General features: G+C 45.9%; 2 protein-coding genes across 10 annotated transcripts in view; one reads left to right on the forward strand and one right to left on the reverse strand.

The window, feature by feature from the left end:
- Positions 1–8,925: 8,925 nt before the first annotated feature.
- PAK3 (p21 (RAC1) activated kinase 3) lies at positions 8,926–78,483 on the forward strand. 2 transcript variants are annotated; one of them, XM_065689992.1, is made up of 15 exons: positions 8,926–9,028; positions 43,486–43,682; positions 47,626–47,726; positions 52,270–52,423; positions 54,067–54,104; positions 55,873–56,004; positions 56,950–57,112; positions 61,239–61,302; positions 63,469–63,517; positions 65,686–65,798; positions 66,649–66,766; positions 67,596–67,695; positions 68,110–68,306; positions 72,385–72,522; positions 73,973–78,483. In XM_065689992.1, exons 2-15 carry the CDS (start codon positions 43,508–43,510, stop codon positions 74,060–74,062), a joined length of 1,632 nt encoding a protein of 543 aa, XP_065546064.1. In that variant the 5' UTR covers positions 8,926–9,028; positions 43,486–43,507; the 3' UTR covers positions 74,063–78,483. The 2 variants fall into 2 exon arrangements, with proteins under 2 accessions (XP_065546064.1, XP_065546063.1); XM_065689991.1 differs by having other exon boundaries at positions 8,926–9,022.
- Positions 78,484–82,228: 3,745 nt separating this feature from the next.
- Positions 82,229–143,472, reverse strand: part of CAPN6 (calpain 6) — a 62,651-nt gene continuing 1,407 nt past the window's right edge. For 3 of the 8 annotated variants that reach the window (XM_065689989.1, XM_065689983.1, XM_065689990.1), the window contains exons 2-14: positions 133,877–133,973; positions 132,929–133,103; positions 105,638–105,769; positions 104,979–105,187; positions 104,437–104,629; positions 102,093–102,286; positions 100,329–100,406; positions 98,292–98,487; positions 95,340–95,462; positions 93,957–94,159; positions 93,128–93,249; positions 85,583–85,719; positions 82,229–85,292 (exon numbers count right to left, since the gene is read on the reverse strand). In XM_065689989.1, coding sequence (XP_065546061.1) covers positions 85,110–85,292; positions 85,583–85,719; positions 93,128–93,249; positions 93,957–94,159; positions 95,340–95,462; positions 98,292–98,487; positions 100,329–100,406; positions 102,093–102,286; positions 104,437–104,629; positions 104,979–105,187; positions 105,638–105,769; positions 132,929–133,093 — 1,935 coding nt within the window. In that variant the 5' untranslated portion in view covers positions 133,094–133,103; positions 133,877–133,973 and the 3' untranslated portion in view covers positions 82,229–85,109. Of the gene's footprint in view, positions 85,293–85,582; positions 85,720–93,127; positions 93,250–93,956; positions 94,160–95,339; positions 95,463–98,291; positions 98,488–100,328; positions 100,407–102,092; positions 102,287–104,436; positions 104,630–104,978; positions 105,188–105,637; positions 105,770–132,928; positions 133,104–133,876; positions 133,974–135,458; positions 135,683–141,042; positions 141,241–143,472 lie in introns of those variants that run through there. The other 5 variants (XM_065689986.1, XM_065689987.1, XM_065689985.1 and 2 more) reach the window with 4 other exon arrangements.

The raw sequence follows: 143,472 nt of genomic DNA on the forward strand, positions 1-143,472 counted from the left end.
CTCCAGTGGCCTTAATGTCATGTGTTTATGCTGGAAATCAGACCCTCCAGCCCCATCCCACATATTAGCAATCCCAATAAAAATAATAATTGGATTCAGTCCATTGCATTTAACATTTTAATGTCACCTGGGGATTCCTTCCTGATCCCAGCTCTTGATTAGGTGACAACTTTAAGCACCAGATGAATCAGCTTGACTGGATTCTGTGAACATCCCCCTTTCACAGCCAGAGGAGGGCTGAAATGTGGAGCTTCCTGCACTGGCAAGCTTCATGTACTTGACTGGAGCTGGTCAAAAGGTCATGCTCGTGGTTCTTAATGTATTTTTTCTTCTTTTTACATTGGTTCTTGATCTGAACTGGATGGAAACCAAAACTTTCTGAGCTTGCCGTGAATTGCGTTCTCCCATCTTGTGGGTGCATGCTGAAATTGAGGTTTTCTTGAGCTTTTTAAAGGAAGCTGGTCACTGAAAGTGATACAAACAGGTCCCCGCACCTACAACAGGTCTCTCTTGGGTTCCTGATCCCATGAACATATCTGGCCATAATCTCGTGTTCAAACCTCTTTGCTCAGATAAGACTTGTCAAGCGTGGGCTATTTTGTATGCTCAAGAGCATAATTTTTTGAAGAAAAGCCCCTATTTTTCCATCAAACTCATGCTCCCCTGCCTTCTGGGCTCGGAACTTACGGTAAAAATGCTTTTTCTGGGGTTGTGGCGTATTGGCTTCAAAAACTAATGCTTGGTTCTGCCTGTGCTGTGTCAAAACATACTGTAACTTTCTGAGTGACATGAAAGATAAATGCATGGAACAAACCTCTTGGTGTTCGTACCTGCACACAGGTTTAGCTGGGTGACCAGTCGTCAGTATTCCGTACAGAATTCTTTTTGTGGCCAAACAAACCCAAGAGTCTGGGGACAAAGAGTAGTGAAATACGGTTTGGCATGAACCTATCTATAAGCTTTCACATTTTCTTGCTGTGTCCTGATGTGTAGTGAGCTGTAAGTGTGTGCAGAGTTACAGGGGAGAAAGGGAAAAAAGGTGATGGAAGGGTTCACAAACAGTGATGAGGAGAAGGAGAAAGAAGAAGAAGGAGAAAGAAGGAGAAGGAAGTATTCTCCTCTAAAGAAGTATCTGCACTGAGGATGTGTTGGAGGCATGGCTGTGTTTTAGGCTCTAGTAGCTCCTCTCAATACATACAGTTTGTTTATGGCACATTTACTATGATGATGTGGTCAGTCTTGCAAAGGTAAAAGGCCTTCCTCTGGAACAGCTTCCTGAAACCCTGTGTGAAGTGTCACTAAACTGGGTTTCAGAGGACGCTTTCTCTTCAGCTGTTGCAAGTTGTTTGTATCACAAAGGCAGGCTCAGTCCCGCTGCTTTAGCTGCTGTCAGGCAAGCTGAGGAAAAGAGGGGCACTTCATCTAGTGCTATTGATGCCTGTCTACTCTGTCTGCTATAGCCGACAGCCACTGAAATCTCTAACCCTGCATCAAATACTTTGCCTGGTCAGCAGCCAGTTTTTTGCATTTCAGCTTTCCAGGTCACAACCCTGGTAAGCTGGGGAAGGGTATTCTCTAAGTCAAGCTCACATTCTGGTTGCTGGGAGGACGCTGCCCTGAGCTGGCATGGTAATAAACTCTAATTGTCATGGAATATTCTCCAGGCAATGAAGTCTTCATGCATGAAATGGCAACTACATGAAGACCTTTTCCTTCTCCAGGCCCTCTGGGCTGATGTTATCCCAATGCCTATAGTACCTTTGCATTGTAACGTGTTGGTAACTCCGCATTCTTCAGTGCTCACAAGCTGTCACGCAGTGCCATGTGTTTGCCACCCATAGCACCTTTGTTCATATTCACATGACATCAGTGGAGCTGCCATAGCTGTGAAATCAAAGTTCAGCCTCATCTGGTAGGAGGTTAATTCTTAGATTAACAACATTTGTTGTGGGAAAGGGGGCTCTTTAAGGCAGAGCTCAATGAGCAGGAGGAGACACATGGAAATAAGGATCTGCTTTCATTTGTAGGGACAGGGGAAGGAACGACATGTCATAGAAGCATAGAATCTTAGAACAGCAGCCTCAGCTGTCCCATCTGTTTTGAAGGAGCAAATCAGACCCTCTTCTGTGATACCAGAGCTGAAGGTCTAGGATCTCTAAAGGGTCCACCTCCTGTATCTTCAGTCCATAATCATCCCCCATCTGAAATCTCCTGGTTATGGAGAGCAAAAAAGAGGTCTGAATCCCTGCCTAATCCATTTCTGTTCCTGAAGCACAACTGCATTGTGCCTTGTTGGCTTCAATCAGTTAATTTCTTGAATCAGATCAGCTACTTACCTTCCCTTTGGATGTTACCTTCATGTGGTTTGGTCTGGGATGCTGAAATGCTCTGGACAATCACAGATTATATATTGGCCTCCATATTCAGCGTCTGTGAAAACACCAAATGTCAGGTACCCCCAGTGCTTTACCCCTTTCAGATACGTGCATTGAGGTAGGAGCTCAGCAGGTCTCCCTGTGGCATGAGTGTTCTCAGCACAGGGCTGAGCTCAGGTGTCACAAGCAGAGGGATGTGCCACAGGGCTGCTTCACGCTCACTCCTCAGTGCCGCAGTAAGGAGTCCTGCTGATTACATCAAGGTGAATGTAAATTAAAACCCCAGATCCCGACACTGCCACAGCAGTGGACGTAGCCTGTAAACTGGTGACACTTCAGCTCTTGAGCTTCTTGTGATGTCTCCCAGCAGGCACAGGAACCGGTATCACTCCTGTGCACATGGAGTTGAGGGAGATAATGGAGAACAACTTGTGTAATAATCCTAGTATATTGGCAAATGCTTTTCAGAGGAAAACAAAGATAACAGCTTGGAGAATAGTTTTTACATGTCTCACCCAGCTCTAGACATTTTATAGGTGGAAAAGTGAGCCACAGTGATGTGTGGCTGTTCCAATGCAGAATCAATGTTGAATGACACCTATTTTTCAAGGAGAAGATAAATTTGCTTCATGTGCCTGTCTTGTTGTAGTGTTTTTACTGTCAGATTTTGCCCTTAAAGCTTACAGCAGCATACTTACATATATGTGTTCCTAAATGAGAACAATCTCTCACCTCTGCAGAGACGTGGCTGTGCATGTGCACGTATCAGTAAACCTAGTGTTTGTGCTGGGCTGTGGCAGCTTGGCCACACTCCCCTGGGTCTGCAGTAGCACGAGGAAGGACTGGAAGCTGTAGTGGAGGAGCAGTGGTGCTGGGCTGTATGGCCTGTCCTTGGGAAGCATCACGTCACAGCTCGCATGGTATTTCAGAGCACTGGTTTAGTAAGTATCGGCTTGTTTCCTTTCCCTGTTGCGAAACCCTATTCCAGGATGAGGGTTTCCTTGCAGACATTCCCCTCCCTTTCAGAGAGAGGCAGGATTTGTGAAGCCAGTGCCTTATATTAATCCGAGAGTATTTCTGCTATATGTAATCAACCATATCTCTGTCTTAAGCTTTGGATTTTATAGCACACACGGCCCCGCAGTAGGAGAGCATTACATTCAGTTTTACTAGTTCCTGGAGGTGGATTAAATCCCACTTGATTGTTTGCAACAGTTGTGAAGATTCAGCATTTTAATGAGGTGTAGCAGTGGTATATTAAGAAATGTATCTATTAAATGCAGTCTTCAGCAGCTGATTGCTATTTAAATGGCATGTGGTAATATTCTTATTACATCTCAAATCCACAGTTGAGGCATTAATTTTGAGTGGGAAAATGATGATATGAGGTAAAAATATAAACTAAACTAAAGTACAGCTGCTTTTAATATGAAGATTTTATTCTACTTATACTGACATAAGCAAGTGTTTATAGTAGGTATTTTTAAAGCAGATGAAGGTGCTGTAAAAGAAACATTCTGTCAGTTATTGCTGTAACACTCATGAAGAGTTATCGATGGAGGTAAATTCTGTCTCATCCTAGGAAAGATTCAGACTTCATCATATTGCAGGAAAGTTTTATCCAAAAGTGTGTTCCTAACGTGAATGTGGGCATTCTTCTCCTGGGACCTGGACTCGGGGGTCAGTAGCTTGGCAGCTGGAGCTTCTCCAAGCTGTGGGGTTATCGTCATCCGTGAAGGTTTCAGCCTCCAGCACCCCAAACCACTATTATTGCAGGCAGTGGGAGATATCTTGAGGGTTTTCTGAGAACAGGGTGAAACCCATGTTTTACAAGGACAAGGTGAAGGACAAAATGTTTACCGGGGTGAGAAGGCAGTGCATGTGTAGATCCCAGGGGAAAATACTGTGTTTGGTGCTTTGCATGATCCTCCATGCTCAGTAATGACAAGGGCACAGCTCTGTCCTGCCTTGTCATTCTTGCAGCTGAGCTGTGAGGATCCTCAGGATAATGCAGTCGCCCATAAATTCTCTTGGAATGAGCTGCATTTAGTGCCAGTCCCTACCCTGCCCTGTGCAAGGTTTGCAGTACGTGTACTTCCCATTGCCCATGGCACGGTGGTGGGAAGGGATTCGGAACACTCACGGAAGTTACCTGCAGATGGGGTGTACTAAGGCACAGAGCCTCTCAGTGACTTACTCCCTAAACGGGAGCAAGTGAAACTAGTAGTACAGTGTGCCAGCCTCACTGTGTCACTTGTCCCAGGCTGTGTTATTGCCCTGTGCCCAAGAGGCCCCCAGGCACCCTCACCCCTAGGGGCTCCAGTTGTTCCCAAGCAGCACTCGTGTGTCCTCCTTGCTCCGTCTTTGCCTGGATCTCAGCATACAGCAGACCCCACAGCTGCGCAGTTGGGACCCCCTCACTGCTGGCAGGCAGCCTGCCTGGTTCCCATCGCTACGTGTCGGTAGGTGGTTCCTGTCTAATGAAGCTCCTTTCCAAGGGAGGCTGTTGACGTGCTCCAGCATTGCCAGATGGTCCCCTTACCTCTGCTGCTCTCACGCTCCCTCGGAAACATTAATGATCCCTAAACCTCTCTGATGGCGGGGCTCCTTTTTGTGACAACCTCATTACGTGGTTATCAGGAGCTGCCACTATCCACGTTGTCACGACAACCAGCCTGATTCAGAGCCGCTGGGAAAGGTCTGAACCTCAGGCAAATAAGCAACCCCAGCTCCCCGCTGATGCTCACCCACAGCCAATCCGCGGGGCGCTGGGGAACCATGACATCATGGGCCCCCAAATTTAACTGTTAGCTTCCAGCATCCCTCCGTGTCCCTTCCATGTGTGCCCCACATCAGCCCCGGTGCGGCTGAGCTGGTCCTGCTGTGGTACCGCTCCGAATGGCTCCAGTGCTGCTGCAGCTCAGCAGGGCTGGCAGAGGAGGTCCCTGTAGCCCACAGTTGCTGCAGCCTTGCTCAGGAACAGGAGCCGTGGTGGCCGGGTGCTTGTGCCTTTGTGGTCTGGCACTGGCAGAAAGCTGCAGGGTGGTGTAATACCCACAGCTGTGACAGCCAGAACGGGTTGCTGCTTATTGGGGTTTTGTTAATGGGGTGGGAGTTAGGTGTTCAGAGCTAATTTTAGCTGCAGGATGAGCTCTCTGGCAGGTACCGCTAACTATGGGAGATTAATGGGATGCTTTCCCCCCTTTCCCATGAAAACCTACTGACACTCAGCTGCCTGTCATGCTGTGTTGCTCAGACTGTGTTGCTTGCCAGCAAGGTGTGATAAATGCAGCAGAACCACTTCTGTTGCAGATGGAGAATTGTGTCCCCCTTCCTGCCCTGCTGAAGCAGAGAGGGGTTTGTTGCAGATACTGGGGTGTAGCTGAGCTACCTCTGGAGCTGTGTACCCCATTAAGGTTACATCCTACACAGTACTGACTGAGGCCTCTCGCAGGTGTGTGGCTGCAGAGCTTTCCTGAATTCCTGCCCTCCTGCCGTGCTTGACCACATTCCCTATGGAAGCAGGATCAGGCAGCTTTTGATGGGACTCCTCCATTTGCTCAAGAAAGACTTTACTGTGGTAACTTCCTGGTCACCCCAGCTAAGAGTACATTTGGTTTCTGAAGATGCTGGTGCTTGGCCTCCTTTGCTGAGACGTTTCTTGCACACCCTTCTGCCACAGGGAAGGGTGCTGGTCCTTTCAGGCAGTGTGGGTCTGCGGCACTGCAGTTGGGGAGGGTCTGTCTGGTTGGATCTGACAGGTGAGGTTACGTGGCTTTTGGCTTCTGAAGTCCTTGGGCATCTTTTGGAGGAACAAAGGCTATGAGAAGGCTATTTGTTACTCAGAGCTAATGTCCCATTCTCTTTCTCTTGCTTTGCTGTGTTGGCCACCTGGCCTTGCATTGCCATGGGCTGCATCTTCAGGAGGATTTATCTCTGAACCGCTTTTGGCAGGGGTTGCCCACAGAGGGGCTGAGGAGCTTGTGCACAGCCCAGCACAGAGACACTGCGGCATGGATGGTCCTGACACAGCCAGTCCTGCCTTTCGTAGCACTGAAGAAAGGAGCTGTTGGGGCTGGCAATAGGCCTGGTCCAGCCAGATCCCTCCTCCTGCTTCTCAGACACCTAAAGCCTGGGGCGTTGGGGCTCAAATTAGGGCAGCTTCTGAGGTTATGTTTGCAAGATGAGACCCTTGCTCGGAGATGTAGCTGGGGCAGGGCAGGCCCTGTGGGTCTGGAGGCTGGGCCTCACGGGCATGCAGACTGTAAGCATTTCCAGCTAGTTTTGACACCCATGTGACAGTCACACAGGACTCCCATCTAGCAGGGACTGGCCTGCTTTCCGGTGCCCCATGGGGACAAAGCCAGCACCCTGTCCACGCCTGGGCTGGACCAGGCTCAATGGCACCCTGCTCGCCTGGTCCAGCACAGCCCATCCCGGGTGCCAGACCTGTGGGGCCAGTCCAGCTTTGCACTGCCCAGCCCTGTGCCTGGGGCTGGGGGGCTCGTTCCCTCTCCCAGCAGAGACTGGCTGAAACAGCACAGGTTCAAGGGGCTGTGAGGACTCCAAAGGCCAACCTCGAAGACACAGACTTGTAAAAACTCTGTGATGTGCAGGGAAGAGCTTCACTGTGCACAATGTCTGCAAGGTTTCCTCAGCTCCCAAGGGAGCTGTCACTTTGGGCCAGGCTGACAGTATGGGGTCTGATCCTGCTTTTTCACTACATGCAGTCATGGAGTCAAGTTTCTGCTCTTTCACGGGGGAGAGGAAGCTGAAACACTTCCTTCACCTGCTCTCCCCCGGTCTTTGGCAACTTCAGGGGGAAGCTGAGGCCCCGGGGCTGGTGTCTCAGAGAGCCTGCTGGTTTTGTTACAGTGCTCGTGAGAATAGTGCTGCTAATCGTTTGTGTTAAAACTGCGTTTTAGTTGGACTTTGTAAAATGTATGGAAGTCATTCACCCACAGGTTCAGTCCTAACATCTGTAACTGCCTGACAGTGCTTTGGCTGCGTCTTCTCCTTGGGCTACCTTCATCCCTCGGAAGCCTGTAAGCGAGCTCACGCTTCACACTGTGTAGGAGCTGGTCCGTGACCTTCTGTCCTGTGTCCGAAGCATTTGGGAATGGTTTCTGCTCTGGAGGAGGCATGTCCACCACCTGCTCGGGCCTTTCTGACTCCGTGGGCTGTTTTTAAACAGCACTTTGCAGGGTATGGCCCTTCCGGGACCCCTGACAGCTTCTTCAGCAGCGTTCCCTTTATCACTGTTACCCTAAATCCTTGCACAGCCTTTGAAGGGGCAAATGCTGGGACAGAGTATAAGCCCCCTGCAAACTCTGCTGTCTTGGTGGTGAGGGGTCACCCCAACCCTTGTCCCGAGCCCCCATGAGCGCACACTGTGCTGTCACTGCGGGGGTGTGACTTGCAGCAGAGTGGAAAGTGCCTCTTCCATTGCTGAGGCCTCACCGGGTCACTGCTGACCTTGGGGGATCTCAAGAGCCATCTCTTCACAGGGGTATTTCTCTACAGGGGTGGAAGCGGCACTGGCAGCTTGCCCCACGGCTCGACTGTGGCCGCTGCAGAGGGCTCAGTGATAGGTTTGCCTTCTGCTTGGTGAGGCCTCAGCAGGAGGGGACGGTGGTGATTCAGACGGGGCTGCTTGTCACGGCAGCGTTGGCTGCGTGACTCAGTGAGCATTTGCTCCTGGAAGACACGGCCTTTGGTGTTCTGTGAGGCGACAGCATGACCATGGCTGGCCAGAGAAGATCACACACCGTGTGGCGGGGCTGGGGTGGTTTGTTACCTCCTCTTGGGTAATGTGACCTGCCTCTTACCTGGGGCAGTAGCAGCCAGCAGAAGGCAGTCGTCATTCCTTGCCCGTGGCTGCTGCATAATGCATTGATAAACACGGCCTTGTGCTTCTCCCTTAGGAAACGATGAGAAAAAGGGTCAAAGCTGTGCCCATGTTGGGATGGAACAGCGCAGCCCTTCCCGCAGCTGGTGGGGTTGTAAAAGTGGTCGCGTTTGTCTGGGGGTTATTTTGTTCCCCATGAACATTGTAAACTGAGGCCATCCTCATGAAAACAGTGGCTGTTTGTACTTTCAGACCTGTCACGGAGGTGAACTTGTGGGTTTGGGGGAAGCAGGAGCAGGACCACACACTGCCCACATACAGGAGAGTGGGATTCGGGGTGGAAGGCGGTTTTCTGTTGGTGCATTTGGGGATCTTCGTGCCCTCTCTGTGCCGGGGCCGGGTTGCTCACGCCCGGACCACGACAGAAGCATCCCACCGGCTGTCACGTGGCCCGCGCTGTTTGGGGGGAGCCCCTCGTTTCCGGCAGGACGAGCCCCGGGACGCCTGTGCGGGCCCCCCGCTCCCCCCCGCGCCGCGCTTTCCCCACGCGGCGGCCGTGAAACACAAGATTCGCCCCCCTCGCGCGCCCGCCCGCCTCGCGCGTCGAACGGCCGTCGCGGCCGCGCGGGCGCAGCCAATGGCCGGGGCGGGCGGCGGGTGACGACACGGGCTGTGGGGCGCGGCCGCGCGGCGGCGGCGTGAGGCGGGGGGACGGGCGCGCGGCAGATGGGCTGCGCCCGGGGGGGGCCCTCGGCGGCGGCCGGCGCGGGCAGCATGACAGCGGGAACGGCGAGGAACGGTAACGGTAACGGCAACGGCAACGGCAACGGCGGCGCCGCGCGGGGCGGGCTGCGAGCGGCCTGGCGAGCCTCGCCCGGGGCCGTGCGTGCGGGGCCGCGGCTCCTCCCGGCGCTGCGCCGCGCCGGGGGGAAGGAGGAGGAGTGCGGTGTGTGTGTGGGGGGGATCCGCCGGGGCGTGCGGCCGCGGGGCTGCCGGTGACACCTGTGTTACCGGCGTCGTTCGCGAGCCGAGACCGGCGGCCGGGGCTGGCCCCCGGCGTGGCCGCGGAGCCGCGGCCGGGTCCGGAGTTGTGTCGGCGCCCACATCGGCCATCGGCGCTGCCGTGGTGCGTGTGCTCCCACCTTGGACAATGCAGCCCGGCGGCGCGGCTGCGGCGGGCGGGGGATCGGGCTATAAATAACTCTGCCTTTCCCTTGTCTAAACGCTCTGTGTTGGCAACGCGCAGCCCATCGACCCCTTTAGAAACGCCTGCTAAGTTCTGGCTGAAATCCATCGGGAAGGGTGGTCTCCCCCGGCGCAGGCACGGTGGTGCCGGTGCCCCGCTGAAGCCGGTGCCTTGCCGGGTGTCCCTTTGTCCCAGGCTTGCACGCCAGCCAGTCCCGGGGCTGCTCCGGCGCGGTGCCTGGCTCCAGCCGGGCATGCCCCCTTTCTGCTCACCCGGACCACTTTCAGATCCAGTTCTCCCCGGTACCAGAAATGACGCCCGTTTGGAATACAGCGATGTGTTTAATGGAGAAGGTTGAGGGAATTCAGACAGCAAAAGCCGTGGCTTCAATGCGAGCAACATCTGAAAGAGATTGTGGGCCTGAGCTGGGAAGATCAGGGCTGCTCCTGGACTTGCAAGCTCCGAACGGTATCGAGGGGTTGGATTTCAGCTCCATTTGCCGGGGCGGGCGCAGGCTGGCAGTGAAGACCCGGGCTATCTGTGCGGGGAGTTGGGCAGATGCCCCTGAAGGCTTCGTTCCCCTTCTCTCCCTGCCCCCCCCCCCCCCCCCCCCCCGAATTTGACGCCGTGTGGAGATTGCGGGCGAGGGGATCCCGCTTTTTGTTTTCCTCTGGGCACGGCTTTGATGGCGTTGGGCGCACGGAGCAGGGAGGCCGAGGTCACGGTGGGCTGTGCCGAGCCACTTGGGCTGGCGTGAATGCCCCCGAGTGAGGAGGGAACGGGGGGGCTGCAGGGCCCAGGCTCCCACCTGCCTGTCTGAGGGGGAGGCAGAAGGAAATGCTGCGGCCGGAGGGGATGCTGAGATGAGATCTTCTCCCTGGCTCCTCCTCTTGTGTGAATCCACCTTCCCGGTGGCTGTCAGGCAGTCCCACTGCGAGGCACCCTGAGGGGGAAGCGGCTGTTGTGGATGGGGGCAGGAAGGGGGAGCGCAGAGGGGGAATGGGGGTGAGGACGAAGCCTCGGACGGGTGTGCTGGGGGAGAGCGTGCTGTCCCCGAAGCAGGAGCTGGGGCAGGGAGCAGCATCGTGCGGAAGCGGCACTGGGGATTTTCAAACACCTTTGCTCCAGCTCCCATGGAAGTGGTGCATGTGGCTGCAGGGGAGCCTCGTGCTTCCAGGAAAGGGGTTCCGTCACAGGTTACCCAGTGGCGTGAGCAGGAAAAGTAAACCAGGAATCGGGAATAAGGGATTTTAGCCCAGAAGATGGACTGGTGGGTTGCTCAAGGCCAGGGAGTGAAGGGTGCCATGACATGTTACGTGCACGAAGGATTGCTCTGAGCCCTGGGGTTTTCTGTGGTGAGCGCAGGGCTGGTGAGGGACAGTGGCTGCGCTGCTTGGAGCTGCCTTCCTTGAGCATGGGACTGGGCAGAGGCGCTGCTGGCAGGCACGGTGCAGGGGATGGGTTTGGGACGTTGCTGGATTCACATGTGAGGGGCTGCAGAGGAGCTTGTGCTCTGATCCGAGACCTGCACGGAGGCATTTCTTCACTGAGTGACTGGATACCTCAGAGTAATTCTCAGTAGCTCCTGCGAGCCCTGAGCTCCTCTTACAGGATTAAGTTTCCAGCCTCATGGGCCACTGCTCGCAGCAGCAACAGTTCGGGAGGCAGCTGTGGCAGCAGTGCCGCAGGAGGCAACGCGCAGGGGGAGCTGCTTTGGTTGTCCCAGGTCCTGTGCTCTGGCCTCCTTCACCTCAGGGCTTTAGCACAAGCATGCCAGCTTCTTGTGGGGGATGTCTGATGGGGACTTTGTGCTCTCTGAACCACCAAGCCCAATGAGACTGTAGGGGTGTCCCACAGAAGCTGAGGAGCATTCTGCTGTTGGGGTGCAGAGGACTTCACCTCTCCGAGTAGGCCATTCACTGGGCAAATTCTCTGTAAGGATCTGAGCAAAACTCAGTATTTAAAAGTGCATGGAAGCTGGAGTCCAGATTATCCCGTGTGTCCTGGCCCAGCTCGCAAGGTCTGGAAAACTAAAACTTGGCACAAGAAGTCATCATCCTCCACGCCCCGTATTTCTTTGCAGCTTTTGTGCATATGGTTACAGGGATAGGTGAGACAAATTCAGCTCTGCAAGGTACTGTTCACCATAGCAAACCCAGCTCCAGCGGTAGCCATCTCCTGGCCTGGCAGCATTTGCTCCTGAAGGAGAGCTGGTTTGTGGTTCCTGTTCCCTCTGCTGAGGAGCTTTCTCCTTTTTTAATACTTTAATAGTGACTGTGGATCCAAGTGTTCCTGGAGCTGCCAGTGTTCTGGGATCAAAACCAGCCTGGAAGCAGGAGGCCTTTCAGATCTGCCTTCAACTCCTTCATTTTAGCCATGCCTGCACAGAACTGTTCACAGTGGAGGTGTTGCCAGATTTGGCATCTGCTTCTGCTCTGGTTGGACTCCCTGTGACTTTGGGACATGAACGCTGCTGTCTGTGCCTAGCCGGTTTGAGTACTGATCTCTGTTCCTTGCTGTGCTACATCTTCCTCTTTCATTGCCTGCCTTGGCTCCTGCAAAAGGTGCTTGAAGCTTTTTGTTCCAGGAAGTTCATGGGCAGGGAATGGAGTGAGAGGGTGGGGAGGGGGAAACAGGAATTAACTTTCACTTGCAGAAATAGACCTTTCTACTCGCCAGTGCTGTTCTGTGTTTAGCTAGCATTCCCCCGTGCAGCTCTGTTTTGCTTTTACCTTTCAGACACAAATGGTTGGCCCTACGTATCTTCTGCTGCTTCTATGTTTATTTGGCTTGCCTGATACTGAAGAATGGCATCAAGCTGTGTGGTGATCATTTGGGTCTGCGTCAGCACAGGTGGAGATGCTGATGAGAGTGGCCTGTCTCAGGGCTGCTGTTGCTGGGGTATCTCCTGCTCTTGGCAGTAGTTCTGTGGTTTGCTGGTGGCTTGTCTCAGTGCTCAGTTCTGGAGATCTCTTCCAGGTGACCACATCAGGTGTGGCTTGTGTGCAGCTGATGGCCAATGTGGGGAGTGCTCTGCTGGGGATAGCAGAGGGACTTGTCAAGTGGCATGTTGAATTGCACAGGTGGAAGTTGGCTCTGGGGGTGCCTTGTGGATGAGTTGTCCAGCTGGGTGTCCTGAGACAGGAGATTGGCTGCAAGGTGGCCCTGGTCTCCCCAGGCAGGCGGTGTGGGACATGGCATGAGGGTACCCCTTGCTCTGGGCAAGCACCATGGCATCCATGCAGTCAGTGCCGCCGACTGTCATCCAGGAAGCCTCTGGTCTTGCTGATGCAGTCTCATGTCCCCAGCTTCTGGGGCTCTTGACCCCAGGAAGCCCTGGGTGGGGACAGGCAGGCCTGCAAGCGCTCCTGGTGTGGGAGGATCTTCTCGTCAGCGTGTGCCACCAGCCCTACCTGCAAGTCTGGCGTTCAGGGCACGGGGCTTGGTGCACCTCTGGGTACTCTGGTGTCTGGTCTCATATCTTCCCTTCTAGAAGTAGTCTTGGAAGTTGTGTCCCTCTTGGAACAGGGCATGTCCTGCTCAGTTGAGAAAGCTCTGCCACGAGTGTTGCTTAGCATGAGCAGATGTTGATTTGTCTTGCTCTAATGTCTTATTGTCATGACTGTGTGTTAAGTATTCAAGGGTGGTGTTACTATTCAGTGGGCTCATTTCTCACTGTTAGTTTTTATTGCAGTTGCTTATCTAGTAGCGTGCTGACACATGCAACTGGCTCTTGACTGATCCAGAGCAAAGCACTTCTGTGCCCTGGAGTCTCTGCTGTCACTTACACAGTTTGAATAGTTTGCAGTGCTTGCATGTGACAGTGCTGGTTTTGGGGCTCTCTGTGTAGTGCATGTAGGACACTCCAATACAGCACTATGTAAGGCTTACCAAGATGGGAAACAGCAAAGTGAAGGTTTGATACACCTCCTTTACTCTGTCTGGTCTGCTCATTTGTACTTCATTGCCATCAGAAGCAAATTAAGGCAATTTTGATGCTTAAACATGTGTTCAAGGAATCTTTGAGGAAGTGTCACACACACGTAATTCTGAGAGCAGAAGTGGGCCTTCTCCGAGAAATAAAGGTTCTGGTATGACCCCTTTACTTCTGAAAGTGATGCCTCACACATGGACCAGGGGTAGCTGTGCTGTGATCCAGCTTGCTGCATGTGTGTGTGCTTGGCTTTACTGCAAGGCAGTGTGTGCTGTGTCACTTGTCCAGTCTTAGCTCCCCTATAAGCATAGAATCCTAGACCGGTTTGGGTTGAAGGGGACCTTAAAGCTCCTCCAGTTCCAGCCCCCTGCCACGGGCAGGGACACCTTCCACTAGAGCAGCTTGCTCCAAGCCCTGTCCAGCCTGGCCCGAAGCTGCCATTTCAGCGTTGCAGTGCAGCACGGGCTCCAGAGCAGGACCACTCTCATCTTCTTTCTGATCCTCAGTAGCTGAAATTGCTCTGGCACCTCAGCAGCTCCCCATTGCTCTGCAGGGTTGGCTGAAAGGGACAGGCAGTGCTGGAATGTTTTCTTGCCATCACCTGAGCGCGCTCTTTTCCTCCAGGCAGAGCTGTTGGGGGAGCCGCAGTTGTGTGATCCCCAGTGCCTGACCCTTTGCTGCATGACTAAATTGCTTTTTGGGAAGGGCACTGGAAAGTACTTCTGTGTGTCTCAAGGAGAGCGCAAGGCCTCATGTTTTCCATTTTCTGTCTCCTCCTTCTCTGTTCCGTGTTAGGAAGGAGAAAATCCTCCAGATCAGAAATGTTCCAGGCACTTCCCTGCAGAGGATCTCCATTCACCCTGCAGTGCCCAGATGCCAGCTCATATTTATCAGGTACCCAGCCACTCCCTGGATGACACATGGGGGGCTGCTGGTACACAGTGAACCTGAGAGGGAAGAACGGAAGGCACACAAAACCCTGGGCATTTGCTAAAACTGTTTTAATGTCTCCTGCCCTCGCAGGCAGAACATTGTGGATTTGGATTTGGGATGCTCTTGAAGTGTCACCAGAAAAGCTGTCACATACGTGCATGCAGAAATGGAGGCTTGGGAAATGCTTTTAATTGTGATTCCACTCTGCACAACACAGATTGTCATGCTTTGAGCTCAGGTTTGTTTGTATCAGGGACAGACATTGATACCACAGCTCCTATTGGGGCATAAATATTTCAGCAACTGAAATGATGCCTGCCTGCTCCAGAAAAGGGCTGCTTGCATCCTCGTTTGATCTTTTTAGTGAGCCTAGCAGCTCAGGTTGGCATCCTGGTTATTTCCTGCAGATAAAGTCCCTTTTAGCTCTTCATTCCAGAGGCTCTGGGAAGTCAAGTGGGAAAGAAGTGAGATATCTAGCAAGAAAGAAGACTAAAGCAGCCACAATTTGCTCCCTGTTCAGTTTCTTTTTGAGGAAGCATCTTCACTGTGTAGGATGCATAGACCACAAAGAGGTGGGGTAATATCTGGAAGTATCTAGAGTGGCAATCTGTGGGGACAGTCTTCTCCTGTCGTTTCTTCCCCACATCCTGCACACCACCTTCTCTCCATGCTGGTGTTCTCTATCTACTACTTTTTGCACTTGGGGAACGGAGAATCCTGCTGTTTAGCGGCATTAATGAATACTATTAAGCATTTCAGGAGGAATAAGCTGGGAGTGGAGGCTTATTCTTTTCTGCAGGACATTGTCCTGGACCCCTTTTGGAAGCTGTAGTGATGTGGGAGCACTGGAACTCCCAGTGCTGTTTGTGCTTCTGAGGTAAAGTATCTCCAAAGCATCTGATTAGGGGACACTTCCTGCAGCCACGATCCGTAATGCAAACAGTGAGACCTCTTGAGCAGCTTGCTCTTCAGGACTTGCCCGGTGTTCTGTGGTCTGTAGAGCACTCTGGACACGGGGGGTGAATGCCAGGCTTCCTCGTGAGATCAGGAAAAGCAATAGGAATCTGAGTGTTGGAAGCCCTTGGTGTGGCAAGATCTCTCTCCTCGTAGTGAGCAGCAGCATGTGGATGAAGTCTGCAGGCCCAAGGATGATGCAGGAGGTCGGTTACCTGATTCTTCAGTAATTTTTTGAGCTGTATTCCCTGATGTTTGCATTACTGATCCCAGCAGGATGGCAGAGCTTGGCCTCATGGGTACAGCTGAATGTGTGTGATCCTCTGCTTGAGGAATACATCTGTTGGCATGGTTATCCTGAGTGTAATTGCTTGAATACCAGAACAGAAATTACACATTGAGAGTTACTGCTGCGTATGTGCCCCAGGAAATCTGGTGAACACGATCCCAAAGTCAACCCAGAGGACTCACTGGGGGCAAGGAGAGGGAAAAATTGCGCTCTTACATATTCCAAACAGTGTATTTTCTGTGGAACTGCTGTAAAGGTTTACGGTAAATGGCTAAAAGTCAGGCTCAGAGAAAGAGCAGAGATGTGTTGGGGCAGGGTCTGACTGCTCCAGGGGGCTGCTGCCAGGTTGACTTGTGTCAGACACGCCTGAAGCACAAGGGTGAAGTCAGTGTCCAAGGTCAGAAGGGTGTTGGCGGAGCAATGAAAGGGATCACTTAGAAGCAAACATGACTGACCTCACTGTGGGGATGGGTGGTGGTGGTGTGGCCGGGAACCTTGCAAACCTGGCCTGGTAGGTGCCTAAGTGGTGGAGTTTGTGTTCGTGGTGACTAACGAGGACAATTTAAGGTACAACATCACTTCACGTGTTTGGAAGCAGATCTGTGGTGTTTCCATCAGGAATGCTTGGGAGAGAAGAGACCTGACACCCAGATGCTGTGACGTTCATTCAAAACAGATACGCTGAAGGGGAGGGCATGTTGGATGAAGAATTGCTGTTTGTGATGTATTAGGTGTTAAGTGTATCTGATATAAGGAGCTTTTAGAAGGGTCTGGATTCAGGATCTGCTTGTGTGTAGGAGAAATGTCTTGGTTTGTGGTCGTTTGGAGCAAAAGGACAAGGCTGCCACTGCGGGCTGGTCCCGAGCAGAGTGTTGTAAGGGTGCCATTCGCCATTACACAGGTGGTGGGTTTTGACATAGCAGGATTTGTAGTGGAAGATGCAGGGACTCTCTGGGGACGTGGGATTTAAAGGCTTTTCAGATGTTTTGCATTGCATTTCACATGTATGTGTTTGGGAGGAGTGTCCTTGTATGCATATATATCACATGCAAATGGATTGGGAGTTGCTGTGTGTTTTGTCTGAATTTAGAAAAGGAGTGATTTGGAGAAAGAATCCTCCAGGAAATGTTGGTTTTGCAAGCACAGGCCCCTGGGCTGTGATCTGGGAGGGAGAAAGGAGTGGGAATGAGGGGGAGGTTCACTGAGGTTTTCTTCTCTTGTAGCGTCTTGGGAAAACTCCAGCCAAGGCCCACATACAGTCAAATGAATCAGCCTCCCTTTTTGCCATAAGAAATTGGCAGCTCTAGCTGCAATGCAGTTTTGATGTATGGCTAATACACTTGTTCTTGGTTAATTGAGAAGAAACACTGCAGTAGAAGCCTGATGTCGAGTTGGCCTTTGTATGGAGCCTTTAGGCTAGTAGGGAGATGTTGTTGGCTGCTTCTTGAGAGGTTGGAATTTGCTGCAACTCCTATTGCACGCTCTCGTCTGAAGGCTGTTGTTGCTGTTCATCTGCTATAGAAATACATTGCTTGTTGCGCACAAGTGTAGAGGGCACTGTAAGCTGGCACATGGCACTGCTGCTCAGTGCAGGGTTTCCTTGAACAGAATATTCGTGCTCTTAGATGAGTGGCTGTACCCGTGCTGACAAATAAAGCGTTTTGGCCTCCTCATACTCCTGTACGGAATGAAATTCACGTGTTTTCTAAAGCATCTGGTGCCAGTTCAGACTCAGAGCTTTCTGTGTCTGCTGTGGGATTTGCACCGGGCTCGGAAAACTTACCAGACAAGCTCAGCATTCACCACTGGAAGTACCTGGTGTAACTGGAGGGCTTTCTTGTCCTGGAAACAGGACATGCAGCAGTTGCCCTTGGCAGGCTAAGACTTGCCAAATGCCTTTCATTTCCTGTTGGAAGCCTAGTTTTACATGGAAGGACTATATTCCTTTCATAACTGTAGTATCTGTTGGTAAATATTGGCTTTAATAACATACGCTTCAGTTCAGCAGGATAACAACAGTGAGGGGTGAATGTCAAGCAGTGGAATAAGCGTGCTGTAATGGGGCAGTAACATCAGCATTCTTTTACAGTGTTTTAAATGGTAAATGCCATACCTATTATTTTCATAGCATTTAAAAATTCATTAGAAACAAGTCCCTTTGGGCAACCTGTAGTCATAAATGCGATTAACTCAGCCATGGAGCTTTAGTCATGGCCAAGCTCCACTAAATGCTGTCTAAACAGAGAAAACAAGCCTGGCCTGGAGTTATTCTTTCATAGTATTGCTTCATACACAGGAAGCATTTGGCCTTCCCCCCTCCAGTAGTACTGTGGGGGAAGAAAACACTGAAATAAAGTTCAAATGTAAAGTGTTCATGGGGGGGTGGGAGGGCAAGCAAAATGGTTGGCTATGGAGCATTTTGCACCTGATATGAACACAAATGTGGCCGTTCCTGTTATGGGGTCAGAGAGAGCTCTTGAGCGTTTGAAGGTGCAAACACATGGAAAGCAGAACGGCATCTGCTTTCCATATATACTTATCTGAACAGCACTCCTGCTTCTTTGGTTCAATGTATGATGTGTATCTGGAAAGAGATTATACCCAGGCTAGTTGGGCTGAAGTTTGCTCTTTTTCTCTTCAGTTCACTGGACACGTGTTTTATGTTTTCTTCAGCATAACTTTAAATGGACATTGTTTTACCTTGTTCTGGGAAGGAGCTGTTATCTTTACAGCTCATGCTGTCATGTAAGTAACCTTTTTCTTTTCTGAACAAGGTCATTACATCACGATGCAGTAATCCTCTGCCTGTGGAATAAACCTTCCTCTCTGTCCGTGTCTGTCTACCACTCTTATCTGTGTTCCTTCTTAAAGTGTGTACAGGGGGAGGAGAAATGAAGGGAGAGCAAAAGTTTTGATGCTGGCTGGCAAAACTATGTTTAGAGAGAATAATACATGGGTTGTGAGATGCAAAGGGCTGTTGTCTCATAGAGCTTTGCTTTGATATTTTATCCACAAAGACAAGCTCCAAAGTCTCAAGTCAGAAGAGCCTGGGGATGAAATTACACCTTTGCCAGGCTCTGACAGGTTAAACTTTATGGAGATGCAGAGAGCAAATTATCCACAGGCTGAATTGCAAAGGAGAGCTTTAAAATGGGCTTTAAAAACCTGCTGAGGAGACGGAGTGAATAAAAATAGTTAGTTCTTGTATTCTTTTTGTCTGTAGGGCTAAAAGCAATCAACAAAGGAAGGACAAGGTCATTATCTTGGTCCCAGCCCAGAGGAATCTGAGGGATGGAGCATTGCCACTGGGTGGCCTGGGTCAGTGTGGGAGTCAGCAGCAGGACCTGGCATCCTGCTACCTGTCCCATTGCCTGGCCATTAGACTAAGTTGCCTCCCTGCTTACTGCAGTTTCTAATTTGTCTTGAATGTGTCTGTGTGCTCCTTCCCGAGTCAGTTTACAGCACAGGAGATCATTCATGGCCAGCCTGGGGTGTGCCCCATGAAGCATCTTTCATAACTATTTTTGATTCATTTATAAAGGGATTAGGTGACGTGGTTGCACAGCAGAGCAGGGACTGTACTCGGTGACCTGGTGGGTCTCTCCAAGTCCTGTGTTCCTATGTAACCTGAGGTGATGCCATCTAAGCTGCATCAAGATGCCAGTGATGTAATTTCAAACTGTCTGGCCTGAGTGCCAGTGAAGTCAGGGAGGCTGCACATGTGTAAGATAGGATTGGCTTTGATGCTGTTTATTTTGCCCAAATAACAAGTAGAAGATAGGCAGGGTTTGATTTGAAACCAGTTAACTCCGCAGAGCAAGTAGAGCAGACGTATTCGTGGCTGACTCCATCTTTCACCTGCTCTGACAGGAAATAGCCTGTTGTATTTTACCATGCAACTCCGAGGTCCTGTTGCAGGTAAAGACAAATAACTGAGTTGAGTCATCAGGTTGTAGTGTCTCAACAAACTACTTTAAAAGATGTCAGGCCCTCACTGTGGGTGGATGGTGAAGTGGCAGAGCTATCAAAGAAACACATCTAGAACCACATGAAGGCTTCACTGTTACCGTCATGCAATACTTTATAGCTGTTCAGAGCATTGCAGTGATAGAGCACATGTCCTGCAGGCTGGAAGTGATAGACTTCTGACTGCTGTCAGCAGGATGCGACTATGATGGACACCTTTCAGGGCGTGCTGGCATGGGTACAGCTCTGCACTCACATGCCTTTACAGCTATCAAAACAGACACGTGCGCCAAGTTACTTGGAGTGCAAGCAGAGGAGCTCAGCTTGGGCTGTGTTTGCCTGTGGAGACTTAGTTGTGGCTGAGCAGTCCCTGTTCCAGTCAAAAGGAACACCAGTAACAGCACTGTATTTTTATGATAATATTTCTGTGTTTGTTCTTGTCCCTAATTTATTGTGTCCTAAAATCCAAGAGTCTTGTCACAGAGATGGTTTTGCTAACAGCATCTTCACCAATGTTTCAGCTCTGCTGCCCCTGTTGATAATAGGCTTTATGTAGTTTGGTCCAGTATCAAGAGTGTTTTAATGGAGGAGGGGGATTTCTAAATGAGATGAATTCATTATGCTCTTTTATCAATGCCTGTTACTAGAAAAACTTCTAGCAAATGAGTTTGTACTACTTCATTATCCCTGTTGGGTTGCTTCTGTTTAATTCCAACAGAATCTTTGCACCCAGGTTCCAAGTGGATGAGAGTGGTGTAGGAAAAACAGTCACAGAACATGGTCGCAGCAGAACTCCCAGCCATTAGTTGTGATAGCTTTGACTTGTCTAGCAGGCTAAATTTCAGAGCAGCATTGATTTTTATTTCTTCATGTAACTTGTGATCTGCTGAACTATAGCTGACAGCAGCTTTTCCCTGTCCTTAAGGGGTCATTCTGCATGTGTGTGTGTGTGTGTGTTTGAAAACTGCAGAATCACATCTCAAGAAGAAAGTCCTCTAAACATGCTTAGCTGGGTGTAATACCTTTCCCTTTGCACTTAGTTTTAAAGCCAAAAGTCATGGAAGCAACTTTCAGTGCTTTGATGTAGGCTCATAATTTTCTCCCTGATGCTATTAATATTGCAAGCCCACTTGCTCTGTGGTGGGTGTCAACGCTTGCTAACAGCAGCCATCTGTGAGAAAGGAGCTCCTTCCTGTTGGGGAGTAAAATTTAGGCCAGCTGTGGATGCTCAAACCACATCTTAGAGCCTGTCCCTTCTGGCTCCCCCTTCCCTGTGCTTTGCCTCAGACTCTGCACCGAGCAGAATTCCTGGTACCCAGGGTCCCACAGCCTGTGGAGCTGCATATCTGTAGTGGTGTCTGTGCCTTGCACTCTGAAGGCAGAAGGTAGGGCCTGAACAATGACCACATTGGGCTTGTGCTGTCGTCATTCCAGAAAGCTGATGTCCCTAAACTCAATCCATTTAACTGTGAGGTGGTTACCAACAAATGATGCTCTTGTTCCATTTGGGCAATGCTTGAAACCTGATGTCTGCCCCTGCACTCATTCAGCACGGGGGGTATTTTACGGGTCTAGTGAAACAAGTGCAATTGCAGCTCTGGCTTGATAGTTTGGGGAAGCCAGTTTTCCAGTGATGTCAGAAGAATCTTATTTGCCCTTCAGCTTTAATTCCTGGAAATCTGAATAGGTTAAAATTACAGCAGCATCCCATATTAGTCTTACCTATAGAGGATGTTTTGCCACACGCAGAGTTGTTTTGCAGTCAAGCTTCTGAGATGTGAATGGATTCTCAAACCTGTGTCAGAGCTCAGTGCTGAGATTACTTTAGCAAAAGGGAAAAACCAAAGCTGTGCACTGCCTTCAGTGTGCACCTCAAACAGGCAGTGATTTCTCTGCTGCATTACTGAATCCCATTGCATTCTTTCAGAGCAAATGAATGTAGTTTTGGTCATGGCTGGCAAGAAATTTATGGGTAGGATGTTTAGCACAGGAATTTTGTTTCAGGGCAGTCCAAGAAGTAGATGCAGGAATGGTATGCATTCAGGTGGAGGCCTTGCATGAGGAGCAAACACGCTGTGCAGTGAGGTCTGTCAGTGTTTTCTGATCAGGTTGATATTTCTTTGTGAATAAAGAATGGGACGAGCTTTGTTTTGCCAAAGAGTATGGAGGCTCTGTGTTTCCTTGGAGGATGCTGTTTGTTGTTTCCTTCTTAAATCCTTGATGCAAGAAAGAATTCTTTGTGGTACAAAGTGCTTGTGCCAAGTAAAACAGAGGAGGTGGCTTGAAACAGAGTTAAGTATTTCTGGGAGAAGCACAAAATGTATTTTACTTTCCAAGCTTGCATTAATGCCACATCTTAGATTTTCCTCGATAGCATCTGTAATCAGCAGCCCCTTATCCATCCTCTACCAGTATTAGTTGCAGCTTAATGACACATAATTATATTGGTTCTTTATCACTCAACTTGCTAAGTCGTTTATCTCTCCTAAGGAAGGATGAGAGGAGAATTTACAGCCTCTCCGGCTCTTGATGTTGTGCAACACAGATGCATGATTTGCCAAAGCCTTGGGGAAGGTGCATTATCTGAAGCAGTTGCACACTTAGAGATGGAGGTGTTGCATGCTGCCTGCACTGATAATCTGGCTGAGTCCTTTTAGTATCACATTACTCTGTATCCACAGAATTTGGTTGAAAGGGGATTAGTGAGAAACCAGGATGATAAACAGGAGTTTCTGATGTGTGCACATACAGCACTTGCATGCACATAAGTTGGATTTTTGACGGCTGTTGGCACCAAGTTATCAAGGCGGATTTTTTTCCTGAGGATAGATAAGTAAAGAGGAGAGGTGTGTAATTCCTGGGACGCCAGAACAACCGCAGGGGGCTGTTCCAGGGCATGAGGTGACACTGCAGCTGGAGGGAAGCACATCTCTCTGGCGTCTCCATTGAAGTCAGTGTGGGCCAGTCACTCACCAAGGCATTCGCTGCTGGGGGAAAAGCTGACCTTGAGTGCATCTTCCAGAGCTGGAGGCACAGCTCTGGCTGCAGAGTGATGCTTCTTTGGATCTTTGACTTGCACAGAAATGAAGGTAATCCGTCCTGTCAGGCTGGGAGGGGGAAGATCTGGGCTTGTCACGGAAGTGGCAGTGGCTTCACTGATTCAGTTAAAGATCACCTGCTTCGAGTGGTGGGGACACTGTGTGAATGTGCTTGTGCAAATTCCAGCCTTTGCTTTGATCCATTTTGTGCAGTTGGGGTGTCAAATGAAGGAGTACTGGCTGCTGAGAGACTTAGACCCACATCAAAGGGTCTAACTAATAGACTTTAATAAATGATTTTCTAGGGATAGTCTGGCTGGCATCTTCCATGGTGTCAATTTGGGTGAAACAGCTGAGGGGAAAGCTTATGAGTTCCAGTAGATCCAAGTCCTGGTGATCCTCTTCTCCCCTCTGGTGGGAGTTACCGTTCTTAGAGCCAAGTTGCAAGGAAGTGTGCCTCAACACTGTGGGGTTGGAAAGTGAGCCCAAATCTCTGCAGTGGCACTTCAGGCTCAGTCAGCAGATGCTCCGTACAAATGGTTTAGTGCAGACGCATCTTCCTTTCTGCCAGTGTTTCTGGGCGAGCAGCAGCTTTTGGCAGAAGGACTTCTTCAGATAGTCTCAGGGGGCAGAGCAATGTCATACAGCTACATTTGCATATTAAGAGCATGGTCCTGTGCCCATCTCCAGAGCTCTCATCAAAGGTGTTAGGCCACGATCATCGTTCACTTATTATAACTTACATGTGTGCTTGGAAGAAGTGATTCATGTTGAGTCCCGTGGCATAGATTCATAGGAAGGACAGTGCCAAGTTGCCTGTGGCATGTGTGTGAGAGCATAATAATGGGAAATGGTAGCAATACCTTTTACCTTGTCACAGCACTCCATTAACTAATTACTAATGTGCACAGAATCCCTGGGACGTGGCCAGCAGGGAGCTTGAATGGAGATTCTAATGTCCTTGGACTCTTTACAGCTCAGCTCATGATACCCTGGTCACTGCGTGTACACAGCACCACTTGTAGGTAAATGGAATCGGAGCTCTTCCCTGTCCTAGGACCAGGTTTGGTCTCTTCTATCTCCCTGGCACTAAGACCCTTTAAAGCTTCTTTTAGGAAAGGGCAAGAGTGGGTGAAATTGTATTAAGTTTCACAAAGGAGTGGGGGGGGACTGGGATTGTGCCTGGAGAATCTGATCCCCTGAAGTGTTCAAGGCCAGGCTGGATGGGGCTTGGAGCAAGCTGCTCTAGTGGAAGGTGTCCCTGCCTGTGGCAGGGGGTTGGAACTGAATGAGTTTTAAGGTCCCTTCCATTCCAACCCATTCTATTACTTATGATACCTGTCAGGCTGGTGCTTGCCCTGAACCCAGGTTTCTCACTCCTGTTAACAGCTCAACAGCTGCACTTTCTTCAGCTGCTCTCTAAGGGAATAAATAAGCTGTTCCAGAGACACATCCTTCTGATGAAGCTTTCCAGAACAGTCACATATTCCCATAAAAAGATTCTTTTTCAAGCCAGTGAGATGTAACTTGATGAAAAATTCATGGACAGCCTCAGTCAGAGACCTTGGCTCCCCCAGGAGCACGGCCTGTGCCTGTTGGATTGCGATGTGCCTGCAGGGAGGCAGGATTCTAAGTACAGGATCAATCCCAGGTGACCAGGGATTTGTTACAGCATAATTGTAGTCGCCGAGAAATGAGGGAATTGAGGCACATTGTAATTATGCTTTTGGCCAGAGTCAGCATGGTAAGTTGGTTACAGAGCAGGGGAGAACATCAGATTCCTGGCGTCTCCTCCTGTGCTCCTGCAGAGGGAAGCAGGATGGGAAAAGCCCTTCTAATACTTGGACTTGATTTGGATATTGAAGGCTGCATTTTTAAAAGACTTTAGTGGCCCCTGGAGAGCATGGGAAATTGTGGGGATGACAGGAGCAAGTTAGTGAAATGCTTTAAAGAAATGAGCCACTAAGTGTTACAGGCGCAGGGGTTCAGAGGCTGCAGGCGTGCAGAGGGGATGTGGTCAGTGCATCTAGCAGGAGAGTATTTGTATTGATGTGACCAGGTACACCTACCCTTAGAGGTGCAGGCCAGTGTTTGAATATCAGAATACCAGGGTAAAGATAGCGAAGAGTGTGCACCTTTACAAGGAGAAGACAGCTGTGTGACAGGTAAGATTTAGTGCTGCTAAGGCTGACTTTCCATCGACCTTTATCCGGATGGGACTGTTCTGGATGCTAACAAGTGCAGTATTACACCAGGGCAAAAGATGATTCTGCTGCCACTGTTGTCAACTGACAGTGATTGCTATTCCATAGAGTACAGGAGATGCTTTGTACAATTTAATTCAGAATATAGATTTGATATATTAGATGCTGTGTGTACAGAGTGCAGAGCCGTTGTATTTTCTGGCTGGAGAGCTTACAACTGCTAGTGGTGAATGCTAGACAGCAAGAGGAGGAGTCTGGGCTCTTGGGATGTATGTCAGGGATGGGTGGTGGCATGGGTGTTAATTTGTCTCATTTCTACATCCATAGATTTATTAGGGCAATTTGGAGTTGTAATTGAATCTCTGCGCATTGATTTCCCGATTTGTAAGCTCTTTGTAGGCTGGTGCTTGTGTCTGGCCGGCTCAGGTAAGCTCTGATCAGCTTGTAATGCTGAGGGTGAGCTTTGTCTGCCACGGGCTATGTGGTGTACAGTCTGCAGTGTCTGGCTTTACTCCTTTGTTCTCATTTAGGCTGAAAGGCTGAGACTTTTGGCAGTGGAAAGACCAGGATTCAGGCCATGGCTCTGCAGACAAGTGTGTGATATGTATGGTTAGAATCCACTGATCAGTCCAGATGTGCTTTGAGATCATCGGAGTTAGGGAAGGGTGTTGCTGAAATCCACCTACATGGGGTTTAATTAATTGTAGCTGGTGAAGGGCTTTGTAAACCTGAGGTGACTTCTTTGGATGCACAAAATGTCATAGAATCATAGAATCATAGAATAGTTAGGGTTGGAAAGGACCTCAAGATCATCCAGTTCCAACCCCCCTGCCATGAGCAGGGACACCTCACACTAAACCATCCCACGCAAGGCTTCATCCAACCTGGCCTTGAACACCGCCAGGGATGGAGCACTCACAACCTCCCTGGGCAACCCATTCCACTGCCTCACCACCCTCACAGTAAAGAACTTCCCCCTTATCTCCAATCTAAACTTCCCCTGTTTAAGTTTTAACCCATTACCCCTTGTCCTGTCACTACAGTCCCTAATGAAGAGTCCCTCCCCACCATCCCTATAGGCCCCCTTCAGGTACTGGAAGGCTGCTATGAGGTCCCCATGCAGCCTTCTCTTCTCCAGGCTGAACAGTCCCAACTTCCTCAGCCTGTCTGCATACGGGAGGTGCTCCAGCCCCTGATCATCCTCGTGGCCTCCTCTGGACTTGTTCCAGCAGTTCCATGTCCTTTTTATGTTGAGGACACCAGAACTGCACACAATGCTCCAGGTGAGGTCTCAGAAGAGCAGAGCAGAGGGGCAGGATCACCTCCTTCGCCCTGCTGGTCACGCTCCTTTTGATGCAGCCCAGGATACGGTTGGTTTCTGGGCTGCGAGCGCACACTGAAGCCGGCTCATGTTCACTTTCCCATCGACCAGCACCCCCAAGTCCTTCTCTGCAGGGCCGCTCTGAATCTCTTCTCTGCCCGACCTGTAGCTGTGCCTGGGATTGCTCCAACCCAGGTGTAGGACCCTGCACTTGTCGTGGTTGAACTTCATAAGGTTGGCATCAGCCCACCTTACAAGCATGTCAAGGTCCCTCTGGATGGCATCCCTTCCTTCCAGCATATCAACCGCACCACACAGCTTGGTGTCATCGGCAAACTATATCCATATCATTCTGTATAAATTCTGTATAAATATTTTCTAGGTAATGGAAGAAAAAGACTTTAAAACACAGGAAGTAATACAGGAACAGGATCTGTAAGTATTGTGTTTAGGAGCTGTTGCAGGCTGAATTGAATCTGCAGGTAATGAAATAGTCATAAACCATGATGTGATGGCCCACATTTTCCAGCGGAGGCTCATTCAAGTGTGCACAGCATTCTGCACCAGCCCAAATTAGCCTCGCGGGTCCCAGGGTGGCACGGAGAAGCGTGCCCACTGGTACAGCAGGACTGGGTGTGCCTGGCATGCACAGTAAGGGATGCAGGGCTGCCCATTCCGAGCCATGGGCTCTGCCTTCATTCTTTCTTCTTAGGCTTTTGCATTTACTCAGCTGGCATCTTGGCATTCAGCTCCTGTGTGGCAGGCAGCCTGGGTTTCAGCATGGTGAGTCTTAGAGATGCCCTTGACTTTGGTGAGAGCTTAGTCCTCTGCAGGACTGGGCCAAGTGTGTCTGAGTCAGAGCAAGGGCAAGCAGCCAGGGCATCTTCCTCACAGAGGCAAGGAAGCTGAATTCATTTAGTTCTTAAAGGAGTGTTTAACTCCTCAGATTGGAATGGCCCATAGAAACCTGATACAGCATTACTGGAGTCTGTTTGGCGACTTCAGTGGGAATTGAATAAGACTCTAAATGTGTTAAAGTCTTTGCACTTTTAGCTGTAATGATGGTGCTGATAAGCAGAATTGAATTCAATATAATAGGGGAAAGAGCTGTCTTTCCTGTTCTGTTATCTGGTTTCTCTTGATAGGAGTGTCTGCATCTAGATTATTTTAGGTTTTGTTTCGTTTCCCTGTGGTATCATACTCTCTTTAATAAATAATTTGTGGTTCTTTGTAACAATTTTCTTTACTCCTGAAGAGAGGAGATCCAGTTTCGTATCCCTTCTGGCTTTGAGGTGTGTAGTTGCAAACAGCTCCTACCGTCTTTTCTCTTCTTCCCATTCCCTCCTGTTTACAGTTGTACCTGCACCTTGGGAAAAGTTGACTTAATGCAAGGTAAATATTTCCTCTCCTCTGGTAAGCAAGGTTTTATTGTCTTACTTTGCTTCTGATGACAAAAAAGAGCTGTTTGAGCTGCAATAAATGATCCATTTTGCTGAAGAACCTACATCTCTTAAAGCGGGAGGATGATTTCAGTCAGGTATGAAGACTGAGCAGACAGGACGGGTGGTCGCTGCCTTTCCCTGGAGGCTGCTGTTAGGTTTCCCTCTGAAATTTATCGTAAGGAAGGGAAAAAAAAGTACCTGGACGTTTACACTGGCAGCTCTGTGACTGGTTTCCTGCTGTAGCTTTCTCCTGGCCCAGGTCTGTGTGTCTCACTGGTGGGGACCTCTGAGCTCCCAGGCAAAGACTGGGATGTAGGCAGATATTTTTGGTTGCTGTAACTTGTTTCACCCCGGACAGTGGCACTCTGAGAATGAATGGGAGAGGTGCGTGTTAGCAGCAGAAGTTCTGAGGACGATGCTCATACATCATAATGCGTAGTCTTGCAATGAGAAGGTGCTATTTTTCTGTTGTGATCTGGCCCGTCAAAAAGCAGTATTGCATTACTGTCCGCAGCACTCTGAAATCACTTTGAGTCTCCCATTATGTTTGGGTTTGTTCTCTCCTGTCTTCTCTTTCATGGAGACATGTACATTGCGTGCTGTAAAGTTTCCCTTTCTACATGTCTTTGCTGCCATTAGTGACCAGCCAGGAAGTGCTGTATGCTGATGCGCTCTGAAGAACATGGGCAGTTTGCTCTAAGGATTTCTTTAAAGGCCTCAGGGGTAAATGCAGGGCCAGGAATTAACCTCACTAGGAGCAGGCTTGCTCAGTGATGGCTCTTACATCGTGCTTAGTCTTTATAACCTGTTAGTTAGTGTGGCTTTTAATTGGTTTAGTGTGTTTTGTGGTTTTGTTTTGCTTTTATTCTGTTGCAGTATTTTAATCAAAGCCTCGTGTCTTCTAAGGCCTTCCAGAACATAAGTTTCTACAAAAATGATAATATTTCTTTATCAAATATGCTTATTTCCTGCATGTCCTGCTGCCAAGCAGTGGATGGCTCTGTCTGTCGGCTTCTGTCAGGTTAAAGTGATAATACCTCTGGTTTTGTGAGGTGGTTTTTTATCAACAGCTTGTATTTGCCCACTGACCTCAGAACATGATTTTATCTATTCTACATTTTCAATGTTTGGTGGCATTTCTCCAGTCTGAGATTGCCTCTTGTCACTGCAGCTGGCTCTGAAATCCAGCTGAGCTTTCATTTAGTGGCACAGCAGCAGGCATAGCTGTACAATGGCTGGCAACTTCTTTTGCAGAGCCTGACTGTTGAGGGTCTTTTCGTCTGCTGAGGTTGTACTGCAGAGATCCTTTGCATAGGAGCATCCTCAGTCACTGCATTCACTCATTACTTTACTTGCTGAGAAACTGTATCCTGAAGGTGTTCTGTTTCCTGTGTGGCTTTACCCTCTGGCTCTGAGCTGAGCATTTATCTTGTTCTGTATCTTCCTGTACTGTGCTCTGAACCACAAAGCTGTATTTTCAGCCAGTCTTTCTCTGTGTGCTTCCTGGGTTCCTTTAACCCTCTTCTTACTGTCACTCTTCCACACTCCCTGGGTGGTTCAGGTGGCTGTGCTGTTGGCAGGCATTTCTCTACAGCTGGATCTGGAGCCCTGCAGCTCCAGTGGTGCGTGTCTCAGGCTGTTGCCTGTTTCGTCAGGGTACCTGTAGTATCTCCAGAGTTATGCATAGACACGGTGACACACAGCTCTAGAACCAAAGCTTGTATTCTTTTCTCTACTTCATGGTTTTGCCTCGACAATAGTTCCTTTAGACAGGTTCATTTTGCCGGAGAGCAGACAGTGTCTCGCTCATTTCTCAGTTTTCTGCCACTTACTGAAATAATTCCACTTCTGTTTGGCTTGTCTTTCCTTCAAGGACACATCAGTGTAAAGGCCCTGTTCTGGCTTCTGTACTTTTTCCTAGCAATCCAGTATCGCCAGAGGCTTAATATCCCCCTCAGTCTTCCCCAGTTCTCAGCCTGCTTTGCTTCTTATAGAATATATAACAATGCACTTGTTTTGTGCTTCATAAAATCCTCAATTAATGTATTTTAGTTTTCTTTCAAGGCCTTAAGTTGTTGTAAATAGAAAGTAGGGGGTGTCAAAAAGTAGTAGGCTTCAGCCAGCAGCGGGGTAAATGTTGATGAGCTGTTTTAAGAGCAAGTTTCTTCGCAAAGCTTTTATGCCATAAATCTGATGTGTGCCTGGGACAAGGCATCTATTTTGGGTCCTGTTGTTACCCTCTTTCCTCTTCCTTTGCTTTTCTGTTTGTTTACTTGTTCCTGTGCTTTGTGATGGTTCCTTATTTCTGGTGCTTTCTTTGACCTGATAGAAGATTGCATTAGTGTCAACTGCTCTGGGAGTTTGTATGTTTATAGGGATTGGCATTAGGTTGCTTTAAAAGCTCCTACAGAGCAGTGGAACCTCTTCCCTTTTAAAGGAGCAAGTGCAGACAACTCCACACATTCTGGACAGAGACCATTAGAGATGAGGGTACCCTGATGTGTTTGGAACAGGTGTGGCTTGTCTCGTCTGCTTATATCCAAAGATTTGTGTCCTTTAGCATCTGTTACTTGCAAATTCAGTCTCAAGTTCTTCAGATGATGCATCTGTGGTTGTACAGAGGAGCTGAGTGGTTTGTCCTGGTGAGAATTTGCAGTAAATAAGCATGAAACTGAGATACCTCCCAGTAGCTCTAACAGGGATTTGCAGCGTGGACACAGTGCCACTTCCCAAACTAGAGTGGTCTCTGCTGGCTCAAGCACTCGCCCTTACAGTGACTGAGGCTGGGATGTCGTTACTCCTGAGTGCCACCACCTTTTGTGGGTGGTCCCTCCTGTGCTGTGCCCAGTGTTGTTAGCCATGGTGGTCACAGATGCTATCTATGCAGGAGGCTGCGGACAAGTGCAGAGGAACTGGGAGTAGTTCCCCAAACCTCTTTATTTTTTCATTTGTGTCTTAAGAGTACAGTGAGCTGTGTTCCTGTCGTAGTGTGGAGTCATGCAAGGAGTGGCAGAGCACTACTCTGGAGTAGAAGAGTGTTTTGGGGGCCAGTGAGGTGTTAACTGCTGAATCCCTGTTCTAGCAGTTTAAAAATACCAGACCGTTGTGGTAGCTGAGAAAACAACAGATTTAGTGTGTGGCTCCTGTTTTGCTTTCTGCATCCAGGTGTCATTTCTCCCCTGACCTATTTAAGAATAACATTTGTACATTGGCTTTTCTGGTCTTCCTGTCCTGCTGCTCTGAAGCCAGGTCTAGCTGGCAACTGGAAATAAATAAGCACACACTGCAACTGCTCCGTTTCCCCCCTCTGACTGCTCCAGATCCATAATACCCCCAAGGTAGATGTGCCATTACGCACGATAAGATCACTAACGTAGCAGGTGAATATTGGATATATGAAGCTAGTCAGCTGTAAGTAAAAGGCCTGGCAAAGAATAAAAGGCAAAATGTTGTCCCTGAGGAAGTAAATGGGGATATGAATGCCTTCCTGCCCTACTGCCCTAAAGAGACGATGCAGAATCTGGACCGCATCCACCTCCTGGGTGAAAGGCATGTGGCAGCCTGGGCTTTTCCCTTTCGTTACCTGGAGGCAGAAGCTGTGTCCTTCTAAATGTACCATAATCTCTCAAGAAGATCAGTACAGGAAATCTCTTGGTTTCTGTCTCTGCTTGTGGCATTTGGAGTCTTGAAGTCCATCCCGTGCTCTCCTGATTAGATGTCTTTGTCTTCAGCCCCAGTAGCAGAGCTGGAGACATCCGGAGGACACCCTGTTCTTTATTTTTCCCTTTTGGAGTGGGGTTTGCCTCCCAGCTCTGCCTGGAAGTTCTGGGATGGCCTTGAGTGAAGTCTTTTAAATGTCAGCTTCATCCTTCTCTGACAGAGGAGGGATGTGATACAAGGGTTTAGTGGTGTTTACTACAGCAAGTTTCTCAGCTCACAGACTAAGGACTGCTGTCCTTATCTTTGCCTTTTTGCCGAGGCAAAAAGACCTCAAAGGTGACTTGAAGGTGCTAGAAAATGGCAGCTGTCTGTATTTTTCAATTACTGGCGTTGTATTGCTGCTTCCTCGCCTCTTCCTCAGTCATGTGGTGGTTGTATGGTGTGTGTTTAGTGGGGCACCGGGCAGTGCTTCAGCCCGGTGGTGGTGTAGTTGGCACGTTATACCCTCCCTCTTGCTGGCTTCCTGGAGGGCTGCACACGTGTCTTGAAGCAAAACCAGCTCTTGGTCTGCCCATGGGGACCATTGCAGGGAAAGGCACCATGGCCATATCTTAGGGAGTGTTGGTGGTGTGGGTTGGAGTAGTGCTGGGATTGGGGGTTCAGCTGGTTGTGTTTATTGTGGCACGTCTTACTGCGAGCATGTCAAGCAGAGAATAAACTGTAGAAGAGCAGAGAAGGCACCAACACCTGCAGAGAATGAGGAGCAGGGAAAATGGTCCTTTCTTTTCCCCCTCTTTCTTCTAAACCTCATTTGATTCTTTTCAAAGAATCATAGAATAGTTAGGGTTGGAAAGGACCTTAAGATCATGCAGTTCCAACCCCCCTGCCATGGGCAGGGGCACCTCACACTAAACCATGCCACCCAAAAAGAGAAAGTTATAATAAGCAAGATGCCAGGTAGTTTATTAAAAGCAGTCTCAATGCACCAGCGAGAGTTCAGCAGGAGTTTAGAGTGCCCCAAAAGTATGAACTCAAGGGCATTTTTTTTATAGATAGAATTTTTATTCTGGAAGTCCAAGCAAGAAGAGGCTTCCTTTGGTATTGCTTACATGGTAAGAGAGAAAACAGTGATGAGAGCAAGCTCACATCTGCCAAACCCTGTGACTCTTGAATGCTCTGCCCAGATTGATGGTCTTTAGCCTGGGTATAGCTGGGCATCAAAACTCTGCTTGAGAGTAGCCAAATTCAAGGTCCTGTGCTGGGGGTTTGCAGTGCTGTCGGCTTTTCTCTTGCTGCAGCAGAGCCGACCTTGTGAAACAGACCTCAGGTCTCCGCTTTGGAATGCAGCAACCTGGATGTGTCGACCACCTGGATGCTGGTGTAGATTCACCTTCGAAACACTACAAAAGAAGAGCGAAGGTGCTGAGTTGCAGCATTTGTGATCTTTGAACACAACAATGGCGTGCTCCCCACCACGTAAATATGGGTATTATTCAACCACTGCCAGGCTGACGTTTTGAGTGTCCAGGTGCTGTTGCTGTGAGGCACAAGCTCGGGTTTGGGTTCTCTGGGTTGCTTTGGGGCCTTGCCTTTCTCAGCTGAACTACCATAATCGCAGCCCTTTGGTGGAGACGCTGTTGTAAAGCTTCCCAGCATGAATGCTCTTTTGTACCAGAAGACAACGATGTCTGAAGAGCACAGATCCTTTTACTCTATGCTTGGGTTGACTGGCCAGCTAAGTGAGCCAACCAGTGTTCAGCTTGAACTTGCAGAAGTCCAGCAGCCTGGGTTACAGAGCCTTCCTGTGGCCAAAGGATTTCTGCCTGGCAGTTGAGCTGGGGTCAGTGAATAGTCCAGTTTAATTGTCAGTTAGAAAGCATTTACATCACTTTGAGGATGCAAGAGGCATGGGCAGGCTTTGCTGCCACGCTCAAAGGACTCATTAAGTCACAGCAAGTGGATTGCTTATCAATGTCTCTCCACATGGAGCTTGCAGTAGGGGCTGCCTGCTCATACCTGGTCATGGACACTGCTCCAGGACTGACTTCAAGTTGCTCACTCAAAATAGAGCTGAATTACTTTGTCTTGCCTACTGTAATCCGAATTAATGTTGCAAAGTTTTAGTGCTGCAGTTGTGATATTGGTGTTTCAGTAAATGGCTTCTCTTGGTTTGATTCCTCTTAGAGGACAAAAGTGAACCTGAGGCTTACGCTCTGAACTAGGAATAATAAAGTCCATATGGAGAATTATGTCAAGCCATCTACAGTGGTTTAAATCTGCAGTTCGTTTCACCCAGCCGTTTTCGTGGGTAGACAAGGGCAGTTCTGTGGAATGTGGGATATTTGATAGGCACAGTTGATTTGGAGACACCCTTTTCTGCTTTGTGGATCCCTTCAGCTGCGTAAATAAAAACCAGGAGAGGGACTGGTAAGACTTCTGGGATTTCCTCTTGCATATAAATGCTTTTCCTAGGTACTCTTTCATTATTTCTTATCAATCCCAGGGAAGTGTTTCCCAGCACATTAGAAAAACAAAATAAAAAGAGACACACCAACAAACCAAAACAGGGGGAAAAAGGCGCATGGAGATAGTTCTGGGAGCCTCCACTTCATTTTGTTCTTTTAGCTCCTTCTGGAGTGTCCATTGCTCTGGCAGTCTAAGCCTGGCTCCAGATTTCATGGCCTAGAGCACAACCATTTGGTTTCAAGTCATGATGCAAAACCCCATATACAGAAATACCCATGTATTGATCTGGGGTTGGGTGTGAGAGGGTTGGAGGTGCCAGGGGCTCTTCCCAGGGGAGCCAGGAGAGTGAAGTGTCCCAGAGACCCAGTGGGCTTTTTGGCATCATCAAGGTGACCGTATGGTTCTCATGTGAATGATGTCATATGAAAAGTAAGGTAACTTTTCCTGTCAGAAATAGTTACCCGAAAGCCTGTTTCTTGATGATTTGAAATCCACGTGCCCTTAGTATTTTAAAACCAGTAATGACCAGGAGGCTGCCTGGCAAAGGGTTACTGCAGGGGCTTTCGTGGCAGCCAAGCTTTGAACATTCCCAAAACCTAAAGGTGCCTGCAGGAAACCTGGAGAGGGACTTTTCACAAGGGGTGGGACAAAAGGGGAATGGCTTTAACCTGCCCGAGGGGAGACTGAGATGAGCTCTTAGGCAGAAGCTCTTCCCTGTGAGGGTGCTGAGGCGCTGGCACAGGGTGCCCAGAGAAGCTGTGGCTGCCCCATCCCTGGCAGTGTTCAAGGCCAGGTTGGACACAGGGGCTTGGAGCAAGCTGCTCCAGTGGAAGGGGTCCCTGCCTGTGGCAGGGGTTGGGGCTGGGTGAGCTTTGAGGTCCCTTCCAGCCCAAATCAGTCTGCGATTCTATGATACACGTTATACCTGTACCCAAATCAGTCTGTGAGTCTATGATACACATTATACCTGTACCCAAATCAGTCTGTGAGTCTATGGTACACGTTATACCTGTACCCAAATCAGTCTGTGAGTCTATGGTACATGTTATACCTGTACTCCCTCTTTCTACATTTCATTTGCTTGTTTCTGTTATGTGACTGTGTGCATTACGTGGGTTTGCAACCACTTTGCAAACCATCCTCTGATGCTGAGAGGTGCTCACTTAATGCAACCCATAGGCATGTGCTTCCTTTCCCTGCTGTGCTGTTATGAGGCTTCATTATTGAATGCCTGGACAAGGTTGCATGTGGAAATCGGTTTTGCTGCCCCACACCCTTTGTACACACGCTTCTTCCCTTCTTGGGCCGTGTAACCTTCCCAAAGCTCAAGTGGTTTAGTAAGCAGCCAGGACCCTGGCCTGAGCATGGTTTGAGCACATTGCTGTTGTTTTGATGTGATTAAAAAACACCCACAAAGAACATACATTGGGCTGGTACTCAGGGGTGGAGAGGGACTTCCCAGTTGTTCTTCCACAGTGTCTCACAGCTATGCTGAAGCCTCAATGGTCTTGTTATCTCATACATTAAGTACTGGTTAAGCACAGCCCTCAAATATACCCCTGACTTTAAACATCACTGGCTTTAGTGATGCAGAAATAATGCCATGTTTTGCTTTTTGGGACCACAGCCTGGCTTTGTCCCAGGAGCGAAAGTGAGAGGTGGGGGCTCTGTTAGAACCTGGGCAAGTCCCAATGCTTGTTGCACTTGGGAAAGTGAAACTGTGTGAGGAGCCATGAGGGTTTCGTAGAGGGAGCAGGTACTGGGTACCGGGACTCTGCGGATTCCACCATGTGGGAAGAGGCGCCTGGAGAGGGTGGGCTGGAGGGTGCTGTGAGGGGGTAGCCATGCGTTTTGTAGCGTGTTGCTTGTGGTGGCATTGGCAGTTTACAGGCAAGGAGTTGTGGAAAGAACTGTAGTTACAGAGGCAGGCTGAATGTTTGAAGTGGGGAGATCCTTGAAGGTGTTTGCTGGAAAATGCTGGCGAAGGTAAAGCAAGGAAAAACCCATACATTTGCAGGTTACTGCCATCGGTTATGACAGGCTCCCCTGCTTCAGTCCATTCCCAGCTCCTGGCAGTTTAACTGGTGACTCTTGAGGTCCAGACAAGGGACATAATAATCTAAAAAGAAACCAATAAATCCATAGCTCCTGCATTCACTTTTGTTCTGTGCTGATTTTGTGATGCTGTCGTTTCAAGCGCACTGTCAAGAGTGATTTTTAAAGCGGCGTTAGCCGGGCACTTAGTGCTGCGGTTCCTAACAGACACTTGTTTCTCCCAGCTCAGAAAACAAACAGTTGCAAGTCCTTGTGACCCAGGTAGTTTTGCTTGGGTACAGCTTGCTTTCAGAATACCTCCTCTGCACAGGGAGCCGCTTGTGAGCAGCCAGTTCAGAGGCCAGAAGTTACTCGTAGCAAGTTTTGGAGGTTAACTTCTGAATAAATGAATATATTGGAGGAAATCCTAAGCTGCTTACAGGGTGTTTGCAAACAGAGAGTGCATTCATCAAAGAAATTACTCGGTTTGAATAATGGTGCAGCGCAGAGTGTGTTTACCTGCCTGTGAGGGGAATGGGGAGGCTTGATTGGCAAATGTTTGTATTGTGCCGCGAGACAGTTGTGAAGGCAGCATGAAAACGAAGCGCTGCTGTTGTGGCTCCCAGGGTTGTGATTCCTTCTCTAGTTTGGGAGCGCTGCCCTTTTCCAGGGTGGTACAAAGAAGGGGTGCAAGGGTTGTTTTGGTTCTTCTGCCACACGTGCGTGTGGGGAAGTCCCATGTCTTGTCTTTGCTCCCGCAGGCACGGGACACCCTGGCTGCATCCACCCTGGCTGCATCCATCCTGCAGAGCAAGCCTTGGCCCCCAGCTCCCAGGCTGCAGGCATCCAGGGGGGCATTATAGACCCTGGGTGCCCAGGCAGAGCTGTGTCTGCTTCAGCTGATGGGGAATATGGCCCTTTTGCACCAAAAAGGCAGCAGTGTTTTATTTTAACTCAATGTAGCTTTGCTGAGAAGACAGTGAACATCTTCCGAGGAGCGAGACTGTGAGTGCCTCCGCGCTGTACAAGTCACCAGCTGCTCTTTCAAACGAGCTCTGAGAAAGCTGCAAGTAAACATGCAGATGTGGAAAAGCAGATACAGTTCTTCTGCAGCTGGGCTGGGAAGTACTCCATAAATACCTTCAGATAGTACTTAACAGAGTGTCTCGGTACTCAATATCCAGAGAGAATCTTTCTCACATCACCATTGATTTCTGGGAAATGGCTGAGTATCTCTGGGAGCAGAATTGGACCAAATCACAAAGTAATAAAATAGCTTTTCCCAGGAAGTACATTTATAAACAAAGAGCGAACATTGCGTCTTCAGGTTACCTTTGCAAAGCTCCTGCCTGAGAATTGGCATGGCTCCTTCCAGTCGAGGGATCTTAGAGGCAGTTTCGCTGCATCACAAGCTGCAATTGTATCTGCGAGGCTTTGAAAATGAACACCAGTGTCTCTGCAAACAGGATACTACTTGTGAGGTTTAATTGGAACCAGTCATGTCTGAATGCTGCAGACTTTGAAATAATGTGAGTAACCTAAGAAAGCCATTCAAAACGCATCTACAAACAGTATTCCCCAGATACACAGGGGTGAAGAGCTTGCTGGGATGAAGGCCCAGCATGAGCTTCTGCTCTGAACTTGAACTGAATTGAAGGAATTTTTTGTGTGTGCTGTTCTGAAGACATTTGGGTGCTTCAGATATCTTCCTTCATCTCCTCTCCCAGCTTGGCAAGAACTAGATGCAAAAATATTGTAAGGCAGGCTTTTGCAAAGGGGGAATTGAGTCAGAGAGAAGCTGAATGCTGTATATTTAAAGTCAGTGTTTGTCTTTACACTTCACAAAGCTGGTGGCTGGAGGAGGTGGGGGGGAAGTGACATTGGATCATCTTCTATAACCCTGTAATAGCTGTGTAGAAACGACTGACCTGTTTGAGGATTTAATTTCAGCTTTTGCCACCTGGCTGTGAGGCCCTAGCTTACAGACTCGAACGTGCTCTTGTGTTTGGGTGCAACGGTCTGCTCTTTCTTTAAATGCTTCCATAAAGCCAGTGGGCACTGAGAGAAATTCTCTCTGGAAGTAAGTGGTTATCGGGTATCTCTTTGCTCACATGCAGATCTATGAAGTTCCTCTCAAAGGGTTACCAGCACTGCCTTGGTTGTACTGATTGACTAGGCATATCAAGGATGAGGGGGTCATTAAGAACAGCCAACATGGCTTTATGAGGGGGAAGTCATGTATGACCAACCTTATAGCCTTCTATGAGGAAGTGACTAGGTGGAGGGATGATGGTAGAGCGGTAGATGTAGTTTTTCTTGATTTCAGTAAGGCATTTGATACTGTCTCCCACAGCATCCTCATAGATAAGCTAAAGAAGTGTGGGCTTGACGATCAAGTAGTGAGGTGGATCGAGAACTGGTTGAAAGGAAGAAGGCAGAGAGTTGTGGTCAATGGCGCAGAATCTAGCTGGAGGTCTGTGACTAGTGGAGTTCCTCAGGGGTCGGTGCTGGGACCGGTGCTGTTTAATATTTTCATCAATGACCTGGATGAGGGAACTGAGTGCACCCTCAGCAAGTTTGCTGATGACACAAAACTGGGAGGAGTGGCTGACACACCAGAGGACTGTGCTGCCATTCAGCGAGACCTGGACAGGCTGGAGAGTTGGGCGGGGAGAAACTTGATGAAATTTAACAAGGGCAAGTGTAGAGTCTTGCATCTGGGGAAGAACAACCCCATGTACCAGTACAGGTTGGGGGTTGACCTGCTGGAAAGTAGCGAAGGGGAAAGGGACCTGGGGGTCCTGGTGGATAGGAGGATGACCATGAGCCAGCAATGTGCTCTTGTGGCCAAGAAGGCAAATGGCATCTTAGGGTGCATTAGAAAGGGAGTGGTTAGTAGGTCAAGAGAGGTTCTCCTCCCCCTCTACTCAGCCTTGGTGAGGCCGCATCTGGAATATTGCGTCCAGTTCTGGGCCCCTCTGTTCAAGAAGGACAGGGAATTGCTTGAAGGAGTCCAGCGCAGAGCCACAAAGATGATTAAGGGAGTGGAACATCTCCCTTATGAGGAGAGGCTGAGGGAGCTGGGTCTCTTTAGCTTGGAGAAGAGGAGACTGAGGGGTGACCTCATCAATGTTTACAAATATGTAAAGGGTAGGTGTCAGGATGATGGAGCTAGGCTTTTTTCAGTGATATCCAGTGATAGGACAAGGGGCAATGGGTGTAAACTGGAACATAGGAAGTTCCACGTTAACATCAGGAAGAACTTCTTTACTGTAAGAGTGACAGAGCACTGGAACAGGTTGCCCAGGGGGGTTGTGGAGTCTCCTACACTGGAGATATTCAAGGCCCGCCTGGACAAGTTCCTGTGTGATGTACTGTAGGTTACGCTGCTCTTGCAGGGGGGTTGGACTAGATGATCTTTTTAGGTCCCTTCCAACCCTTGGGATTCTGTGATTCTGTGATTCTGTGATGGGGTTTGCAAGGACTGAGATGAAGAAAACCCGCTGGGTTGTGCCCTCCGTTGTGTAGGTGAGCACAGGTAGGCCTCTTCCAAAGCAGCTCTCCAGCTCTGGTGCGGTGAGGTGCTCTGGTAGCTGTACTGCAGCAGCACTAGCAGCAGGGCACAGTGTTGCAAAGTGTTCCTGGGTGCAGGGTTTGCCAGGGTCTCATCCCTGCTGCAGAATTACTCTGCCTGTGATCTCAGTTCTGCTTTGCTTGAAGTTTGCTCCCTAGAGCACAGAGCTGCAGGAAGAGCCTGGAAAATGTGACAGGAAAGCGAACCGGTGCCATGCTGCCTCCCGGAGCTTGTGAAGGCTGTGGAATGTTAGCTCAGAGGCCCTGGAACTGCTCCCTGCGCCTCTGTCGGTCCTCTGGATTTTGTGGTGTTTGGGCATCGGCGTGTGCTACGTCAGCCTTGTTCCCCTAGAATTTGGGAATTGAGAGGGGTTTTTGTCTTCTTGGGGGTTTGCTTTCAGTGGTGTCTTTGAGAGGTCTTCAGTGGATTATGTGTTCCCTGAAGTACCGCATAGAAACTCGGCATGAAGTTGAGAGACTTGGGAATTTATTTGCACCTAAGAAATGGACGTTTTGTGACCATTCTGGAGAATGCAATCATCGACGCTTCGCGTGTTGAGTTGAGACAGTGAGTTACAGGGACCTGCCAGGAGGTGCAGCCAAAACTCATGAAACCAGGGTGTGTTTAGAGTGGAGAGGCTTGTGTCTGTACGAGCATGAGGCGTACGAAGGGGATGAAGTAGCAGAGATTATTGCTGGAAGGCAAGAATTGGTGCTGTTGCGACACTTAAAGTAGTTACTATTTCTGGGCATGGAGAAAAGGGCACAAACCCCACCTTAGGAGACTGAATGCACCGTTTTGCGGAGAGTTTCCTAGGAGTGCTTGTTGCATGTTTGCTGGTTTGGTGAGAGCAGTGAAAGCTTTTGGTTTGGAAGGGTAACGTCCTAAGAATGAAGTTCTCAGTGAACCTCACATTTGTAAGAAATCAAAATAATTACCTTTTAGAATAGAATATTTCAGCTGGAAGGGACCCACACCAGTCATGCAGTCCAACTGTGTGACCACTTCAGGGCTGACCATAGGTTAAAGCATGGTATTAAAGGCATTGTCCAAATGCCTCTTAAACCGTTAGAAGCTTGGGGCATCGTCCACCTCTCTAGGAAGCCTGTTTCAGTGTTTAACCTTCTCAGTAAAGAAGTGCTTTCTTATGTCCAGATACGGCATAATCATTGCCAATAGACAGGAGGTGGTTTTGCATGGTGTCGTCCTACTCAGAGCAAGAGTAGCAGAACCAATGACTTACAATGGTGGAAAAACCTGGCCGCAAGGTAGGGTTTAACTTGGGCTGTCATGCTGTTGGCACTTCTGCAGTGTAAACCTGAAAACCTGACAAGTTTCTGAGCAGATTCTTCTTGACCCGTCAGGTTTTCTCCAAGTTGAGGTTGGAGCGAATCAGTGCAAAACAGTTAAAATCTGAAGTCTGATGGGATAGTGAATGTTCTTTTGTTGTGCTGCAGTGCATGGCAGTTCTCAAAATTAGAATGAATGGAAGAGCAGATGGGCTCTGATCAGGAAAACCCCAACTTGTAAGTCTCTTGGTGTGTATTGCCTTGTGGGTTGCTTTAGTTTGCATTCAGGCCAGCTTTAGAAAGTTAATATCAACCGTTAAACCTTTTAGACTATCTTCCCCCCTCCTTTTTTTTTTCTTTCCTCTGGTTTAGAAGTGAATAAAAGAGCTTTGTATGGTTCTTGACACTGAGCCTGAATCAGCTCTGAACAAAATACAGTGTTCCTTTCAAAATCTTGGAAATAATGACATCATAGGCAAATTGGGCCAGAAACCGTTAATAGTATTCTTTGTGGAATGAAATCCCATGGGAGGACCTATTTCAGCAAAGTGGCATTGTTTACAAATAGATGCAGTGGCAGATACAGTTGTCCCGTTCTGAGGGACAGCTGAAACTGCCTGTAATGGACTCACAGAGTGACCGTCTGGCTTTGTAGCAAGCTGAGAACGTGCCCTGGTGCTTCTGTGGTCAGGCTCATGCTGATGATCTCGAGGGGTTGAAGGCTCTTTGGCACTGGAGAAGCGTTTGTAGGTGGGTTAAAGAGCAGATAAAAGCCTCTGTGGCCATAATCTGTCTGTGAGAGTTGCTGGAGGGGCCAGGAGCTGTGTCCTGTCTCTGTTGGGCTTCCTAAGCTGGGAACTCCCTCATGCATCCCTGTGCAGAAATACCTGGGCATCACGTACTTGCCCTTCACCAGCGTAACACATGTAGCACGTTCTCCCTGTTACCTTACAGTCATTTTCATCACCGTGTCTTCTTTTTCCTTTTTTTCTTTTTTATTCCTCATTACTGGCAAACCTTCTGCATTTCAGGATAGAAATCCCATAGATCAGCAATGTTAACTGCTTGACTAAACCCACAAAAGCATTGAGTTCTCTACTCTGTGCTGGAAGGTTGTACCCAGGGCACAATTACAGCTATTCCTTGGTCATTGCCTACATATGTGCTTCCATAGGAGGGTGGCCTGTGTTCCTCCATCGCCAAAGCAGGTCTCCTGGTAGCTCTCCACCTGGACAGCGCGGCTGTGTTGGCAGAACCCTCTTCTAGGGACTAGGTATATGTTTCTGAATCAAGTTCTCCAGGACATCAGCTTCATGCTGTAGGTACTAGGGAGAGGGCTGGGACCAACAGTTGCTAGAGTTTTAAACTGTGTGACTCTAGGACAGGTCCCTGGGATCCCCTTGGGGATCTGGATGTTCAGGAACAGCGCTTAGTGGAGCCAGGGACTGGAGCAAAACAGAGATGTGATGGTATATTTCATTTATTATTCTTGTCACTAGGCAGATGCTTTGAATTTCAGATCTGGCGTTTTGGGATCTCATACAGGTGAAATCAAAAATGTAGATCAAGTACTAAAAAAGTGATCGTTTTATATGTGGTGATTTGAAAATGGAAGCAAATACCAAAATGCTCATGTCATGAAAACCAGTCTAGAGTTGACGTCTCGGAGTGTTTCAGTTGGTCATTCGGTTTTTATATGGAAGGTACTGTCAGTTAAGGCAGTGTGGATTTGATTATCCACTACTGATATGGCAATGCCAGCAAAATTCCAGCTATATCAAAATAAATGCACTTGTTGAAAGTGTTAGCTCAGGTTTGGGGGGGTTTGTAAGGAAAGCAACCGAAGAACCCTGAAACCCCTCAGCCACTCCGGCTTTACCTGACCAGAGGGAGAGCAGCGTTGCTGTTCCATTTGAGCTTCGGGACCTCTGTGCAGGTGACGGTCACTGTGTTTGGCTGATACTTCTGAAATGAACCTGCAACTTCCACAGCTGAAAACCATCATTTGCTTCACTTTAAATACAAGAGAGTAGCCAATGAGTGTGATAACTTGGGTTATCTGTGAATCAGCACAGGGAGGGATCCATAACACATGCACAGTGCTCGGCACGTGCCTGCCATAACAGGAACCGCATTGATTTTAGGGGGTTGGAAGCAAGGTGCCTGTAGAATTGTAACCTTTAAAAACACGCAGTGTAGCCCACATCGCATCTGATCGGTCTGAAATCACACTCTATTTTCAGGTTTTCAATCAGTTGGGTTTACCAAGCGTTGCTTTGCTAAACCAGCTGCTTAATCCGGACTTGAATTTTAGGGTTTAAGATACATCGGGAAAATCAGGAATTGGGCAAGTGTCACCTGTCCTGTGTGTTCCCAGCTTACGAAAGTTTTGTGACTGTTTCTGGGTGTTACTTTCCTTCAGTCAGTACCTCTGTTCTTTGCTCATGTTCATGTGCAAGAAAGTTTTTAATGGGTACTTCTGAATGAATTTCCTTTGGGAAGATCATTCCTTTTGAAGCCCCACAGTCTTAGGACTAAACCCTCCCCAAGCACAGCAGGGAGGGAATAGAGGCCTTAATGCTTGCTATCCGTAGGCCCCCAATGTGTGCCTTGTTTCTTACATTGTGAAAATGGGTCATTGTCATAACAGGCAGTTTCAGTAAATCCTTCAGATGTTGCTGGTTTCAAGGGCAGTTTGGATTGTTAACAACTACAGGAAAAAAATTGTAAACAAAAATTCGAAAAGCCTTTAACAGGGGTGTAAAACCTTTATTTTAATGGTAATACCGTGATTTTTAGCAATTGGCCACTGCATTTATTTATAGCAACCAGCAGTAACCTTATTCAGGGCAAACCTTCAATAGAGAGACTTCCTTATTCCACCAGAAGGCTTTTCTTGCCCTCTTTCCTCCCCAGGACATGAGCCTTGACATCCTCACTTGACAGGCGTGCTTTCTCTTCTGCCTTTGCAGGAGGCTGTGAGGGCTGCTGAAGATGTCCGATAGTCTGGATATTGAAGAGAAACCTCCAGCCCCACCGTTGAGGATGAACAGCAACAACCGCGATTCTTCAGCACTAAACCACAGCTCAAAACCGCTCCCCATGGCCCCTGAGGAGAAGAACAAGAAAGCCAGGCTTCGCTCCATCTTCCCAGGAGGAGGGGATAAAAGTAAAGTATCAGCAGTGCCAATGGGTGGCTCCATCTCTCTTTGCCTCTGTTGGTTCTCGGTTGCTGTGTTTTATTTCTGCCACTGTTTACTTTTTGGTTTGGGTTGCAGGACATGGTAAAGTCCTTCCAAAGCTTTCTGTTGGCATTACTCTGGTAACATGTTTCTAAAGAGGAGGAGGTGTTTGGTCAGCTACTTTCCTTTGTCTTTGAAATCCAGTAAAACCTGCGCATGTTGTGCAGCTTGCCTTTTAAAAGTAACTTCATAGTGAAGCTGGGGAATCCTTTCCTTTGGCTTTGCATTTGCAGTAAAAGCAGAGATGAAGTTGTGAGCTTCTGAAAATAGATTTGCAGAAGTGAGAGGCAATATGCCTGATGGTTTGGGTTTGGTTTTTAATGCAATCCTAGAATTACTTACATTCTAGGAGCAAGAGCAAGACTCCTGTTGCTTTTGCAGTGAGAGTGCGCGTGGAATGGCTCGGTTTAAAACCTGCTAGGTGTGGTTACAGCAAAAGAGTTTTGAACATGCAGGAAGCAGTATTTCAGTTGCATTCTTTAACATGCATTTGCAGAAAGGAGCGTGTTTTGAGTTAGTGTGTTTACAGAATTAAGGGATCTTTGTAATGCCATGGGGCCTGCTGGGCTGTACCCATAAGTGCTGAGGAGCTGGCTGATGTCTTGTTACCTTTGACAGGTTATGGTGACTGGGGATGGTCCTAATGACTCTGAAAAAGCAAATGTCACTTCTGCCTTTAAGCAGGAGGATCTGGGGAGCTATGGGTCAGTCAGCCTCGCCTTGTCCTTGGGAAGCTAGCTGAGCAAATCCTCCTGGAAATCATTTCAACACAAACGAAGGACAAGAACATGATCAGGCAGAGTCAACAAGGATTCATGAGCCTTCACATGAGCCCGTTCCTCAGGCAGAGCTGGCCGGTTCTCTCTGCAGAGGGCTTTCCAAAATGTCCCCTTTTGTGAACAAAATTAACTTTGAGTTGATTCTTTTTAAAGGCCAAGATGAAAATCTTTCCCGGCTTAATTCCTGCAAGGACTTGGGTCACTTCCTGCCCTGGCTGCCAGCAGAATGGTTTTATCCCTCTCTGAGGAAACATCTCTTAAGAAGGGGGTGCTGTGTGAAGCACATGCAGAAATGGGCACCTCCAGAAGCAATCCCTCCTGGAAATGATCAGTGACATCAAAAATGTATTGAACTACCAAACAGAGCAGTTGTTGAAAACATACACGTGCCATGATTTAAAATGTGATGTGAAGGAAAGGAAGCTAAGATTTATAGCTTAATTTTGTTGCTGCAATAATAGAGAACATGTAGCTTGGCTGGCCAATCTGCTTGAGGTGGTTTCGTGTTGGGATTGGTTTGTGGGTCAAACCAGCCTGGCCTGTGTGTACTCCACAAGCTCAGTGACACGTTTTTGAGAGTCCTGCTTATAAAACAGAAGGGGATTGATAGAGCTGCTCTCATCTAGTGCAGTGCTTTGCAGCATAACAACTTTATGGTAACAGTGCACCACTAGTAAACGGAACGTGAAGAAACCACCATGGCAGGAGGGGTGTATTGTGAGGGGCATGTATAAGAAAATGAAATACCCCTGAATGCACTCAGTCATTGCTACAAGGAAGTCATGCCTTCTCATATAATTTTGCCAGCTTATGTAAAACAGAAGCAATTTGAGTTGCAGGGCACAGACAGAAGTGTCAGGGCTTTTAGACTGGGGAGGGATGAGGGTGTTTCAAGATGTTTAATTGTGTATTTAATTTACAGCTTTTCAGCATTTGGACCATAGGTGTTACATCCACAGTCTGGTAGGCAAAGGTTCATGAAGCAGATGAGCCAAATCTTAGGGAATGAGCTGGAATGCTTGTCCCCGGCAGGAGAGGCCTGGAATGAGCAAGTGCTGCATTTGATGGAATGCCTTATTTTGGTTTTGGATTTGACTTTTGCTTTGAACTGAATTTGATGATCCTTTAAATCTAATTTTCACTGCATTTGCTTGTAAATGATGAGGTAGGAGAAGCCAGTTCTGTTATCTGCAATAGAAAGTTACGTATGCTGAACGGAGATGACATCTTGTAACTGGCAACATCTATCCTGAAAATTACACAACATCATCTAAAGAGATAAAAGAAGGGGAAAAGCCTTTGCATTTGTTTTTGATATATTGCTGCAGTATTTGCTGAATGCTAAATGAAAGTAATTCATCAGTGAACATTGTGTAGGGGTGTGCAGTGCAGACAAAGGGTGACAGTTAGTTTTTTAATGAGGATAAATGGAACAGTGCAGAGAAAGGATTAGAAACATCCAAACTACTCTAGACTGTAATTATGAAGAGCAGAGTATCTTCCAACTGAAGGAAGCTATAAGGTAGAGTAAGACAAACAAAATTGTCTTTGTCCAGCTGGTTTTGATGCGCATAATGTGCACATGAGAACTGGCCCTTTGTTAAGGGAATACGTCAGGCAAAGACAGGACCTGAACAACTGCCCCTTTCTCTCCTGCTGATGTGTAGCTATGGCATGTGTATTCACTTTTCATATTATCATTAATAGATGGTGATACACTGGCCTATAGAGATCCTGATATAGAGTCCCCTTGTGATAGGCACAGTATAAACCTCTTGTGTATCTGTGGGCACTGTGATATTTGCCCTCTTCCAATCATTAGCATGTAATTTTCCCCCAGTTTCAGTGACATGTATTTGATGGGAAGGCAATTCCCTTCTCAGCTGTTACAGATACACCCCTGCCACTGGAGAGGATCCTACAGGTAGCTCTGTACTGTATTGTTCAGCCATGTAGTAGTTAGTCTTGGAGCACACTGGTTTTCCAGGGAAGCCAGATATTTCAGGTACCTGCCAGCAGGATAGATGGTTGAAGATGGATGTACTCTGTCTTTATCTTGATGTCTGGGAGTGGTCCAGAACTGGCATTGTTGTCACCATTTTTCAGAGAAATCTCTATTGAACATGGATTCTTGATGCATCAGGGTGAAGGCAGCTTCTCTCAGCCTTTATTCCACTTGTTTGTTATCAGAATCAATAAAACTGGGCTGAAGTGAAAATTGTCAATAGTATTAAAGCACAGGAGATGGCTGACCACCAGGGATGTTACCTTCAAAAGACATTAAAATAGAAGGGAGATGAGAAATATATGCAGATCGAGTGACTTTCAGGTCTGTCTCCTTCAATAAGATACTTCACAGTCTGTGAATACTGGTAGAGTGATTTAAAAACAAGGAATTCCTGGAGACTAATAAAGCCTGGCTTTTATGGCTGTATGTCTTAGCTAATTAACAGCTCAAACGAAGCTTTTCCAATGGCATTTATGGGATCTTGTTGCTGTGCAGATTCTGTGGTTTCTAATACAGAGCTGCTGCTTGAGCCTTTTAATCTGAGAGGAGCCTTCTCCTCAGCTGCCTGTTTTCACAGGGCTTGTAGGAACCTCGTTATCTTACAAAACTTCTGCTCTCTGACTTGGCTGAGCTTGAAAACAGGCTCAAAGTACACTGGAGAAGAGCCCCACGTGCAAGGATGCATGCACGTGTGTGTGCTGGGTGCTTTGCTTCTGCAGGAGCCCACAGAGCAAAGTCAAACAGGACTTAGTTGCTAGATATAAAAGCTTGATGAAGAGCAGAACTGATAACAGAAATCATACTGGTTAGAAATAGCCTAAGATGACTACTTCAAGAACAGCTTGCTTTGGCAGCAGTGATACTGGTTGGAAGAAAACCAAAATGAAGTAACACCACCTAGGCTTTCCCAAGCAGGGGTTGACAGGTAGGCCGGTGTGTATGAGCTTGGGTCTGTTTGTCAAGTAAGATGGATGTTGATTTGGTTTCTACATTTAAAGTACTGTTCTGAGCGCACCTGCTAGTGAAAATGTTTGAATGCAAAGCTGCACAGAAAATAAGTGCGTGTTAACGTTTTGCCTCTAGCCAACAAGAAGAAAGAGAAAGAACGTCCTGAGATCTCTCTTCCTTCAGACTTTGAACATACCATTCATGTGGGATTTGATGCCGTCACTGGAGAATTCACAGTAAGTAACCACACTGCATTGCATGCTTACCAGAGCTTCTAGTTTCTTGGTGGTAAAATAACCTCCTATTGCCAGAAACGTCAGATGACAGCAGCCAGGCTGTGAAGAAAGAGACTTTTATTTGTTGGGCTTAAGACTTGGAGTGGGTTACTTCTGATTCAGGCTGCTTTATGGTTTTTTCCTCCAAGGATTGTCAGCAGTGTCTGTGGCAAATGAAAACTAGGAAGAACGTAGGTGTGTGCTTTTATCAGTCCCACAAGCTGCTACAGGGGTTGGTTATTCAGTGTCTTTGGGAAAGCATAAAGAAACCCACGCACATGTGCATAGTCTGTGTCTGGCTGCAGACAAATCAGTCCCAAAGTGTAAAGTCCAGCTGCTCTGCAGACAGCCCTTGGAGACGCCAGACAGCAGCAGCATTGTGGATGTCCATTCATTTTAATTCAGTATCTCTCGAAGTATGTCCGTAGGCTAGGTGATCAGACACGTTTCTAGCCTTTATGTATTAGTAAAACAGCAGTCAGCTTTTCCTACCTGTATCACAATGAAGTGTTGGGAAAAATGGGTCTGATAGGAACTCCTTGAGGTGTGCAGGGGGCTCAAAGTGTTTTCCTTCAGACTGCTAGTTAAGTGCTGAAGCCATTAATCCTTAAAGCCTACACTTGGTTGAGCTGTGGAGGGGCGAGGAAGCATTGGCAACTCTTCGTACCATCAGCAGTACCCTGTGAGCTAAGTGGTCAGACTGTGTTAGCACCATGTGTCGGATTGTACAGTGTGCTAGTGCTGACAGGCTGCATACACCAAACAGGATGGGACAAATCATTTGCCTGCAAAAAAGGTGGCTCATTTTCAGAATCTGGGTCCTAACGTGACTTCATCAGTTTTTACTTTGATTGCTACTTTTGGGTCTCAGAGACCGCTCAGAAACTGTGTGTGCTACAGCAGCAATAGTAATAATAACAGTAACAGTAGAAGAAAAGACACATCTAATGACGCTGTGTCTTCAAAGGTGGAGTGAAATTGAATTATCCTTAGTAATGAGGAGATACAGCTACGTTTAAAGTGTGCAGGCTACTTCATTAGCCTTTATAAAACAGATGTCACTTAAAAAAATCTTACTTCAGAATTTGTTCTGTGCCAAACCCTAGGGCTTGATTAAATGCTTATTTAAAAAGCCCAGATGTGGTCATTTTTGATCAGAATCTTAGTGTAAAGCTTTTAAAATTGTTTTCCCTGCTGTCTGTCCTGGTTTTCCTCTTATTTTTTTCTCTCAGTCTCTCCCATGTAGGCACTTTGTTCAGGTTAATCTTCAATGCCATTCTCTTTATCTTGGAATCATGTTACTTTCTGCTTTCGTTTTCCCCCTCTTGTATTTGCATCCCATGTTCCTGTTCATCTTCTATTTTCTTTCTTTCCTTTCTTCCCCATTTCACTGCTCTCCCCACTGAATGTTCAGCTGTTACTATTCTATATTTATTCCTCTTTCAGCCTTCTGCCTTTATTTCTGCCCTGTGCTTCAGACTTTTACCTTGTGTCTCTATGAAAATGTGATGGGTCACAAACATGCTCTCTTGTAGACTGACTGGTGGTGAGGATCTCAGGTAGTCTCAGGTCCCCACCAGCTGCATCAAAAAGGAGGGATGCTGAGGTTAATACGTTTGAGTTCTCAGCACAAGCACTCTCCACCGGTACTTCAGACATCGGTTTGAATGTTTTATCATCCAATGTGTCAAAACAGGAGCATCAGAGATTTGTAATTATTGTTTTTACTTCATTTTTTGGTGTCAGATGCCCCCAGCACAGGTCCTGGCCTTTTGTAGAACGGAGTGATCGTACAAGGCTGAACATGTCCAGCTTTACTGCTGTAGCACCACTTCGTTTTAAAATCTTTTTCCCTTTCAGAACAGCAGACATTAGGTGGCTGCTGTTCTACAACTGCACAATACTTCTGCAGTAATATTTGTTCCTAAAGTTCCTATCAGCTCCCAGGTGATCCCAGATGCATGTGTTGCGTTGCACGTCACACTAGGCATGTTTGATTTGTCCCAACCTGGATACAACCCGTGTATCAGCTGGGTAGTTCCGTGGTAAGTACGTCCTGCTCAAGGGACTGCCGCTAGCCATATCATGTACAATATTCCCACTGTCTAGCGATCACACTGTCTGTCTCCTTCGAAAGTTTGGAAGTGACATGGCAATGTTCAGTAAATGTGCAAATACATGGGGGTTTTGTTTTGAATTGTTATAGTTGTCATGCCGATAGTATCTGCTCCACTGGTTCCGTGCAATGCATTGGGCCATTTCTGACACCTGACAGTCACCCCCCCACCCCAGCTCATTATCTGATTGCTCTTAGTTGCATCCCAAGTCAAAGTTGCATGGACTCCTGAGTTTCAGCTTTCAGGCTTGAGCCCCAAGCTATGTTGTTGCTCATGAATGCGTGTTATATCTACATTTCACTGTGCTTGGGGCAACCGCATTTGCTTAGAAGGAGAGCTTTTAAAGCTCAAAATGAAGTTGGCTGGAAACCATGGGGTGGGAGCATGCTGCTAGAGCTTTACGTTGGTTTATTTTGAAGGAGCAGTTGCATTTTCTGAATGGAGGAAGGAGTGTATTGGGAGCGCATTTTGTAAGGCATGCGTTTTTGAAACAGTTTCCTGATCCCCAGTCTAGAAGAAAGCGTGGTCACCCACCAGACTTCTCAGGTTTCAAGACTATGACATTAGCAAGTGGGAGAAAAAGTTGTGGCTGTAGGTCTAAGGTGGTTACAGGTCATTAACCCAACCGGTCATTCCTTTATAATTGTCCTGATTGTCAGTCTGACACACACAGGTTATTTGTGTTATGACCGTGCCCAGTCTCCCAGTGTGAAGTCTGATCAGCTGCTTTTTCCACTGCACTTTGTTGGCTCTTACACTGGCCAGTTGTGATCTTGGGGCTGGAGAACCACTGGAAAACACTTGTGTAGAGCCATTAAAAAATGCTAACCTGGCTTTCAAATGAGGCAAACAGAAAAGCCCAGGTCTTTCTCTATTATTTTTATTTTTTTACTAAAGAGATCACAGGTAATTTTCCCAGTCACTTGCCTTTAATCCTCAGTAATGTATTTTTATGAGGGAGAGAAAAACTGGTTTAAAAAAAAGAGGAGGGGGAAAGATGCTTCCAAACTTTGGAACAGTTGTGATTTTTCTGTTTCCCTAAGCCTGCCTTCCTGTAGCCTGTCCACCGCCTAATCCATTTGTTACCTACCTCGTAACTCCCATTTTAGATGGGACTTCCCCATTTTGGCCCATTGGTTTCCTCCTACCACCTTCTAAGTTGTCCCACATTCTGTTTTAACTTTCTTTTCTTTCTTTATTTACGTCCATTACAGCCAGATCTCTATGGCTCACAGATGTGCACAGGGAAGCTCCCAGAGGTGCGTCACAGGCCCAAAAGAATCTTGCATCAAAATGCTTCTTTGAGATGTCATAGCACTGCAGCAGCAGGTTGATGTGTGTGCAGTAGATTTGTTGCTTGGCTTATCCCACTCTTTTTGTCATTAATCCTAAACTTTGGAGGCCCATGTCACACATTGTTTTGTGGAGAACTTCTTAGGAAGAAGCTATATTAAAGCGTTTCCCAGATTGGGGTGGCACTAAGGCCAACTGTAAATGATGCTTCAGGTGTAGTTTCTCATTCAGTAAGTCCTACGGTTTGCTGGTAGATGTTGGCTGTGCAGTAATGGGGGAATATTACAGGCTTTCAAATTTAGGAAATTATACTGGATATTTAAAGCAGTTTTCCATCAATACATTTCCAATGCAGAGCTGCAGCTTTCACTGATTGGATCAATTTTCAAATGCCACCCTCACTCATCAGATGTCTGAGAACTCCTCCAAGGCTTTGGCACTCTCAGCCTGTTCTCCGAGTCCCTGGTTTCTGTATCTTTACATTAAAGAACCGACTGAGCTACAGGAGCTCGATAAAGAGACACCCTCAGCAGCAGTGGTACAACTCAGGGTCACGATTTTGAGGATTTAAATGCAGATTCTTAACCCCACAGTGTTCCCTGGTATGCTGAAAACTAATTGGATGAGGATGGGGTTAACCTTCTAATCCGACAGCAGTGAACATCTCAGCAAAATGTGTTTGCGTTATTAAGCATTAAAAATCCAGTGTAAAGCTCCTAAAATACACTGTGTTGTCCACAGACATAGAATAGTCTTGTTGTGTCTGCACTGAATCACCAGGAAAACAAGCTAAGCCGTAACTCATTATTCCATGGAAGAGCAGGGTTGGTTTAAAGATGAGTTTCATGCACTTTTTTTCCTATCACAGTCATAACTTTCTTTTCTTTTTAAAGTTGGATCCTGGTTTTAGCTCTGTATTTTGATAGAGAAGAGAATGATTGCATCTGATGTATAGGCTCCTAATTTTAATTGTAGGGTGTCAATCAATATTTCTCAAAGTAATCTTACAGGTAGCATGGGATCTTGGTAAAGATCTGTGAGGCTGTGGCTGTTAAATACTCTAAACTCGCATTCTTTCCACTTGCCACCTACAGGGCATTCCAGAGCAGTGGGCCAGGCTACTACAGACCTCCAACATAACCAAACTGGAGCAGAAGAAGAACCCACAAGCTGTTCTAGATGTTCTCAAGTTCTATGATTCCAAAGAAACAGTTAACAACCAGAAATACATGAGCTTTACGTCAGGAGGTAAGTCGACATCTCGCTGCAAAGAAGGGAGTGTCAGGCCCCTGAATGAGTCAGACCAAAGTTCCACATTCAAGTGGTCAAGAAGCAGGCTTAGAAATACTCCTGAAATCAGTTCTATTTCTCCTTGTGTCCCCTAAATGTCCCTGAAACCGACTTTTTCTTTGTTGCTTGTTCTCAAAACTAAATAAGATACGAGGTGGAACAATCATTACCATTTTTAGTCAGAAGCATTGGTGGCCAAAGGCTGTGTTTACTTTTGTTCCCTCACATCCTCGTTCTTTCGCAGTGTTCACACTGGGGTACAGGGTATGCTCGTGCATTTCAGGAGTTATGCATCCTTTGAGAGATGGGTTATGAACTATGAGGATTTTTGGTGATACTTTGTTATAGAGGAGGATTTTCAAGGATTCATGTGCAGTAGCTGTAGAGAAGTTTCTATGCATAATTCACAAACCAACCTAAAAAGGCTGCTATTGAGATGTAAAAGGAATGTTGCCACAGAGGATGCGCAAGGAAGAGTCAGTGTCTAGAGCAGTCTCCCTAGCAGAACCCTCACGACTTAGGCATCGGCATCCAGAAGAAGCCAGCAAACACGATGGGGGTGTCATTCCTTCCCTTGTATAGAGTCTGCAAAGCTGCAGCATGGCACTGTGAAAATGAAGGAGCAAGACTGTGCTGCAGCGTGTGGTTTTCTTTATTTGGCTCATTCGTTTATTTACTAGACACACTCCTGCAGCTGACATGCCAGGGAAGTAAGCAGAGGGTTTAACTAGGTGCAGCTTATCTGGCTTTTGTGTCAGCATGTTCTTTTGCTATTCCTTAATGACTGAGTTGATTTTTAAAACAAAAGTGCCATTAAGATACCATTAGTTTGGTGAAGCTGGCGTCAACAGCTCCAGGTGATAAGGGGGTCTCTCTGTCCAACAGGATGTGGACAGCATTTGTAATTCAACCTGCTGTGGGTCAGTTCCATACACATGACAGCCTGTGGCAGCAGAGTCTGTGATTTCCTCCGTGTGCTGGTTCAACCAGCACAGCTTCTAAAATGCAGGCTGGGAGAGCTCCAACTTTACCAACATTTCACATGTTGAGGGAAAGCATCTTTTCCTCAGGAACTCCCTAGTTAGAAGATTTGACTCAAACTTGATGCTTGTGTTTGCTAAAACAGACATTACTTTTGTGATGAAAGGTAACGTTTAAAACAGCATGTGCTCCTGAACTCGGGAGCTGCTGCTGTGCTGTGACAGGACAGAAGTGCCACTGCTAAGGGTGATTTTGGGGAAGCTTTTATGGTAAAACATTTTCAGCAAGTTAAAGAGAATCAATGCATGCAATGGATTGACCGAAAAAAGGAAAGAAGCTGCTTTAGCTCTTGGCTGGAACAGAATCATTGGCTATTAAAGAGCGATTTGAACTTTCTTGACCAAGTTTCTATTTATTTTATTCACTGGCAAAAAATAGACACAGAAACTGTAGAAAAGTAATAGCCTAGTATATTGTCCTGCTTGCTGCATGAAATAACTGCTGCTAGTGGAAGGATGTCCAAAAAAATGCCATCTGTTTGAATTTACTTGTTCTGTTGGACTCCCCACAACAGGCAGTTTTCTAACAGCATCTGGTTAATTTTCCCTTGCACACTGCAGATAAAAGCGCCCATGGATACATAGAAGCCCATCCTTCGGTGAGTGTGGAAGTAACTTCTTACTATCATAGCATTTAAGAACTGTGGAGCAAGCTGTGAGCTTTGCTTTTGTGATGGAGTGCCAGCGTTGCTGGCTGAATGACAGACAGTGCATTGTAGTGCTCTGCAGCAGCAGAGGAGGAATCACTGCCTGTTTCCTGATTTTCTGTTTAAGATCCCTTAAACAGATGCGAGTCTGGGTTTGCAGACAGAAGATTGCTTGTTGTTCTTAGCCGTGCTGGGATATGTAATTCACAACAATATGCACTACTGTCTAATTAGCCCATTTTAATTTAGTTTTAACAACATAGAATCCATTTCTGTTAAGTTTTATGATTTATCCTTGGTACAGCTGAGTGTGTGGCTGAATATGTATAAGGTTGTAACTGATACGGAACTCATTGGAACCGTTGAAGTTTTAACTACTCCCCCACTCTAATTAACTGTGCCTTACCATAGCAATCCCAGAGACGTAGCCATGACATCCACATTAATATTGACCAGATTTATTAATGTTAATGTTAGTGCATTAAATAGCGAATGACTGAATGGGGATTGAGCCTTTATTTTCAGGTATGAAGCAACTTAATTTTAGGTCTGTGATTGCACAACAGAGAGTATGTATAATGAAAAGAAAATCATCTTTGAATATTCACACACTTCAGACATTCAATTGATGCCACTTTCATTATCTTTAATAAAACACACTTTTAAAAGGAAGTTTGGGGTTCACCGGCGCATAGTAAGCATTCCCAATAGCTTTTCCAGTGGATATGGATCAATGGTAAATACTGTGGCATTTTGCTCCAGCACATACCGAGAGTGAGACAGGATGTCAGCTTTCAGACATTACCAACTCAGGTCTCTCCTGCAGGACGTCCCTTAGTGGTATTTGTACTGGACTAAATTGATGCCATTTTAAGGAGAACACAAATGAGGTGCATATATAGAAGAGTGCCTTTGATTTGCTTCAGCTCTCCAAGTGGCCTGTTGTTGCCAGCTTTAAAGCACTTGACAGACACTGAACAAGGCACCTTTTCAGTCTTTGTTTCTCACCAGCACATTGTGACAATGTGATACGACCCCCTGCTCTGAGTAGCTGGTGGGGGGAGATGTGCCTTGCTCCTGAGAGGGCTGCATTCACCCTGGGTTATTGCTGTGGTCAGGAACAGGAAAACAGTAGAAAGATCAGTGTGTTAACTTGGGACTAGGTTAAGAGGAGGATGGTGCCGAAGGAGCTGTGAAACAGTGAATTCCAGTCCTTTGGAAACAGGCAATACCCACGGGTAAAGTAGTAAAGAAGCAAACAGCCTTTCCCTCTTTCTCTCCAAACCCAAATTCCCAGCAAGATGCTGAAGGAGGCTTTGCACTTTGAAGTGTGTTAATTAACCAGCCAGTAGACACCTGTTAGCTTAATTACGTGTTACCATTGCTGCAGACACAATGCCAAAGCAATTAGCCAGTAACTGCATGGGATTTCTCATGATAGATTCAAGCATTACGTCCTGTGAAATTAGACTCTGAGCATGGGAATGATTCAGTTGTTCTTAGCAAAACATGAAAACCACCAAGACAAATAAAGACAACAGCCCAGTAATTTGTAACCTTTAAGTTGTATTGTGCTGTGTGTAACTTGGAACTGAGGCCCAAAGGACTACAGGCATGTCTAGGCTGGTTTCTGGTGTCTAAGCAGACTAAAGTTGTGCGCTTTAACAAACCTCCCAAGCGCAGAATGGTGACTGTCACTCGTGCTGTTGTCTGTCCACAGAGCACAAAAACAGCATCAGAACCTCCACTAGCTCCCTCTGTTTCTGAAGAAGAGGATGAAGATGATGATGAAGAGGAAGATGACAATGAACCTCCACCGGTTATCGCACCACGGCCTGAACATACAAAATCAGTAAGTCCAGCTTTGGTCAGCGGTGTATTTGGTGTAATTCAGAGCTGTATGTTTCTGATCAGACAGCACTTGCCATTCGTGAATGAAGATTGAGGGCTGGAGTCCTACTACAACCTAGTGCTTCACCCAAGCTGCTGACAGTAGGAACACCTGGTTTGAACCTTCACATGGAATAATGAGTTCCCTGTGATGGGAACTGTGAATTCATCTTAGTGCCAGCATTGTCTCTTTTAATGCTGCTGGTGTAAAAGTGAGCAACTTTGTCCAAAGTGTCTGTGTCGGCTGTCTTGTCATCAGTGGAGAGTGGTCATCAGCTGCAGTTCACAACTTTGCAGGCTCCACGGGAGAAACTGTTGCCTGGAGGTGCCTGTTCCTCCCCACAAGCTCTGTAAGTAGTTAAAGGAACAGCTTAGGCTACACCCTTCACTTTTACAAGACTGAAGGTTGGTGAGAAGAATCCGACACAGCTGTGCTTTGTAAAGAGAAGGTAGTTCTCTGATTGCAAGTCCTAATGGCCACTCCCTAAAGCTTGTGATAGTGATGAGAAGTCAGTTCAGCAGTTGTCGTCAGAAAAGGGAAATGCTCCCTGCTTCTGTTCAGACACGTAACAACTAAAGAGTCATTTTGTTACTCATCAGAACACATGAGCATCACAAAAAAGGCTGTGGGGCCCTGTACACATCTATTTTTATATCCTTCCAACACAGTAAGTTCATTGTTTCAGTTATCTTTCAGAAAAATCAATGAAAATTGTAACTGAAACTGGCTGTGAACTTGTGTTCACTTGTTTTTTTCTGTGCAGTTTGAGGAGTGGACAGCAAAACCGAGCATTTTAAGAGCCCTGGATGTGGCAGAGGGCATCTTCCTAAGGGTTTGCGTTTGAAATACGATCTCAGGGGCATCTCTGCAAGCACCTTTCTGACACAGAACAATTTCTTGTCACAGATCTACACGCGCTCTGTAATTGAACCTGCCGCTGCACCAGCACCAGCTAAAGAAGCCACCACTCCCCAGCCTGAAAACTCGAACACAAGCACTTTGTACAGAAACACAGACCGGCAGCGAAAAAAGTCCAAGATGACAGATGAGGAGATCCTGGAGAAACTGAGTATGTATCCTGTGTTTCTTGCCTGATAAAGCCGTGTGCTGTATGCGTGTCTCAGGAATGTATGCACCAAACGTTCATCCTCAGTTTAGTGTCACGGTTACTTCTGGTGCCCTACACAAATTTAGAGGGAGTAAGAGAGCACTTCGGATGTTCCTTCTGCCTCTGAGGGCAGCTAGCGGTGGGTTGGGTTTGCCTGAGCTTCCTACTGCACTAAAGGCAAAAGCAGAGATTGTTCCTGGTTGAGCAGAGGGCTGTGACCTGGTGAACTCCTGTGTGCGAATGGCCAAATGGAACAGGAGATTTGGGTGCCTAAGTTCTCTTTAGACTCCTGAAGTGTAAAGAGAATTTTCTTGGAGCCAAAATGCCTTGCAGAAATCTGCTGGGTTTATTTGCATGTGTTGGGGGGTTTCTTGTACCAGTAGACAGCCAGAACACCCAGCTGATTCTTTAGCCTCAAGGAGCTCTCCTGCCCCAGATACTCTATTGGTGTCGTTTTTATGATTGTTTTTACTACTTTTACCAGTATATCAGAGTTATAAGAATCCTGTGTTTCTGTCCGAACTCTTTTGAAGCCGATACCATGGATAGAGAGGAAGAGGTGTTTTTAATGTACTCAAAAGAAAAACAGCTTTTATAACAATCCTTATTTCTTAGCTATGTGCTTATAAAGATGTATCAGAGATACATCTGTGTGGCGTGATCGGGTGAAACTGCACTGCAAGCATTTCTCAGGAGCCAATCTCCAGCACATCCACTGTGTATATTCCTCACATACATGGCACTTTGTCATAGCTAATTCCCAGCCAGTTAATACTGTTAGAACCCTAACCATTGGCCCCAACCCCCTGTGCAGATCATGCTCTAGGAAAACACATCAAGCCCTTTGTGATTCTGCAGTACAACCAATTTACTCTGCTGCTTGCACATAATAGCTGCCAGTGCTGTGCTCCCAGATGATAAATGGTTGGGTTCGTAACGTAGCCCAGTTTACTCTGTGTCTACCGTTAACTGTTAGGACAAAAAGTGGATTGATCTATGCCTCCTTGTGTTTGATCTCAAAGCCAATAACGTTCTGTCTTTAATGAGGGCAGCTGTTTGTAAAGGGGTGCAGTCTGGCTGTGGCTTCTAGTGACTGACAGTGCTTGTTCTTGTGCTACACGAACTGTTTTGTCATACCTGCCCCTGCCACTGATGGCTGCTCTGGCTGCAAAGGCTGAAGCCCTCCTTAGCTGTGAGATTTCAGCTGCTCGTATAGAGTTTTTTGCACCCTTAGCAGGTTGACAGGACTATGAAGAACTGAATCCTCTGCTGTTAGGGAGTATCCAAGGGATAAGTTCAGTAGCTTTATTTGAGGGCACAATGAGATAAATTCCAGAGCAGATAAGTTACCTGCAGGTATGTCAGCTTATAAAGGGAGGAATTACAGCTTCTGCAGCTGAGGATAAATGTTTGAGGCAGGCTTCCACCATGAGATCCGCAGGTACCCTGCGTACATGAACGCAAATGTGCCTGTCATTGCTCAAGCATCTGTGTCAGCCAGATTAGGACTGAGCCCTGGAGTTATTGTGGGTTATATCTTTGGAATGTTACATGCTTTCATGCTTTTTCTTTCTTATGAATGTGATACCAAGTGAGCAAGGTCTGAAGCTCTGCCTTGGGCAAATTGTGATGTGGACAATGAAAATCTTTTTGTGCTTTCATGAAGCTATCTGGAAACAGGGGTGATGCTTTTTTGTTACAGTCCTGGGCTGATAGGCATGTGTGGTGGTTGGGGTTTTTCTGTTTTGGTTTGTTTTATGACTTCTCCACCTGCCTGCTTCCCCCACGATTGATTTTATGCTTTCAGGAAGATGTCCTCTGCCCTCTTTTATCTTCAGTAGCTTTCATAATTCTGTCTTGCTTGAAATAACTCTGGGTTTTTTAGAACCACTTTCATTACAAGTTTTACTGGGGAGCAAAGCCTGTAATACTGAGATAAGATCAAACAGAATTCTGCCTGTAATGAAATCATGAATATGTCCCACTGTAATTATAAAACAGAAGTGGCCCAATTCTGCTTCTTATCCACTTAATTTAGGACTTGATAAAGGGAAGTGCTTAAAGACGTCAAAATAGCTGATACGTGTATCTTTGGCCAGAGTAGGGCGTGCTGCTCTGAACGGCAGCCGTGTACCAGCCACTTTGTTGATTTTAGTGCTGTCGTATTAGCATGTGCATTGGCTTAAGCACAGGAAACCAGCTACAAGCAACTAACTCGTGAAGCAACTACTCCAGCTTTGAGGAAAAACTCCAGAATTCTGACCAGCAAAATCGGTGGCAAATTTGGAAAATTCGATTTAAAAATGCTTATTCTGCAGGCTTGTTCTTTGTTCTTTACTAACACGAGCTTCCTTGAACTTCTGGTATCTGTTCGGATAGATACCCACTCCATTAACTAGCTGAAAATAGCACCGAGGCTGACGCTGGCAGCACAGTGTTGTTTTCCTGTTGTCCAGCCCAGCGCAGGATTACGGCTGTGTTTGTGTCAGTACTGCAGAGTCTCCTGGGGCTGTGCCACAATGAGCACTCCTGGTGTTCCTGCAGTGCCAGGGAAGAGGAGTGAGTGCCATGCGGCAAAGGAAAGCTCTTCTCCCACAGCTCCCATTAGGGATCTTGCCAAGGCCAGCAATGTTCTTTTAGCAGGGAGTGTACCAGATGGTGCTGATGTCCTGTCTTCGTGCCATGCTGGCAGGCAGTATTCCCGGCCAGGCATCCAGTCAGATGCCCATTTGGATGCTAAAGCCCTCTGCTCCAGAGAAATGGCCTGGACCGGGGGGGAGAGAGGTATTTGTTACTACTTATAGCGAATGGTGCATCACCTGGTTTTGTTTTGGATGCACAAGTGGACAAATAAGTGTGTGTGATACAGGAATAGTGCCAGATCAGTCAAACAAAATATGCTGCAACACACTGGAAGTCTTTCCTCCTTAATTAATCTTCTTAAGGTATTTCAGTGATGTACCTTCCAAGTTAAATCTTCAGAAGTCACTCTCATTGAGCCATCACCTTAGGCTTCATCGTTCGTACTTGATCTAGGAAACCAGCAGACCAGAAAAAACAATATTGTGTTTGTGATTATTCCCTCAGGTTTGAGCTGATCAGATTTTGGCTCTCACATTTGAGAAACAGAGCAGTGAGTGCTTTAATTCCAGCTTTCAGGGGCACACGAGCTCCATGAGGCCGATGGACCTGGAGCGTTGCACGCCCGGTGCCGGCCAGGCCGGCCCTGCCTTCCCGTTGCTCCAGCGCAGAGCTGCCAGGAGGCGGCAGCACCCCGTCTGGCCTGCCTTGGCTTTGCGTGAGCCGCAGCACCTGCGCGCCTCACATTGCAGCAGCTCCTCTGTGCAGCTCTGCGGGTAACGCTGGTGCCTCAGGAGCTCTTGGTATCCGTCACGGCTGCGTTTGCTTGGGGAGATGCATGTGTGTGCGGTGCTGAGACCGCAAGTCAGATGTGAGTTAGTGAGCTGAGTCAGGTTGAAGACAAGCAGTGTGGTTCTTAACATGGCACGGGCAAGGTCTTCTTCAGAACCTGGTAATAAATGGTGAGGGCCATAGTTCTTAAAGCACCATAATTACTGATTATAACATAATCTTCTTTACAAACACAAAGGCATTCTTATGGCAAACTGCTGAGAGGTTGAGAAGATCCCCTCCTGGTAACACTTTGCAGTAGTCTTCCTGTTCTGAAAATGGCACCTGATGATAAAAATTGATTCCAGAACACAAGGTGCTTTTAATCTTCTGAACTATTAAACCTTCTCTTGAATCACACACAGTATTTATCCATAAAAGCTTTGTTGTTCCAGCTCTCATTAACGTTTATAGTCAACAAACACTTGCATTGGTACCTGTTCTTTTCTGACAGCGCTCTTGTGAACGTTTCTCCATGTTCTTAGTCTCCTAAGGACTAACTCTCCAAAGGACTGTAGAAAATCAGTCTTTGTGGAAGCTGGCTGTGCCATGGAGCTGCCTGTGGTGGTGTTGCCCAACTGACTCCAAACAGTTCACAACCCAGACAGTGGAGCTGCAGTTCTCATCTGCTGGAAGTGGTGTCTTCATTTTAAGTGAGCATCTTTGTTTCTTTCAGGGAGCATTGTGAGTGTGGGAGATCCTAAGAAGAAATACACTCGATTTGAGAAAATTGGCCAAGGGTAAGTCCAGTCCCAGTTACTTACACAAAAAACATGGGCTGGGTATTTTGCTGGTGCCACATCAAGCATTAAACCAGGCAAGCTCCAAACATGGTCAGTGATCGGGATTATATCCACATCGTTTATCCTAAAGAAAAAAGTCATCACAAAGATAATCAAACAGGATGATCAGGAGGAACCAAGCTGCTGCGTGGCTAGGGTCAGCAGGGCTGGGCTGAGATGTAGTGCCTCAAATGGTGCTGATGTGCTTAGTGATGCAAGTGCTAGCTCCTGCCCACCCTTGCAACGTATGTGTATAGTTATGTCAAAGGCACGAGTAGTGTTGGAAGTGGGTAGTCTTTTAGTAGCTGCTAATAAGAGCACTGCAAGGCAGCAAGAGACATGGCTGCTAAGACTGCAGGCAGAGAGCAACTTCGTACGTAAGGAAAAGCAGCTTGTCCAGCATGTAAGCACCTCATGGCCTCCTAGAGCAGGTAAGTTAATGAACAGTGTGATGGCTTCACAGTCACTCTGCAGTGAACAGTAGTCAGAAAGTCTGTGCCGAAGAACAGGTCAGCTTCAGTGCTGAGTTTCTGGTTTGTCATCAGTCTCCAGCTGAGGCCTTAACATGCTGCTGACACCGGAGGAAACTTGGTTAACTTGTGCTTGATAAAGAGGCTGGTTTTGCTCAAGCAGTGTTAGCTCTTGCTAGAAAGACAAATGAGTATGGAGCCAGGAGCAGCCTGGGTTCAGGCTGGCTTTTTAACTTGTACTGCACTGCATCACAGTGACACAGATCTAACTGTGGGCCCTGGTACTGGCCTAACTGCATTAAACCCAAGATATTACAGAAGCTTTTAAACGTTAGATACAGATCAGGAATTGCAGTTGCTTAGAAGTAAAAGCTGGTAACGCACAATTGCAGAGCCCTTGCAATTAATTCACAGCTTTACTTAAATTACTCACCTTTATCTCAGCTCCTCACAGATGGCCTGGAGCAGAGCAAAAGCATCCTAATTTAAATAGCTGTTTTTAAATGAACCCTGATAGGACTTTGCTGAGGAGCACAGCACAGCGTTAGTGAGTCTGAATAAATGGTGTTGGCTTTTTATTAAAACAAATTGGATTAATCTCGACAATTAGTCATAGGAAAATGCATTTGCATTTATATTAAAAGAATACATAGCGTGCCCAATGAGAACACTGTTCTCAACACACACAGGCTCTGTGCCTGTTGAATTACAATGCTTCACAAGTATTTCAGCCTGCAGGTAAACAGGCCAGGGATCATGTCAGAATGAGCAAACTGATGTTGGCATTTTCAGTCAGTGGGACACTTGCCGGATGCATGTTCCAGGAATTCCCACCCTGGCCTCACTGCCCATGCAGATATGAACTTAAATGATGGCAGTGTAAAACTATGGTTTAGCCCAGAAGGAAACCCCATTAGGGTTTACAAGCCCCAAGTTGCTTTTAAACCCAAAAGGATTTCCTCTGATGGTGCCTTTTCCAGCCCTTCACGTGATTACAGGGGAAGAACCTCTTTCTACAAGAGGCAGATGGCAAACAAACCCCCATGCTGTCTAGTCTGCAGGTGAGCGCACCATTTTCTGCTGGTGGCTCTGCAACACAACTGGTGTCTGCCACGGAGCAAAACGTCAGCACCATGAAGAGTCCTTCACGTATCTGGTAATGGAAGCAGCTGCTGATGGCTCTTGACACACAGAGAAGCTGTCTGGGGATCCTTTGTTTTGAGTAGGTCTCCATTTGTGTGTGAAACAGTATATCCCTTAACCTGCTGTAGCTGTGAGCTCACAGGACGGCTGGAGAATTGTTTCCTTTGTGTAACCCACAGCCACAAAAAAAGGGGAAGAAAAACCCCAAACCAAAGCAAAACTGGAGAGAATGGAAAAAGAATAAACATACATCATTTTCCATGGTTTGTACACAGCCTGCCTTCAGTTTTGGGCTATAATAATTTAGTTTGAGGTTTGCACGAGCCCTTTCTCTTCATGTTGGACATAGTTTTATCCTGGGTACTCTGCATTGCAGAGGGCTGGTGAGCTGCTGGTTGAAAGAACAAAGGTGTTTTTATTTATAAGCACTACAGGCAGCAGAGATCTGGGCTTGTGTTCACCCATAGGGACTAAACTGCTTCTCCTTTCTTTGCTGCTGTTTTGTTTCTAGGGCATCGGGAACTGTTTATACAGCAATCGACATCGCCACAGGACAAGAGGTACGTGCCAGCAGCCCCAGCAGATTTTGCAGATATCTGGGGCTTTCCCCTCTGGTACAAACTGTGGATGGGGCTTTTGGGTGCCAGTACATCTGTACTGCAAAGGTATAAATACCTCTGAAGCATAGGCTAGTGTCAGCCTGCAAAATACATCTGCTAAGGCTGTTCCTCCTAAGCACGGGCTGGTGTCAGTTGGCAAAATACATCGTCTGCCATCTTCAGCTTTTCAGTGAAAGCTCCTTAAGGGGAATGTGTTTCTGTGCCTCAGTAGCTGAACACTTACTGTGGCCATCGACTTTCCAGCAACCATTACACTGAGGTGTTGACTAATGGCTGAAAAGGTGCCTGCAGATTCCTTGGGGGTGTCCTGCTCCCTAGTGAGACCCTTGGTGCTCTCTGCTTGGGTGAAGCATCTCCCTTGATGCTTCACCCATAGCTTTTAAGGCAAATTATAACAGAATTATGTTTTTACTTATATACTACATTGTATTACATCCTACATTTACAGCATAAAATCTGCCTTTGGACCTGGCCATAGATGGATTAGCAATACAAATGGTAAAATCGAAAGCTCTGTCATAAAGTGAGGCTTCAGGAGAACGAATGGGGTGGCCACAGGTTCTCCTGTTGCTGTGAGGAGTGAATAGGTTCATTACATAAGGTAATTTCAGACAGACTTTGTCCTTACAGCCAGAGAGAATGCAGGGAGGAAGTGGTATCTTTCAGAGAAGGACACAGTAGCTCTGTCTTAATTGCTAAGTATATTAATGCATCAGCTAGCTGATGGAGGCTGCCAGCGTTCAGTCCCAGTTTATCTTAATCACAGGTTCAGGCAGCAATGCTGTTTAGCATTTTTTCCATTATATATTTTGCCTTCAAAGTATAATGTGAGACCTAATTAAGGAGAGATCATGTTTAGCACGCAGCTTTGTGTTCTAGTCATACCGACACTGGCTGACACACACACGCTTGACAAATGAGGAGACGTGTATCAAGAACAAAGATCTCTCCTAAACCATAGAGCCGTGTTTAGGTCCAATGGCAGTGACAGCCCTTTACAGCCCATGAACTGGGCACAGGGAAGCCACAGGGCCATATCTCCTGAAGAGGTGTGTGTTGGGCAGGAGGTGCTGGGAGCCCTGGGGAGGGAGTGTTTGCAGAGTCTTGGCTGGAGCTGAGCTGGGTGCCAGGGAGGGAAGTTGGGCTGAGCCCAGAGGGATGGGGCTGGCATAGCTGGGCTCAGGAGGGGAGCCAGGAGGAAAAGCTCAAGTGGAGACTGGCGGGGAGATGGGACTGGGCAGAGGAGGCAGAGGCAGGATGGCTGCAGTGGTTCAGAGCAAAATGGATCATATTGGCAATAAATTGTGTCTTAGAGAATCCTATTGCTCTTTGGTGCTACAGCTTAAGATTTCTGATTTACCATTTCCGGCTGTCACCAGTACATTTGGATCTTACTGGTAGTTTCTCATCTACCTGCAGTGGTGTACTTTGTAACTGCTCTTAGATAGAGTCTATAAGGGACCTAGGAGCCCTAAGCCCTGCTTATAACCCGTAAAATACCATAGAATGGATTAATGTTTTTTTGATCCAGAAAGTATTTGCAAATCTAAACTGTGTTGAAGAATGTTATTTAGACTTGCAAAACCCAAGTGGAACAAGTTGGGAAGTACTAGGACTGGTTGTGGGGTAACCTTAGTGATCTTTTCAGTGTGGCATTTTATACGAATGTGCCTGTGTCTTCTGTGTGCAGTCAAGTGTCGCGGCAGTAGCTGACATAATGATCAAAACCCATGGAATTGCAGAAGTATTACCAGCTGAGTTTAGATATTTTCACAGTAGCAAAAACGCTTCCTGCTTGTAAAATGTGCATGAATAACAATAATGGTGATAAACTAAGGCTGAGAGCGTAGGCCCAGAGAGTGGTGTTAGAGGCTGGTGGTTAAGAGTTTAAAGACCCCTTTTATAAGGCAAAATGTCTATGGCCACGTGTCCTGCAACACCCAGGCCGCAGAGAAACAGGGTGTTGTAATGTAAGTTCCTAAGCTCTTACGCCATATAACAGGAAAGATTGGCACAGCTCTGCTGCGTCATTCCAAAACCACTCTCCATGTTCATTCTGACCTCGTGCAACGGACTACTCAGGTTAATGGTTTTCAATGTCGTTTTAGGTGGCCATAAAGCAAATGAATCTCCAACAGCAGCCCAAAAAGGAACTAATTATTAATGAAATCCTGGTCATGAGGGAAAATAAGAACCCCAATATTGTTAACTATTTAGACAGGTAAGTCAATGATATTAGACAGTGGTATTATCACATGCATGTTCATTTACATACTGCAAGGCAAACATGAAAAAACCCCTTTTGGATGCTGGCAGCAAATTGATCTCTTTATTATTTATCTAATATTCAGCGTGTGGGAGGAGATTGCACTTTGTCTGCATTAATCTCTTCTGCAGCTGTAGTTTGAAGACTTTTCAGAAACCTGGATCAGCTGGATCTTTATAGACAGCCTCTAGTGTCACTGCCTCTGAGTTGCTTTGTTGGGTGGCTTTGGTTCGCTGGGTTTTTTTTAAGTTGATAGTATTTTCTGTGTCTTATGCTAAGTGCTGATAAATCATCTTAGAAATGATTTTCCTTGGGCTATTCCTGCTATTTTCCATGGCTGTGGGTGCCAGGAAGGCTGGGTTCTTGTTTCCAGAAACATGTAATTTGCCAGTTTTTAAACTGTTTTTCCTGTTTCTGAATGTACTTTATGTAAGGTTTTCCAGAGTGCTGACCAATTTCTGTCCTCAGTGGTACACACCCTCCTACCATGGACAGCTTTGAGAGCTGTGCTGCCTTGTTCCTGGAGTAAATCATGGAATTTATGTGTTCAGATGATGAACCAAATGATGTGATATGTCCTGGTGCAAGATTTATCTGTGCCATTACCAACCTGCGTTTTTTCACTTGCTCGCCATCTAAGACATCTTATTTCTCACTTAATGTGCTTTCTGATTTAGACTGCACAGCTTCTAAGTACTGTATAGCCTAGCAGGAATGAGCTGGAAACACAACTCAGCTGTAGTCTTTTGCATAAGGTAACTCAGCTTTGCACATTCATCTCAGTGCTGCTGTGTTCTTCTTCCAGCTACCTGGTGGGTGATGAGCTCTGGGTGGTTATGGAGTACTTGGCTGGCGGCTCTTTAACCGATGTGGTTACGGAGACATGCATGGATGAAGGACAGATAGCAGCTGTCTGTAGGGAGGTAAGGGATCCCACATGTGCTTCCATTTACTCGCACAGGATGGTACTTCTAAACAGATGGTAAGAACATAAGTGATACCTTGTTCAGAGCTTTGTTTCTGTGTTGCTTTAGTAATACGGAGAAGAAAGAACAACTTAAGTGAACTGCCTGCCAGTATCACTGCACTTACTATACTCTGTTATTATACTCTCATATACTGTTACTGTACTATCTCTTTTTTAGTTCTATTCTCAACTTTGCCTCTTTAAACATTTGCCTGGAGCACATCTCCACTGCATTCCTTGCCTGTAAAAGCAAACATGCTGGTGGCAGAGTTTTAAAACAACAGCAAAGAAAAATAGAGGCTCATTTATCACAGTCCTCAGCTTAAAAGGAAAGCATTCCTCCCAAAATGGTGTTCGATTCTGAAAAATTACTAACATGATATTTCCAAGTCTGCTGTAGAGCCTAACAATAAAACCTTTGTCATGCAACCTCCAACCTGAAAGTGATCCCCTTCATACTAAAGGAAGGGAATACTTCTCTTTGGCAAACAATAGTTTCTCATGTGGATGGAGATAGCACGTTCACTGCAGCAGCAGACGTTCTCTGTGCTTGCAAGGGATAGTCTCTAGCAATAATTGACATTTCTTTCCAAAGCTAATATGCCTTCATTTAGAAAGTTATTACTCAGACAGTTGACGCAGCACGGTGTTCCTCCTGACAGCACAATATTCTGCCATTACTCACAATTCATCTGGAAATTCAATCTTTTGGAGCCGTTTCCTTTCTTGTGTGATGAACTCGGGTCATTAATTTTCACCCTCGTGTTTCTTTTTTTGTCTGTCAGTGCCTGCAAGCGCTGGACTTCCTTCATTCAAACCAAGTGATTCACAGAGACATCAAAAGTGACAATATTCTTCTCGGAATGGACGGCTCTGTCAAATTGAGTAGGTATTCTTGGCCAGGCGCAGCACTCCCAGGATGTGGTGCGGGGCTGCTTTGGACTGACTGCTGGTTACCCAAAAGCGATGCCTATGGTAGTGCATTAACCACTGCTGCAAGCTAAGAGCACAGTTCCAACTTGCAGAGAGGTATAGAAGGGAAAAAGGTGTTAGTTTTGGTCTGTGTGTGTCCTTTTCGGAGGGAGGGAGTTACAATCTACAGCCTCAAGTGAATCAAAGCCACTGCATGAAACTTGAGGGGCTTCTTTAAATGGCCAGGTCAGTGTTTCCTTGGCTGCAGCACTGACTGAACAGGGCATGGCTCCTTTTCCAGAGAGACCCAGCAGCGCGTTCTCAGGCATGTAGTGGGGATTTCTTCTGCTTCAGCCTGGCTTTAACAATACTTGTTTTTCCCATCAGCTGATTTTGGTTTCTGCGCTCAGATCACTCCTGAGCAGAGTAAACGGAGCACAATGGTCGGGACTCCTTACTGGATGGCACCAGAAGTGGTGACAAGGAAAGCGTACGGCCCCAAGGTGGACATCTGGTCTCTTGGGATCATGGCAATAGAAATGGTGGAAGGAGAACCTCCGTACCTTAATGAAAATCCTCTCAGGGTAAGGTGCAAATAAAACCAGATACCGCTCTTTCTAATCTGTCCCATGGTTTGTATCCATGAGACAAGAATCCCAGTCACATCAGCTCCACCAGGAGCTTCTGAAAATGTCACTGGAACATACCAGCGTATCCAGTAGTTTTGGTTACATCAGTGGGAGAACCTCAAAAGAGAAGGGACCTGTAGCCCGTTCAGAAATGTGCCATTTTTGCCTTCAGTGGTGCTTGAAATTTCTCACATGGTTTCTGAACTCTGAGCTGCATCTGAGTGCCAAGAACTGCTCAGCAGCAAGTTTCTCCAGTTGGGGAACCTTCCTGAAGAGCATTTCAGCTGTATCTGTGGGCAGAGCAGACTCAGAACAGTGCTGATGGCTTACCTGAGCCTTCCCCGAAGTGTCACTGGTTATTGCCAGAGTTATTCATTACCGGATACATTTCTAAAAGTACATTTTAGCACGGATATTTGCAGTAAACTGATGTATTTTTAATGTTTTGAAGTTTTCCCTTTTATCCTAATTCCTTAAAATGACTTTTCCTGCAAAGAGAGAACCCCATGCTTCATATGCTTCCAGGGAAGACCCTTGCAAAAAAATGCATTTGCCTTGTATAAGGCAGCAAATGCGCATGAGGAGAATTAACATTACTGGTCTGGAAATTCCCAGCTTCCCTAACCTCAGATGTTGATGAGGGCTGCTGGAGAAGCCTCAGGTTAGAAAGATAACTGAATTTCTTACCTGACCGAATTCCTGTTCAGCTCTTCCTGCCTTTAGCCAGATTATTTGAGATGCTCTTTTTCTCCATACATGGCTCATCTCCTGCTGAGGTTAAGATCATTTTGAACACTGACTGCTGCAAGGCACCTTCAGGTGTCTGAGGAAAATAGCAGTACGCTAAAATTGGGCATCTCAAGTCAGTACCATCTGTATTAGCTTCTGGACTCTTCTGCAGAGGTTGCTGCCCCTGAGCTAGGAACAGTGAAGAGCTTGTGATGGACTGCCTGAAGTTCCCCACTTGTCAGGTAGTTTTATTAAGGTAAATCATCCCCAACAGGGACAAGATCCATCCACTATTGTACATGGAACACAGGCTTCAGTGAGAGGTCTCAGCTGTATCCAGACAGGAGAGCTTATAAGCAAGACTTGTTTTTATAGCCGAGTTGTTTAGCTGCTGGCACACTGGGGTGGTTGGTTTAATAGGCACATGTAGACCACATTCAGGGAATTCTGGAAAGTTTGGAAACAAAAGGATGCTCTTTCATTTTTATGAATGATTGTTTTAATAATGGAAGGCACGCAGGAGCTTCAGTTACTGACACTAAAAACATGAATAAATTATAAGGGCAATAAAGGATCCTTAACCATAGAGTTAACAACAGTCTTGATGCAAACACATTTGTGTTTCCGTGTGTAGAGCAGACGTGTCCCATGTTCCTCAGGTTCTTTCCAGCCTCACAGAAATGAGCCATTTTCCAGCCATGAGTGTCCTGGATATTTCTGTGATGGTATTTGTTTTCTCTCACTGTGATTTCCTTCCATCGGGCATATGCCTGGGGCCTGAGAGACAAACACTGGTGTGATAAATATGCTTTGAAATGTAGGTTGGACCTCCCCAGTTCCAATTTAAAAAACCCAAACCCTCAGCATTTCTGTTTGCTTTTTCATTTATTAACCACAGCACATCAATTTCCTTCAAAACTGGAGCATATTTTCCAAATGCTTTGGATCTTCTACAGTTTCAGGCTTCTAAATCATCTGTATATTGTTCTGCCATGTATCTGGGTGGCCTGGATAACTTTAGGATATCATTTTCACAGACTGCAGCTATAATTGTGTGCCAAATCCTTTCTTGTTTCTTGGTATGTTAAACAAATCAATGAGCTTATTGCCCCTTTGCAGCTACTGCAAACACTCGTTTCCTTTGTACTGCTCTTGTTTTTCTTTGCTGGAAACCAAAAGATACAAAAGATACATAAGAAGGCACTTCAGCTTCTCGTAGACCTTTTGCTATCCTCCTAGAAGTATGTAAAAGGTGCAGTTGGAAGCTAAAGGTGACTCTTCCTTCTGATTCATGTGCTGTGGAGAAACAAGCAACTAAAAAGAGCTCCATTTGTCCTGGCACTCCTCGTTCACAGTCAGGTGAATGTGGCTGGAATAAAATCTCCAAGGTTGACACTGATGCTCCTTTACCACAGGAGAAGTAACATCCCTCAAGTAGCACAATTTAAGTGTAGTGAGGACAACACTCTAGCTCAGGTCAGCTGCAGATGCACAGCAGGATCAGGGTGATGTTGTGACATTAATGTGGGAAAAATAAAGAAACTTTCTTTTATTGTTTTTACTCCAGGAGAGTTCATTTGCCTTTTCAGGCTTGGAAATTTTCCTCTGTATTTAAGAGGATAACAAAGTCAATTTGTTCACGGTCTATTTAAATGCCAGTCATACAGAGCTGTCATTATCATGCAGACATTTCTGTGGAAGACTCCTGGGCCTATTTCTTTTCTTACTGCTGTGTATTTGAAACATATTCTGTGAGTTTAACTAGTTTAAAATTATTTGTCTTGTGTTTCTAAGTAACATCTTGCAAAGCCAGAATGGACTGATCTCTCCAGCTTCTCAGCATGTTAGACCGTGGTTAAAAGTGAACCACGCTGGATAATGCTCACCCTGTGTTTTGCAAATCTACGTTGTAATTCCTGGGCAGTGGAATATCAGGAGGCCTTGCTCAGATTCATGAGTGCTCATGGAAATGAACATCTGTGGCTTTGCTTGAGAAACTTAAGCTTAGATTAGGCTAGATGCTGTTGAGGAGGAGAAAGGCTTGAATTTCCAAGTGTTTGGGTAGGCCTGTATGCATAGATGAGCAGCTGGATGCTTATGCGCATTGTGGAAGGGAATTCACAGAGGACTCAGCAAATACTCCCAATACTCAGGTAACATTTATTTGGGGTTTTAAGTTGTTCCAGCTCTTCTGTCTGTGAAGATGACCCTGAAAACATGAAATACGTGTAGCAGATCTGATCTTACCTTTAAAAACCAAACCAAAGTAAAACCCCCAAACCACACAACCAACCAAACCACCCCACCAAAACCCCAGCACCTTTCTAAACAGGGGTTTTGAGAGATAAACTGCCCCCAGTTCTTCTCACTGGAAGCTTGCCTGGAACGTGAAGATTGTAGCTCAAAGGCAACATGGTCTATTCTGCCTCTTGCCCGTTCTTCCTGAAATACTTAGTGAACATATTTCTTTCATAGTCCACTTTCTCCATGTCACCAACCCCGAGCTTCCAATAACCAAACTGTCAACACGTCCCATTTCTTCCCTGACAGTTTCTGGAATAGGGACATCATTAATGTGTTTACTTGAGTATCCAGAGTAGCACAGGGCTGCCATAGGGGCTGCCATAGGAATAGAATTACTCATTTCTCTGCTTAGACCAGTAAGTTTTCTTTCACCACATAAGCTGACCTAGAATTTGGAGACTGCTGAAAGACGTAGTTGCAGGTGGCCCCTGTCTGCTCAGTTATACATTTTCTTCATATTTGTGGATGCAACTTAATGTGTGTGTGTTGAAAATGAGGTTCCAAATGTTTCTGTTTCTTTACCCAAGGAGCACGCTGATGGATATACTTCTTTTTCATCCAGTTACCATTTTTATGAAGAACAGAGCAAGAAAACTTGGCTAGCTTTTGTTCCATGGAAGCTGTACTGTAGGGACCAGTGAGCACTGCAGAGACACATTTTTATGTAATAATCCTTTGAAATTACATAGTTGGACCAAATTCACTCTTTAAAATAGCTTGTAAAGCTAGTGTCAGTACTTAGAGGAGCAAAATGTGCTTTTGCTGATGTAGTTCATACTAACTAGGTCAGGCAATGAAATCAGCTGTCAAGGCAGGATTGTTCTGATGTTGGAGTAGCTGTGGCTGCATCAGGGTTTTTTTGTTGGTATGGAAAAATCCTCTCTCACCTTCTGCCAGGGGAGAAGCTGCCACTGGAGACTGGACTTTAAAGGGGGGTCTGTGTGAGGAGTTAACGGATGTGAAAGACACAGGAGGAGTCTGGTGTTTCCTTCTTCCCTAGGCGCTGTATCTGATAGCTACCAATGGGACACCAGAGCTGCAGAACCCAGAGCGACTCTCCGCTGTATTCCGAGACTTTCTGAACTGCTGCCTGGAGATGGACGTGGACAGGAGAGGGTCTGCCAAGGAGCTGCTGCAGGTACAGCGCGAGTGGCTGGGAGTGACACAGCTCTACTGTGGGATGGCTTTTTGTAAGCTGAACTCAAAGGCATCATAGAATAGTTAGGGTTGGAAAGGACCTCAAGATCAAACAGTTCTAACCCCCCTGCTATGGGCAGGGACACCTCACACTAAACCATGGCACCCAAGGCTCTGTCCAGCCTGGCCTTGAACACTGCCAGGGATGGAGCACTCACAACCTCCCTGGACAACCCATTCCAGTGCCTCACCACCCTAACAGTGAAGAACTTCCTCCTTATATCCAATCTAAACTTCCCCTGTTTAATTTTGAACCTGTTACCCTTGTCCTATCACTACAGTCCTTAATGAACAGTCCCTCCCCAGCATCCCTATAGCCCCCCCCTTCAGATACTGGGGGGCTGCTCTATCAGTCTCCAGGGCTTTTCAAATAAAAAATGAAGTAGAAGCATAGAATGATCGGAGTTGGAAGCAACCTTTTAAGCTCATCTGGTCCAACTCCCTGCCATGAACAGGGACATCTTCAGCTAGATCAGGTATCTCAGAGACCTGTCCAACCTGGCCTTGAATGTCTTCAGAGATGGGGCATCTACCACCTCTCCGGGCAACCTGCTCTAGTGTCTCACTACCCTCACTGTAAAAAATCTCCTCCTTATGTTTAGTCTGAATCTGTCCTTCTAGCTTAAAACCATCACCTCTTGTCCTACCACAAGAGGCCCTGCTAAGAAGTCTCTGTCCGTCTTTCTTACAGGTCCCCTTTGAGTATTGAAAAGCCGCAGTAAAGTCTCCCTGGAGCCTTTTTTCCAGGCTGAACAATCCCAGTTCTCTCTGCCTTTCCTCACAGGAGAGGTGCTCCATAGCCCTGTTTTGTATTTTGATAGTATGTTCAGTCCTGCTGTGCAGGTGCCAGCCAGCACACAAAGGGCAGTGCATGGGCTGGTAGGCACTACTCAACGCAGAGCCGAGCCCATCAGTGCTATCATTTGCCTGCCTGCTCTTGGTCTTGGGAAGCTGTACCTCAGTGGCCTTCAGAACAATTCACGGGCCTACATTCCATTGGGATAAAAGTTTCCAGAAGGTTCTGTAGTTCCCTGAGGAATGGCTTATGCCCCTCATCTTTTTTGACAACTGAAATAGTCCACGTCTTTAGAAAACAGGAATCTTAAGTATTTGAGGTTTCCTGAAAGGAACAAGGCCCTGGGACAGTAAACAGCATTCCCACAGTGCTGCCAGGGTAAACACCCCAGCAAGCTGAAGCCACCTTGATAAATGGATTAGGAGGATTATGGACCATGCTTGCCTGTGATAGCAGGGTCCTGGACACGAGGACGCAGGTGCAGATGGTCCCCACAGTCCTATTTCTGCAAACTCCTGGTAACCAGAGGACAAACTGCTTGAGCCTGTGAGTAACTGTGTTTGAAAAGTAACAGTTCTTTTTTTCCTTTGGGCAGCATCCATTTTTAAAGTTAGCCAAGCCTCTCTCCAGCCTGACTCCTCTGATCATTGCAGCAAAGGAAGCGATTAAGAACAGCAGCCGCTAGCGCTCCAGGCCGGTCTCCCATGCCAGCTCAGAGCAGGACTGAGAACAGGGACTCTGTGAAACCTCAACTCTTGTGCTGCGGGACAGGATGGATGCACACACCAACGGTCACAGTCATGGAGGTAGGAGGGAGAACAACCCAGTCCCTCGAGGAGTAAAACTTATCATTTGTCTTCTTCCTGCTTTCTGGCTCCTTAATTTATTTTTAAGATGAAATAGGGCTTAAGACAGAGAGGTAATGACCGAAAATGCTTTGCTGCCTCCACCATTCCCAAGGTAAAGCAAATTCAGTTGGAAGATTCCCTTCCTTCTCCCCCTGTGAATAAGCTGTACATTCTCTTTTAAATTGTCAGTTGTTTCTTAAAGACAGAAAGTCCCTTTTATGGGTTTTTTTTTGGTACGGTTGGAATTGGAGAAGGTTCTCCTTCATTCATAAACTCCAGACTGCACTGCCTTTTGAATACAGCCCCCTCGCTGGTATTTGCCCAGTCATGGTACTTGCATTGTATTTCCAACCAAAAACCCATCAAGAGTGGGGCAGACAAAACATCCTGTTGAGATACAGGTTTTCAACTGTGAATATGTAGTGTTTCGGTTCTTGGCAATTCGGTTTGTATAACTAATTGTAATCTGTTTGCCTGGATGCGAGTCTTACTGAAGTGAAAAAGCAGAAAGGTTTCTGAGCAGACTGTGCTCAGAAAGGGCTCGTCTGGTGTAAAGCTGTAGGAGAAATGTGAGAGCAGGCCCGGCCCTGCCTGGCGCTGGGCCCCAGCAGACCCCTTGCAAAGCACAGAGCAGCCTTGGCACCCCCAGACCCAGGCCAGAGGAAGGTTCTTACAGCAGCAGGTGGCCACAGACCGGGGCTGGGTGCATCCCTCTTCCTGGGACCGGAATAATCATCCCGTGTCAGAGCCAAACTGGCAGCAGGCTGCTCCCGAGGTGAATCCTGGCCGTGCTGTGGAATGCACAGGCTGGAGGGATTAGCTGTCTTGAGTGTGTGCAGGAATAGAGAAGGGTAGAACAGAGCTGAGTGGTGGTGTCACATCAGGATGCCTGCTCTCCCAGTCTCCTGGAGCTCCTGAGAAGGGTTTGTAGTGTCTCTGGGCAGAAGGGGAGGGTGTCATGCTCATGTGCAGGTGAGTGTCCTTCAGGCACACAAGTTCTGACGTGGAAACTCAGGCTGACAGTGTGTGAATGAGTGAGTGAGTGAGTAGCAGCTCAGATATGCATGGCCAGAGCTGCAGACATTTCTGGAGGGAAGTGTGTTAAAACCTGGGGCTCTGAGCAGGAGCCAGCATGTGAGATGCAGAGTGCTTTACAGACAGAGAGGCACTGGCTGCAGCTCTGAGTTGCTGGGAGAGAGGGAATCCTGAATGCGAGTGAGGATGGTGCTTGACTAGTCCACTGGTTTGTAAGCAGAGTTTGCTTACTCTTTGGAGCAGAATAGTTGCAGTATGCAGTTTGTGGTTTATTTATTCATTTCTGACAGAAAGGCGCAATGTGGCTTCACTCAGAAAAAGCCATGTAGAATTCCATGTAGAATTCCATTCAGCTCCTGCATGCACACCCAGAAACCGGCACAGGGTGGATCTTACAGCACTCTCACTTGTGTCCAGCACTCCTGTACGTACGTGTGTGTTTATTCCCCATCTCTGCACACAACTGAACCCCAGTATTTTTATAGCTGTTCGTGCTGAGTTTGAGACCAGTCGCTGCATGACAGCAGGTCTTTCAGTCAGTCCTGTCACCGAAAATGAAGCACATTCCAGTCACCACAAGAAGGGAAGTAAGTATCTATCTGTCTCCTGTCCTCTAGTTGTAGGAACGTCCCCATCCCCTGGTGTCTATATGGCAGTTAGTTCCAGTATATGGTCAGTGGTGTGGCTACTGAGTATTCCTCACACTGAGCATGTAAGTACCCATCTGTCCTAGTCCAGGCCTGAGCAATGAGCCAGGGCATGCTCTGTAACCTGCGCTTACAGATGTGTTCCCTTGCCTGACACCCAGGACATGCACATGAACACCAGCTTCACCTTGCTAGGTGTTAGGGAGTTAGTGGTCTGCACACCTTCCCAGTGAACTGTTGCTCATTCATGTGCAGACGTGCAGCAATTTAATGGTGGGTGATGGGGAAGCTGATGAAGACCCATAAATGTAAGTAAGTGTTTAGCTTTTCTTCTCCCCTCTCCTGACCAGGTAAATACCTTTAATTTTAGCTCCAGGTTTCAGGAAGCAGGCAAAGGGCCACCTTTGTATTATCCCGCCCAATGCTGCTTTGAGTGGGATGTGCAGTTCAAGGATTCTTCAAACTTTATCTGTCCTTGAGCGGACAGGGTAGTAGTTTCTTTTTGTGGCTGAAACTTGCAGGATCTTGCTTACACATCCTCTCTTTGGATGAGTTTAGAGCTGATTGCTGTAATCCTCGGCGTGCATTGAGTGTATAAACCATCAGTCGCCTGAGCCTACCCGTGGTAGTGACCGTGGCAGTGTTGGGTTAATGGTTGGACTTGATGAACTTAAAGGTCCTTTCCAAACTAAATGATTCTGTGATCCCAGCTTCTGGATTCATCTAGTTCTGTATTAGCAACATGGCTTTTATCAGAAAGTTTACTCTCAACCAGGTCTTGCAGCCTAAATGCTACTTTAGCTACTAGTGCTCAGCTGCTAATGCTAAATGAGACTACTCACAAGAATGCAGTTAATCACATTTTGCTGTAACATTGAGGGAAGAAGTGGATGAACTGAGACCATGAGTATTGTCTGTATGTCACCTCCTTTCTGGTCTTCATTCCTTTCAGGGCTTGAAACAGAGAAGAGTTTCCCTAAAGAGAGAAACTAAGCACTGTGTTATCTTTCACAGTCTTGCTCTTTCCAGTCTCTATGCTTGACTGATTTTGTCACTCTTCCTGTGCCCTCTGGTCTTCCTCTGCTTGGTGGCTGCTAACCAAAACTCTGCAACTAGCTTAGAGTACTTGAGATCCTCTTTTCTCTGCCCTTTGAACTCCTGCTTACAGCAGCCTTTTCAGTCTGTAAGCTTGGTCTGGAGAGGGAGTTGAAAATCTCCTTCACTTAGTGCATCACCTCCAAGAACTCGGGGCCTGACATCTGAAGGCCATTGAGGGCTCCTAGGTGCCTCAAGCTGACATGATGCTATTGCAGATGTCAGAGAATAGTGGCAGGCGGTTGGTTTTAAAGTCTCGTCCTTTGTTGCTGCACACTATGTGCGTTATGGGGAGTGTGTCAGCCCAGCCACAGACCTGAGGATCAGATACAGGCACTGCTGTTACTCCTAGTGAGGTCAGTGAGAGTTTGGCTGTTGGCTTCAGTGATGGCAGAACTGGTCACCTCCTGAGCTGGTGCTGGTAACACACGGGGTCTGGAGACATCCTGGGTGTGAGGGAGCTGCCTGTTGTTGTTCTCCATCATGCAAAATATCCAGGTCAGAAGGACAGCAAACAGGAAGCATGCACATCTCTTACATCCACGTCCCAAGCAGCCCTTTGCGCTCCGGGTCTGTAAAGGCAATTGCATTTGTCTAGCTGTTTCTATTTGTGTCAAGCAATGCTGCTAAATCAGTCTGTAGCACAGCAACGGGGAAAAGAACCTCTCAGCTCTTCAGGGGCCACTCTCATGAGCCGCCTTGGCAGGTATGCAAGTGGAAGGCTGCTGCTGTAGCTGGGAACGAGTAGCAAAGGGCTGAACACACTGTGGCCCCAGTGATGAGAACAGCTCCTTGGGCAGAGCCCAAAGCCCGTGTGGGAATTACTGGCAGCTTCTGTGGCGCAGGAGCGTGATGTCTGCCCTGCAGATGCCGTGAGTGAAGGCACACAGGTCAGGAAGGTCTGCAACAGAATTCCACAACTCTTGACTGGGTCAGGATATAACTGATGTAAAACTCCAGTTTAGTCCAAAGCAACCAGTTTACACCTATGCTGGTGTCTGCTAGATTACTCTTTTTCTTCAGGGTATCCAAACAAGAGTAAAGAGAGGAGGAGCCTACATTGTCATCGTTATCAGAAATGTATCTATCTCATTTTGCCGTACATTCCTTTTTTAGGACGTGTTATCTGTTTAAAAAAAACAAGAAAAAACAGAAAAAAAGAAAAAGCTAAAAACAAAAAACAAATGTGTAGTGAAAAAATCTTCTGTAACTTTGGATCAAGAGGTAACGGATCTTTTTAAAAAGAGAACTAAGTTATTTACTTTGTAAATGTGCTGATGGCATGGATCCATCTTACTGACCTCAGCATCTTTTTTTTTTTTAAGATTTTGGGTTTTGTTTCCAATATTAAGTTATTTTAAATTGTGGTTGAAGCAATAGAAAATTGAAATATGGATTGTGCATGACTGTGTCTTGAGTGTAAAAATATTGCAGTTTGAAACTTGGACCTAAAGTATTGCAAATAAAAGTTATAAATACCAGTGATTGTGTGGGTGCAGCTTTTCCTGTAGGACCAGCTGGATGAAGGTCGACAAGCCTCCATCACCTGGGGGTCAAACTACATGAGTTTTAAGGTCCTGTCCACCCCAAACCAAACTGTGATACTTCCAAAGAGTGCACACATGTTGCTGGATGATTTAGACCACAGTCACTCTAGCCCTATACATACACATATGATATATACATAGAGGGATATAAAAGACCTGTACATATATATGCACATACATACAAATATACAGGTATATATAAAATTACACATACCTTTATATAACTGAACAAAAGTCTCATACATATATACTATTTTATAAATAAACAAGTATACAGACATATATATGAGCCAGCCTTATACACTCTCCCTGGTGACCTATTTCTATACACATTTTATATGTATATACACAGTGGGATTGTTAGAGCTATGTAACATACTCTTGCTATAGTATATACCATCATTTATGTATTATAAAGTTGTGTATTTCTATATGCATATATACATATGCACACATACGTATATGTATAGATATACATAGATCTATTAATATAAGCACCTACTTACGTACTGATAAAATACACAATATACTACTTAGATTGGTTTATAGTTACATGGTCTCTGTGTATAAATAGGGTGGTTTAATATATAGACTATATATATACACACAGAGACCCTTATAGAACTATATAATTCTCTTTATGGACATATATTTTAATGTATGATATGTGTATAACATTTGCATAACTACATAACACACTAAATATTACACATCTGTAAATACAGCTATAAAATACATATATAATACATAGGGATTGAGAAAGCAAGGGAACATTGTATGGGGAGGTGTATACAAATGTTTGAAATAACTATATACAATACTTACAGTATCCTACATAATTACTGTATTTCTAGACAGCGAGTTCATAGTGCTATAGCCATCTGTGTGCTCTATACTGTATATAGGAGGAGGAGAGGGGAAGGTTTGCAGGCACAAGCATGAGCACACACACTGAACTTAAGCACAGCACCAGAGTGTGGTGATGGACAAGTTTCTATCTGTAGATGCGAGTACACATGGGGTGGGGATAGGAGACAGAAACCCTGCTCTATCCATGGAACAGCAGCCGTATGTATCAAAGAAGTATACATATGAATACATATACGTGCCCACAAGCAAGAGCCATAGAACTATAGTTAACACACAGTCTCTCCATGGCTATATATATATATATATATGTATGTGTGTATGTATTTTTACCGTTTATATAGTTTATTGTGCGCACACATGCAACCCACCCATATAACTCTCTCGTGCTGTAGCCCCTTATGCATAATACTCCCTCCTTATCTAGCTATGTAGTATTTTTACAGATAACACAAGACGCCGTTCTGTAAATCTTACACGCTATATATATATATATATATATATATAGAGAGAGAGAGAGAGAGAGAGAGAAACGTGACTAATACAATGTATGGTATCTTCTATAACCTAGATACTATTTATATTTTATACATGTGTGAGCCCTTCATATATTTCTAGCCCTATAAAAAGGACACTTAAAATATTAAAAATACATACTAAAATTAAAAATAATGTTAAAATGTTTTTATATATGCACACATTATATATGGGGGGGGGAGAAAGCGACACCCTTCTACAACTGTAACACTCCCCATTTTATATATAGACAGGTTTAGGTATGCATATGAAAATATTTTTGTATATGTGTATGTATTCCCAGACATACAAAGCCATAATTCTCCTTATTTTTATATATATACAGAAACACTTATAGAACAATCCATGCATGTATTTTACTACACTGTTATCTGTAGCTAGTGCTGTGTGTACATGTATGTTACTGGTTTTTATATATATGAAAGAGCATGTAAGCAACTCACGTAACTATATAACATCTTTAATTATCCATGCATGTTACGTTATAGAAGACATACAAAAGAGGCAGACAGACCCCTATATAGCTGTATAGCAAACACAGCGCTAGTGTGGTCCCGGCCGTACGCACCCGCGCGTGGTGGTGACATAGCAGTGCCGCTCCCCATTGCCTTTGAGACACTGTGGGGATCAGGGACATCCCAGAAGCCTGGAGGAAGGCAGAAGTGACCCCCTCGAGCAGGAAGCTACAGGCACCCTGCTCTGCCCTCCGTGCCTGGGGAGGTGATGGAACCAGGCCCTCCGGGGGCTGCAAGTCAGATAAAGCACCTGGCTGAGAAAAGCCACCATGATTGACTCACCAGGGCACCTCATCTTCTCCAACCTGTTTGGTTGAAGTGGGGGCAGCCATGGGCATTGTCCACCTTGATTTCCCCAAAGCTTTACATACGGTCTCCCACAGCCTTCTAAAGAAGCGGATGCGATAGGGCCAGGACAAGGGGTGCGTGTGATGTGTGGGGACCAGCCGCACCCCAAGAGCGGTGGTGGATATATACCTATGGATGCATGCAGACATGGGATATATACCTATGGATGCATGCAGACATGGGATATATACCTATGGATGCATGCAGACATGGGATATATACCTATGGATGCATGCAGACATGGGATATATACCTATGTATGCATGCAGACATGTATCAGGAGAAAACCAGCCATCACTCAGACCTCCCTCTGTGGTTTAGACACAGCCGTCTGTAACACACACGGCGGGGAGGAGGAGGGTGTCACACCGCTGCCGCCATGTTGGTACCACAGACCCCAGCCGCCACCCACCGCCCCCCGGCCGCCACACGGGCAAGATGGCGGCTGCTCCCCTCAGCCCGGGCCGCCGGCAGCGGGCCGCGGGCTCCCCCCGGCGGCGGCCTAGCGCCTCCCGCGGGATGGAGGATCCGCGGCCAGCGCCTGGGATCGCGAAACGCCATTGTGGTCCCGGCCGGGCGGGGCGGCGGAGGAGGCGGCTGCTGAGGCTCCTAGCGCTGCCCCTGCCCGTGCTCGGGGCCGAGAGACCCCGGAGCCTTCGCACCTCACCTCGAGCGAGCAGCGCTGGCCGGGCAGGACCGAGACCCGCTGCCTGTCCCCAGCGGCGGCGGGACACTGACGGGCGGGAGCCGGGAGCTGCGGCTCGGGCCGCTCACCATCCTCTGCGGCCTGGCCGGGGAGCGGATGCTGCGGATCCGCCGCTCTCCACCTAGGGGGAGAATTGCCGACAGTGAGCAGTGACACACCAAACCCAGGGTGGAGAGGAGCCGTTCCGGCCGCGGCACAGGCACCGCTTCCAGAGGGGGCCGGTGCCGTGTGCTGGGGAGATACGTTACAGCCTAACAGGGAGCAGCGGAGCTTCTCGGAGCTCATCCTGGTGAGGGGAGGGAGGAAGGGAACGGGAACACAGCCGTAGGAACAACTGGGAGCACTCAGAGAAACAGCACTTCAAAGTAACCCGTGTAAATAGCGCTGAGCTGGGGTCCGAATGACACCAGGAAATGCAGCAGCACTCCCGAGACACTGCTGCTGTGCAGCACAGACAGCACAGGGCCCCAGACCCGCGGCTTGCGCTTCCTCAGCCGGAGGGACCGCAAGGGAGGCTGCCATGAGTGCGAACCCATCGGGCACAAGCGGGGACCAGCTGTGAGCTCAGAAGGCAGGAAGGGGGAAAGGCTGTTCAGTGACCAGCTGAGACACATCCTGCCTCTGAAGCAAGCTGAAAACCGGCATTTGGGGTCATCCCAGACCCATTTCAACTGTTTCATGTCAGAGATCACTGAACACGGTTGGGTGTTTTTGGGTAACCTTTTATTTAGGTCACTTCATATTGAAAAGTAAACACAGGTTGTAATGAAACATCTCCCAGCTACTTCCCTCTGTTCTAACTGTTGGGGGGCCATAACTCTCTGCTGAAGGTGGCCCAAAACGCAGTCTCCCACAAAAACGACCCCTTGGTTTTCCCACAGGTTCACATTAATTAAGCAGTAGTGCCCAGCTCTGGTAACACTTGATACTGAATTCCTTTGTCTGTCTGAAAGACAATCTTACCTCATCTCTTACCTCAAACAGACCACATTTACCTTCCATGTAAGCCAAACACTCACTGCTGTTGCTGGCTTTGCTTTCAGTGCATGGCAAGATGTCCAACATGAGAAAGAGCTTGCACCATCCCCTGCCTGGTCTGGGCTCTCTTGCAGGGAGCACGCAGCAGTGCAAGCCCCTTTCAACCTGCTCCTGCCTTGGCTTCAGCTGGGATTCAGCCTGAGAAGCCAGAAGCCTCTGTGCATCAGTGCAGCAGTCGTGCTCCAGGTTGGATCAGTTCCTGCTGATGTGCAAATCCTGCCTGCTCCAACTACCTACAGAAACAAATAAATGCAGAGGTACAGCCCTTCTGCTCAGCCTCAGCATGCCTGAGCCTCCCACAGCTACCACCACCGCACTGAGATACCCTCAGGGCAATGCTGAGCGAGCAGCAGAGCTCCATGTCCAACCTGGCCAGCACTGGTGCTCAAGGGACCCCTGTCCCTGCACCACAGGGCCAAACTGTGGGTATGTCTTGAGTTGACATAATTATCAAGGCCTAAAAATCATCACCTTTATACACCTCATATGCAACAGTCCCTAAATAAAAATCAGTCTGAAATGGGGTTATACAACGTGACCTGTTCTGCTCTGCCTCAGCATTCTCTCCTGCACACCTTGTTGCCCTACAAACTGCAGTGTGAGGCTGTAACCATACCTGGAATAGCAGCACGGTGCCCTGCACCCAGTGGTAAAGGTGTGCCAGTGGGCTGCAGTCACCCATCGTGCCACACTGCTGAGGAGCAGCTACCATGACATAAAACAGTGTGAGGAGAAGCAAACCAAACTGAGTGCAGGGCTAGCACAGCCTGTACCGAGGTGCAGCTCCCTGGGTGGCTTGCCTGAGCTCTGGCCTGTCTGAGAAAGTTCAGGGGGGGTTTAAGAAATTACAAACATATCTGCAAGTGAGGACTCTGAAGCTGGGACTTTACAAAGAAGAATTACACTTGCCTGCGGGGCTGCCAACCGCATGTAGTTCACATCTGACAAATGCTGTGTGTGCCAAACAGCTTGAGCCCAAGCTATTTAAAAAGAGAGCTGCATTTAGTTACTTGGTACATGCAACTAAGCTGATGGCAGTATAGTAGTGTTCATAGGCTCACATGCCATCTCCAGAATGTCAAAGAAAGCATTTTTCTGCTACAGCAAAGAGCCTTTTGGAGCCCCTAAGGAGACTTCAAAACCTTTGGTGAAACCATTAACCCTGAGGGTCATTTTATAAGTCATAAGAATTGCACAGAATGGCTGAAGTAGTTATGAGATACACAGAAACCCACATTTCCTGCCTGTCCACAAGACATAGTAATCATCCTTTAGCTTCACTTTCAAGACCAGAATTTGCAGCCACATAAAAGCCACTTCCAAGAGGTCTAACACAGTGAGCCTCTTACACTGCCAAATCACTGCAGAGCGGACAACACAGAAATACCTGCTGTGAGGAATCCCTGCCAGATGCAAAGTTAAAAGAAAGTCTGTACCAGAACCCTGCTTTAAAGGAAACGATACCTGTCCTCCGTTACACCCAGGTTAAACTTCAAAGACCTCAGCTCTGTCAGCAATAAATGGATGCAAAATTTCAAGAGTGATACCTGGTACCTGCCAGGGCACAGCATCTTTACAAACCCATCCTCATCAGGAGCTAATTTTGCCCTCTCTCAACCCATCACATCTAGTGAGACAAAAGGAATCTTACTCCATTTTTAGCATCACGTGGATTAAACAAAGCCTCTTTAACAAGGAGGCTCCCATTACCGAATTTGTCCTCTGAGCAAAACCACAGCTGAACTGTGAGGTGCGCTTCTCAACTTCTGAGTCATCAGCTTGAGGTGGAGAATAAAAGAACATAAAAGTCAATCTGAAAGCCTCTATGCGGGTAAAGCTCTTATGTGCTGTGGTGTTCAAATAGGCATTGCAAGACCTGCACTTGTTGCCCTCGCATGCCTGGTCTTAGTGCTATGACCTATGGCTAAACTCCTTCCATAATGATGTTTTCACCAAGGAACAGAATCATCTGATCTGTACCAATAACAGAAATGTTATATCCCTGTACAGGGGGAAAAAAATCCAATGAAAGCTTAAAAATTCCCCTCCCAAATACAGCCTGGCAGTGAACACGGACTGAGCAATGCTAATCCACCTTGTACTTGCCATGCCACCAACCTGCTGGTACGTGACCATGGAGATGCAGCCATTCCTGCCTTCCTCCAGTCCCACTGCTGAGAACAGATGACAGTGTGCCAGGCATGTGTGAGAACGGTCACATGGGCTTCCAGCTTATGTGCCAAGAGCTCCTGAAAGATGCTGCTAGGGAAGATGATCACATCTTAATGAGCTAACGTTTAGTTTGGCCCCTCTTCTACTGTATTTGCTGTATCATGAACATATATATGTATAAAAATGTATTTTTCCCTCTTTAAAAGCCCCTCAACCCCATTACCTATGATAATGTGGAGAGTTAGAGGGCTTTTTTCCTTTTTAAAGCGATTATGATTATGTGCAACCTTTGCTCCCGAGTCATTCACACAGAAAGCACAGACAAGCCCCCCCGCTGCGAAGTGACAGCTCGCTCTGGCTCTGCAGGGCTTTGGTATTCATAGTTCCACGAGGTCATCGCTGGAAAAAACCTTGATGGTGATGCGACCTGGCACCTCGGCTGCTGCCCGCCTCCCTCTCCCTTGGAGCTGCAGCGTCTGCTCTTCTCTGGGGTCACTGGGTGAAGCTGCCAGCACCGCCTGCCCAAGGAACTGGTCACACAAGATGTTGCTGTTCCAGACCTAGAGACAAGGGACCAGAAATAAACCCTGCTGAAGCAGTGCTTCTCTTGCATTCCACCTGAATGGGTTGTGCTGGAGGAGGGTCACAACCATTCACCCCTTGAAAAAGCAGTGAGGAGGGGGAGGACATCTAAATTTAGCCAAATGTCTAGAGAGTGTGTGGGAGATACTGGATTTACATGCTCATTTACATACACTATGCAAATACGGAGCTACATTCAGCTTTATGCTTTCTAGGTCACAGCCTGCTTGGAAAAGGAATGAAAATGACCCTGTGAGGCTCCTCTCACCTGGACAATGATAGGGCTGTCGATGTTCTTCCTGTAGAAAATTGCTTGTGTGTCGAAGACGGCACTGGTGGTATTGTGCTGCACAGGGGAGCGCACGTTCTGGTTCTCACACTTGATAAGCACATAGGGATCTGCTCCTAAAGCACAATCAGCAGTACAGCAATTAGGAGACAGAATGGGAGCTGAGACCTGCCCAGAAACCCAGCAGAAACAATCCCCTCCTGTGCCTGACAGCACCACTGCTACTGAGCACAGGGACAGGGCACCAGAGCGCATCATGTCCGCTGGTGAAATACCTCTTTCTTGTAACCACGGGATGCTCAGAGCTGGAAACCAAGCACCATTTGCTGTGAAACCAGCTCACTCCCAGACTGAGGCTGCAGTCTTGCCACATTCCCTTGCCGTGCTTCCTCCTGGTTCATATACAGAAAGTCTTCAAAGTGACACTCTAAGCTCCCCAGCTGCTCTAGATGCACGAGCCAAAATGCATCCGTGCATGTGCAAATGCGGTGTGTAGTTCTGAGTGCCTGGGCCCAAATGGGAGGTAAAAAATGTTCATCATCAATTCCTATGGTGGGCAAGAACGGGAACTGCACAGAACTTTAGATCACTGAATGCCCCCCATCTTTAGACTGCCTAACTTGAAAGTGGTGTCTACTCATTCTGACAGGAGTATTAGTGTTAGGAGGTAGTTTTTAAGGGGCAGTTTCTCTTCCAGAAGTAAAACACTGCCAAAATGCAAAACCGTGCTGTAATAGTGCGTTGGTTTCAACAATGTTTTCCGTGGGAAACTGTCCAAGGAAATCCTCTCCAGTTTCTCCTCTCATTCCCATGAACCCTCGGTTCTGTCATTCAGATCAATCTCACTTTAAAGTTGATGTTATCACAACATGTCTGTATCTATAATAGGTCCTAATTCATGTTTTAAATTACACTTTAATCACACTGAGATTACTCAGCATTCTAGAAATGCTTTGTTGGTTTTACACTGAGCATTTTTACTTTGTCACAAATACTGATAATTTCTTTCCATGCCAATACAGAGCAGGAATCCATTTGGAAATACCTGTCTTTATCCTCAAAGAGAACGGATCTTTCCACTTGCTGAGCAAGTCGAATTAAACACAGGCACCACCATGTTTTGAATTTCAAGATAACTATTTCTGTCCATTCCTATTGTTAATGGACACTCCTTGCTACCCATTAAACATGGATGTTAAACAAACCCACTGAATGTGTGTAAATCGGACTCGTGATCATTTCTTACACACATTTTGTCACCATCCATCTACTTGGAAATGCCACCACCGGAATGACAGCCATAAGGCAGCACAATTTTAGGGCAGCTTTTGCCTTTTAGCAATTCATACCCAAGATGATTTCCCTCAAACACGTCACTCATAAGAACAGATACCAACACCTCGCACAAACAAACCACCCAACAGCTCCATCCAAAACAGAAGGAGCTGCTTCCACTGACGAGAAAGCAGCAGATTTTCCCATGTGCTGCACTGTGGTTACACCTGGCCAGACATGCCAGGCCTGTTACCCTGACAGCATCTCACACTTCCTATAGCAGGTAGCAGAGCATTGGCTTTCCTGAGAGACAATTACTTTCTGTGTCACTGAATGTGTGGATTTAGCTCTGGGGCATGGTGTGGCACCACGCTGTGTGATCAGTGATGGGAAAGCTCCCCCCCTCTCCCCTTTCCATTTGGAAAATGGATCTGAATAAAATGGGGTCTTGCATGAAATGGTGTCAACTACTTTCGCCAGAGGCAAAGAGCAAAGCAAGGTCTGATCATTAACAGTAATTAAAAGATAAAGGGTATAAAAAGGGGTGGGGAAAGGACACAAAGTTTAAAGGGGTGACAGGCATATCTGCTGCAGCAGGGAGCTGTTAATGAAAGGACTTGCTATGTGAAAGGAAAAGGAAAGCTGACGTGAAATGAACAGACTCAAATTCTCAGGAAGTGCTCAGGGAAGAACAGGGGTGTAGAAGAGGAACATGAAAAGTACCTGCAGAGCACCACCTCACAATGGCATTGCTGAATGGCCAGTTATGTTGGGAGGACTGGCTCCAATTCCACAGCAAAAGGTAAAAATGGGAGAGCTGCACATGTGGGATGTTTTCAACTGCATTTTGCCCAGGTTTCTGCAGCTCTGGGCTCGTGTATTTTCGGTACACAGACAATGCAGAACGGGCTGCTAATGTGGAAAAGCAACATCCTAGTATTTGCCATGAGCTGGGAATGAAAACAACTGGAGCTGCTACTCTGGCAACTGTTCTGCAGTGGAAGGAGGACTGGGCTCAGTTCTCAGGCATACATATGGCTCGAGCTATGCCTTGAACACCATGCTGTGTATAAACAGCTGTTTCATCAGTCCTATGGCCTTGCTGTTGTATTGGGAAGCTGTATGAAAAAAACAGGGCAAAGGGAAAGGCTGAAATCTGTAAAAGCTGGGAACATTTGAACAGTAATGACATATCTAAGGCTTAAAGAAACCTATGCACAGTTCTCTTTGTTTGAGAACTGGCTCCTCAGATCTAACATCCTTCAGCACTGCACCAGAACAAAAAGCTTTCTGAGAAGTTCTCAGAGACATTCCCATTCTTCTCCAGTTTAGACCACAATTACTGGTACATGGAGAGCCAGATTCAGCCACTGGAAACAGCCATGGGCCAAGCAGAGCAGACATGGTGCTGAGACACAAGCACTGCCTTGGGAATTACAACAGGTTGTTTTGCTTTTTGCAGTTGAGTCTTCGCTCATGTGCCTCTTGGCTTCTCCTGAAATATAGATAACCAAAGGGAGTCTTTCCACTGGCACCATGATATCCTCTCCCCACCTCTGCTCCATTTTCTCCCTGCTTCCCTTCTGCTTTGACCGGATTATTTACAGCTGGTTCTCACCTTCTCTTTCCTTCTGTTTCTCAGACTGCTCCCAGGCAGCTGCCATTAAAGGTACCAGATACTCTGCTTCCCAGGTATGTCACATACTGGCCATGACAAATACCTAGTTCAGAAAAGTGGTGAAAGGCAAACATACGAATTCAACCTGGAATTTCAGTGGGAAATGCAGCAGGTGATTTGTTCTCAAGGATGAGCTTTGGGGGAAGGAGTGTGACAATAGTGAGAGCAATTTTTAAAGCAGACTTGGGAATGAGAGACAGAAAATCTCCAAGCACACAGTGCTGCCTCATCCTGCAAACCTGCCACTGTGCTTGGCTCACATATAGTTGGATCAGCTTCAGAACAAGCAAACTCAGAGAGGTACTTCCAAGAGAAGCAGCCTGTATGCATTTGGAATTGAGTCTGGGCAGCCACATTCATCCACTATTCCTGTCAACAGCAAACCAGCTACTATTTTTTCCAGACAGGACAATGAATCAAAGACAGCAGCAAGGAGGAGCTTTCCAATAAGCATTAAAAACTGAGATTAAAGAACCTTCCCCTGGCAGGGAGCAGGCTTCTGATGAGAACCAGCTCGTGAACCAGGCCGGATGTGCACTTGCTGTGCAATCATCATTCTCTTCCAGTTTTGTTTAAGCAGTTGCTCATAAATCTGTGCTAAGCACAGCTCTCACATGACAATGATGGGCTCATGTAAAGAGCAGTGCATTCAAGTCTGAAATCCCTCTGTCCTAGTTATATAAAACAAGGTATCTCTGTTCAGGCTGCTGTTACTTTCTGGAACTCACACCCCAGTGTCAGAGGAGAGAGATGTCCTGATGCTTTCAGGACAGCTTGTCAGAGAGATGTAATGACACGTCTCTGTTCTCAGAAGCTCCAGATGAATCCTAACCTCCTCCTCAAGCTTTGTCTTCTCTCTATGCTAAGGGATGGTAGTGACAAACCAGGCAGGTGGTTGAACAAGGTGGAATATAAATGACAGTGTAAGAAAAAAAGCAGCTTCTTGGGAGCCAAGAAGATGCAGATCAGAAGGTGGTGTCAGGAAACCCTTGTGAAATGCAGTGGTACTAATCAGACACAGCAGCTCACAGAGGAACAAGGTGCCAACAACCTTCACACCCGAACATGAGTAACCTTTGTGTGAGGTCCTCTTAGCAGCAGGCAAACACAACCACTTCATCTACCTATTTTCTACTTGAATAAACATATTGACTGTGCGTAACCTGAACAGAAACCTCTACTTGTCACTCCCAGTGGCAATTGCTGTGTGGCCTCTTCCCTCATCTCACAGTATTGATTAGACACAAGGCTGCTGTGGACTTTTAAATCTAGCTCACATCAGGAGCAGCAGGTAAGGCTGGTATTCCACTAACTCCCATGTGACCGAGGTCTGAGCTCGCTGTGGGGAAAGGTGGTCTTTACTGAATGCCTGGCTGCTATTTCTCCTGGAGATGAGCATGGCAGAGAGTCCAGACATGGATCCAGTAAAGCCAGAGAGGAGACAAGGGATGGTAAAGAATTGCATTCTTTTGTGGCAGCATTAGGAAGCAATCTTAGAACATGGGATATTTTATGTCTCTGGATACACTACTTTCTAGCATAAATTTACAGTCCAGCCAGTGTGCTTCAAGGAATGTCTATATCCACTTTTTTAATCTACAAAAAAAAAAAACCCAAACCCCCAAAAACCCAAATGTGAGAAACATGTTCCATACCCAGCTTTTTGCTACCAGGAATGCACTCTAGTATCAATCAGGACCTTTGCCAAATTTCCCAGCAAGATGCCTTCAGAAGGCAGAGTGCTGTTTACGGGTGTCATCCTGCTCACTGCACAGCTGGACTTCAGTGTGTCAGCAGTGCATATTTGGCTTTATGGAGTTTCTATTTACACACTCTCCCTACTTGATTTGTCTGAAGCTGCTGTAAGACATGACATTCTGCAAGGCAAGCTATGAATATCCTGAGTTGGAGATACCTATAGAAAAAAAGGCTGATAAAGAAATATTCAGACAGGGATTTCACAGCAGTATTCAAGATAATAGGGAAGCTACTGAAGCTCTCCTTCAGTGCCCCCTGAATGGATGAGATTTAGGACTATAGGCTGGAAAGAGACAAGGGCTTTTACTGAAAGCTTTATGTTGATACAAAAGGAAAATATTTTAACTTTTCTGGTGAAATTTCATTCAAAGCCAAACAATAGGAATCATTTAGGTTTTGAGTTCACATCCCGTTTTGGGTTTGATGAATTTATAATGGCCCGTTGTTTCACAAGGAAATGGAAACACAATGACAGACTGGGTTTCCTGCAGCCATTTGATGTATTCAATGCTAATTCACAAATAGCATCACTTGACCCAGTTCTGCATTTTTTCAGCAGCAAAAATAAGCAGACATTCTGCTTAGGTTTAAACAGAAAATCTGTGAGTCCATTTCCTACAGAAAGTTCTTCCCACAATAGGTTACTTGTTCAGTTCTGTTAAGGTTATCATCAGCCCCACATTGGCTGCTGAAATCCAAGTGGAAGAGGATGCTTCCATGTGTGGCAGTCCCAAAGGTATTTGGGCTATGCTGTAGTTTGAGTATCTATTACATGTTGGTTGCAAGTCCTGTTTGTGTATTCCTGAGGGTCTGTGTCACAGTGCACCAAGTCCCACAACACTGAGCTGAAGCCTGGTCTTCGACATCTGCAGGCAACTGGTTTTAATGATCTTGTCAAAGCTGTGACTGTGCTAAGGATTGCGAAATGCTAAGGGTGGAGAAAAATGTTGAAGGAATTTTAAAAGAAAAAATAAAACCCAAACACTCCCTTAAAAATGAAAATGTCCTTCCCGGGGCAAGAACAAGAGCAAACTGCCTTGTGTCAATGCACTGCCTGCTATTCTTATCACATACAGCCCCGTCAGTCTCACCCATCCTTGCTGAGAACATGCAGCCCTGCAGCTTAACTGAGGTGTTTGTGGCTCCTGCTTTTCAAGAGAAGTACCAAGAAAAATGAACTGAATCCACTTTCTATGTCTCTTTCCTCCAACATTGCTGTTCCCTGAAGACACAACTGGACTTAATGGAAAGTGGCTTTCACAGTGAAAAGTACATTCAGTTGTCACTCTGTGGGTGCCAGGAACAGTGATGAAAAGAGGACTAGAATAAAATCATAGCCAGCTGGTGGGAGAAATTTACTAGCTGTTTTGTGAGACTGAAGATGAACTGTACTACAGGTCTAATGCCTTCTCTACCACAAGGAGTTAATGCAACTGAGCACCACATCTTAAACTGAAGAGAGCTGAAGAGTTATCTGGAGCAAACACAGCAGATGCTCAGGAACCTCTTTAGTTTCTTGTTCCAGTTTCACCATACTACCTTCGCTCCTTTGTTTTCTCCCTCCCAACCTTTTTCTGTTGCACTGGTCATGGAAAATGAAGGCCAACAGACAGAGAGTAAGAGTAGAACATGAAGAAGCAAATGACAACTGGCAAGTCTCCTAATTAACTGTCAACATCAGGTGCCAGAAAGACATTTTAGTGTCTTTCAGGACACTTCCTCTGATGTGTAGATGCACAGACCTCTACAAGTCACTTAACCTCTAGTTTAAGTCCTAGTTTACCCAGCTGAAAATGGTTGTTTAAAAACCATAATTTCCTCCCTGAAGTGCTGTTAAGCTTGTGGTAATGAATAAAAAGGCGTTCTGAAGGCCGTGAATGACGTTGCTGAGGTAAGTGCAATACACTGTGTCAGCCTGTGTGATTCAGCTGTCTTTCTGGATATTTTCCACATCGAAAGCACATAAACCCTGACAGGTGAATTTCTTTCTGATCCCCACAAAAAGCTTCTTGGGAGGGTCTGGCTACTACTGCCCACCTGGACCAGCACAGATGACACATAACTCTTGCTCTTTTGTATCCTCAAAAGGAGCGTGACCAGCAGGTCAAAGGAGGTGATCCTGCCCCTCTGCTCTGCTCTCGTGAGACCTCACCTGGAGCATTGTGTGCAGTTCTGGTGTCCTCAACATAGAAAGGACATGGAACTGCTGGAACAAGTCCAGAGGAGGCCACGAGGATGATCAGGGGCTGGAGCACCTCCCGTATGCAGACAGGCTGAGAAAGTTGGGGCTGTTCAGCCTGGAGAAGAGAAGGCTGCGTGGAGACCTCAGAGCAGCCTTCCAGTACCTGAAGGGGGCCTATAGGGATGCTGGGGAGGGACTCTTCATTAGGGACTGTAGTGACAGGACAAGGGGTAACGGGTTAAAGGGGAAGTTTAGATTGGATCTAAGGAGGAAGTTCTTTACTGTGAGGGTGGCGAGGCAGTGGAATGGGTTGCCCAGGGAAGTTGTGAATGCTCCATCCCTGGCAGTGTTCAAGGCCAGGTTGGACAGAGCATTGGGTGGGATGGTTTAGTGTGAGGTGTCCCTGCCCATGGCAGGGGGGTTGGAACTGCATGATCTTAAGGTCCTTTCCAACCCTAACTATTCCATGATTCTAGGATTTCTCCTTTTGGGCAGATTTTAAAACATGCTGAAAAGAATCCCATATATCTTCCATTTGTTTGGATAATTTCTGGCTACTTACATATCAGCCCAGACCTTTAGAGGACTGAATAAGCCCCTTCCAACTCTCCCAAGCTCGCTTTACACTTACCGCCTGATCTGTCTTGCTTCTGTAAGCCCTCTGCAGAGTGAATTTTGATTTGGGTGACTCTGCGTGGATAGCCACAGAGAAGACTCCAACATGTCATTTTAGGCTTATCTGCCTTCAGCTCCCTGAAAAATCATGGGAAAAACAACTGAAGTAATCCATGTCAAGCAAACAATCAATAGTTGTGGAAATTTGGCATTTACAGAACGTGAGGTTTGTCCTCTTTCCTCATCTAACATTTTGGAAGTTTGTGGTACAGAAATGACAGACTTGAGAAATAAATGCAGAGCAAAGCAAAGCAAACCAGATTTGTGTCATCTTTCACATGGCAGCAAAAGTGGTGGGAAGAACCCCAGCGACTTTAAATCATGGAAAACACTATCAAAGCAAGAAAAAATTCAGCAGGCCTGATTTCATGAAGCACTAGTTTTGCGCTTGCAGACAACTACTGCTTTCAAAGGGGATGCTCAAAGAAACAAGCAGTGCCAACTGTAACTGCAAACACTGCTCTGTGTTCTGACATGCACCTGGGGGCAACTACAAAAGCCAAACTAAAAGGTCAAAAGACCCAAACTGAATTGTCCCCTAGGTTCATAAGTAAAAATGTCCTGACCATGCACAAATTCTTGTGAGGCTTCTGGAGGTGACCCTGAACATCTCAAGAGCCTGATTCTGGAGTGATATGAGCTAGTGAGTCCAGGATATTTGAGGGCAGCAAGGTAACCATTTCCAAGGAGATGCAGCCAATGTGGGCAAGAGAAAGGTTGCACTTGATGATCTTAAAGGTCTTTTCCAGCCTAATTGATTCTATGATTCCATGAGTACAACCTACCTGAGTTTTGATGGCACATCTGTGAAGAGCCTCAGTATAAACTTTGTAGCGATGCCAGGATGATAGGTAGTTGGGATAAGGACATAGCGGCCTTGCTTGAGGATCCTCTTCAAGAACACAGTGCGCATGTTGATGTATGGAGATGTGGCCACTCTCTCCTGCACAGTGAGCTTGTGTAGTCGATAGCTTCTGTTATCCTCCACCTACAGCCACAGAACAGTACCGAGATTAATGCAAGGAAGGATACCAGAGCTGATAGCATTTTCCCTGCATATCACACAGCCTTTCATGGGCAGAAAAGACAATGTGCAGTAAAGGCAAATGGTTTGGCAAATGGTTTTTCACCCTTAGAAGCTGTGGCAGAGATAGTCCTGATGGGCAACCCAGTGTTCCAAGCACAAGCCCACACAGGCTCCAAAGCAGTGCTGTTTCACACTTCACTGCATTATCATATATACATGTATACCCCTAAGGAGAGGTGAAAGCTTGGGATGGTAAAGACATGCACCCACTAACAGATAAAATGCTACTGCAGAGATTAGAAGGTGCATTTAGAGATGCCTGCACACTCCAAGGACTCTACCACTGAGCTACACTGCATCTTAAATGAGGCTGAGATTCAGTTGCCCCCTTTCTCTGTTGTTAACAGGTGACTGTCATATGAATAAGTGTGATGCAGATGTGAGGAGCTCTGACTGACTGTTAAAACTGACTATTTTTTAGGGTAGGGTTCACTGTAGTCCCATTAGCTAGAGCAACGGGTGCTAAGATAACCCTGATCCTCAGTGAAAAAGCACACTCATAGCTGTTTCTGTTGCTTCCCTCCTTTCAGTTTGTATGTTCTCATTTTAGTCAGTTTGCTCTGGGAATGCAATTAAATTATTGTTTGGGATCCATTTGGTTCCATTTCACATCTGCTCATTTCCTACTCACTACTCCAGCTTCTGAAAACACTCTTGACTCTCTTCTTAAGTGGCAAAAGAAAACCTTCAGACTTTTCAAACTCATTCCCTTGGCTGATGAACCAGAGGCAGGAGCCTCCAGTGGGGAGGAGAACTGAAACCTTTCAAGCGCTAATATTTTTTGTCTTTCTCCTCAAAGCTTGAAGTAGGAAAAGCACTTAAAATAGTTTTGCAGTAGGGAAAAATTACTTCTGTTCCTTTAGTTCAAGTAGAGTTTGAATTGAAGTAGATTCAATTTAGTTCAAATAGTCTGTCTAATGTCAGCTCTGGTGACTGAGTGCAGCACACATGCAAAGCTCGTGTTGAGAGGAGAGCCAGACCCCACCATAACAATCATGCCTCTATCTGCCAAAGATCTCATTGCCAGGATGGAGCAGGGCTGCTGAACAAACCCTGAGCCAGCAGGGCAGATCCTGCCTACCTTGAATATTTCAAAGCCAATGGGGATGCTGTCTCCTTTCCCTTCTTTCTTGTATTTGCGGCGATCCTCCTGTTGTAAGGAGACCAGTACTTTGTCCTCCATCTTCTTAACATCAAAGATGTACTAGTAAAAGAAAGAAAAGAGCAAGCAGTTAGAAATGTCTTGGGATAATGAGGATAAAGCCATCACTGAAGAAATATGTGCATACAAAGGATACAAATGAAAATACGTTTAGAGGTGGGAGGAGCGTTCTCCATATAACAGACATTCCCAGCAATTCCCAGCTGAAAAATGAACACTAATAATAAGGATCTTTAAACCAAAAGTGTCAGAGACACTGAAACAGGTAATTCACATAAAGGACAGCATGAGACAGTATTACAAAATAAACAGGGCTAGGAGGAACTCCTGCATCTTTAACATGCAAATCTCATACCCAAACTGTTTAAAGTAAACTTGAATGAACCTGGGTTTAAGACTAATCAAAGGAATTTATTTCAAGTTTAGGCAGCAGTTCCTATCTCAATAAATCAGACTTGCTTACATTATTAAGGATCACCACCAGACCAGTTCATGAGTAAGTATGTAGCCTTGCAGTAGACAAAAGGTCAGATAGGTATTTCTTTATATGACAAAGAATTAAACACTCAAGTCTGTTCACTATTAGATACTCCTGTAAATTTTCTTTCATGCATACAGAGGGCAAATCTGACTTGTCAGAAGCAGTGGAAGAGGACACTATTTACTCCAAGCCCAGACAGATGCCATATTCTCCCAACCTCCAAAGACCTTTAAATGTGAAGCAAGCAAATAAAAGCATAAAGCTGCAGCTCTAAACAGCTGGGTATTACGTGCACCCCATGTTCTGATTTCAGCCAGAATTCCCTGACAGCACGCAGAGGAATATCATCCCTGGTTTAACTCCCCCTCTTCCCTTCTCCTCCAAGAGCTGCTAAAAAGCAAATCCCCATTGTGCTCTGTTCTGAGGTAGATACTGAGATTGCCTTGGTTACTTCTGTGGAATGATCCCCTGTAATGACTTCACATCCCTCTGTGGTCTGAGCTCTGCAGAACAAGGCACCATCCCATTCCTCATCCCTGACCCTCTCTGTCTCAGGCAGTGTTGCACCCACATGGAGGAAACACCAGTCTAGCAGAGGTGGCTGAAGCACAGCAGTACTGGAAAGAAAATCAATACTTTACCAAGCCTCTGGGCTTCATTTGTTGCTCGCAGTATTTATGTTCCAGATTGGCCTCCTGCAGGAGGCCAGTTTGCTATTTTGGTTTTGGTATAAATTCAATGCTTCTTTGTACTCTTATTTGTATGCTATTTAAATGTTGCAGCAGGGAAAGCACAGGACCCTGAAGAGAGTCCTAAGGGATGTAACGAGCCTCTGCAGAATCTAAGAAGCAAGATACAAACACGCAGGGACACCTAATAAGGCACGTTTCAATTCTTCTCCCTGTGCAACCATAGGCAGTGTTACCTTGTCAGCCTGAGGTGTGCCAGGGCAAATGGAGGTGTGGAAGGGGAACTGTGAGAGTGCATGGGAGCTCTCTTGGTCTGGTGAGAGCTATGCAACTCTGATGATTTTTGATCTGATGACATTTCAGCTGTCCTAATGGGTAACAATCTGGAAGTTAGGGGATGGTTGTAGGAATACATTTATACTTAAATTCCCTTATCTAAAGGAACTGGAAGTGTCACAATATTGCTCTGTACAGATAAACTTCACAGGAGGCATTTCACTCAGGGAGCACAGAGAGAGATCATCTCTAGATTATGGTAGTGTGTGCTGCAGTAATTTATTACAGCCCTAAGCTAACATAAATGTGTTCCAGCACTGCTATTAAGAGCCTTTTAATCAACTAGCCTAGAGATAACACTGGAACAAAAAGAGCTTCCATTGCATCAGGCATTGCACTCAACTGTAACATGTATATTTTGTTCTCTGTGACAGCTAAACACTTACAAATGAGACCCAGACAAGCACTTGGAATAAGTCCAGAAGCATACAGGGAAATATCTCACTAAAATCATCCTCTGGAAAAGAGGCACTCACAGAAGACAGAGCAGTGAAGAACTGCTTCTCCATCTACAGTTGTATGACAGGATGAGCTGGGAGTTTAGATTAACTCCTAGTCCGAACAGCAAAGGCTGCACTTCTCCAGTATCCTGCTATGGAAACTGAGGGGTGCAAACAGAAACCTTCCATATAATTGCAGAGAAGCAGACACAAGAACATCTTCAGTTAAACTAACGTACGTGGCGAATTACAGAAGGACAGGAAGGTCAATTTTCAAAGTAATAACTAAAGCAGAAAGTGCCCAAATCTCACTGGCAGTACTGGCAGTTTGATGCCTGAATTTGCATTCGCTGGGATGAAAATGTATGACACAGAGAAGGGCAGAAGGGTGAGAAACGGACTGAGAATGGATGAACAGATAAACTGAATACCCTGAAACTTGCCAGGTAGGACAAGACAAGGAAATGTCTGTAATGCTGAGGAGAGGGTGAGCTTGGGGAAGAGACTAGATACTTTCAGGATCTTGGATTAATGCAAAGGGATACTATCTAAATACAGTGGCCCAAGTCCTTAGGCTGTTTAAGGATGTTAAATGAATGAAGTTGTCATTAGAAAAATCAGACTTGCTACCTTGCTGGTAACTTCCCAACCGGGAAACTGAAGGAAGTCCACACAGGACTTCACTAATCCTGGTGTGTCTGACTCATCAGCCCCAAACATGATCAGTCCTAAACCAGTATCTAAACTCCTCAGAGAGGCTTCACAGAAATCACTCAATCAAGCAGTGAAGTAACAAACTCCCAGAGGACAGCCCAGGAAATGAGACTTCTGTCATCACTGCCAGCTCCCAAGCAGGGTGGGTATTTCAGAAGCTCTAGCTAAAATGGATACACTTCAATACCTCACAAAACACAGGGATTCCCACCTGGGGATTCTGAAGGAAGGTCTCTTTGTTATCAAAGCATCCACCAGAGCGATTTAGCAGGGGTTCTGAATTCTTTGCCCAAGCCCCATGCATCATCTTCTTCTCCCAGGTCTTGTGGATGCTGAAGTAGGAGGTATTCACAATCCGGCAGACGTCCACATCAGTGAAATTCTTACACCAGTCCTCAAACGTCATCCTGTACCATGGGACACCAGGAAAGTAATGGTTTGCTTAAAAACAAACAGCGATCCTCAAGCAGAGCCAAAATTACGCATGAAATCTTTCAGTAATTTAAGAGGCATTGCTCAGCTGTCCCAGGGACAAGCTGATTCACTGGAAAGCTCTCCATGTGGAAATACTTGTGAAGCCACAATCACACTATCTTAGAGCTTAATTTAGAGCAATATCACCTTAGTGTGGTTTGGTCAGCTCTGGATTTGTTGCAGCACCTATACCTATTAAAGGATAGGTTGCATCTACCAGGCTGAACTTGTTAACATGCATATTGCAAAGGTAAAAGAGATTATCTGCAACCAAAGCACTATCCATACCTTGGGTCCTTATTGCTACAACTGCCCCTGAGCAGGACTCAAACCTGTGTACTCTGGACACTGCTTTTATCTAGCACCATCTCAATGCTATAACCTGTGCCTGCTGAAGTGACAGACTGGCTTGCAGAGCAGTTAGAAACATTCACCTCCTCTAACAGCTTCATACCTCTGAAATAACACCATGTCCTGGCTTATTAATGTCCCAGAACCAAACCCTTCCAGTTGCCAGTTCTGACAAAGCCAAGCAAACAGAAGAGTTTTCATACTGAGCCTTCCCAGCACACACTTGATGCAATATTAATGACCTACTGAAGCTGCTGCTGGATGGACTCAGCATATCTAAGCTTTAAACTGAGTCATATTAGAGTTTTAGAGATCCTGTAGAGAATGAACACTTGTGCCCATGCTGGAAAACACCAACAGACACAAAAATTCTTTGGCTGTAATTGTATTTATAGATACCCCAGTGATGGTTGACTTAGAAATCCTATAGATAGGCACAGTATTTAGGAAACAGGATTGACACTGTGTTCAATATTTGGCACTCGATCATGTAAACCAACACCTGTAGTTTTTGATTCTGACTGAATGTCCTAAATATAGATAGAATCATGGAATAGTTAGGGTTGGAAATGACCTCAAGATCATCCAGTTCCAACCCCCCTGCCATGGGCAGGGACACCTCACACTAAACCAGGTCACCCAAGGCTCTGTCCAACCTGGCCTTGAACACTGCCAGGGATGGAGCACTCACAACCTCCCTGGGCAACCCATTCCAGTGCCTCACCACCCTCACACTAAAAAACTTCTTCCTTATATCCAATCTGAACTTCCCCTGTTTAAGTTTTAACCCGTTACCCCTTGTCCTGTCACTACAGTCCCTAATGAAGAGTCCCTCCCCAGCATCCCTATAGGCCCCCTTCACACACGGGAAGGCTGCTATGAGGTCTCCACGCAGCCTTCTCTTCTCCAGGCTGAACAGCCCCAACTTCCTCAGCCTGTCTTCATACGGGAGGTGCTCCAGCCCCTGATCATCCTCGTGGCCTCCTCTGGACTTGTTCCAACAGTTGCATGTCCTTTCTATGTTGAGGACACCAGAACTGCACACAATGCTCCAGGTGAGGTCTCCCGAGAGCAGAGCAGAGGGGCAGGATCACCTCCTTCGACCTGCTGGTCACGCTGCTTTTGATGCAGCCCAGGATACAGTTGGCTTTCTGGGATGAATAGATTTTGAGGGTGTTTGAAACTTACAGTTACTGAGAACTACTAATTTTGTTCTACTGGCTTTTAATCCATCTTTTCTGTTCTTCTATCATCCCTTGAGAGTTTAAAAGAAACAGACCTTGTGCCAGGATTGGATAATCTTCAGGACTGGATAATCTTATCCATGTGGGTAAACTGATTTTGAAGTTGTTAAATGGCAGGATTAATGGCAACTACTCATTGCAGCCAGTATCTGCAAACCCTTCACATGATTCCCACTCACCAGAACTCTCCGTCATTCTCAAGAGTGAGTCCCAAGCTCTTACGTTCTGAATTGCTGACTTTCTTCCACTCCTCGGAACTAAAAGGAAAAGAGGAATAAAGTAACAGCAAGGATGATTAATGACTTAAGTACTGCCTCCTGGAACTAAAACTGCAAGGAAAATTCTCTGATAGTCCCTTATAAAGGTAACATCAGAATACTGAAAGGACAGATGATATTCAAGAAGAAGTGATTGGCTTTTACAGGAGGAGCTTGAAAAAATGAACCAGTTTGAAAGCTGCTAAAAAAGAAAGAGATGAATGGGAAATTGTCACAACTAGAGCAGATCTTCGTTGATTTCCTTTGTCACACCCTCCCTTAGAACACTAAGCCAGCTGGTTTGGAAGGCTGTATGAGATTGAATCCATTCCCTGGAGGCCCTTCAAAAGAAACCTAGTTTTCTTCCTCAAGAGCTTATTGAACACCTCACTTAGACCAGAGAATTCTCTTTGTCTTATAGCTCTTTAAATAAAAGACCTGAGGTCTAAGATTTCCCCAGAGAGCCTTTGAGAATAAACTGCTGCAGCAGGAGCCTAGTGTCCAGTTTCCAGTGTGACACTACACTGCATGGACACTTCATCGCCTGCATTAACATACAACTTACATGCTCTGCATTGTCCCCTCAAGGCATCTGCCTCTTTCCACTGCCTACAGGGAGCACAGGATCCTAAATGCAAGTAGTCTGATGCTTAAATCAGACAACATGATAGAAGACAGCGTGATCCCCTTCCCTAATGTGCTACATTAGACAAACAGAGCCACAATTCCTCTCTCCCTTTCCAGAAGTACTTGGAGGATAAAGCTGAAGGTGGTTGGCAGGAGGGAAGGGAACCTGCTTGCCATAACAGACATTTTCTTCGCCTATTTGGAGATTCTCAACTTAATTCTGTTAGGCCAAAAACCAGGGGCCAGCCTCAGAGTCCTCAGTGCTTCCACTGGCAGAAGTGGCGACTGTGCCAAGACAAGAGCTAGTGAAGAGCCACAGGTTAAACAAGACACAGTAGTTCTGCACGTTCTTCGCATTTCACCTGGACCAAACTCTTTGAAAGTAATCGATTTTTGCTAGCTAAAGTATAAAAGGCAAGTACTTACCATCCTGTTGTTAAGAACACTGCATTATTAAATGGTAACAGTGGCTAGTAAGCGCAGCATTGAATTATAACATCCCAGTTAAATGTTTTTTCGTGTGTAAATTGCCAGTGATAGAATACATCCCCTCCAGTGATCATGTCTGTCTCTCTAGAGGTGCCTGCTAAGCTCAAACGCCCACATTAAAATTCATTAGAAAAGAATTCCAGGCATCACAAATGTGGCAATTTTACAGCATTTTTCACCACTCACTTAAATTATCCAAGAATAAGAGGCTGATACCATCCCCAGCAGCTAGCAATTGCAGATGAGAAACTGAGTCACAGATAAAATCAGTACTGAAGCTGGGAACAAACATCATGCTCTTGACTCATCTCTTAATCATAGACTATTTGTCTACTCATGCCCCAGTGTGCCAAAGCAGTGATGTATATATACAGTAAACAACGGTCCAGGAAGCCATAACCTCCTGGCTCTTCCAGGATGTCTTCATTTGCTCAGAGAATGCTAACAGGTGGCACAATAGTTCAGCCATCACTCCTAAGTACTGCAGACTGATGTTGTGTCCTAACAGTGTTTAATCATGCACTTAACCAGTGATCGTAATCACAGTTTCATTCCTTTTGTAGCACTTACCTGTCACTCCATGCGCCACTCCACTCTCTTTTCCCCCAGGGATTCCTCAGCCTGATCATAAACAGTTTTTCTGCCTTAAAAGAGAATATGAGCCTCTCTCCAAGGCGCAGCTTCCGAATTGCAGTCACTGAATAGGCATGGCCGATGACAAGACCCATCTTTGTCTCCACTTCACTGGCACTGCCAGAGGAAGCCTTTAGCACCAAGAATGACAAAAAGAACTCATATCATTGAGAGACCTGACAGACACATGTTCAAGGGGCAGGATGGGGAAGGTTTGTTTTCTTTCACAGAGCTGTATGTTCTCCTCCCAAGTGCTTTGACTATGCAGGAAGACAACAGCACTAGGGCTCAAAACTACTAATCTTCTGCATGACACTGCCTGGCAAGTCCAGAGCACAGGAGAATACTGCCTGCTACAGCCATTCTGTCTCCCCTTGGCCTCTGAGAGTTAAAGACTGGGCTGGTGGCTGCAACAATTTCATTTAATGCATCCGGATCAAAATCTCAGCAGTACACCTAAAACCAGAACAGCAATACCATGAAAAGATGCTGGAGTTGCTTTGAATGACTGGCCCTTTACAAAGCCAGTGCAATGTTGCTTCTGAGCAACACATACCAGACAGGACAATGGAAAAAATAAAGCTGTATCAGTGCTATAACTCTTCTTCTGAAAAGAAACAATCCAAATGGAGCCAGTATGAACATCTTTGCATTGAGCCACACCCAGTCTCTCACACCTATGTTAGTCTATAGCCTAATGGGCCTATAGACACTTACTCCCTTGGCAACATGGAAGGAATGTTAGATTTAGAGCAGATCCTTGCATGTAAACTTAAAGTAAGCTAATTAAAGAGCAGAATGATCAAGCCTTTGCTCTGGTGGAGAGAGCTGGGCTTATTCAAGGTATGACATGCACACAGTGCTTTCTCAGATATGTTTATCCATTGCAGAATTCCTCTGGTCTGAACAGACATGGTCCTTATCCTAACGCAGGTGTTGCACTGATACAAGTGTTCAGTTCCCAAAGATAAGACATCAGAGAGGGGAAAAGACAGAAAAGAGACATTTCTATCAAATTGGAACTGACAGATGGTCTGGCAACCATGAGATTCTCGCCAGCACCTCTTTGCCTTTCACCAACAACAGCTCCTAAAGAATCAGTTTATGTGTTACACCAAGACTAGCTGACATTTCCAATGGGTTTGAGCTTTCTCCAATGTAACACTTTCACTTACATTTTTCACAACTAAAAGCAAACAATAGTCCCTGACAGCATGCGAGTCTGTAACCTCTCCTGCAGCTTTTGTTATCCCCCAGGCTTGGCTTTTCTTACTGCTAGGCTGCCCTTCCCACCTCATTCTGAAGGCATTTATTTATTTAAATGAGATATTTAAACATCTCCTGTCTGTTCAAATCTCTAAATGGTGGATCTCAGGGCTATTTTAGAATGCAAGGAAAATGATGACATGTTTGTAAGTCAGCAATGAAGTCACTTGAGTATTAAATATTCTATACCTAGCAAGCTTCATTATGTGTATAATCCATCTATCAAAAAGTGATAAATGCAGACAAGTCAAGCCAAACCAATAGGAACAGCCTCTGTGTAAACAATGTCTAGAAGCATCTGTGTTTAACTTGACAGGCAGAAATATAATGCTAGGAAGAAGTGAAAGCATTACAGCTGTCTGTTTGATTGTTTTTTAAATACAGCTCCCTGTATTTGGCCTATCTCCTCAGGAGATCCATGTTAAGAAACAACTGCCTTAGCATTTGGGAGCAACCTACCATCCCGGAAACAATGTTCACAACGTGATTCACATGAAGTCTGGTTTGCCATCCATTATTAACCAACAGCACTACCTAAATAACCAAGTAAGCTCAGCCTTTCAGCTCAACTCCAGCGTTACACTGATGAGACAACTGTATCATCACAACCAAAGTCAAGAAGTCTCAGCAGCCCAGTGCCAGCAGAACTGTTTTCTCTGAACAGATTTCCCTAAGAAACAGAGAAAATGAGCGCTGCCATCTGGCCTGTAAATGAGGGCATTCTGGGTGGATTAACCTCGGGTCAATACACAACTGTGACCATTCAGAAAGAACAGTATTTCAGATCCACAGTAAAGTGGCAGCACAAATGGCTGTGTGGTTTTGTGATTGTATTTAGTGGCTCATGGAGCTGTACTTGGCTGACAGCACTGCCAACTTGCTAGTTTCTTCCATAGGAAGCTTTTCCAAAGCACACAAATGAAGGACACACTCAATATACTTACAGTAATAATAGTATTTTTTCCGGATTTTTTAAACTGAAATTAACTCCTCAAATCCACCTCTCTATACGTACCGCAATGTAGCAGCTGATCAACCCGCCTCTCTTATGCACTTTCAGCAAGTCTTCAAACAGCTTCATCTGCTCAGAAATAATCTCGCCATATTTGCCCTGTACCAAATCAACAGATTCTGCCACTGCTCCAGTGAAATCCACAATTGCATCTGCAGCGCTGCCTCCATCCAGGGCTTCATAAGATCCAGCCAGCCTGGAGGCAACACAGAACATTCTCAGTTACCAAGTGGCTGTTGTAATTCAGCTTGAATGTAGGAAATACTTTTGTGTTTCACCACAAAACATCAGCTTGCACATAAACATTTGCTGGGTTTCTAGGAAAGAAGTCGAATGATTCTTAAGGTTTTGGGCTGCTGAAGGAAAGTACATTGCACTCTTATGATTCCCCTCCTCCATGCAGATTAAAGGAGTTTTCAATCATGTTTAGGTTCTTTACTAGCAGTAAACCTAAAACCTATAGAAAATATGACAGAGTTGAAAGAAAAACAGATGGATAGAAGGGACAGCACTGAGGACTAAAATGACAATGAATTAGTTCATACTTTGCATAAGCCTTCTCCAACAATGCACTCCAGAATTCATTTTTCACATTGGAATGGCAGTAGATCAACTTCCCATCCATTGTTGGCAGCAGATCATCAACCACCACCTCTGTCCATTCTCCAAAGCACCAGAAACGGAAACGGAAAATCCCAGCATATTTCTCTGGGCTTTTTGGGTCCCATTCTTGTTCGTTAAAATCTGGAATCACCTGAGAAACCACGGAAAGGAAAGTTCACCAAATGCACTATGTTAAGATTTGTCGAGAGGGCAGACTGCCCTAGGGCATGCGCTATGGTATTCAGCTTTATGAACAGTCAGCCTCAAATACATGAAGTGCAAAAAGAGTCTAAACTTGGTAAGACGTCAAATATAGCCCCATTTCAAAGAATCATTTAGGAAAGTCACATTCAAATTGCTCTGGGGGGAAAGACAGAACCTATTATGCTATTAACTGTGGCTTTGTTATATCTCTTCTTTGGTGCTCAGTGGGGCTGTGGAAGTCTCATAGGATGAAAAAAATATCTTCTAAAGAAAGCGAATTTGAATTCACCAAAATTCACACTCGTTAGAGGCACATTGGTCCTAAAATCGCTGGCTGATAGGTAGGGAAACAACAGGATTTGTTAGTTTTCATGTACCAAGCCCACTGATCACCTACCTGCTGCCAGAGGTTCTTCCTCAGAGCCAAGCAGGAGCATGCAGCCACAAACCAGCAGTTCCCCAGGGTGCCTTGGTGTAAATCATGGGAGCTGATTCCATTCACAAAGAGGTGGGGGTCTTCACAGAGGTCCTAACAAAGCAAAACAGCAGTTACTGGAGACTCCACTCCAGAAATGATCACAGCATCCTTCCAGCTATTCTTCTCCACAGTTCTCCACTGAAGTGTGGAGTTTCTGTACCAGGAAGTTCAAAAGCTCTCTGACACTGCCTGTGTTTGAAAGCTGTGGTATACAGGATTAAGTTTCTATAACTAGACTGTGTTGTTTTATCTAAACACCAGGATTTGCCTCTTATTTTATCAGTGTTCCTAGTTTTGCCCTCAGCTGAGGGTGATCTTTGAGGACTGGAATTAATTCAACATTTGGAAGACTTATTTGGCATTGGCACAGTTAATGGGCTAAAAGTAAATTAAAGGAGAAGGAGGAAGCATTACAGGGAAAGGCTCTGACCAGAAAAAAACCCATCAAGAAAAGCAGCAGAAAACGATGCTACTGACTCCAGAACTCTAAGCTCCTCTTCCTTCTCTGCCACTCCCTTGGCTGACATATTAGAAACCCTCCTCCACCAACAGCACGAGTTATTGCATCCCACCCAGCACCAAAGGCAGCAGCGAATATGTGTCTGTGAAATATGCCTCTTATTCTCTGGGTCTTGTCTTGCTTATTTATCTGGCTCTTATTAGAACCACTCCTTCCTCCCCTCCCATTGCTTTCCTGGCTCCATCTCTATTCACATGCAGATTCTCAGCAAAACACAGTCATCTCTTCCTGTGATGTCTCGCTGTTCCTCACTAGCTTGCCCCTTGCTGTGTCTTTATAGCCTGCAGATCAAGGCAGTGGAAGGAGCACCTCTAAGTATCACCGAACATGGGAAAGCCACAGGGGCACATTTTGCAGCAGTTTTGTGTTTATTACCAAGAAATCCTTGGTAGACAGTGTTCTGCTGAACATCTGTGGCCTCGCAGTCCCAGAGAGAACTTCCCAAGCAACCCTTCAGAAAACAGGTAATCTGCCTGCCCCAGTACTGGTATGGAAGCTACTGGTTTCAACCCAGTGATTGCTCATGACTCTTGTATGAATCATTGTTTTCCCTGACTGGCTTGAGAGGATGGAGGAACAGACAGCAGTAAGAAATTCTGCTCTTTCACAGTATAATTCTAATTTTCAACACCGTGGAAAGGAAATTATCTTATATCCAGGCATTAGAAATGCAGAATAAGTAACACCCTCTCCCCTCAAAATGGCAGGAGACTCCAAATTCACTGCAGTCTTTCCGGTTTGTTATCAGTAGCAGAGTAAGGAGCTGTGCTCCTTACCTCACGGATCCTCACTGCCCTTTGATAATTACAGATGATAATCCCAAAATACCAAGACTGCAATCCAAGCCTGGCTACACACCAGGCATGTCAAAACCTCTCAGCCTCCCCTTTGATGGGACTGTGACAAATCAGTGCCAGCTGAACTTAAGTCTCAGAGAAAAGAAGCACCTCAGTGATGAGCTGAAAGCCTGTTTTCCTGGGCTACCTTAGCAGATGGCAGCCTGAAGTCAGCTCATGGTATGTAAATGCATGGAGCTGCTGCTGTTTGCTGTAAGAAAATGGTATTTTTGGCATGAGACTTTTCTCATTAGATAACAATTGGTAGAAATTTTAAATGCTTCTTGGAAACAAGGAACTGATCATTACATGACACTGTTCTTCTGCCAGCCTTTCTTACACGTCTTCACTTAGAGGCATTTCAGAACTTATTAACGGACTTTAATAGAATTCTGAATAACAAAATGGTAACTATGAAGAAAACCGACCACATACCCGATACCCATCTGCATCGTGGACAGATTCATTTCATCTGCCTGGATGCTCTGATACAGAACAGCAGCAGAAGCTCCAGGCTAAGCACTTCAGCTGATGTAAGTCAACTCAGTTGCCTGTTGCAGGGTTGACATCAGTTGATTGCTTGGCCTTCATGATGGCAGCACGCATTCCAAACCCAGCTCGGATAGACTCAAGTTTCAGATCCCATTTCCACGCATCTCTGGCAGTAACAATTTCAGTTTGTTTTTCCTTTCAAAGTGGTATTTTCTTAGCATAATAAACATGGGATAAAAGAAGCCTTCAGAATTAAAATTGTCCAAACTTCTCTGTCACTAGAGGAAGCCAAAACTTTCAAAAGACATCAAGCACTACCATGTATTACAAATATCTGCTCTTATTTGGGTTGCTTTGCTAAAAAAGCCACATTAAACTGGTATTTTTTAATTGAAGCGTGTCTTGCATCTCACACAGTCCTCAGAGAAAAAACAGAGAGCAACACGTGTCAGCTGCCAAAGCTTACGGATGAGATTAACATTTGCTGATCACTGGGGTCCAAAGCAAACATGGAACAGCAGAGCTTAGAAACAGCACCTCCCTGATTCCACCACAGCCACTAAATTCTTCAGGATCCTGCTTGATAAACCCTTTCTTATTAAGCTGCCTAGAAACCCTGCACTGCTGAGATAAACATCAGAGTAAGAAAACCACATTAACTCTTTCTCTTGTCGTTAATTACAGCCACTATAACAGCTTCTGTGATGACTGTCGCTGTGTGGCCCAGATGAGATGCACAACACCACTCAGGTACAAGCTCTGGCTGATTTCAGTTGTTTGCTCTCTTTTGGGCTTTCTGCTTTTCACCACTTATGCAGAATAGCAAATTCTAAGGAAAACTTTTGAGATGGAATCAGCTAAACCACAATTCCCCCACCACAGTTAGAAATGTGCTATTTAAATACAACATTCTGCAGTCCTTGGGAGGATCTTGAAGCATTTCTGGTTGTCCCAAGCATGTAAAAAAAAACCCCAAAACCAAACCCCCCCCCCAACTTTTCCAATAATGTTCCCAGCAGTGATAATTTTGGACAGCTGAAGGACCAAGCCAGCTACCATCAGAGGAATTACAAGAAGAGACTGACAAGAGATATGGCCCAGGAGCTTCAGGAGACCTGATGCCTTCTCTCCCTTGCAACTGAAGCACCCAAGCACTTGGACATTGAAGTGCTTCCTTTGCAAATATAGTGGTTTAGCCCTTATCCCTTTGCTCAGGATCAGCCTGCATCATCTGTGCTGTAAAAAAGAGAAATAGCTTCACATTTCCAAGAAAAAGATTAAAGGAGGTTACTGAGTCTTATTACACATCATTAATGTATAATAGCCACACTATTTCTGATATGCCACCACTAATAAAATAATTTGTCATATTATTTATGCCCACAGGGAGCATTCCAGCATCCAAACAGAGCTCTCCCCAGTTCTCCCCTTCTGCAAGTGCATAATGAAATAAACACCATCTGCAGAACTATAATTAGGCTGAATAGTCTGAAAGTGAGGTAAGAGGATGCAGGGGCTCAGGGTTCTGCTGAAAACCCTGATGCTCTTCTTTTCATACTAGACTTCCATTTGCATGACAGAAGTCTATTTGTGTCACCTCCTATCCCTGCTGCTCTGCATAGGCTTTAAAGATGTGACATTTAGTGTTACTCAATGATGATGCTGTGAGAAATAAAGTGGATCACAAACCCCTTTTTCTGATTTAAATTGGTTTATCTCTTTGTAATGGAGTAAATGAACTGGTTAATGCCAGGTTGGGAGAACACTGAGCAGCCTGGAGATGAGCAGCTCAGTTAATGTGGACCACAGAAAACAACAGTGAGAGAGACCTTGACAGGTAGTCAGTCCTAACAGTTGCCTAGTGTCCAAACTGGCTATCCCAAACCTACTTGTGACTGAAGCTTCTTTAACCTGCATTTGTCACAGTTCATGGGGGAAAGTTCACATGCTTCCTCCACTGGTCAGCACTGATGAGCTGCTCTACAAGCCCAAGACTTCTGTGAATGGAGAGAACAGTTACTTTTCCTTTCTACAGCTACCCCTCTATAATCTAAAAGCCTCTAACAATTCTCTCTGCTCTAGTCTTAGTAACTGGTTCTTCATATTTTGTACCACTGGTGAAGCATGGTGCCCAAATCCAGACACTATGCTCCAAATGAGGCTTCAGCAGTGCTGAGCAGAGCTCAAAGCTCTCATTTACTGAAGCTGGGGTCCATTTTCCTGTCTCTTTCACTTGAACTTCGCACATATAACTTGCATTCAGACTGTGACCCAGCCTTTGATCCTGTTCTGTGGACTTGCTGTCCAGTCATTCTTTCTCCCTAACTGAGCCATGAAGTCACTTCAAAAGCACTGAACTTGGTTGTATTGATGAAGTGATGCTGACTTCCATCCTATTTATTCCACACTATTTTCTCAAGACATCAAGATAAGCTTGAATTCTCAACCCTGCAAACTGGCTTGCAATTCTATCCCAGTCCTTCAGCATTCCCCTACATGCTTTTTTAGCCCCTTATCCAAGTAGTAATGAAAATACTGAAGAATAGAAGACTAAGGGAGATTTCTGTAGGACTCCATCAATACAACGCCAGCCTGAGAGTGCTCCAAGTCATTTATTTCACCAGCTCTGCATCCCTATTACAGAAGTTTGAATGAATCCAATTTTTCATACTGTGGAGAGACATATCAGATATTGCAACACTTATGAAAGTCAAACTATATCAGATCTACTGCTCCTCTCTAAGTCACAAGATCCATCCCATCACATGCTGGAAGGAAATCAAGCTGGTATGTACTGGTGACACAATCCATTTTTATAATGCAATCTATGCCATTAGACTAACAGTCATCTGCTCAGGTCTGACAAACTGCAGTCAGGAATTTCACTGGGATACAAAAAGTTCGGACTGAAGTACAGAGATGAAAGATGGCAACTTGGCTTTTGCTACAACATCTCTTTCTTAGGAAGTTTCAAAACAATGTGAACCATGGGAGACAACAAGCACCCATTTCACTGGAGCTATGGAATGGTTTGTGTGCTCTCTTGGCATATGTATTATCAATTTCCATGAACTAAAAATTATGCTCTATTGGTTATAATAGGGAGAAAGACATCCAAAGGGTTAATTAATTACCTGTGTATCTTCACACACTACCTGTGTGAAACACTAAGACATTTCTGATGTCTGAGAAAAGGTTTAATGGTTAGTGTCTGTCAGCCGGCTTAGGCAGAAAAACAGAGATCCAGGGAAAGGGAAGAAACAAAGCAATAACGTTTGCAACTGAGATTTTCACAGGATTCAGTAGCATTTAGAGCTTACTTCAGCACCCTTTAAAGAACCCAGCCCTAACATGAAAAATAATCTACCTTTGCTTGCACACAAAACCTACAGAGACAAGCACTGTCCTTGATCTGATCAGACTGATCAACTTAAGCCCAGTACATCATCCCCTTGATTTTTAAAGCAGTTTGAATTATATGAGAGCTAAGAATTCTTTCCATTTTCTTCTCCCATCCTCATGTCAACTCCTGTAGAGAGTGAGGTCAGTGCAGGGAAGGGGAAAGGCAATTATTTCTGAATATGGATGCAAAAATTCAGCTTTGGCTACAGCTACCTATGAACCAACCTCCCCAGTGGAAAGCAGCAAACACAGCACTTACTGAGGTTGTGTACTGAAGAAGTAGAAGAGATTGTCTATCCTATAATAAATCCCAGCTGTGCTGGCATGTTTATAGAAGCCCTCTCCAGATCAGGCTCTTTGCCAAGGCAACTGCAATTAGCCCTAAGAAGAAAAATAACTGAGTCCAACTGCCTTTTGCAACCTTGCTATGCCTGACAAAAACTGCCTATGGAGTGAAAAAAGAGATGTTTTACATTACAATCCTGCCCGTGGTATAGCTCTAACCCCTCAGAGGGCAGTTCTCAAGGAAACCTCCACCAACAGAAAACTGGAGTCAGGTATGATCCTGTCTGAAGCAGCCCTTGCTGAGACCAGGCTTGACTTTATCTTGTAATGTCATGTAGATGAACAAAAGGAAGACTTTGCCCTCAGGTTTCTGTCTGTACACCTCAGGACAGGGATGTGTAATTCCTCTGTAAAGTTCATGCCCATTATCCAGCAACATCTGTTCCCGAGAGGAAGATGATGCCCAATACTGCTTAAAAAAGAAAGCCAGCTGTACACATGCAAGGGAAGGGTATGCCAGTTTGCTCTGGTCTTGGGTAAAAAATCCTCAGTTATTTGGGGACTGAGAAATGCTTCTTCCCCCTCCTCCCTCTCCAGTAAGCCCTGTTACAAAACCAAATGCATCACAGACATTTTTATAGTGCTCTTTTTTTTCCCATTTTCAGTTTGGGGCTGGTGGTGACTAACACTCAGTGAAGGCCACGGGTTGCAGCCTTGCCCTGCCTATGGGACACGTATATTTGGGGAGGATCTGAATTAATGTTTTAGAAGAAAAGAACTCCCAACATTGGGCAATGTGGTGTGTATCTTGGCTGCCTCTAGATTCCACCTGACCCTTGGAGTGCTGGAGCTGCTCCCATCCAGAATGCTGACAGTTGCTGGAAAGGGTACAAATGATGTGCACGGGGCTGACCTTTTCCTGAACCTCAATAACAAAGTGTTTGCTCAAGCTCTTAAAGCTCTCTGCCACTTCACCCCAGAAATCGCTCAAGAATACAATGAAAACTTCCTGTTCTCCCAGGACCCTCTTAGAAGTATTATCAGACATCTCTTGCACTCTCTTAGCTTGTGATGCTTTAGATCAACATTCTGTAGAACTGCAGTACATTCATAACACTTTGTTTTCAGAGAAAAGCTGCCTTGTTTAAGAACACTTTTTTTTCTCACTCCGCTTCCAGACAACAGCCTTTGCCTCCTTCCTTCTTCCCCTGGTACCTGCTCGCTCCTCTAAATTCAGTACTACAATTTGTGTTACTTTTCTTCATGAGCAGAAATCAGAGATGCTGTTCTGAGGACTGGATTCACCTCAGGAAACAGTCATGCTCTCTCAGTTAGGTGTCCAGCCTCCCCTGGAACCACAACACAGGTTCTTCCAAAAGGCAATTTACAGACATCACCAGCCACCTCTCACAGGCTGGTAGCACCGGAGAGAGGCCTCTCTCTCTGCCGATCACACAAACCAAGGTAATAGTTCAGAACAGGCTTTTAACCAGCTGCCACACGAAATGTTATCATTCGTGTCTTTGATGAGGATCGCATCAAATAAAGTAACACACACCACAAAAGCAGGCCCAGCAAGAGGAACCGCATCCAAAGCAGCACAGGTTAAAACCTAGAATATACCTATTTTAGAGGTTATTTTATCTGAAATAGTATTAATTGGTGATATGACATTAAAATCTCTCAAAGACTACTGCTGGCTTAGTGAACACAGACACTGAGCAGCCTGAGATCACTCTGGTTGGTTGATGTTGCCACCTTCTCTCGAATATCTTATTTCCTCCACGTCTCACTCATTAGCAATTCCAACCTCTTCATTTTCTGCTATTCCAAAGCTGTGTGACAAAATTTGGGGAGGAAAAGAAGATGAATCAAAGCATCATTTTAATTGGCTAAAATTGTGTATTTCAATTTCTTGACAGAAGAAACTGTTTTCCCATCAGAAAAGGCACCATTTTTGGACCATAAACCAAAGGTTTCTTGTAAAATGCTTCTAAAAGAATTTGCTGTGATTTTGAGATGGTGAAGCTCCATAAAAAACAGGTAGATATAGTAGATATATTACCTGAAGGTGGACAATATTCAACACTTGCTACTGTGAACACAGACATCAAAAGAGCTTTTGTTGTATGAGCTGCCCACCAGCAGTGAAAAGGACATTAGAAATCTGTTTAAAAGTCATAAACGAGTTCAGAATCATTATTAGAGATTAGAATGTGTATGGCAGCAGGAGGATACACAGCATATGGGGAAGGACCCCAGACGAGTCAGTCTCATTGCAGGTGAGCTACGCAGTTAGTCTGTACGTGTGCCATAACTCTTAATTTGGGAGTGCTACTTAGCAACTCGTAACGGCTCCACACAGGCTGCCAGCAGCCAGGGACCTCAGAACAGTTGGTCTTTTTTCTCCAATGGAAAGAAACCGAGGGCATTTTCAAGAAAACCTGAGTGTACACTTCATTTGAGAAAGAGGTGATACAAACCAGCCTATTTCTGCAAAGAACAACCTACCAAAGCACTGGAAATGTCTCTGCATTAAATGCAAGTAACAGAGGGATGCCCAAGTTCAAAGACAATCAGCTTAGAGCGACTCCCCAGCATCAGTTCCAGGTACACACTAATGTGGCTGAGGTCAGACACAGGCTATAAGTCCACTCACGGTTTATTAGATTAAAAGGCCACCCACTGTTTAGCTATGGTTTAGGGTTTTTACTGCTTCCTCAAAACATGTTTTTCAGTCAAGTTCTTGGGCTAGATTCCTAAGATGGGGAAAGAAAAAAAAAAACAGTAAGAAAAGGGGGGTGGAAAACATCACACACAGTTTTCCACAACACTGAAATATTCAGCACTGGACCAGGGTGGAATAAACAATTCCCAGGTCTGTGTCTGGCTGCTCATCTCTGGCTGTGGAGGCAGCTATTTGCTTTCCCTGATAATGAGCATCAGTTTGGCTCAGTGGCCGTGACCTTTCTAGGCTTGTCCAGTCTGACCTTAAGCTGTGTCTCAAGGGGCTGATAACTGACGCAGACTGAATTCCTTATCATTGCCTTTTATGAGGAGTTTACAGCCTTTTATGAGCTGTTTACAAAAAAGTATTAGGTAGATTTCAGCAGAGTCACCCTTTGGGGCTTTTTGGGGGCGTTTTTTCTTATTATATTGGACATTGTGTGGCAAAAATGAAGACAGGTCATCTAAGAAACATGGTCTGGAATGGAAATTCAAATTAAGCTGATTTGTTTTGCTTGAAAGGAGGTATTTCCTCCTTGTCCAATGGCAATTCTATAACTATTCTAAATACACAAACTTGAAAGGTTAAAAAGCTTAAATCTAAACCATCAATCTAAGCATTAAAGAGCATAAGCCTCTTTAGCAACAAGTTTCTCCTTTCCCCATCCCTTTTCCAGCAGGATTTGGTTTCAGCCTAGATTCCAGTATCTACTAATTATGACATTTATCTCAGACACAGAGATATGCCCAATACCTTGAGAGAGAACCAAAGCATTTCACACCATCAGAAGTTCATCAAATCCTTCTACAAGCTCTAGAAAAAAGCCTTCCCATCAGCCTACTCCTTGACCTTCTCGTATAGCCCACTCCTTCCATTCACTGTCCAGACTGGGTGCGAGCTGCGGCCAGGACAGTGACACCAACATCTATTGCTGCCTAGGTGCCAGCAGATGTCAGGTCAGCAAAGTTATGCAGTGAGGATGAACACCAGCACCCATCAGAGTGGTCAGAAAGGTCACCAGTGTTGCAAATTGCCCCCAAAGGGAGCAATACAGAAAATATTGCTGAGGAACAAAACAGACCGACCAGTGCAGAGACAGAACCCAAAACATAGCCGGTTGACAGTCTGAACAACCAGCCACCTTCCCATTTTGAGGAATCTCACTGCTTGCCTAAGGGTTCAGATTCTAAGCTATTAAAAATGTTGCATTAGAAATGACACAGCAGCATTTGTTTTACATCTGAATGCTAAAAGCATTTTTATGATCAGCCAAATCAGTGGATCGTCTCTCGTAAATTCACAACTACCAGAAATATGTTTACATATCTTGAAAACAAACAGCAGCTCCCAAAACAGCTCTTAAGACCTTATCTTGGAAAGACGGCCATGTAGCAATAAAGTTATCATGAGATAAGTTGCTTCAGTTTTGAATGATGAAACTGAAAAACTCACAACAGTCATTTCCAAAGCGAGGCACATAAGCAAAGCTGCAGTTGTCCTACCTGCCAGGCAGTCAAGCACATTCTTTTCTATCCATGTAGGCTAGCTCTGATTTTGCTTAGGCCAGATTGTTACAGGACAGAAATAACACATTTTTGGATAAGCCCTTTTCCTTCTATTAGGTCAAAAAAAAAAAATCAGGAAGCTTTTGAAATTTAAGGAACCATATTAGGTGCTGAAGGGTAAGCGTGTGACTAATATGCCATCCCTGCAGCCAATGATGCCAAATGATGGCCAGTATTGCCACTGTATCCATGAATTCACTTTAGTTCATGCTTCAACCAAGCACTCCCCTTTCTAGTGCTGCCTCTTATCATTATGTTCTCACATTTGCTTTTCTTACCCACATTCTGTTATCAACTCAACACGTTTCAGAAGGAATCAGTAAGAATTCTGGTGTTCAAAATTTTTTGCCTGTTCAAAGCACCATAAAATTTCCTTTAAAGATGGAGATTTTCTATGAACATTTAGGAATTGCCGTGAGGACTTGAAGCTTCTCACCATCTGAGATGACTGAAACCTCTCAAGGTCTTCTGTTGTGAGAAACAGTCTGCTTGTCTCCTAGCAAGACAAGTTTGAGAGGTGCTGATAACTCAAACATGAACTTGATTAGACATCAAGCTCCAGCTAGTCTTAGAGCACAGTGCTCCACTTCTAAGTGCTGAAGAACCACTCCAGTTCCAGCAGTGCTCCCCTCCTGCCAGGTTTAATTTCTTTATGATATACCAGGAAAACCATCCCAGCCAGCTGGAACTCTAAACCCCATCAGGGACACTGAAATCATTCTGGCTCACTTCTATCGCCGGTAACCTCTCTGCTAGTGCTCAAGACACAGGCCACTTCCAAAAGAAAATCATGAGTCACCTTTTAACCCCACCCTCACGCCATCCATCACATTAATTACTTGATTCAATCAGGGTCTAACAGGCAAAGTAAAGTTAGTGGAAAACCTAAGGAAATCCATCTTAACTCTCAAAAGGCAGGGACAAGGGCCTGTTTCTGATAACGCTGGGGGTTTGCCAATGTTGCTTTTTTCGTGTTTTACTGTTTAAGTATTTACAGTGCAGCCATTATGTTCATTAGAGGGGGGTTTAATTCTTTGCAGATTTCAGAATGTCTGCAGAAGTAGCTTCACATGGTGTCCTTGTCTCTTCCAAGCACACCATCCCCTTAGAACCTATGCTGTTCACTCTATTTAAATGTCAAGATGCAACCCAGATTCTCAGCCGTAAATCATCGTCATTCCAGCTATGCCAAGGGGGTGATGTTGCTTTATGCAAGGGGAGGTACAAGGCCCCTCGAGCCCCTCAATCCACCCCTATCCATAGACAGATACTGCTATACAAGAGATTCATCAAGCCTTCAGGAATAGAGAAAGCCCATTAAGACCAGGGATGAGAAACGCAATGTTTGTATTACATTTGAAATGCTTGGATTAAATTTGAATTATTGCTCTTAGAGTCCTGACATTAGCTGTTTCACCAGTTAGATCCTGTGCCCAAATGTGAAAGCAGCTTTTAGACATCACTTCTGAGAACTTCCATTGTGAGCAGAGTCAGTGAGTGAAAGAGAAGAAGGTACCACATTCACATCTCCATTTAGGGAGGAAAATTAGATGTCAAAGTCTTACATGACCCTTATCTGAAGGCAGGAGAAAACAGACAACAGTGATCATGCACAAAGAACTACAGCAAGATGAACTCTGCACAAACTCTTTGCAACTCTACACGGCTATCCTGGTGACCAAGGGAGAGCAAAGCCCTGCACACATGTTCTTCATCAGTCCCACAAGTGCTTGTACCTGTAGTAAAGCTGAAGCAGCAATAAAGCTCTCAAGTTGCAGCCTAAAGTCCAGCCCGCAGCTGGATCATTGCTAAATGAGATTTAGTTTTTTTCTCACCATCACAGGACTGAATGTTTAATAAAGTCAAACCCCTATTTTGATTATTTATTCACAGTATCAGATTAGAAATTGCTGTGTCTATGCAAAAATCTGACCTCAGTGTGCTCTATACAGCATAGAGGCTCTTTATTAGACAGGACAAGTCCTGAAGGCCTTTTTGATTAATGAGGCCAGTTCTGTCCTTTTCCAGATCCCGTTTTCCACCTAAAAAGTTGCAGCCAACAAAATAAGCATCTGCATAAAGCTGAATGTTTCATTATTCCTGGTGAAACAGACAGACCTGGGAGTTAGAGAGTGCATTTTTGAGGATTCACCTGGAGCAGGCTGCCCAGGACAGTGCCCAGGTCGCTTATGAGTATCTCCGAGAAGAGAGATGCCATTTCCTGATGCACACGAGTAGGTTGAGATGGTTTCCTGAGCTGCAACACTGGCCAAAGTTCAGTGCATAAAACCCAGAAGAGAACATTTGCACTTAACAGTGTATTTTCCTGATAAAGAACCTTGTATTTCCTACAAACTTGAAAAGATGCAAATGCGGAACGTTTTAACCTTTATGATTAGGTTAGAAACAACACCACATAAAGGCAAGACAAAAGGTTTATCAGCTGTAAGAGAGCTTTAGAAGCTTCCAGGAAAACGTACATATTCGTTTAACTTTTACATAAAATACTGAAGGACACATTTAAATCACAGGGAAAGAGCATGAATTGCAAACAAATTACTTTGCAAGGCCAAGATATAACGGCTCAGAAAAATCTCAAATTCCAGGACTTTACTCATCCCAAATACCCTTTTAAATATGGAAATACAATGAGAAAAGCATAAAGCTCTTAACATACAGAGCATTTTTGGGATGTGGAGGCTTCCCAGTCGCGGGTAAGGCTGTTGACAGAACGGCACCTTAATTGCCTTTGCAACTGGCATGTTTGGGCTATAATTTTTCCTTCAGACAAGCCAGACATTTAATTCTTTAGGAAGACTAGATCCATGAACTTACAATTACAGTAAAAAGACTTAAGCTAGCTGAGAATGTAATCCTTGGGCTTTCCGTTTTACAGGCTGATATTTTACCATTTCATTCTTGCTGTCATCACATTGCCTCAGGACAAACAGAAGCCTCTGAGAAACCAATTTTCATCTAATGACGACTGAACCAACTAAATAAAAACCTGGCATTTTAAGCTTGAAAGAAACATTCAGAAGCTTGGAATTGTGCTGTTTATGTTCTAGAAAAGACACTGAGGTTGTTTTGTACTTTTTTTCTTTAGAGGAAAAATGCAGCAATATAAGAAAGTCTCCATCCAATCTGAAGGAGGAAAACATAAAGTGGATAAACTGCCAAGAGAGAAGATAACAAAATACTGGCATCTGGAGAGCTGTCTGTTCGGCAAGCATGCATGTCATTTAAAAATGTTTGCTCCTAATTATATCCCTGGAAGACTTGGGTGGGTAATACTGTTGAGAGAGATGCCACTTTCAAAACTGTCTCTCCATCATACTGAAATGCAACACTCATCAAAGGGTGAGTGCATGCAAGGATGTTGCCACAAAAAAGGGGACCCCATGCCTCGCACTGCCCTAGTACCTGTGAGACCAGGGGGAGGAAGGATGGAGCTGTGTACTGGGACATCGCTGAACTCCCAGGCCCTCAGCAAGCTTTGTGAGGAGGGAGGGCAGGGATGCTGGCCAGGAGGCACTGTGGTTTTTCCTTCCTGACATGACACAGCCAACACAGAAGAGCAAATGAGGAACAAAGAATTTTCTGAAGTAACACCAGAAACGGGACTGAGCCATCAAGTTCATGTCACACAAGGTCCACCCAGTCACCCGACTGGAGAGGTTAGACATGGGGTATTTGCTGACGGCTAAAGGTTTTATAGATCGTTGCTCATCTCTTCTTCTGGGTAAGCGCCATCTTAACAAGATTTTCCAGGCAAAACAAACAAAAAAAATAAATTATGGAATTAATAAGGGTGAGCAACAGCTCCATTCTGGGAACAGTTGGGCAATTCCAGGAGAAACATGTCACAGCTTCCCCAGATGAAAATACTGAGTACAAAATATTCTGGGAGAATGGCTCATCCAGTCAGAAACCAAGATGAAAACATGCCAAAGAATGTCTTCATGATGCCACACTCAGCCAAAAGAATGTCTTCATGATGCCATACTCAGCCAGTTAGGGGAAAGGCAAGGTGGCACCCTAGACCACAGCAAAAATCCCAAAGCTTTGAAAGGGACCAGGGTTTTACCCCCCAAAACCATATTATTAATATGGAAGTTCACCACCTTATATCACTGATGGGAATGACAGTGAATTAAACTAAGTTCATACATTCCTGTTTAGAAAAGGATGCTTTCTAAAATAACATCTTAGGAGAATAAAGCAGTATCTGCTCCAGTCCCTACAGCAATTCTTAAACACCCATCTCGAAGAAGAGGAGACCTCTCCTCCCAAGTCCTGCAGCACCAGGTTCTCCCGTGGTTTCACTTTTCAAATTGCTTAACACCCCGAAGCACAATCAAAGTCTCTTGAGGCCTAAACATGCCACCAGTCGGGAGTCACTAATTTGCTACAGAAAGGTAAGGAAAAGGACAAAGCCTAGAACAAGTCAGAGTTCCTGTTCCTGTTTCTGACAGATGGTCTCAAACAGAATTGGAGCCCATCTGAATGAAATACCATGACATCTTTAGGGCTTCTTATTTAGCGCATGGCTGAGCCACAGCACACTGACTTCCCTAGTACACCTCAACCTTGACTTGAACTGCAGATTCTGGTCTAGGAAAATGGGACACGGACGAGGGTCACACAGCTGTACATAACCCTCCGAGACCTGAATTCTGGCCACTGCCAGCAATAACAGCTGGGATGGATTAAGGGACTTAAGAGATCCCTACTTGTTAGTTTGGCTATGAGAGAGGAGTCCTCGGGGCACCGCACTCAGCTCTGCTCACTTCCGCACTACAGGATCGAAACAACTGGGAAAGAAGGCATTTAACAAGACATCTGCAACAGCCCTTTACATTTCATGGTTGTTCTGTCCGGTAACTTCTCCGTGCCTGTCCTGGTTTAGGCTGGGAAAGAGTTAATTTTGTACCAGGTACTAGGAAGAATGCTGTGCTTTGGATTTAGTGTGAGAACAGCGTTGATAATGAATGTTTTAGTTGTTGCTCAGTACTGCTACTGCAAGTCAAGGACTTTTCAGTTTCCCATGTGCCCTTCCTCACTGGCAGAGCAAGAAGCCGGGAAGAAGCAGAGATAGGACTTCTGACCCCAGCTATCCAAAGGGATATTCTATACAACAGAATGTTGTGCTCAGTATAGAAACTGGTGGGAGTTGACTTAAGCCACTGACTGCTGCTCAGGTCAGCAGATGGTGAGCAACTGTTTTGTGCATCACTTGGTTCTTTTTTCCTTGGGTTTTATTCATCTTTCTTGTGCTCCTTTTTATTACCATTATTACATTTTACTTTGTTTCCATTATTAAACTGTTCTTATATCAACCCACATGTTTTACCTTCTTCTAAGTCTCCTCCCTATCCCAGCGGGGGAGCAGAGTGAGCAGCTGTGTGGTACTTCACTGCTGGCTGGGGTTAAACCACAACAGTGCTTCTTGGACCCATCTTCTAGAAGAGGAGACAGCTGCAATGTCATCTGGAATATTACTGTTTCTCCATCACTACTCTTAGGACATGCAAACACTGACTCACTCCAATGAGAAAAACAAAATTTAAACCCCCCTTAGAAAGCTAACACCACTCAAATCTTACAGCACAGATTCTGGGTCTCTGTCTGCCTTCAAAATGCCACAGATCTGCCCTGATGTGACAACGCAAATCCAAAGCACTCCTTCATCCTCCTTCCCACTGCACCATTCTGCTTCCCAAGTCCCTGTCACATGTCCACGTATGTACATCCATGTATGTCCCATCCTGCTTGCTCTGGGGGGGACCTGTGAGTGTGAAGCACTTGCAGTTATTAACAGTCATTGGGACCAGACACAAACTTAGTGCACAGTGACTCTGGCACCCACAGCCTGACATATTTATACGAGAAACTGGGTTGGTGTTGTTGCAAGTGGAAATGCTATTGCAAGTGAATCAAGATTTCAGGGTGCTGGGGGTTTATACCGGTGAAATTTATTTGCTTCACCTTTAAGATATTCTCTCTAGAAAAATGCAATCAGGTAGAAAACATTTGCTATTAACAGGATTCTTGCAGGATCCAATGCACAGCAAAATTCCAGAGACAAGCCTGTTAATTATTACTTGCATGTTTTAGTGACAGAGGTTATTTCAGAAAGATAACAGGCTAAGTACTTCAGAATGATAACAGGCTAAATCTGCAGACAAAGTCAACACATATTTTCCAAACCCAAACCTCTGGCAATAACCTGCAATTAGAGTGGCTGCTGGACAATGAGGCAGGACTCGCAGCAGAGCATGTCACAGCCACTGTGAAAGGATCCGTGTCGCATTGAACATGAACTAGTACAGCAGCCACAGCCTGGGCACTTCCAGCCAGGATGGTCGCCCATCCAGGCTACTCCCCTTTACTGTGATCAACGAACAGGCCCTCAAGAGCTTGAGGAAGGATATCTTCTGGCAGCTGTCTCTTCTACTCTGGCAGTAAAGGCCCTTCCCTTTGCTCTACAGGAGTTGAGTTGTAAGAGATCAGCTAACAAGAACAGATGAATAATAATGTTAAGCACAGGGGACTAAATCATATGCTCTTTGGTGCCTCCTTTGGAGTCTGCCTCTTTCCCCAGGCTGCTTTCCCATGTTGTGAGCCGTCAACCATGTTCTACATAGCTCATGTAACAAAAATGCTCCTGTTTTTCTCTTTTCTAGCCAGCTGTGAAAAAACCACCTCCCAGTTGTGAAACACACAAGAACACTCCCCCCAGAACCCCACCTTTGCCGTTTCTCACCAAGTAGGAGCCATGGACTGCATTAAACATCGGCATGTAGCTCACAACCTTCATTTGCCCGGCTGCTGCTAAAGGGTATTGCTCTGGTGCAAGTATTTCCTTCTGCTCTTAACTCACCTTGGCTACCAGCTCCTTCTGCCCAATTTCTGAGGCAGCAGGACACAGCACATCCCAGATACAGAAGCAACAGCATCTTGATGCAAGTCATGAATGCCTGAGCATCCTTCTGCCTGCAAAGGATGACACTCATTTGGTCTCTTGCCTCTTTGCTTCTCAGGGAAGTACCCCTTTTCCCCCAAACTCAAAGCAAACCACCATAAGAAGACCTAGAAACACACACACACTCAGACCTAGTTACGGTGCAAGGCAGTTATGCTGATCAAATCCTAACAACAGGTGCTGAAGCACGAAGCCTAGACACAAAGGGCTGGAAAAGCCCAGCACAAGACTCCTCAGAATGCCTGGATCTTCAGTGACAGCACCACAAACAACAGCAATTTGGATGATTTGCCTGGACAGTTTCCTTTATTTCTGCAAATGATAGGAGGAGAAAAACACAGAGGCAGCCAGGGAAGGGAGAAACAAGTGAAGCTGTGTTCCCTTGTAAAGGGACAAGTCATTTTCTTCACTGGAAACAAAAAACCCGAAACAAAGAACCTCAACACCTCAAAACCTGAGGAGAAAACAATAATGGGAGAAAGAAAGAAACAAAACAAAGCCCATGACGTTTCCAGGGAATTGCTCAGCCGGGCACCATCAGAACATGCCATTCCAAGTGCCTTAGGAGATGAGCAGGGGAAGTCCCTTTATAGCTGAAAAATGTTTCCTTGCCTCCAAGAAACAAAAAAGTCCAGAAATGTTGCATTTTCGTTCGTGTATTTGGGGAAAGTTGCAACATTCAAGCAAAAAATAAAACAAATGCTTCAACTGCACAGTCCCTCCAAACCACCTGCCTTTTTTTCCCCCATAGGTGTTTGCTTTGTCTCAGCACGCCCGGGCAAAACCAAGTGGCACTTACTCCTCCTGACCATCACAACAATACATTTCCATCTACAGGTGTAAATGACCCAAAGCAACTGAGTCCATCAAGCAAGACAACAAGAAAGCAGATTCTGAATCCAGCTGATCCAGAATTACAGCCATACAGTACAGATGACACTTGTTTTGCCCTGGATTTGGAAGACCTTGCCCTCCACTTTCAGGCAGCTGCTTGTAGCAGCTGAATTCCATAGGGCTTTCATAAACCCTACTGCTTCAGTCTGCAAATCACCAGGATGCAAGAACAGTGACAGGCGAGATGCAGGGAAAACTGCTAACCCCACTAAACGTACCCTCACTAAAACTGTAAAGCTCTTCAGGCAGAATTTTTAGCCTCTCCAACACAAAAACAAGGTTCAGAGGCCAGCGCTAATTTTACCCTTAAAGAAACACACAGCACGATGAAGTCCTGCCTCCCCCAGGATCTCAGTTCATTGTTAACATCACTTATGCTCACCCATCACCCCTCCACTCCAACTCAAAATTCAATCTAACAACCTGAAGACAATTCCACTTAATTACAACTGCATCATCTTCTTGGGCTCCGACTGCCAATCCCTGCCATTTGAATGTGCTGTTGCCAGGGCAACGGGTGTGAAGAGCATGCTTTTGTGTTGCCACATGCATCTTTGGGAGCTGTGCCAAGGCCTGAGCTCCCACAGCTGGGATGGGTTTAACGCCTTCCTCCCCAGAGCAGCCACCCCATGACACCAGCATGGGGCTACAGCAGCCAGCCCTTGGCAAGCAGCTCCTTCTCCTCTGCAGATCGACACCTGCATGAGCATGGCAGATGGCTGCAGCCAAGCTCAGCGTCATCAAGCACAGAGGATGCTCTAACACTTTCTCTAATCAAGCATTCAGCAGCGCTAGACTTCATCTGCAGGAGGTTATGGGGAACACAGCTCATCGTGTCCATGGCTAATGAGGAAAGAATAGATCATTTACCATCATTTAAAAGTCATTCTCTTCTGGTGGTTTCCTGTCTACCTGTTATGTCTCCTCACCCGCCCCCTCCATACTAACAGAAGGTTGCACCAGAACTAGAGGACTACATGTTCTTCTCTCCACCTCCACAGTTTCAACCTAGAAAACACAATGAATGTGTACAGAAACCTTCCCATCAATCTCTCTGAATACCCTCCAGGGCAGACTGCTTCCCAGAGTTTAGTTCTTAATTGCTTTCCTATTTCTTTAAGGTGAAGAGTTTAAACTTAGGTCAGAGCTTACTTTGCCTGTGACCTTTTATACCTCTCTTGCGCCTGCACGGCTTTGCTCTTCTGTAAAAATTAAGGTGCGCTCCAACCCTTCCCTTGGCTAAACATACATGTGCACACATATAAAGAAACATCTGACAACCTTTTCCATAGCTGAGAACAAGCTGGAGCTCAAGATCATAAACTAAATCTGCTTTTAATGGTAAGTAAAGCTATTTGTAACAATGTCAAACAGCTTCCCTGCCACTGCACTCGTGTAATCACAGCTAACTGCAGCATACCAAAGTGCCTGCTAAAACAATAAACAGAGTAATGCAGGAACGATGTAATCCTCTAGGAGCCCTGTCTTATTTTACATCAGTGCAAAGCCAAGTCCTTAGTCCTTTTCTCCTACGTGTTCCAGAGGAGCACAACAAAGGTGTGGTTCTCCCAGCCTACAACCTGGAGCCACCTTTGTATTCCCATTAACACTTCCACATGTTTGAGGCACATAAAAGGATTTGTGAGCTCCCTCAAAGCTCAGCAGAGGCTCACCACCAGCTTGGAAACACATTTCCTCACCTCTTAGGCACATTCCATGCATGCCAGTATTTCAAGTGCAAACACAAACGCTGCAGCACACAGGGCTTTCCAACTTCATGCTCACCTGCACTTCAATAGGAGTCAGAAACCACCAACAACACAGAAACGTGGACAACCTGGGCACACATAGGGAAATAAACCCCAAAACTTTGGCTGTTTCAGGATGTGTGTCCAGCAACCTTTGCAGAATAAGTCATATTTTCACAGAAGAGCAATAATCAGATCCTGCAAAGCTTGAGAGGTTGAAGGTGGGAGGTATTTCTATTCCAATTAAGCAAGAGCACTGGCACTGCCCCATATTTTTAACTGGAAAGAAGAGGCTGGAGGGAGAAAAAAGCATGTTCAGATCTGGAAAACTGATCATTAGATCAAGAGCTGTGCTCCAGAAGGGAGCTCGCTCGCTCTCTGTGTGTGTGTGTGTGTGTGTGAAATACGGCAAACCAGAGAAGTGTCACTACTCAGAGGAACTGTTGCAATCAAAGCAGTTTGTCACACAGAAGGCAGCAATGTAACCACACCATACTGCTAAGAGCTCACACGGCTTTGCCATGCCAGTTTGTGGTATTCCCCTTTAATCTCCACTCTCCTCCAGCTCTCGATTGTCCCCAGGCCCCATCCTAGCAGATCTCCCAGGGTGCAATGAGCTGTCACTGTGCCCCATGCCCTGAAACTGCTCTTGCACTGCTCAAATGCAGAGGCAGTGCCAGGACACCTCCCTTTCCAGTGCCTCTCCTGCAGGCATTACTGACTCTGACACACAGTCCCGAGCATAAGCAGATGTCTCTGGTGTTGCTCTCAGTCAAACTGGAAAACAGGGTTAGACTGCAGCAATGCATCTAGAGAAGAGACAGAGGAATCAGATGAGGAAGCCACGTGTGATCTCTCAGGGGCATTTAACCCAGGCGTGCTTACACCCTGCAGCCAAGGCTTTCATGACACTCATTCCACAGAATTTATGGGATACAGTTAAACATCCCGGAGGACTGCTTATTGTGCCCACAAATCCTGTCACTGGGAACATACGTGGAATAAAGAACACTAATACAAAATACATACAGCTAACCCAGACTAAGTGCTCAGGCAGGCATGCCCCAAGCCCCCTCTGCCTTCCAGAGGGCAAAGGTTTCCAAGGTCCAAATCAGCACTTGCAACTATGAAGATGTTTTAGCTCCTGAGAGCTGAACCGATAGTTTTCCATCAGCTGGCAGCAAAAACAAGCTGGTGCCACCTTCAAGAAGCATGTGCAGGCAGAGAAGTCAGAACTCCCAAGTTCTCTGCCACCTCAGTCCTTAACACTGCCCTGGGTAAATCACCAACCTGCTCATCGCACACTCCCCACTTTGGGAACTGGGGAAACACTTGTTTATTCCTATTGCTGTGTCATTACAGAACACAGTGCCTTATTTCCTGGTCCTTTTCACTTGCGTGGTGATAAGCGCCCCTGAAAGGGTTGAAAACTGGCAAAGGGTGGAGAATCAGGCCCATTGCATGCAGAGTTTCTGGGAACACAGGGCAGGCAGTGAGCCATGAGTATGCAGTTCTCCACTCTGTCACGTATCTGACCTTTGGCACCAGTGAGTTAACAGGGATTTAATCAAACACAGCAGCAGTCCCTCCTGCAGCCCGGGACACCAGAGGGTTTTCCTGGGAAGCAGTTCAGCAGTCACTGTCACATGGCATCTTTCTGTGCTGTCTCACTGAGAAAGACCCACCTCTGTCTTTCCACATAAGGGTACAATCACAGACCTGTCATCATTTCTCGCAGCCCAGAAACCAACCGTATCCTGGGCTGCATCCAAAGGAGCGTGACCAGCAGGGCGAAGGAAGTGATCCTGCCCCTCTGCTCTGCTCTTGTGAGACCTCACCTGGAGCATTGTGTGCAGTTCTGGTGTCCTCAACATAAAAAGGACATGGGACTGCTGGAACAAGTCCAGAGGAGGCCACGAGGATGATCAGGGGCTGGAGCACCTCCTGTATGCAGACAGGCTGAGGAAGTTGGGGCTGTTCAGCCTGGAGAAGAGAAGGCTGCGTGGAGACCTCATAGCAGCCTTCCAGTACCTGAAGGGGGCCTATAGGGATGCTGGGGAGGGACTCTTCGTCAGGGACTGTAGTGACAGGACAAGGGGTAACGGGTTAAAACTTAAACAGGGGCAGTTTAGATTGGATATAAGGAGGAAATTCTTTCCTGTGAGGGTGGTGAGGCGTGGAATGGGTTGCCCAGGGAGGTTGTGAATGCTCCATCCCTGGCAGTGTTCAAGGCCAGGTTGGACAGAGCCTTCTGTGGGATGGTTTAGTGTGAGGTGTCCCTGTCTATGGCAGGGGGGTTGGAACTGGATGATCTTAAGGTCCTTTCCAACCCTAAGTATTCTATGATTCTATGATAATGAGAAGATGAAGTTGAAAGTAAAAACAGGGCTTAGAAACAGAGGGTCAAGCAGAGAAACCAGGAAAACACATAAGACTAAGGATCAGACTTATTTTCCTTTATGAAGAACTAAAGAACACTTACTGTAAAGGCAAGCTTACCCACTCTTTCCCCACATGCATGACTGCCCTGGTTCGGGGATCACTGCCATTTGTTTAATGCTAACAAAGATGTCCTTGGGATTAGATACTTTTCGCAAGTTCAGCGCTCAATAGAAAAGTTTGAGTTAAACCCAAGGTTTAGTTAAAAATAAGACAGAAAAAAATGTTTCAGCAGAGTGACTGCCATTCAAGGGTATTCTGACTAGAGATGCTAGCTGCTAAAGCCAGTGTTGACCAGGACCACCACACAGAGGCACTGCTTGCTCTCAGTAAGGGGTTAACCAGTATAGGTGGCTGAGGACACCCCAGGGCCACCAGGGATAGCAGGGGGTGAGAGGCTTCTCCTACCTCTTGGCAGGGGACAGCTGCCCCAGCCCCACTGCAGCCCATCAAAGGGGATGGAAGCTCCAGGTACACCACAGGAAAAGGGGAGGATGAGTTTTGACACCAGTATCAATGGGCAGAAAGAATGGCCACTGATGGCAGGGATTTGTTTCTTCTTTTTTCTAACAAGCCAGCAGGTTTTCCCAACAGGAATTTTCAGGTATTTTGTGTCTTACATTACAGCTTTTGATCTAATTCTAAAAAGAAGAGTCCCCCAGCACTGCATTAGGTCCTAAAAGTGCTTCTTGGAAATGGCTGTGCGAAATCAGCCATTTATAAATCCTTGCTCAGACCCTTCTGTCCAAGGGCAGTTCTGCTCAGCCCCTGCATGACCTGCGCCACAACAGGCAGAGACACCGTCCCTCTGTGATGGTGTGGAGCAAACAGAAGAGGAAAGGGCATGCCTCAATTCTCATGTGATGCAAGGGGGTCAAGTGCAGGTGCTGCAATAGGAAAGTGGGGACATGTTGACGCCACTCTTCTCTCAGTGGCAGCCTGGAACAGCACAGAGGAGTGGGAGCACCTCCCTGTGTGGTGTTGGGGGCAAAGGAGGGAATAAGGTGTACTTCATAAAGACATGTTACAGCAAGGAAGCCTCCTGCACACTGAAGAGGTCTGGAAGATGCTGCACCTTTGAAATGGACATGCTCAGCTCAGATACTATTTTAAAGGTGGATGGAGGAACTGAGGCATTAGCAGAGTCCCACAATCTGAAGCACCAGCAAAGAATTCATGTTGTTGGCATTAACCCCTGAACTCACCCTCTGAGCTAGTGGCTGGCAGAGAACAGGCACTTGTGGGGTATGATTCACCTCAGCCTAAAGCCAACATTTCAGGTATGTCAGTTCTATCACACACTGAACACATCGATTCCTCTCCACTGCCTGTAATGGGAGCTGGTGGCGACTGTCCCACATCAGACATCCATTACAAGCATCCAGCCTTTGGGCATGGTGACTCCTGCCCAAAGTGCTGATAAACTGCTGTGGGCACCCTGCACACAAAGAAACCAGGGCCCAGTACTGCTCACAAGCAGGGCTCAGCACTCATATTTGTTGGATGATCTTTCTGTAACAAGATTTTTCCTTGGAAAGCCACGCCATCCCAGGGAGACTGCACGGTAATTACACAGTACCTTTTGTGCTCTCCAGTTTCTTAATACTGGGGTGCCACAGAAGTAACACTGCCCTGTCTTTGTTCTCTTTCCCAAAGCGACTTTAAAAGTACAAAACAAGCAATTAATGTCAGACGTTAATGACCTATCTCTGCGAGTCTGACTGGAATGAGCAAACAGAACACATTTAACATTGCAGGTGCAGCTCCAAGGACAAAAACAAAGTGGAAGAAACCCTATACCCCTCCCTCCTCTTTTCTTTCTCTCACTTATATTCCTTTTTCCATTAGAACAGAATAAAACCCTTAGATACTCTTCTAAGCATTTTCTGTCTGGCCACCACCAGCCAATTAGGGTAACTGAACAAAGAACAAGCATATTTGAGAGCTGAAACTGAAATACTGGCTTTCACCTCTCCTCAGAATAGCTTTAAATTCACAGATCCAAATATACTTGTTTGGACACCAGCGACAGCAGCAACATCCCACAGCTCTGTGTGCTCTGGGCAGCACTCCCCAGCTGCTCACACAGCTACACAGGCTTCCTAAAGCAAAAAGCTGCTTGCTTGGACTATTACACACAAGTAGAAGCATCCAGACAGGCTATCCGCTGCCTATGTGGATGGTGGGAAGACAGGAAACAATATCACCATTTAGTTCCTTCACATTCAAGATCCTGTATGAACATCTGGGAGTAACTGGGAGAGGCACAGCTGTAGTTTCTGGGCGAGTTGATGAGGCAAGATGACTAAGTGACCTGCTCAGGGTCTGCCTCAGTAGATGACAGCTCTGGCCTTTGCCTTATGCTCACATTGCAAGGCCATTTCCCTCTCCAAAAGAAGGAAATGCTCTAGAAAGCCCATCACTCCAAAAGGACAATTAAGCATTCAGCCAGTCAACTTAGAGTGCAATATAGCTCCATACGGCAGAGAGGAGGCAACCCATGAACAGACACTGGGAAGTAGATACTCACCTCTGCTCTGCTGCATGGATACAGGCCCCTCTCCCCCAAGATGTTCCATCAGGCTCACTATGAGAACTTAGGCAGCTTCCACCTCCTTGGAGCAAAGCAGGCAAGCAAGGAAGGCAGAGCTTTACAACAGCATACAATCACTGAATGACTGAGACTGGAAGGGACCTTTGCAGGTCTCCAGTCCAATGCCCCTGCATCATCATCCAGATCCGTAATGAAGATGTGGAACAGGACTGGATTCAGTATTGACCTCTCAGTATAATGTCAGTTACTGGCCTTCAACTAGACTTCATACAACTGATCACCTCCTTGAACGAACACACAAAAGAATGGCCTAAAATGGCATCCTTGTCTAGACTCCAGCTCTTGCTTCACATCTCTGAGGAAGCACAGATGCTTTCTCTGACCTGGCTGTGACTAGCTGTGTGGTATTTTCCCTTCTAGGAGGGGATGAGAAACTCCAACAAACAGGAAAGCACTACAGAAATAAAAATAAACCCAAAGACTTTGGAATGCCTCTGGCTTGTTTTCCAAAATCACTCTCCTTATTCTTCAATCTCATGTCTTACTTGGACAACTGAGAAGCAGGAAAGCAACTCTTGCTCTGTACACTAAAATTTCAGTATTGAAGCTGCTGTGAGGTATGAACACCACCAGGAAAACAGGAAAAATAGGAGCAATTAAAAATAACCACCCAGTCTCATGCCATCCTGGCAAATACAGCACAGCCCTGGTCAGCCTGCTCTGTTATCCCCTGTCACAGCGGGCAGGGAACAGCACCAGCTGCATATAAAGAAGATCACATTGTCATTGACATCATGTTTTCTCAGACACACATGTTTGTGCTTCCAGAAGGCGAACACCAATCCCAGAAGTAGGCATGGGTGAAATAAAGGACATCACGCTTAAGGGTAAAACACTGCGTGCATTTGACTAGAGGCTTCCACTGTCCTTTTCATTACACTTGTCAGAGCACAAGAGCAGATGACACTTGCTGATGGAAAGCCACGCTGTCAAATTTGGGAATGATTTTGTGTTATTATGAATTATTAACTCATGACCGTGAACTACTTTAGAAATACAAGATATGTGAAGCATAAAACCTCAGAGCAAACCAATTAACAGACCCAAATATTAACAATTTGAAATATCTAGCACATTAGTCACAATTAGAGCAAACTGCACATTTGTTTTCCTAGTAAGATGCTAGTAAAAGTGGCAAATGCACATAAGCATTATTGGCTGTGTACAGACAATAGCTGTTCATTTTGAATATGAAATCACTGGTGTGGAATCAAGATTTTGTACAAGTCAAAGGCAAAACCCACAGTAACTCCAGCACAGCCATGCAGAGAACCTGACACGATACCCATAAAGGAAAACTCTCCATTCCTTCTGGGTAAAGCTTGCTGCTAAGATTTTACCAGAACCTCTCTGAAACATGGCCAAGGAAGAAGGTATCACGATAAAGTTCACTGCAAAACAAGGTTTTGCTCAAGCAGCTCTTGGGAACTCACCTTCGCTGCTCTGCATCAGCTACACATCTCTGTAGATGAGTCCTCTCTTACACTGCAGATGTCATTCAGAGCTCTTAGACACTTACGTAGCCAGGCTTTGTGGTTCCAGTACAGTTAATACAAAAGGTAACCTGGCAGCCAACTATACACACATGGTTTCCTCTTATTTTTGGCACTGTGTAGAGAGCAAACTAACTGATTCTGGAAGCACAAGTTAGTTCCCTGTGGAGCAGACATGAACCCATTTTATTTGACCAGAAAGTGTGTATGTGCTTATAATGAGGGCTCTCAATTTGTTGCATTGGTGGCAGTTAGAAATATCTAAGCATGTTTTTTTAGCGTAACAAGACCACTCCACTAATGACGGCTTGGCGTTTGCTGCCTCCGACAGACCCCTTGCTGTGGCTCTTCTCTTTCCTACTCTCTCCTTCAAGAAAAGTTACAAATCATTTGTTTATACATATAAATGATCTGAAATTGGAGAAATTCCCCTTGCTGCTGTGAGATTTCCTTTCCCCATACATTTTAACGAGGCACATGTCACTCTGGAAACAGCAGAGAGCTCTGATAACGAACAATAACCCAACATTATTATTAGAGCTGTTTCCAGTACTCCAGGCAGGAAGATGATATCTATTCAGCTAGCAAAATTTTATTTTCTATGGTGTTTTCTGCAAGGACTGTATCTAACTTTATGAACAACTTGGTGGGGCACTAGAGTGGGTACCTAAAGCTCAGATGTTATATTGCAATTACTGTGTGTACACACCAGGCCCTCAGAAGTGACAGGTATTGAAGAGAAACTTCAATGAAGAATCTCAACACCCTGCTGAAATGCTGCTGTCATCACAGCAACCTAGACAGGTCCATATCCACAGACTGGCCCAGGAAATGAAGACATTCCTGTATTGACCTATCTATTACCTGTATTCTTAATTAATTACTGGTATTCTTAATTAAATAGAGGGCTGATTTAAATATCACTATGGCTGGAATCACCTCCCACTGCTGCTTGTTATTAGAAAGCCACCAAGAGTAAAACGCATGACTATGCTGCACAGAATGCTTTCTTTTTGTCTTTTTACAGTAAGGCATGACTTTTATTTTGGACAGCAGTGTGACACAGAGGGGCTGCTCTCTGAATCACGCTGACAGGAAATGAATGGAAAACAGGAGGGACAACATATCTGCATAACCGTGTTTTAGCACAGAGAAGACAGGAGTGAAACAACGCAAAGAGCACCTCCTCACAAGGAGAGCATCAGTTACCTTTGGGCGCTTCCATTCCACTTTCCTTCGTGATGCTGACTGGTAGAAAAGGGACTCATCTGAGGCTGGGAACTTGGGATCTTCGAAGAGTCGTCTCTGCTGGATACACTGACTTTTCAGTTCATGGTACTTCTGATCTCTGAAGAGTTGCACTGATGAAGACATATCTTGCTGTCTAGATAAGATGAATATTGGCTTGTATAAATTAGCTTGTATAAATCTTTTAAGTCCAGAGATGATATCACTCATTAGCCTTTAACAACAGAGCATATAACTTGTTCTAAAACAAGATTAATTACTGGTTTCTAGTTAAAAAAATAGATTGCTAAATAGTAGACTAGAAAACCATATAACTCAAGATCACCTGTATTAGGATGGTATTTTTGGCTGAGCAGAACTTTTATCAGGAAAGATATTGGAGAGTCCAGACCAGGCACAAACTCATCATTTTGCTTTGTCTAATTGACTGCAGAGCTAACAGAGTGGGGCTCTCAGTCTGTACCATGTGCAAAGGGCTGGACCATCTTTCAGGCCTACATTCTTCTGACTACTTAAGCTCTAATTAACTACTTCAACTCTTCTGCCTAAATAAAACCAAAACCCGATTTCCACAGTTCTCCATCTTCATTTAAATGACAATTATTTGGCTGGTGTTATTGCCTTTGAATTTGAAGTTATATTTCAGGGAACTGAATTCCCAGAAGCAGCAAATATTAAGAAAGAAACTAACAACAAAAATAAAACCCAAACAGCTTACTCTCAGGCCCTTATTCCCAGAACTGTAACTATGTTAATGTGGCAAGTTTTTGGTTATAGCCACACAGCTCAAATAAATTACTTAAAGACATTCTGCAGATCAAAAATCAACTGTGGAAATCATAAAGCATAGCCTGAAGTCTGGGGGACGTAAGGGATGCTACTTATAATTCAAGGGAGAAAACGGAGTACCTGAACTTACTCTGTTTGGAACACTCCTGTGTGTCAGTTCGTTTCCTCTTCCTTTCCCACCACAGGTTAGTGATGTATCTCCCCTTCCTTGAGTTATCTGCAGCAGCAGAAGACAAACACAGTTTGTCCTGATGTCAGGTCATCAGAATTAAACAACAGGCATGCAATGGAGCACAGCATCACATTGTCCTAGCAGCCTACTTGCTGCGTGCTGTTGCAGTGATCTCAGCTCATGCTCCTTGAGCCACTAGCAGCATGAACTGGATGAGATTCCATAAATTTGCAGAAAACTAAACCAAGCTGGGCACAAGCCTTTCCAGGCATGCAAGTGAGCACAACAGGAAAAATACAGAAGAATAATGAGGAACACTTGGAAATGTCACATTTATCGTGGTCTTTTTTTTCTTGTGAGTGAAAGCTACTATGGCAAAAATATCCTAAGGATGGCTTGAACATCACCCCTCTCTTCTCTCACCCATTTCCACTCCTCCCCCAAGATAAATTAGATGGTCCTTCAAGGATGACAAATGCTGCTGCCATGCCTTCATTCAACAGAATGAGGAGAGTATTCAGGAATGCTCTTCTACCTTGTTGCCATTCTTGCACCTATTCCAAAGCCTCCTAAACCACACACAGAGTAATCTACGCATAAGTGTAAGTAGCACATGATTTCTACCAGCAGAATTTTACAGGGCAAAGAGACAGGACAAAGAACCAGTTTATTCTTGATATTTTAATCAGCCAAATCTTCAAATGCCAGTTCATTCTCCATCCTTTCTCAGGGCAAGAAATCCAGCAGTAAATGTTGATTTTAGCAATTCCCTTTTTCTTAAGGGCATTTTCTTGTAAATTACCTCCCTCAAAAAAGGCAGTCACAAGGCAGATGCCTTGCAAGACAAGGCAAATAGACCTGCTTTCCCCCATAAACCAGTTCTTCAAATTCAAGTGCAGAGCAACTTCTCAGTTATACAGAGATAGCACAGGGAGAAAGAAAGTCTGGCTAATTTGGGTGGGCTCTACATTATTTCATGGTAACTGGAAGTTTGGAAGTTTATATTGGATACAAGGAAGAAATTCTTTCCTGTTAGGGTGGTGAGGCACTGGAATCGGTTGCCCAGGGAGGTTGTGAGTGCTCCATCCCTGGCGGTGTTCAAGGCCAGGTTGGATGAAGCCTTGTGTGGGATGGTTTAGTGTGAGGTGTCCCTGTCCATGGCAGGGGGGTTGGAACTGGATGATCTTGAGGTCCTTTCCAACCCTAACTATTCTATGATTCTATGATTCTAACTGGCATGCCTGCTTATGAACAATTCCCCCTTTGCCAACTAACATTCTAAACTGAGCCTATTTTCAAGATACATAAGGCTTTCAGCTGTCACTGTCTAATTCATGGTCTCCAGCGATCTCATTTCCCCACCCTTTCTCCCCTTCTATCTGATGGATTGGAATGTGTGTCCTTCCAGGATTAACACGCCATTGCACAACGGCCAGTCTCGAAGCAATACACAGGATGTGGTCATAAAGCACAGCACATGAAATGAAGCTGCTCCCTGCCTCACCCTGGGCTCCACAGGGCAGCGCTCACCAAGGGGAATGTTGGCAAGGAGAAGGCTTCTCCTACCAGGCTGTTAGCCTGCTCTTCTCCAGGCTTCCTGTGCCATCCTCAGTGTGTGTCTTGGAAAGAGCCTCTGGTCCCAGGGCTGCCCAGCCTGGCTGCTCACTGCTTTACATCCACCCAGGAAACACTGAGCTCTGGAGCTGCAGTCCCACCATCACCTGGTGAACCAGCAGGAACGCAAACCCACCCTTCTGAAACACAACAGAAGTCTCTTTTTTGTGTTGGGAAGTCCCCAGGAAAGAATGGAAATGCAGTTTCTATACAATAGCCTTCTGGTCTGAGCACTGAGGATGGAGGACCACAGCTGAGCCCCTCCGCTCCTGGGGTGTTCACCTACCAGAACGTGGCCTAACCTGGCTGAGACAGGCAGCGGGCACCAGGCTCCCATTCCAAGGTTCAGTTTCGAAGCAGCTCCCCTTTTTTGACCCTCAGCTGAACGTCAAAACTAAGAACCACGCTGCCTCCTCCTTTCTCGGGTTCACATCTGCTCTGTACCCAACAGATTCATCTCTGCTTGGGCTGACACTCACAGCGTACAGCTGCACCGAGGAAGCACCAAGCAGGGCTTGGCAGCGGCTCTTTGCAGGGCTCCCTCTGCCATCATGTGATACAGTGAGCTGTGCTCAGCATGAAGAGGGCCAAGGAGCACAGTCCTAAAAATACCCCTCAGTTTGGAAACCCTCTACTGCTCTGCAGAGAGAAAGGGACCACTCCACAGGGGAGGCACAGAAGAGAGAGGAAAGAGACCCCCCCTCCCCGAACAGCTCTACAGGTCACTGTTCTTGTGGGTTTGGTTTATTTCCCCTACCATATACAACTACAGATTTGCTTTTTGTCTTTCCCCGCCTCTGAGCTGAGCTCCTCAGCACTTTTCCTCTCTGGGCAGCAGACCCCAACGTTTCTACAGCAATCCCCCGTGTATATCAGCAGCACAGTAGGTCCCACGTCTCTCTGCTTTCAACCACCGAGCTTTAATGAGTTTCCCTGACCCTCTCTTTTTCCAGTGAAATTCCCGTTTTAATCAGAAAAGGGATTTCAGCAGAATAGCAAAGACAAGGCAGTGCTGGTCCCTTTCAATCAGGCTCTACTTGCAAAGTCCCCTCCTCAGCCTGACAACAGCAGCATTTCATTTTTACTTACAGTTAATACTCAGAGATGCTTCCCCCGTCAGAGCCTGCAAGAGTAAGGCTAAATCACATTCAACACGGTGGTAAATACCAGCTCCTGGCATTATTAGCAGCCTTAAATTAAAGGGACATTCACTGGAAATCCAGTTCTTCACAAGCACATTAAGATGAGCTTCAAGGATTATTTCCACTACCCAGCAGTATTTCATTACACTCGCATTTTCCTGTCTTAACCTTTCTCTTCCCCAGCTGCAACATAGAAGATCCACAACAAACAAGACTGACTTAACGGTCCAGACAGGCGTGAGGGGGAAATCACATCCTCACTGCCATTAAATTCATGCAATGGCCACACAGAAACCAACAGAAGTAATCTCTTCTCAGCCCATTTTTGTTACTCTGTGTAGCTAAGAGACTCACAGGGTAAAGTAAGAGAAAGAAGTTACCGCAGCCACTAAGAGCATCCCTCAGCAGCCAGCTAGCTTGCGTGCAAACACATCCCTCCTGCTCCCACCCCTGCAGGAGGAACCCAGCACAGAGCTGGGTTTGCCTTAACAAAAACCAGCACTTTTGGTCCCAAAAGCACTGCCAAGCAGCTGCAGTGAACCCTCTGTCCACAAGGAACTCCTCTTCAAGTAAGAGCCTGGAGCGTTGCAACACATACATTTTATCATGCACCCCACTTTTCTGTCCAGCTGCAGGGCTCAAAGGAATTTCCTTGCACAGCACCAGGACTAAAAGGACAAAGTGTGTTAGCAACCAGTATTTAAGGCTACAGTTGAGCATGGCTTTGGACATGAAACTGCTTCTTCCAGCAAGTGGATCCTGAGATAAAACTGCCCAAGCCTGAGCACACCCCAGCCTCACAACCACAGTCCTGCTGTTCCAGGAGCCCCCACCTGGGAAGATCAAGGAAGGATGCCAGAAAGGACACATGCCATGCTCTGGGACAGCATCCCGGTTTTAAAGATTACTATCCCTTTGCAGATACCAAGCTTGCTTTCGTTTCATGCAAACAGTAGCCTTACCAATAATAACCAACACATGGTTCTTGGGTTTCTCTTTTGTAACTGCATTTGTGCTTCCCTTGACAACACACAAACCCCTCTCAACTCTAAACTCTGCCCTTTCAGTACTGATTTATCTCCAGACCTCAAAGCCAGTGTTTGGACTGGGACAGCAAAACAGGGATACAAGTATTTAACGGTTTGCAAACGTAGTTTAGTATTTCCCTAAACATCTCTTTCTCCAAACCATAGCTTGCTTCAGAGCAACCATCAGTGGGTGCTTCCCAAAAGCAGCCGGGCAGCCAAAAGCTTTAAATTACTCTGAACTGCTTTTCCATGAAACTAATTAAAGACACATCCAGGGCTCCAGCTGGAAAAGGTTACTCCCTTCTCTTCCCATGCAGGATGGCCACAGGTCCTTACAAAACAGTGACTTTGCAAGTTTGTATTAAGCATGTGGGGGAATTTAAAGCAGCTGAAACACTTCCACTGCATGTACACTGAGGTTCCGTGACCTTGGCTGCTCCACTGCTCCTGATGCATCAGGGTCATCCCTGCCCATAGCGCAGAGCATCGCTACTGGAGGAATGTGCTCATTGAAGTTCTTTAAACAGCTCAACACACTAAACTGCACTGGGAGTCTTAATGCTGGATCAGGTACCCTCTCCTTCTGCATAAACCAGAATAAAAGTATAGTCAGTATTAAACCTGTACTGTGTGAATATGCAGTTACATTAGTAAGAACATACTCAATTTGGATCAAATTTGCTGCACAGGATAATTTAATAGCACCCAGTCCAGTATTAACAACTGTAGCCCCAGAGCTTCTCAGTTGTTTTGGATGGCAGTGCTCTTCCTGCTTGGATGAAATACCGAGGTTTATTGCATGCTCTGGGGATACCACGATTGTGAAGCATTAAACCTTCTCCCATCCAGCTTTTGGATTTTTCAACAAAATAAGGTTAATTTGACTATTTTATGGCATCTTTTACAGGCATATAAAGGTTTTTCCATCTAGCTCAGCTCAAGAATTGGCCAAGGGAAGGAGACAAAAGCATTTGTCTTCTCACAGAAGCACGAAGGGGCCAAGGCTCTTTCTGCTGTGCAATTTTTGCCATAGTTAGCATTAACATTGAGAGGAAAACTCCCCTATTTTCATCCGGGAGTATCTGCCCATATCTTATCACTTCTGAGCAGGGGAGACTAACTGGGCAAGAGAAACAGGACTGGACACAACCTGTTTGCTTTCACGGGCAGCATCATGGACTGGCAGAATCATCTGGCTATAAACCAAAGCTTTCCTCCAATTAAATCTTTCACAACACTTGTACTGAAACATCATGGCCTCTAACCAGGCTTTTCCTTCAGGTCTCACTGATGATCAGCTTGAAAACTGAGCAAAATCAACACCCATGTGTGTACGAGATTACTCAGTGGTAAAATGGTGATTTCATGGACAAAACTACCCAAAGTCCTGGCAGAACACACTCAAAGAGGGTAAACTTTGGCTTTACTCCCTCTCTCCTCGCCTTTTCGGTGAGTTTATCCCAGTACAGTTGCATACGAAAAAACTTTAAACCATTTTTTCTCTCTCCCCTTGGGCAAAGGCAAATATTTAAAAGGGAATGGAGTCAGTAGGAGAGCAGCATTTTGCCTCTGCTCACACCAAAGAATTACTATACAGTGAGTGCTCTCAGGCAGAGGCTATTCCTGCCAGGCAGCAGCACACACTGCCCTGCTGCCTCCAACCAAGTTAGAAAAGTGGGGGTTTTACAACTGTGTTTTGGGGGGGACTCGGTCCTGTCCACATACAGCCAGCAAACTGCTGGAAGGGCTCTTGCACCGAGACCCCAAGGGGCTCAGCCAGGGACACAACTTGTTTGGCAGCCACAAGTGGAAACCCACAGTGCACCGAGCAGCTCTGTTGTAGTGAGCATGTATTAAGTTAGAGGTACACCAAGTCCACGAGATATAGGCATATGTGCCACTTTACAGCTTGGGCATTAAAGTGGTGGCTTTAGTGAAGCTTTTTAGATGACGTCTTAGCCCTGGCATTTGGCCTCCATCCCCACTGCAGATGCTCAAGTCCATTGCTAGATCTCAGGCAGCACTCAGAAGATCCAGACTCTGCGCATTCACATTCTAAGGGTCTCCGACTCCAAGAGCAGCCAGGGTGAGAGTACAAGGATGAACACACAGCACTACCGATCAACACGTGCACATTCACCTGCAGCTGACAAGCAAGATAAAACGCTGTTCTAAACAACCATGCATCAGCACTGTGAGCACATGCTGCCTTGTCAACAGGTCTCAGAAGCAAGCACTCAATGGTGGTCATTTCCACCTCAGGACTTGCCACTTGCTCATTTTATGCCGCCACTTCTGTTTCTCTAGTGAAAGGAGTCTTGTGTCAAGCTGTGTGCATTGCACAGGACACAGTCGTGGAACAGCTTGATCCTTTAGCTTAACTGTCTCTCCTTTTAGTGAGGACACAAAGTGGCTGTGGGACAGGTTACAGAATATGCAGGTAGAGGGTTTTCCAAAGTGCACAGGTATCTGCACACTTCAAGCAGGATTTACCCTTGAGTGCCTTCCACCACAGCTTCAAGACCAGCCAGATGTGCAGCTAACTACAGAGGTACAGTTCCAGTTTTGAACTTCAAAAAAAGTAGTTTTGTAGAAGAGATGCCAATTGCTACAATTAACATTAAGCCAAGTCAAGTGATGTGTTACGAGCTCTAAAGCAAACACAGCAATGTCAGCTAATTCACTCAAGCCATGCTTTTGTGCTGAAACCTCAGGAAACAACTTTCTTCAGAATTCCAGTATACCTCCATTCCGCCTTTTCATAAGAGTCAGTTTAAAAAATACCATGATTGCAAATTAATGGGTAATTCCTATCAGGCCACTCCATTATTTTATGTATCCACTTATCTATTACTTTAGACACAGTACAAAAATCTCTTTCACAAGGAGAACAATAAAGAAGTCGTTAAATTCCCACTTGAATTTCACTACAAAAGAATCCTCAGCAAGAACTGACAGTATTTTGGGAGATAAGAGACAGTATGGAGAATTGAGTTATATGAGCACCAGGATCAAATCACCCTTCGTCAGCCCAGCCCCTTTATTCAATGTAACTGTCAGAGAGAAGCCTAACATCAGATCAGTTATCCCAGAAGGAACGAGAGCGACCATGCTTTTGCAATAAATCACCATGAGCTCTTGGCTCAAAGTTAACACACAGTTAAGTTGCGATGCCACTTTCTGAATACAAAGTACATCACTGCAGTAGACAAAAGCATTTTCTCTCCGCCCTGGCTGAAGTGCTCATTACAAGTAAAGCAGAGTTTTCATTCCTGGTGATAAAGGTGCAGATCAAGTAAATCCCGGTTTTCAGGCTTCCTCTGCACTTACCTGGCTGAGGTCCGTCCCTGCTCGGAGGCACATCGAACTCCAGAAGCACTCCTGCAAACAAAGATCCCCTCAGCTTCTTAACCTGGAATTCTTCGGACTGTACCAAGATCACATCACCAGGGGGGTGTGTGTTGGGATGACCCTTCCAGAGACGAGTTATGGAAACCCTCGGGGCTGACCCAAAAGGCAGCCTTGTTTACTCCCAGTAAACTGCTTCCTAGCTGCAATTGCGGCTGTAACTGTGAATGAACTTTTAAAGGAGGAGATGAGGCAAGGCTGTTTGGCAAGAGCTGCAGGCATCACTTTTTCTATGGAAAACAGGGCAGATTAATGTGCACCATGAAAAAAGTTATATTCCTTATTAGGCTGCACACTGTTGCTCACTTGCAGAAAGCCAGCGTCAATGCCTCTGCCTCCGTGCGTCCCGACAACGGCCCGTTCAGGCCATGGCGAAGAGACACACAGCTTCTGTAGGACTCACAGCACAATGGGGTACTGCAGGGCAGAAGATGCAGCAAAACGCAATGGGCGGCTTTGTGCCCTCGACCCTCAGTGCAGTGACAAGCCTGCAGCAGCCTCAGGGACACCTTTCATACACTTGGTCCTGCCTTGACTGTTCAGCCTAGAACTGCCCAGTTTTGCTGTTCCCATTTCACTTGTGGAGGGGGAAGCAACCTGAATGAGAAGAAGCAACAGAAGAGACTCCAGAAGTCTCCAGCCTCAGCCCCCAGGAGGCTGCGCAGCTCCTGGCTGTGCAGCACTGAACCAGCCCTCCACCTCTGACCCTTCATGAACCTGCCCATCCTCACTCAGGCACTCATCCCATCTGGCTTCTCCAGCTGTGCTAGTAAGAGGAGATGTAACACTTCATGGGGGTAACGACATAGTTTAGAAAATACTTCAGAAAATACTTTCCTTTTTGCCATGGCAAAATAAGAAAAGACAAAAGTAAATTCTCATTAAGAAATGGTTTTGGTGAAATAAGCTTCTCTCCATGCTCTGCTCAGTCCCAATTTCCTTCTGGGTGAATTAATTTGGCATGATTTTTTTTTCCTCATTTGAGGATTATAACACCTTTGTTTTACCCCGTGTGACTTGCATTTATATTTTAGTAAATGTAGTCCAATTTCTGAATAAGCACTATTTCAGAATACAGTACAAAACCTCACGGGTACCAGTAGCTCCAAAGTCTCCCTAATTTGCTTCCTCTATTTAGTCCCCTTTATTTTAGCCCAACCAGTCCAAGCTTAAAAATAGGCCCATTCCTTCTCCCAAACCTTGCCACTGATCACACCTTTTTGCCTAAAGGAGTTTGGCTGTCAGGGGATGAGTTACATCCAGAAAATACTCTGAAGATGAAATGTTAAGTAGTATCACCAACTTCTGTACTGCAAGGTTCGCTGCAGGACGCTGCTCTCCTATAAAGCACTTACCCCACTTCCTTTGAAATCTGGACAGAAACCCCCTGGAATCCACCACTAGAGTTTTAACACCTAATAAGTATAAAAGCCCTACATACTAACAACATGTGTTTTCAATTCATGATTGAGTAAACTGGAGTTTCAATCATAATAAAAAGCTGATATCTGCCTATATGTACCATGCGCACTGTGATTCATTGGCACAGCTCAGAGAACAACATGAAAAATCCCATGGGAGTTCAACAGAATTCCACTTTGTGCGAGCTGATAATAAATATTGCCAGCTTACACAGTCGTGTTCTCGCAGGAGCTGCCTTTGATCCAGCGTGGAACACCACCAGGAGAACTGTCATACGAGTATTAAATCTGGTGGCGTAATCCAAGAACTGTATGCAATTTGTCTGAGCTGAGGAGGAGCTCCTGCAGGAAGTCTTGTCAGAAAGGGGAACTCCTCTAGACAGGCAGCAGGATGAGCCACACGGGTGGCACCTAAGGGCAGTCCGACAGCTCTGGTCTCCCTGGAGAACCACAGCAGAAAATGCTTATAATCCAGGCAGGGCATTCAAAGAGACATGCCGACACAGACTGCTGCGGTCTGGAAAGAGGTCTCACGTACTGTGGACAGTTTAACCTTACAACATAGTGCCAGAAATCCCTCGATGCTCCTTGCAGCCTTTAGCTTCCCTGTTGGAGGTGTCCTGAGCATCATCATTACACAGTCCTTTAGGCTGGTTGCAGGCATTTATATTCTTCTTTTTTGTACGGAAAACAGGGGAGATTAATTACCCATCAACAACTGCACTGCATCTCCAGGTGTCCCTGATGGCTATCTCACACGGCCTGCTAACACCCCACAGAGCAGGGCCCCACCACGCTTCCCCCTGCTCTAGACTGGCTACTTTCCAAACCTCACTCACACCGGCACCCTCAGCAGGCAAATGAGAGACCAGAGCTGGCCCACTGGGTAAAGACACATCACAGTGCAAGTAAACAACAGAACTTGCTTCTT

Source organism: Lathamus discolor, chromosome 9, assembly GCF_037157495.1.
Source record: "Lathamus discolor isolate bLatDis1 chromosome 9, bLatDis1.hap1, whole genome shotgun sequence".
Classification (NCBI taxonomy): Eukaryota; Metazoa; Chordata; class Aves; order Psittaciformes; family Psittacidae; genus Lathamus; species Lathamus discolor.

Coding starts and splice junctions, on each gene's coding strand:
- PAK3 (XM_065689992.1), top strand. CDS start 43,508: ATGTCCGATAGTCTGGATATTGAAGAGAAACCTCCAGCCCCACCGTTG. Junction 56,005..56,949: donor GGCCTGAACATACAAAATCA/GTAAGTCCAGCT, acceptor TTCTTGTCACAG/ATCTACACGCGCTCTGTAAT. Junction 63,518..65,685: donor ACATCGCCACAGGACAAGAG/GTACGTGCCAGC, acceptor ATGTCGTTTTAG/GTGGCCATAAAGCAAATGAA.